Consider the following 133,337-nt stretch of genomic DNA (forward strand, 5'->3'; position numbering starts at 1 on the left):
CAGCACCGCACCGACGACCACGGCCCGTTCCACGGCTCCCACCACAGCGTCCTCTCCCACCACGGAGGTCTCCGCGCCCGCCACCACCGTGTCCACCCTGGGGACCACTCTCGCAACCACTCTGCCACCGAGCACCAGCTCTGCGGCCCCGTCCACGGCTGGACCCACAGCGTCCACTCCCACCGCGGGAGCCACCACAAGCCCAGCCCCAGGAACCACTGCGACTCCCGGAGACACCACCACGGCCACCCCTACGCCCACGGCACGCACCACTCCCTCGACCACTCTGGCCCCCAGCAGCACCACCTCGGTGACCCCCTCGACCGCTCCAACCACAGCGTCGACTCCCACCGGGGCGCCCACCACCACCCCTCTCCCCGCCACGCCCACCCCGCAGACCACTCCCTCGACCACCCTGCCACCCAGCACCACCTCCGTCACCATTTCCACCGCTGACACGGCCGCGTCGACCTCCACCGGGCAGCCCAGCACCCCTGGCACCACCACGCCCACGCCAGGCACCACTGCCCCGACCACTCTGGCCCCCAGCACCGCACCGACGACCACGGCCCGTTCCACGGCTCCCACCACAGCGTCCTCTCCCACCACGGAGGTCTCCGCGCCCGCCACCACCGTGTCCACCCTGGGGACCACTCTCGCAACCACTCTGCCACCGAGCACCAGCTCTGCGGCCCCGTCCACGGCTGGACCCACAGCGTCCACTCCCACCACCGCGGGAGCCACCACAAGCCCAGCCCCAGGAACCACTGCGACTCCCGGAGACACCACCACGGCCACCCCTACGCCCACGGCACGCACCACTCCCTCGACCACTCTGGCCCCCAGCAGCACCACCTCGGTGACCCCCTCGACCGCTCCAACCACAGCGTCGACTCCCACCGGGGCGCCCACCACCACCCCTCTCCCCGCCACGCCCACCCCGCAGACCACTCCCTCGACCACCCTGCCACCCAGCACCACCTCCGTCACCATTTCCACCGCTGACACGGCCGCGTCGACCTCCACCGGGCAGCCCAGCACCCCTGGCACCACCACGCCCACGCCAGGCACCACTGCCCCGACCACTCTGGCCCCCAGCACCGCACCGACGACCACGGCCCGTTCCACGGCTCCCACCACAGCGTCCTCTCCCACCACGGAGGTCTCCGCGCCCGCCACCACCGTGTCCACCCTGGGGACCACTCTCGCAACCACTCTGCCACCGAGCACCAGCTCTGCGGCCCCGTCCACGGCTGGACCCACAGCGTCCACTCCCACCACCGCGGGAGCCACCACAAGCCCAGCCCCAGGAACCACTGCGACTCCCGGAGACACCACCACGGCCACCCCTACGCCCACGGCACGCACCACTCCCTCGACCACTCTGGCCCCCAGCAGCACCACCTCGGTGACCCCCTCGACCGCTCCAACCACAGCGTCGACTCCCACCGGGGCGCCCACCACCACCCCTCTCCCCGCCACGCCCACCCCGCAGACCACTCCCTCGACCACCCTGCCACCCAGCACCACCTCCGTCACCATTTCCACCGCTGACACGGCCGCGTCGACCTCCACCGGGCAGCCCAGCACCCCTGGCACCACCACGCCCACGCCAGGCACCACTGCCCCGACCACTCTGGCCCCCAGCACCGCACCGACGACCACGGCCCGTTCCACGGCTCCCACCACAGCGTCCTCTCCCACCACGGAGGTCTCCGCGCCCGCCACCACCGTGTCCACCCTGGGGACCACTCTCGCAACCACTCTGCCACCGAGCACCAGCTCTGCGGCCCCGTCCACGGCTGGACCCACAGCGTCCACTCCCACCGCGGGAGCCACCACAAGCCCAGCCCCAGGAACCACTGCGACTCCCGGAGACACCACCACGGCCACCCCTACGCCCACGGCACGCACCACTCCCTCGACCACTCTGGCCCCCAGCAGCACCACCTCGGTGACCCCCTCGACCGCTCCAACCACAGCGTCGACTCCCACCGGGGCGCCCACCACCACCCCTCTCCCCGCCACGCCCACCCCGCAGACCACTCCCTCGACCACCCTGCCACCCAGCACCACCTCCGTCACCATTTCCACCGCTGACACGGCCGCGTCGACCTCCACCGGGCAGCCCAGCACCCCTGGCACCACCACGCCCACGCCAGGCACCACTGCCCCGACCACTCTGGCCCCCAGCACCGCACCGACGACCACGGCCCGTTCCACGGCTCCCACCACAGCGTCCTCTCCCACCACGGAGGTCTCCGCGCCCGCCACCACCGTGTCCACCCTGGGGACCACTCTCGCAACCACTCTGCCACCGAGCACCAGCTCTGCGGCCCCGTCCACGGCTGGACCCACAGCGTCCACTCCCACCACCGCGGGAGCCACCACAAGCCCAGCCCCAGGAACCACTGCGACTCCCGGAGACACCACCACGGCCACCCCTACGCCCACGGCACGCACCACTCCCTCGACCACTCTGGCCCCCAGCAGCACCACCTCGGTGACCCCCTCGACCGCTCCAACCACAGCGTCGACTCCCACCGGGGCGCCCACCACCACCCCTCTCCCCGCCACGCCCACCCCGCAGACCACTCCCTCGACCACCCTGCCACCCAGCACCACCTCCGTCACCATTTCCACCGCTGACACGGCCGCGTCGACCTCCACCGGGCAGCCCAGCACCCCTGGCACCACCACGCCCACGCCAGGCACCACTGCCCTGACCACTCTGGCCCCCAGCACCGCACCGACGACCACGGCCCGTTCCACGGCTCCCACCACAGCGTCCTCTCCCACCACGGAGGTCTCCGCGCCCGCCACCACCGTGTCCACCCTGGGGACCACTCTCGCAACCACTCTGCCACCGAGCACCAGCTCTGCGGCCCCGTCCACGGCTGGACCCACAGCGTCCACTCCCACCACCGCGGGAGCCACCACAAGCCCAGCCCCAGGAACCACTGCGACTCCCGGAGACACCACCACGGCCACCCCTACGCCCACGGCACGCACCACTCCCTCGACCACTCTGGCCCCCAGCAGCACCACCTCGGTGACCCCCTCGACCGCTCCAACCACAGCGTCGACTCCCACCGGGGCGCCCACCACCACCCCTCTCCCCGCCACGCCCACCCCGCAGACCACTCCCTCGACCACCCTGCCACCCAGCACCACCTCCGTCACCATTTCCACCGCTGACACGGCCGCGTCGACCTCCACCGGGCAGCCCAGCACCCCTGGCACCACCACGCCCACGCCAGGCACCACTGCCCCGACCACTCTGGCCCCCAGCACCGCACCGACGACCACGGCCCGTTCCACGGCTCCCACCACAGCGTCCTCTCCCACCACGGAGGTCTCCGCGCCCGCCACCACCGTGTCCACCCTGGGGACCACTCTCGCAACCACTCTGCCACCGAGCACCAGCTCTGCGGCCCCGTCCACGGCTGGACCCACAGCGTCCACTCCCACCGCGGGAGCCACCACAAGCCCAGCCCCAGGAACCACTGCGACTCCCGGAGACACCACCACGGCCACCCCTACGCCCACGGCACGCACCACTCCCTCGACCACTCTGGCCCCCAGCAGCACCACCTCGGTGACCCCCTCGACCGCTCCAACCACAGCGTCGACTCCCACCGGGGCGCCCACCACCACCCCTCTCCCCGCCACGCCCACCCCGCAGACCACTCCCTCGACCACCCTGCCACCCAGCACCACCTCCGTCACCATTTCCACCGCTGACACGGCCGCGTCGACCTCCACCGGGCAGCCCAGCACCCCTGGCACCACCACGCCCACGCCAGGCACCACTGCCCCGACCACTCTGGCCCCCAGCACCGCACCGACGACCACGGCCCGTTCCACGGCTCCCACCACAGCGTCCTCTCCCACCACGGAGGTCTCCGCGCCCGCCACCACCGTGTCCACCCTGGGGACCACTCTCGCAACCACTCTGCCACCGAGCACCAGCTCTGCGGCCCCGTCCACGGCTGGACCCACAGCGTCCACTCCCACCGCGGGAGCCACCACAAGCCCAGCCCCAGGAACCACTGCGACTCCCGGAGACACCACCACGGCCACCCCTACGCCCACGGCACGCACCACTCCCTCGACCACTCTGGCCCCCAGCAGCACCACCTCGGTGACCCCCTCGACCGCTCCAACCACAGCGTCGACTCCCACCGGGGCGCCCACCACCACCCCTCTCCCCGCCACGCCCACCCCGCAGACCACTCCCTCGACCACCCTGCCACCCAGCACCACCTCCGTCACCATTTCCGCCAACCCTGGTCTCAGCTCCACTCCCACTTTTCCCACTACAGGTAAGTTCTCTCTGAGTTCTCCTTTCGGTGTCATGTCTTTCTTCTTCTCACCGCCTTGCTCTGTGGTCTTTTGAAACTCTTTCTGCTGTGTTCAGTTTCTCTCATTTTTCTTCACCTACAGCTCCCTTTGTCCTGTCACACGCTCACCTGCTATGTCTCCTGTCTTGCTGTCCTTGCCCAAGTTCCACTCCTGGCACAAGTGTCGCCTGCCTGTGCCTGTGTGTCTGCCGTCCTCAGTGAGCACCGTGGCTGCCCCCTTTCCTCTGTCCTTCTCTGCGGTTCCCATTCTGGCGTGATGTGCACATTTTGCGTTTCCACAGTGCTGCAGTCAGGTTTTCACTGATTCTGTTCCTACCTGAGTGCTGGGGGTTTTGGGGGCAGGAGAATGGTGCCATAGTCTTCATGTCATCCTTTGCGAGCTCTCTCTGTGCCACTTTTACTATGATGGTTCCAGGCTAGCCCTTAAGCATCCAGTGCAGATCCAAATGCAGCTGCCCTGGCTGCTGTCTGCCTTCAGTGTCCTCTGGCTACCTGGGGCGTTTGTGCTCTGTATCTTTCTCCCTGCTGTGACCTAGCTCTCTTCCTCCGGGTGGAGGTGAGACCTGCCTCCCTCTGCAACTCTGGAACGTGGTGCTACCGGAGCTCAGCTCATACACGCACACAGCATAAATACACTGTGACTCTTCCGAGCAGCAGCCCCAGATTGACAAGGGGAGCCGGCATTTGCAAACGTATTCCAGTTAAAAGACCTGAGCGCACACATGAACAGACATGACCTGTAGCTATGCTTGCAGCTGCCGGCCCTGTGTCTGCCCAGGGCGCTGCCCAAGCAGTGAGTCAGTGGAAGCGAAGGGCAGTTGTTGAGATTCAGCTCCTACCGTCTCTCAGGCTTGGTGCCAGCTCCTGCTCTGGGTCCCACGTCCCCCGGCAGGGGGCTCTGTCCCTGGCTTTCCCACCAGTGGGTCTGTCTCGCTGGGCTCTCTGGCTCTCAGACAAGGGCCTGAGCACCTGCAGGTAGGAGTTCTGGGCCCCGTGTTCCAAGCTGTGGAAGGTGGCCCAAGTGCTGAGGCCCCTGTCATCCACATGAGGGACCCAGATGTGAGTTCTTGCTCCTGGCTCCTGGCTCCGGCCGAGGCCCTGCTGTGACCCAGAGGGAAGATTTCTGTGTCTCTCCCTCTCTCTTCTGTCACTCTGCCTTTAATAAATAATATATCTTTTTTTAAAGTTTATTGAAATGTAACTTAAAGATAAGTTTATTTTAGCGTAAAATAAAATCAAAACCCACGTATACGGGACTGGCTTGTGGCGTGGCAGGTGAAGCCACAGCCTGCAGTGCCAACATCCCATATGGGTGCTGGCTCAAGTCCCAGCTGCTCCTCTTCCAATCCAGCTCTCTGCTGTGCCCTGGGAAAGCAGCAGAGGATGGCCCAAGTCCTTGGACCCCTGCACTCATGTCGGAGTCCTGGAGGAGGCTTCTGGCTCCTGGCTTTGGATTGGCGCAGCTCTGGCCATTGCAGCCAACTGGGGAGTAAACCAGTGGATGGAAGACCTCTCTCTCTCTCTCTCTCTCTGCCTCTCTTTCACTCTCTGTGTAACTCTGACTTTCAAATAAAGAAATAACTCTTAAAAAAACACACATATGAGGGATCTTCAAAAAGTTCATGAAAAATGTGTATTATGAAAAACCTATGCTAGGATTTCAATTTTTTGTGGCAAAATTAACTTATATTTTGACTGCATTTTTCCATGAAATTTAAAAATATATTTAAAATATTTATTTACTTGAAAGGCAGTTACAAGAAGGGGAGAAAGAAAGAGAGAGAGCAAGAGAGATTTTTTTTTTTTTTTGACAGGCAGAGTGGATAGTGAGAGAGACAGAGAGAAAGGTCTTCCTTTGCCGTTGGTTCACTCTCCAATGGCCGCCGTGGCCGGCGCGCTGCAGCCGGCGCACCGCGCTGATCCGATGGCAGGAGCCAGGTGCTTCTCCTGGTCTCCCATGGGGTGCAGGGCCCAAGGACTTGGGCCATCCTCCACTGCACTCCCTGGCCACAGCAGAGAGCTGGCCTGGAAGAGGAGCAACTGGGACAGAATCTGGTGCCCCGACCGGGATTAGAACCCGGTGTGCTGGCGCTGCAAGGCAGAGGATTAGCTTATTGAGCCACGGTGCCGACTGAAAGAGAGATCTTCCATTGGCTGGTTTACTCCCCAAATGGCCATAGTGGCTGGGGCTGGGCCTGTCCAAAGCCAGGAGCCAGAAGCTTCTTCCAGGTCTCCCACGTGGGTGCAGGGGTCCAAGGGTTTGGACCATCTTCCACTGCCTTCCCAGGCACATTAGCAGGAAGTTGGATCAGAAGTGGAGCAGCCGGGCCTCAAACTGGCACCCACATGGGATGCCAGGATTGCAAATGGCAGCTTTTACCTGCTGAGCCACAACGCTGGTCCCTCCGTGAGTGTTTCTGAAATAGCTTTGTACCTACTTGCTGTGCCTGTGCAGACAAATCACAGCCTGAATACCCGTCTGCCACTTTCACGAAAAGCCGAGAGCGCAGAGCTTTTCCATATCCTGGGTTGCTTGGCAGTATTGGAGAGCTGTCGATAATCACTTCCCCTCCTCTGTTTAAGCCAAGTCTGTTCTCTGGCCTTAAACTCCAAGTTCCAGGGAGTAGAAAGGAAGCAATTTCTGAAGCAGGGCCGAGGGGTAGTGACCCTGTCTGTGCCCAGGCCTAGCCGGGCCTCCCTAGCCTCATTTTCTCCCGCATGGCCTCTCAGTCTCTGTCTCCTCTCATCCCATGTGTTTGGGGGCTGACCGTGCTGGGCTCCAAGACCTGGCCCAGGCTGCATCTGTGTGGACACACCCCCCTCTTTGTCTTCTGTCTGTAAAAGTGGGATGACAGTCCCTGTCACACACACACACACACACACACACACACCGTCTGACCTCAGGGTCCAGTCAGACGGCGTCCACGCCAGCACTTTGCGAGCTGTGGAATGCTGGGCGTGTGCGCATGCCTGAGCAAGCCCTCATCCCTTCCAGTGATCTGCGAGAACGGAGGGTCATGGAACAACGGCACCTGCATTTGCCCAAATGGCTTTGAAGGAGACAGATGCCAGTTCCTGGTGGATGAACAGTTGTGTTACAACGGGGGCTTCTGGGACGGGATCAAATGCCAGTGCCATCTACCCTTCTACGGGCCGCGCTGTCAGGAGGTGGTTGACAGCCTTGATCTAGGTGAGTGGGCCCAAAGTCCTCCCCAACCCTGGCCCAGTGCCTGTAGGAATACGGCCTCCTCGGGGTCACACTGAACGCAAGTCCAAACACTCCAAGATGAACAGGGCGAGATACACCCTGGGAGGACATACCAACGCAACATGGAGTGATTTTTCACCATCAAATACACTTACCATAAATGAGCACAGATGGCCCCCGACGTAAGATGGTTCCGCTTTAGGTTTTTCCACTTTGCAGTGGTGGGAAAGGGGGGGTGTGCAGTGTAGTCTTGGCCCTCTGTGGCCACGCTGGCCGGCCATGGCGAGCACAGCTCCCGGTCGGCTCCACGGTCACCGCTGTGTGGCTGAGCTGGGGAGTTGGAGTTGGGTAGGTTAGGTGGACTCGTCGCATTTCCGACTTAACGATGGTGTCAGCCTATGATGGGCATTTCTGGGCCTGACCTTGCTGGCGGTGGAGGATGGACGAGGAGGCAAGGCCTGTGTGTGTGGTGGGGGAGGTGTCCGAGGGAAAACAGGGGCCCTGCCTGAAAGTCCACCAGGATGGGTCTCCGGGTGCGGGCGTCCTTGGTGGCGGGGAGCTCCATCAGCAGCGCCGCCGTCTCTGCCGCCCTCAGAGCCACCACAGATGGTGTCTGCGGTAGTGGAGCTGTCTGTGACGGTGACCAGTGAGGAGTACAGCGAGCAACTCCAAAACCAATCTTCGGAGGAATTCAAGAACTTCAACGAGACCTTCACCAAGCAGGTAAGCCCGGGCAATCGGGCCCCGCAGTCGCTCAGCTCAGCAGCGGCTAGGGAAGCTGCCTGGGGCGCTCTCCCGCCAGGCGGGTGCCCTGCCTCTCAGCTCCAGGGGAAGGTTAAGGTTAAGGTTAAGGTTAAGGTTAAGGTTAAGGTTAGGGTTAGGGTTAGGGTTAGGGTTAGGGTCAGGGTCAGGGTTAGGGTTAGGGTCAGGGAGGCTTCCAGGGGGCACCCGGGCGGGATGCTGTCCGGGAAGGGACCCCTGCATGGGCTCAGCACCCCCGGGGGTGCATGTGGGCAGCTGCTGCAGACAGGACGCCCCATTCTTTCCCCCACCCTACTCGACCCCCGACCCCCACAGCCCCGACGTGGGGCCTCTGGGACGACTTGGTGGCCCTTGCCTTTCAGATGGCGCTGATTTATTCTGGAATCCCCGAGTACTACGGGGTCAACATCACCAGGCTGTCGTGAGTACCGGGGGCTGGAAGGGAGGGGGAGGGGCGTGAGCGCCACACCGCTGCGGTGGCCCACGGCTGCGGGCCCTCTCCAGGGCACTGCCCACTGCCAACGAGCCTTTGCTATCGGTGGTCTTTCTGAGAGACACGGGTGTAGGCGTGGGCGTTCCGTGGCCTCTTCGTGGCCGGAGCCCGCAGCACTGCATGCACTACAGTGGCCACCGGGACCGTGGCCACCGTCTGTGTTGGGGGCCCCAGCCCCCCCCCAACTTCCCAGGCTGAGGCAGTCACTGTTCTAAGTTCCCCTCAGCTCCCTTTAAACCTCCGCACCCGCGAGAGGGTGCCCGCTCGTCTTTGTGGCCGAGTAACATTCCCACGCATATCTCACTCGTCCGCCCGTCCGGCCGCGGATGGCCACTCCCGCCCACGTGTCGAGACAGTTCTTCCCTCACAGCTCCCGAGCCCGGAATAAAGCCAACATGGCAGCCCAGCGCGTTTCTCCCGAGGCCTCCCCACCGCGCTCAGGGCCCTTCCGGTGTCTTCGCGTGGTCTCCGTCCCGCGTGGTCTCTGTGTGTGTGTGTGTGTGTGCGTGTGTGGATTCCCACCAGAGGGGGCGCTCGCCTCACCCTTTGAATTCCGCGGCGGGAGGCACTGGGATCCCAACAGCGACCCCTAGAGCCCGGGAGGACAGTGCTCATTGCTGGGAACTTGCTGGTGGCGCGGACAGCCCTGCCTGGGTCCCCGAGCCGTGCAGAGCCCACAGCGGGCAGGGCAGGCGGGGAGGGGCCCGTGGCACGCCGCCCACGGCCGTCTCCCCTCCGTCCTCAGGCCTGGCAGCGTGGTGGTGGAGCATGACGTCATCCTGAGGACCACCTACACGCCGCAGTATCAGGAGGTGTTCGGGCAGGCCACGGAGACCGTGGAGGAGATCATCATGAACGTGACGGCCAAGCAGATCAGCACGAACAACTCCTGCCCCGGTAACTCCCGCTGCACCAGGTCCCGGGGTCGGCGAGGGAGGGAGGGAAGAGGAGGGAGGAGCCCGGCCCGGGGGCCAGCTGCAGGCCTGGGCGGGGAAGTGGGGACCACTGCGCTTGTTGCTTTCAAAAGGCGATGGGGGCGTGGCGGGGCAGGGCAGGGGCGGGGCGTGGCGGGGCGGGGGCGTGGCTGGCAGGGAGTGGCGAGGCAGGGCGGGGCGTGGGCAGGGTGGGCGTGGCACTGCGAGGTCGTGGAGGCGAAGGGCACTTCAGGGCTGTGAAGAGGGGGCTGGGGGCACGCTGCTCCCCCCGTCACTCCCATCCTGGTCCCGCGAGGGTACGCTTGGGCTTGCTCTAAGGAGGCTTCCTGTGTCTTCTTCCCCAGCCTTGCTGTGTTTCAACACGACGGCCACCATGGTGCAAAATGTCACCATCGACTACGACCCCGAAGGTGGGTGGCGCTGCGGGGCGGGGACGTGGAGTGGGGAGCAGGTCTGGGGCGAGGCTGGGGAGGGGCCGGGTAGGACCCTAGACCCTGGCTCACGGCCGCCACCCCCGTGCCCCGCAGAGGAGTGCCGACAGAAGGCAGGGCCGGTGTACAGTCCCTACTTCACGGTGGAGTACAAGGACCAGACGCCCTACTGCGTGTCGCCCTGCATGTCAGACTTCAACGTCTCCATGAACTGCAACATGGGCAAGTGCCGGCTGGAGACCACCGGCCCCCGGTGCTTGTGAGTGTCCCATACCCCGGCCCCCGGGACCCCCGCCCAAGACACCGAGGGCACAGGGCTGGGTCTCCGTGTCTCCTGACTGTGGCCAGCCACAGAGGAACAGGATGGGGGCTGGGAGGACCTGCGTAGGCCCGGGGTGGCTCCGTGCCTTGTCTGTGCTGAGCAGAGAGAGGCTGAGCAGAGAGGCCTGAGGAGTCAACCCAGAAGGGCTTCCCGGAGGAGGAGTATCAGGATGGGGAGGGGGCAGCTTTGAGAGGAAGAAGAGCTTCGAGGAGGGGACATGAGCTCTGGGCTGGGTTCCGGGCTGGATTTCCTGCAGGAGAGGAAGACTGGGCATGAGAGTAGCCCAGGGGGAGGAGGAAGGGTGGCCCTGGGGTCCTTGTCCCCTGGGGAGGCATAGGCTCTGGGCTGCTCCTAGAGGCAGCAGGGGCCTCCAGCTGGGGGTGGGGCCCACGGTCAGGGGACATGGGCACTGTCCTCGCTGGCTCTGCACCCTGGCCATCTCCCCTTCTTCCCTGGGGTCGGGGCCGGCTCTGCAGCCACGGCTGTCCCTGACTGTCCCCTGTCCCCCGTCAGCTGCCTGATTACAGACACTCACTGGTACAGCGGAGAGACCTGCCAGTGGGCCACCTCCAAGAGCCTGGTGTACGGGCTGCTGGGGGCGGCGGGTGGCTTGCTGCTGATCATCATCATGGCTCTGTTGGTGTTCTCGCTGCGCTCCAGGAGGAAGGCGAGGAGGTGAGTGGCTGCGGCCCTGGCCCCTTCCTCCTCCTCGCCCCACCTGCCCGCCCATGGTTGCTCCACCCTGGGGGTGGGCAGTGGACATGGCTCCTCCCTGGCTCCTGGTCACCAGGGGTCTCCCTGGGGCTTCTTCAACAGGAAACAGTCCATAGAGCCTCAGCTGTACCAATGGCATGAAGAGGTTGGACAGGAGCCAGGGACCTTCCGAAACGTCACCTTCGACCTCCACGAAGGTATCGGACTCCTCCCGGGATTTGGAATGACCTAAAGGGTGGACACAGGCGGAGCAGGCGCAAGGGGAGGAGACTAGGGCTTAAAGTGGTGCCTCTCTCAGCTGCGGAATATTTGGCTCCACGTTTGAGCCCCCATGCCCACCGCCCGGCTCCTGCAGGACCCTGGGTGGGTGGGGGGGTGTATCAACATGGGTGCAGGGAGTATGTGAGACCACCTGGGGAGGCCCAGCCTCGCTGATGACACGGCTTTCTCGTGAACCAAAGACAAGAAGGACAAACTCTAAGGACAACACCTGCTGTTCTCTGGGTAGTGAGGATCATGGCAGGCAGGTAAACAGTAAGGCAGAAAGAATTACCAGAACCCTGGGGAAAACGGCTTATCCTGTCAGACCCGAGTCCACGTCAGGAAAGCCAAAGCTGACAAAACTGCGAGGAAAACGGACAACCCCTCCGACGTGGGGGGAGCGTCCCGAATCACTCAGTAATTGACTGGCCAAGCGGGCTGCCAATCATCAAGGATGCACAACTTTTGTACAAGACAGTGTAGCACGAATGCCTGCTTCAGTGACTCGGGAACACGCATGCATTAAAAAGCACATGGAAAAAGCGAAAGAATGGGCCACACTCAAGGCCATTACCAAGTTTCCATGAATTTCCAAACAGTTCTTTGAATCAGGCTCCATCATCTAACTGCATTGCAAAGGAGGCTAGAAACCCGTGACAAAAATATTTCTGGGAGACAAAGGCAAAAATCCCATGTCTTTGGGAAAAAATTTTTTCTTGAAGCTTCTAAATAACCCATAGACCAAATAAGAACTCATAAGGGAAGACAGAAAGTGCTTGGATCCGGGTGATAAGGAAAGCGTGTACTTGGTTTCAAAGCTTCCGGGGTGCAGCTACACACCCATTCAGAAGGAAATTCATAGCCTTAAAATGCTCATGTTAGAGAGCTGCAGGGGGCAGGGGAGTCGGGCATACTGTCACATTTTTGGAGCTTTTCTATTTCCTGGGGGTGGGGACGGATGCCCTCAGCCCCCTCCCCTACCCCAGGTGAGCTGAGCGGGAGAGATGATGGCCCATCTTCCTAACCGCCTGCTCCCCCGGGGCTTCCTCCTCCAGGGCAAGACAGCTCCGTCTACGTGAACTCCATCTACAGTAACTTTGAGCCCGCCCTGAGCAACATTGATCCCGAAACAAGGGTAAGAGGGGCCTGGAGAAGGTGCTCCCCCCCAACTCCCCCTCCTATACTCTAGGAGCTTTAGGAAAGCAAGACCCTGTTTTTGGGTGGTGGGTCCAGGCTGTTGTCCCAGCCTACACTGACCGGCTGAGGAGGGAGAACAAGTAGAGCCCCTGAGGCTCCAGGCTCTGGGCTCCTCCTCCACGCTGTGCCCTGGATGGCCAGCTAATTCGGCTGTTTTCATTTGGAAAACACACGAAAGTCAGAAATAATGAGATGTGGACACAACGAATTTTATTCTCTGCCTTTTATTATTTTTTTTTTCCTGTCCTTGGGTCTTTAAATCTAGAGCTGGCTCTTAGCTTTTTAAAATTTTTTTTTAACATGTCTGGGATGATTGTTTGCAGGAATGTCCCGTGCTCCGGCTGTCTGGTTTTCTCTGGTGATTTCCTCCTGGGGTCATTCACCCCTCAGCCTTCTGTAATTCCTATAAAGGAGGTTGGGGCTGTAGCTTTCCTTAGGGTCAGCTGAAACATTTTTATTATGTTACAGATGTAGGTAATGTGTTCAGTGCAAGGGTGGGAAGCATTTTTTCCGCCAAGGGTATTTATAACATCATTCCTGAGCCACACAATATTATCCACTTAAACATTAGCCCGCTGTAGGTTTATTGGATTTTAAGTCCCACCTGCAGCTGCCTTGGCAGGGCCAGGCCACATGATCTCACAGTCCTGGTGCAGCCCTGGGGCTGGACATTCCCGGCCTCGAGACACCTGCTCAGGTTTTCCGTCTATGAGGGAGGCCAAGGTTCTTGGGCAGGGGCCCCAGTACCTGGGCCGGCCTCCACTGCCTTCCCACATCAGCAGGGAGCTGGATGGGAAGTGGAGCAGCTGGGACTCGAACCGCTGCCCACACGGGTCACAGGCGGCTGCTTAACCCGCCGGCCCCCCACCGAGCTTCTTAATGCCCTGCCCTCACCTGCGTCCCTCTCTCTCTCTCTCTCTCTCCAGATCCGAATTCAGAGGCCCCAGGTGATCAAGACGTCTCTCTGAGTGGAAGGTGGCTCTGCAGGGAGTCTGGGAGTGAGAAGTCCCCAGAGGGGCGAAGCCTGGCGGAACAGCTCCCCGCCCGAGAGCGCCCCACGACGGACGGACGGACGCAGCCCAAGGAAGAGGAAGCAGAGGCAGCAGCCCGCACGCGGAAACCGCGGGACGCCTGCTGCGGCCGGTGAAGCCGGGCCGGGCCTCCCCGCCGGCGCCGGCAGAGGCTCCCCGCGCGCCTGCGCCGTCAGCACCAGGGACAGCGCGCCCTGCCCCGAGCACCCCCGCTTGGAGGACGTGTGTTTAAACACATAGCCTTTATCTCTAGGTTTTTAAGGTCACGACTGTTTTATTTAAAGTTCCTGTTTGTACGGGTTCTGATGTTTGTGTATAAATATGATAGCATTGTAAATAGGATGATACATACGAGATCTGCCTCCCGCGTCTTCCTGTGCCTCCTGGGTGACATGGGGTGGGGGAGACATCGTGCCGCCCACCACTGGGGTTCAGCCTTGCCCTCTGCCCTGTAAGGCCTAGCTTGTTTCTGAAGTCCCTCCCGTCGCTGTCATTTTTAACATTCTCACGATGTTGTACGATGAATCCGGGCCAAACAGCTGGGGGGGGGGGGGTGTCTCTGCCTCCAGCCACCCCGCTCACCGCTTGGCCCGAGCAGAGCCTGGATTCTGCTGCCCCCTCGTGGACGCTCTGAGCATCTGCAGGCGCCCTTCTCTGCCATTGCCTCCCCGGACCTCCCCAGGAGGTAGCCTTAGCCTGTAATTGGTTCATTCTCACTGTTGGCCATCAGAATCCTCAGCCCCCTAAAACTGGGCTGAATTCACATGTCTTCACTTTCGGGGCTGCCTCCTGCCTCACACAGGCCCAGGGGACCCTTGGTAGGTGTCCATTTCCCATCTGGGGCCCTGTCATCCAGCCCTTGGCCATTTTCTCCCTCGTGGAGCCTGGGAAAACAGCTTCTCTCTGCGTCTCCATCCTAGGAGCCCAGTGAGCGCTAAGCGTGTGGCCAGCATCGCTCCCCGCCCGTCTGCACACGAGGGCGGCTGAGGCAAAGAGGAAAGGCTGGGGTGGCTTCTGGGGCCGGGGAGAGGATGTTCTTTCTTCCTTTCGAAAGATTTATTTATTTGAAAGGCAGAGCTACAGAGAGAGGTACAGATGCACGGTCGGATGCAGACACCAAGGCACGTGGAGGGGAGCCGTGGGGGCTCTAACAGCCCGCAGCAGCTCGGGCACGGCGCCTCGGCGCTCCTTGGCCAGCTACAGCATCCTCCTTGGCATGCAGACCCGCTCCTGCCCCTGGCTTCTGCCCACAGCCGGACCTGCAGGTCTGCGCACGGGCACCACCTCGGCCCAGCCCCTGATGCCCGCGGGCCTCACAGCGCTCTCCCTAGGGCCCGCCCTCCTGCCAATCACACCAGCAGTTCCTGTGCCCTTGCTCAAAGCATTGCCACCGCCTACCCCCCCCCCCATCTTATCCAAGCAAAACCCACACTGCTGGGCTTGTGTGAAGATCCCTAGAGTCAGGACTCGCACCCAGCCCTGGCTCCATCTCCCCCTCCATCCCATGCCCCTGCCACAGGTGCAGCCTGACTGGCAGCTTCCTCTTCCTCCCTAGACCCTGGGTCTCCTATAACTCCAATTCCACTTCCTCCAGGAAGCCCTCCCTGATGTGACCCTTCTGTGTCTCCGTGACACTGTGCGTCCTTCCCCCGGCCGGCTCACCGTGCCATGCACAGCACAGCAGCTGTCATCGGTGCCTGCAAGGCTTAATCGAATCAGAACTCCTCTCCCCATCTCCTCTCTTCCCATCTGAGCCCTTCCCTTGCTGCAAACGGTCAAGATGAAAGGCACGGTCAGATGAGCTCCTTTGAGAATAAAACCAGCAGCCTGGCCTTTCTCCTTCTTCTCTGGGGTCACTCAGGTCACCTGCCGAGAACAGCAGAGACCCCAAGGGTGGGGCAAGCATGGGGGGGAGACAGACCCCCTCCAAAATAAAACCCCCAGGCTAATGTGCCTGCCCACCCCCTAAATGTGCAGAGCAAGAGAAATCGCTGGGGGGGGGGGTGAGACCTCTGCCAGCTGCGCCAGGCCCCCGGGGTGGGCACTGATTCCGCTATGATGATACAGCAGGTGGGGGCTGGGGCGGGGTTGGCGGCACCTCCCTCAGCCGGGCTCCCTGATGGAGGCAGGACTCACAGGGGAGCCAGGCAGCTGAGGAAATTTACTGCATGTTGGAGCCAAGGAAAGTGGAATTGAACTTGGGCGATAATCAGCCTGATTAGCTCTGTGCCTCCTGGAGGGAGACAAGGGCAGGAGGCAGAGCCGGGGAGGAGGGGGTGAGGGCAGCCGGCGTCAAGGTGGAAGCCCGGGAGCTGGGGTTTGCCAAGGTCAAGAGCGGCTGGTTGTCAGAGGGAGGGTAGGGGAGTGGCAGGGGGAGCCAGGGTTGCCACGCCGGTGCTGGCCAGCAGAAAGGCCCAAGGTCAGCTGCCAGCAGCCCCCTTGAAGACACTCGGCTTTAGCCGGTGAGGCTTGGTGCGCGGCTGAGACCAGCAGTCTGCGCTCGGTGTGGGGGCCGCCAGCTCCCTGAAGGAGCACCTGCAGCGCCAGCATGCAAGGTGCACCTGCTGCCTGCCGTCTCTGTCTGGGACCCCACGTCTGGCTCTCTGTTAATGTCCAGTGAGGACTGAGCGACGGTCCACCGATGGCCAAGCCCCGGATTTCCAGTACTGTCCGCACTGCAGTGACAGCTCGCGTCAGTCCGATGTCCCCTGTCGGAACAAAGTCCCCGCCGCGGCGACCTTGATGAGGACAGGAGGTGCGTTCAGCTCACAGCTCTGGAGCGTTCTGCCTCTGATGAGAGCCCTCGTGGCTGGGTCACGTGGGCGGCCGACATCCTGGTCGGGCAGGTGCTGGGGAAGTGGGGGTGGGGAGAGACAGAGAACTGGGGGGAAGGGTGGCACAGGGCAGGCTTGTTCTTTTAGGACCGCGCTCTCCGGAGTCTCCCAGGAGGGCAGGGCCTCTGATAGCCCCGATGACCTAGCACTGAGCCTTGGCTCACAGAGGCCCCGAGCGTGCCAGCCTCACCACCCTGAGCACCAAGCCTCCTGCATCTCCTGGGCGCCACCATTTGTGAGGCCTGGGAGCAGCCAGCCTCCCAGCCAGCAGTGCACACGTGGGGATCCACAGTGCCCCAGCCCTACAGGCGCTCAGATGTGCAGAGGGAGGGAGCCACCAGCCCCCTCCAGCCAAGCCCCCCCCCCCACTGGTCCCTTGGGGGCTCGGGGGTCGGCTTCCTCCTGCTACCTCCATGAGGTTGGAGTTTCAGAGAGATCTTCCCTCTGCACACACGGGTTGACCAGATGGACCAGGAGCGATGCTGCCCCTCCCTCCCCCTGGCTATTCTTGTGTTTGGGATTTGAACTAAAGCCCCCTGGGGCATGGCTCCCACACTCTGCTGTTTCTGCTTCATCACCCCCCACCCACCTCCCTTTACTGGATCCAGCCGGCCACGGCCATGCAGAGATTCAATCTGAGAACAGCCAGGCCTGAGATCTGGTCCAGTAAGTCAGAGACGCCCCGAGCATCACCACCCCCATCTGTGACGCCCAGGGAGCCAGGGGTGTGCAGTGGCTTCGCGGCTGAGTCTGGAGGCTGGGGGATGGGATGGGGTCGGGGGAGCCCCAAAGATTTGAGTGCCAGGCCCCAGATCAAGGCTTTAGATGCGCTGGAGAGGGGCTGAACTCTTCCGTGGGTCTCCATGGCTGCCCTTCCCAAGGAGCACAAACTGGTCTTCTCCGAAGTGGGGGTGTCGGCAGGGCTGGTCCCGCCCCGGGCGTCTCTGCAGCTGCGGGGTGCCTGGCTGGCCAGTGCTCTTCGTCTGGGAGAAGCGTCTCTGCCTTCCTCTTCTCCTTGGGGCTCTACCTCCCAGCGTCCGTCTTGTAGGGGCCCCAGGCGACGCGGGGTAAGGCCCGCCCTCTCCTCCACATGCTCATCTTTATCCTGCTTCCACGGAAGGTCACGTGCTGGGCTGCTGGGGTTCCGACTCGGACTTGGGACGCACAGCGCCTCCCCTCTCCCAGGGCGGTGGAGCTCACATCTCAGAGGCCCTTAGAGCCAGAAAGGAACCCGGAGCCTCACGTACACAGTGGGGCAGGAGGGGGCCACGGGACTCAGAATCCGCCAAAACCTGAGGAGGTGGGGCGGGGAGAGCTACAGAGAGGTCTTCCCTCCGCTGGGTCACTCCCCAGAGCTGCCCGGGCTGGCCCAGGTGGACGCCTGGAGCCAGGAACTGCATCCAGGCCTCCCACGTGGGTGGCAGGGGCCTGAACACTCCAACAGTCACCTGCTGCCCCCCAGGGTGCGCACCAGCAGGAAGCTGGGATGAGGAGCGGAGCCGGGACTTGAACCCAGGATCTCCCATGTGGGAGGCAGGTGCCACCCATGGCACCTTAACTGTTGCACCAAGTGCCTCCCAGCCAGGGTCTCCACATTGGAGGACTCATGAGTGGGTTGTACTCCCCTGGGCAGCCCCCTCCCGTGTGTGTGCATCTCCTGAGGGGTGAGGGTGTTAGGAGGCGTCAGGCACTGGGGTTCACCTCTCATCCCCCCCCACACACACACACACAACCCGCCCCAGGCAGTGAGAGGGAGCATCTCATTTGGGGTCTGGGCTTATCTCCCAGCTGGGCTGCCCCAGGGTGGGGACAGACCCCCCCGCAGGGCTGTGGTTTGGGTGTGGTTTTCCCCACCAGGGTTGTGTGCTGAGCTCGGTCAGGTCAGGTCAAGGCACCTTTAAGGGGTTGGAGCCTCGGGTCTGGGTCGTTAGGTCAATTAGGGGTGTGCCCCAGGACCAATTGTGTGCACATCACAGAGAAACTGTATGGGAACATAACAGGTTAAATGAGCGTCTGCAGCATCAGTGTCCCATATGGGCACTGGTTCAAGTCCCGGCTGCTCCACTTCCAATCCAGCTCCCTGCTAATGTGCTTGGAGAGGACCCGAGGGGTTGGGCCCTTGCCGCCCACGTGGGAGACCCAGATGGAGTTCAAGGCGCCTGGCTTCAGCTTGGCCCAGCCCCAGCTGTTGCAGCCATCTGGGGAGCGAACCAGCGGATCAGACCGGCCCAGCATCCTGTGAAGGGTATGACATCATCAGAGCCGTGGAATCACCCCTGCTCGGGGTCACCAGGGAAGGGAGTGTGGGTGGAGAGCAGGTCTGGGCTCTGACGTGCAGGGGCAGCCAGGGGTGAGCAAGCGAGACCAAGATGCCCAGAGGACTGAGTCTCGGGGAAAGGAGCCAGCTCCTCTCTGCCCGAGGTTCCAGTGAGGCCAGACCAGCTGGCCTGAGGTGGAGACAGTGGACGACCTTGGCCGGAGCAGCCGCCTCGGAGTGCCGGGAGCAAGAATCGGATTGGAGCTGGTTTCAGAGCAGGACAGCAGAGGCAGGGAGCCAGGGCTGGAGGGGGCGGGTGAGGTCGGGCATCCAGGGGAGGGCGGGGGAAAGATGCAGAAGAGGTTCTTGCCCGGACCCAGCAGGGCTGAGCCAAGCCACGGGGGAGTCCCAGGCAAAAGGGAAATCCAGTGGTGCTCAGCCCTGGCGGATGTTTGTCTCGATGTTTTCACGTGTTGCACTGGAATATGCCAGCTTTTAACACAGCCATTCAAATGCATGGCGATGCTGGCTGTGTTTCAGCTGCTTTTGCATTTGTATCTGAAGTGCCCGGGGTGCAGGGTGGGGTCCTGGGTCTCGCAGCCCAGCGGGGGGCTCTGATGATCGGCAGGTGCCACCCACAGGCTGACAGCCTCACCCAGCCCTGCCTCCTCCCCAGCTGTCCTGTACAGCTGACCCTACAGGGATCCGGGCTTGTCCTGGGGCCGGGGGCAGAGATTCCGGGGGTGGGGGTGGGGGCACAAATGGGGAGAGGGGCCGCCCAGGACGCAGGATTCCCGAATACACCAACGGGATCGGCTACAGGAGAAAGAAGAGGAAGGCAGCAGTTGCCGTGGCAACACTACGATGAGCGGAGAGGCTGCAGATGCTGGAGGAGGGGCAGGAGCACCCACGCCAGATTCAGAAATGGGTATAGGTGGCTGTTATGGTACCTGCCGCTTCCCAGAGCGGGCAGAGAGCTTTAGCAGGGGACAGCGCGCCCTCTGGTGGGCCAAGGCGGCAACGACAGCGCCGAGAGGATGGTGCTACCGGGCTCTGGCATGGCAGGCAGAGCAGAGGCGCCCGCTGGCCGTCTTGCCCGGACAGCTGCAGGGAGGAACAATGTTTTAGGAGCAAGAGCATCAGTCCTAGCCGCACACCTGCTTCTCAGCGCAAGTGAACACTTCTAGCTGGATGGGTTCAGGACACAGGCACAGGCCACCGCCCAACACCAGGGCTGCAGGCTGGGCCTCGAACTATGATTCTGCTTTTAAATAAATATTATGAAATCATTGCACTCTGAACTACGTTGCAGCACAGCTACCTTCAGGACGGGATGTTCCTTTTTCTATCTATTTATTTATATATGCTTATTTTGTGAGAGACAGACAGACGGATAGACGGAGCTCCCATTTGCAGGTTCACTCCCCAGATGCCTGCATTGGGCAGAACTCAGCCCAGGCAGATGCTGGGAACTGGGGAACTCACATCCAGGCTTCCCATGTGGTGGCAGGAACCCAGCCACTTAATCTGTCACTGCTGCCTCCCAGCACAACAGGAAGCTGGAGCCAGGAGCTGAACCCAGGCTCCTCCATGTGGGTTGCAGTTGTCCCAACAGGACAAACACCTGCCCCTGAAGCAGTTCAACCATGCTGGCCTGGGATGCATTTGTCACCGAGTGTCCCGTTAGACCTGCCTGTGCAGGGGACACCTGAGAGAGCCAGCAGCTGGTAGCAGGGAGCTGGGGGAGACTTGAGTACAGCCGGACCCCAAATGTGCTCTTCATTCCCACACAGGGCACGTGGCAGAGAGCAGAAGCCATACAGGCTCCAGTGGTTGAGCACAACCTCTGCACAAACACTGACGTCCACTTCCGATCCAGCTCTCTGCTGCGGCCTGGGAAAGCAGTGGAAGATGAGCCCCTGCACCCACGTGGGAGACCCGGAAGAAGCTCCTGGCTCCTGGCTTCAGATCAGCACAGCTCTGGCTGTTGCAGCCATCTGGGGAGTGAACCAGCAGATGCAAGACCTCTCTCTCTGTCTCTCTCTCTCTCACTGTCTGTAACTCTACCTCTCAAATAAATAAATAAATAAAATCTTTTTTTAAAAAAAAACCAAACTCAGTTACAGTCAGCTCTTGGAATTTTGGGGGGCTCTGTGTTCACGGGTTCACCCATGGCAAATGCAGTGAGGCCGTGGATGGCTGCGTGGACGCTGGTTCTTGTCATTATTCCCTGACCGGTGCAGCCTGCCAACGAGTCCCCGTGTGAAGCACAAGTGTGGGAACCCTGCTCATTTTTTTTTTTTTTTTTAATTTGTCAGGTAGTTATAGACAGTGAGAGAGACAGAAAGAAAGGTCTTCCTTCCGTTGGTTCATTCCCCAAATGGCCGCTACAGCCGGCACTGAGCCGATCTGAAGCCAGGAGCCAGGTGCTTCCTCCTGGACCCCGCTGGGGCCCCTCCCTAAGAAGCCTTTCCTGGAGTCGCCCCCTGCTCCCCCCCCCTTCCTGGAGGCCACGGTGCTTGCTAGCTGCTTCTGTCTCCATGGTAACCGTCGGTGGGGCCTGGAGCACATTGTGGGTCTTTGAAGCAATTGTTTCATGTTGGGGGAGGGGCACGAAGGGCCTCCTCTTCCAAGAAGCCTTCCAGATTCTTGGGGGAGATGGAAGACTTCCCTCACATGTGAAGTGAAGGCGATGTTGCCACTGTCTCACCAGGCCACTGTGAGGATGACGGGGGGTTGTGCTTATGACTTGCACACTGAGCTTACTGTGAACCCCAATAAAACTGACCCTGAGGGGTGGGGCGGGCGCTGTGGCACAATGGGTTAAGCCACTGCCTGCAGTGCCGGCATCCCATATGGGTGCTGGGTTCGAGTCCTGGCTGCTCCATTTCCAATCCAGCTCCCTGCTCATGGCCTGGGAGAGCAGTGGAAGATGGCCCAAGTCCTTGGGCCCCTGCACCTGCATGGGAGACCTGGAAGAAGCTCCTGGCTCCTGGCTTCAGGTTGGCCCAGCTATGCCTTTAAGTAATTAAGTATATCTATATATCTATATATCTATATCTATATCTATATATATATATAAAACACAGCTAACACTGGGGTTGTGGGGAGCAACTCGGACTAGACTGTTACTGGAATTAAGACTTATTCTATGCATCTGCTCTCCCACAATATGGCGCTGGGAGAGGAGGAAACAGCTTCTACACAGCTGCCTCCAGTTCAACCAATAAACAGCAGGACCTGCTCCTGATTGGAGGGGAGCAGCGCGCTCGGCGTGTGGGTAGCAGAGTTGGGATTGGTGGAAGAGGACTATAAAGGAGGAGAGAGACAACATGCACCAGGAACATCTATCTGAAGGAACACCTGAGGAACATCTGAGCAGCCCCCGAGAGAGCCGTCCGGCGGTGTGCTGCTCCCCCGTGGAAGTGGGGAAAGTGGCAGGGGGAACCGCCCTTCCACGGAGGTGGAAGGGTCGGTAGCCAACCCGGGAAGAACCAGCAGCAAACCCGGGAAGGGCCGAGCACACAAAAGAACAGCGCAGGGTCCTGTGTCGTTCCTCCGTGAAGAGGGGGAGCGACAGGGGTGATTTCTTTGAGGCCTTAGCATGCCATGTGTCTCAGTATCTCACACGACAACAACATATCCATGCCCCCCTCCCTCTCACTGCCAGCTCATCAACTCTGGCAGAATTTCATCTCTGCCTATTTCTATGTATCGACAGCAGGCACTCAGCAACCCCGTCGCAGAGGAAGCCGCAACCCTCCCCTTGGGATGGGGCCGCGTCCCCAAAAGCCTACGGTTACTTGGGAGATGCTGTGGGTTGATCACCCCCCACGCTTTGAGTGTACCGAACCCACTGGCCATGGTCACCCAGCCTGGCCTGCTTCAGACGTGTTGGGAACCCGTGGGGTAGCCCACCGTGGGGCCAGGGGAGCATGTGGCTCGGGGCCATGGCCCAATATGGCAAGAGAAGGATCGGGCCGCACTGCAAACCCAAGGTCGCATCTCTACTGAACGCTTATGACCATCAAACACCACTGGGGTGCAGACCAGGTGCAAGTGCGGGGGCAGGTGCTGGGCGCAGCAGCTGAGCCAATGCTTGGGGCAACTGAGGGCCTGGGTTGGGGTCCCAGTTCCACGCCACACTCCAGCTTCCTGCTGATGCACAGCCTGGGAGGCAGCAGGTGGTGGCTCCGAGAGGTGGGCCCTGCCACCCACGTGGGAGACCCAGAAGGAGTTTGAGCCTCCTGGCTTCAGGGCAGCCCAGCCTCAGCTGTTGTGGGCATTGGGGGGTGAACCCCAGAAGAGGGAAGTGCTGTCTGTCTATCTCGTTTGTCTGCCTCTATGCCTTTCAACTAAATCAACAATTTTAAAAAATGCATAGTCACTGGCGCCGCGGCTCACTAGGCTAATCCTCCACCTTGCGGCGCTGGCACACCGGGTTCTAATCCCGGTCGGGGCGCTGGATTCTGTCCCGGTTGCCCCTCTTCCAGGCCAGCTCTCTGCTGTGGCCAGGGAGTGCAGTGGAGGATGGCCCAAGTGCTTGGGCCCTGCACCCCATGGGAGACCAGGAGAAGCACCTGGCTCCTGCCTTCAGATCAGCGCGGTGCGCCAGCCACAGTGCGCCAGCCGTGGCGGCCATTGGAGGGTGAACCAACGGCAAAGGAAGACCTTTCTCTCTGTCTCTCTCTCTCACTGTCCACTCTGCCTGTCAAAAAAAAAAAAAAAAAAGCATAGTCAAGCCATCGTAAGTTGGGGGCCATCGGTACGTTTTTCCAACCTCAGCTTGGGTGAGCGCCTGGCCTGGGGCATCCAGCAGCTGACCACGCCCTCCCCCACCCTGCACCGGGAAGGGCGGCTTTCCTAGCCGTGGGTCCTGGGACTCCCTCTCTCTTGCGGATTTCCACCCCTTTCTCTGGCGCTGTCTCAGCCGCTCCATTTTTGCCTGGGCCCAGGAGTCTGTGTTCCAGCTGCTGTTGGAGAGTGAGCCCTTACCCCGTCAGGTGGCTGAAGGACGCACTCGCGGAAGCGCCGCGGCTGCCTAGATGGTGGGGTACAAGAATGCAGGGCAGTGCTGTCAACTTCTTTAAAATGCTGGAGAAAACGCCTTTCAGGGTTATGTTGGCCTTTTCAATAAAACACAGCTGAGGCTAGCCTTGTGGTGCAGAGGCAGCGTAAGCCAACGCTTGTGATACCGGCATCCCACACAAGCAGTGGTTCAAGTCCCGGCTGCTCCACTTCCCACCCAGCTCCCTGCTAATGTGCCTGGGAAGGCAGCTGAAGATGGTCCAAGGGCTTGGGTCCCTGCACCCACATGGGAGACCCGGATGGAGTTCCTGGCTTTTGACTTTAGCCTGGCCCAGCGCTGGCCACTGTGGCTATTTGGGGAGTGGACCAGCAGGGGGAAGACCTCTCTCTCTCTGCCACTCTGTCTTTCAAATATATATCTTTAAAAAAAAATGAGAGACCAGTGCTGTGGCGTAGCAGGCTAAACCTGTGCCTGCAGTGCCGGCATCCTATATGGGCGCCAGTTCAAGCCTTCGCTGCTCCACTTCCCATCCAGCTCTCTGCTATGGTCTGGGAAAGCAGTGGAAGATGACCCAAGTCCTTGGGCCCCTGCACTCCTGGCCTCAGATCGGTGCAGCTCCCGCCATTGCGGCCATCTGGGGAGTCAACCAGTGGATGGAAGACCTCTCTCTGTCTCTGTCTCATTGTAATTCTACCTCTCAAATAAATAAATGAAAATCTTAAGAAAAAAAAAGTTAAGAGGCAGCCTCCCTTACACACTGGCTCCCTCTCTAACCTTATCTGCTACTGCTCAGATGCCCCCTTCACACCGGCTGACGTAAGCCCCTGGGGAGGCCCGCGTGCATTCCTCTGGACCCACACACCTGCTGCTCCTGGTTCCCAGGACGCCCTCTCCACATTCCCCCAGAAGTCCAAACTCAGCTGCTGCCTCCTGCAGGAAGTCTCTCTGGTCCCCGTAGCCTTTCCTGTACTCAGCAAAGCTCTCCCAGGGCTGGAACTGTGGCACAGCTACAGATCTGGCCTGCAGACTCGGCGCTGGTTCCCTGTCTCGCTCCAATTTCTTCCCCCCAGTAAACTCTCGGAGAGCCCTCAGGCAGCTCCGCGTGTGGGACGCGCGCACTTTACCAGCGGGTTAATCGTGAGGCAGGCAGACCTGGCGGCTGCGGCTGCAGGGGACTCTGCCCTGATGGGGTGGGGGCCCCCGCGAGGGAGAGCCTCCCGGCTGGGGTGGGGGAGAGGGCGGGGCCTGGGCCGGGGCCAGTCCGGGTCCGGCGCTAGGGACGGAAGTTGCACCACAAGTACAATTAGTTTCAGTTTTGTTTCTCTTGCAGGCAACCAGCTACAGACAACCGGGTTCAGGCCTGGGAGTCTCTCTCGCTCCTGGAGCCCAAGTTCATCTCTGGCTAGGTACCGGGTGGGAGGCTGGACTGGAGGGAGGGGGGAGGAGAGGGGAGAAAAGGAAGGAGATGGAGAGAGCAAGAGAGCGAGCGAGCCAGAGGAAGAGGAAGGGGAGGGAGGGGACCAGGGGCCCGGAAGGCGTTGGAAGGGAGTCGGGAAGCAGCGCCGCCTCCCCCCACCCGCCCAGGCTGTGATCAGGGGCTTCCCCAGGAGACCCCTCCAGCTCCCCGAGCCCTCCCCCGCCCCCCCCGCAGGGGGAAATGCCCCCTGGCCGGCCGGCTGGGCAGGCAGCTCCTGCTTGCAGTGGTTTCTGGAATGTGCTCACCAGCCGAGGCGCGGGACAGAGACATGGAGCCCTTCCCCTCCGCCTTCTTTCTGCCTGCATCCATTTCAGGAAAAGTCGGGGCAGAAAGCAGGGCCCCCACCACCCGGGATGCCCCCCAGGGCAGGTGTATAGGTCCCCGGGGGCCCTGGGTCCCAGCCACTCTGTCCACCAGACTTGCATCTGTGTCCTTCCTGCCCGCCCCTGGTACCCCAGCCCCCAAACCACCAGGACCCTAGGACCTCGTCCCGCAGGGAGGGCGTGGAGCACACTAGCCTGCAGCCCGGCTCCCTGTGCGATCCTCGGCGCTCCAAGGTGCGGTGGGGGTGGGGGTCCTAAGTCAGGGGCTTCTCGCTCTTGCCCCCTGCACACAGGCGCCACTCCGCAAGCAGCATTTACTAAATGTGTCTCAGGAGCGGGAGGGGACTCCCCTAGCCGGAGAACAAGTGGCCCAAGACCCCCTGGGGACCAAAAGGACCTTCCTGGCCAGTCAGGTAAGACCACAGGCCTGGGGATCCTGCGGGGCTCGGGGAGGGGCCCCCTCCGGCCCTGACCGTACCCTTCTCCCAGCAGAATGGTTTCCCAGGGCTCTGCGCCCTCCCTGTTGGAGGCCCTGAGCAGCGACTTCCTGGCCTGCAAAATTTGCCTGGAGCAGCTCCGGGCACCCAAGACACTGCCCTGCCTGCACACCTACTGCCAGGACTGCCTGGCACAGCTGGCCGATGGCGGCCACATCCGCTGCCCCGAGTGCCGCGAGACCGTGCCCGTGCCGCCCGCCGGCGTGGCCGCCTTTAAGACCAACTTCTTCGTCAACGGGCTCCTGGACCTGGTGAAAGCCAGGGGAGACCTGCGGGCAGGCAAGCCAGCCTGTGCCCTGTGCCCTCTGGTCGGGGGCACCAGCGCCGGGGGGCCGGCCACGGCCCGCTGCCTGGACTGCGCCGACGACCTGTGCCAAGCCTGTGCTGACGGGCACCGCTGCACCCGCCAGACCCACAGCCACCGCGTGGTGGACCTGGTGGGCTACAGGGCAGGCTGGTATGACGAGGAGGCCCGGGAGCGCCAGGCTGCCCAGTGTCCCCAGCACCCGGGGGAGGCCCTGCGCTTCCTGTGCCAGCCCTGCTCGCAGCTGCTGTGCCGCGAGTGCCGCCTGGACCCACACCTGGACCACCCCTGCCTGCCCCTGGCCGAGGCAGTGCGCGCCCGCAGGCCAGGCCTCGAGGAGCTCCTGGCGGGCGTGGACAAAAACCTGGCGGAGCTGGAAGCCGCCCGGGCATCGGAGAAGGAAGCGTTGGCCCGGCTGCGGGAGCAGGCGGCCAGGGTGGGGCTGCAGGTGGAGGAGGCGGCCGAGGGCGTCCTCCGGGCCCTGCTGGCCCAGAAGCAGGAGGTGCTGGGGCGGCTCCGGGCCCACGTGGAGGCTGCCGAGGAGGCTGCCTGGGAGAGGCTGGCAGAGCTGGAGAGCCGGGAGCAGGTGGCCCAGGCGGCCGCCGCCTTTGCCCGCAGGGTGCTCAGCCTGGGTCGCGAGGCCGAGATCCTGTCGCTGGAAGGAGCCATCGCCCAGAGGCTCCGGCAGCTACAGGACAGTCCCTGGGCCCCTGGGCCAGCCCCATGCCTGCTGCCGCGGCTGGAGCTCCACCCTGGGCTCCTGGACAAGGACTGCCACCTGCTCCAACTCTCCTTTGAGGAGCTGCCGCCCCGGGAGGATGACGAGAGAGCAGGTGCTGACACCCAGGGAGGGGACGGAACCCAGAGCCCTAGAGAGGACCGGGCCGAGGCCCAGCCCCTGAAAGAGGAAAAAGCCCAGGCAGCCCCGGAAGATGGAGGCTCCCAGGCTCCCAAAGAGGACACCACGGCCAAGGTGTCCCAAGCAGAGAAAGCCCAGGTGACCCCGAAGGAGGACAGAGCCCAGTCGCCCCAAGGAGACCGAGAATCCCACATGGAGAGGGGTGCCAGGGCCAACAAGAAGAGGAAGTTTAAGGGCAGGCTCAAGTCCATTTCCCGGGAGCCCAGCCCCGCCCCGGGGCCCAACCTGGAAGGCACCGGCCTCCTGCCTAGACCCATCTTCTTCTGCAGCTTCCCCACGCGCATGCCGGGAGACCGGAGGTCCCCACGAATCACCGGGCTCTGCCCCTTCGGCCAGCGGGAGATCCTGGTGGCAGACGAGCAGAACAGGGCACTGAAACGCTTCTCCCTCAACGGCGACTACAAGGGCACCGTGCCTGTCCCCGAGGGCTGCTCCCCGTGCAGTGTGGCCGCCCTGCAGGGGGTGGTGGCCTTCTCTGCTGGTGCCCGGCTCTACCTTATCAGCCCCGAAGGCGAGGTGCAGTGGCGCCGGGCGCTGAGCCTGTCCCAGGCCAGCCACGCGGTGGCTGCGCTGCCCAGCGGGGACCGGGTGGCAGTCAGTGTAGCAGGCCACGTGGAGGTGTACAACATGGAGGGCAGCCTGGCCACCCGCTTCATCCCCGGGGGCAGGGCCAGCCGTGGGCAGCGGGCACTGGTGTTCCTCACCGCCAGCCCCCAGGGCAACTTCGTGGGCTCAGACTGGCAGCAGAACAGCGTGGTGGTGTGCGACGGGCTGGGCCAGGTAATCGGGGAGTACCGGGGGCCGGGCCTGCACGGCTGCCAGCCGGGCTCCCTGACCGTGGACAAGAAGGGCTACATCTTTCTGACCCTCCGAGAAATCAACAAGGTGGTGATCCTTGACCCCAAGGGGTCCCTTCTTGGCGACTTCCTCACGGCCTACCACGGCCTGGAAAAGCCCCGCGTGACCACCATGGTGGACGGCAGGTACCTGGTCGTGTCCCTCAGCAACGGGACCATCCATGTCTTCCGGGTTCGTTCTCCCGACAGTTAAAGAGGTCGGGGTCGGGGTCGGGGTCGGGGTCGGGGTTGGGGCCGGGGCCGGGGCTAGGGTGGGAGGGCAGGGGAGGTCAGGAGGGGAGCAGGGTGGCCCTTGGGGTGCGGTGGCCAAGGAGGGGGCCCGTTTTTGCATAGGGCAGGGGCTGGCAGCTTTTCAAGGTGAGATGCTTGGGGACAGGGACCAAAGCGGCGACTCAGCAGCAGGGGGAGGGGAGCGGAGCGGGGTGAGTGCTGTGTCTAGTTCAGGTTTCTGGAATCGATCGATGTGTTATTCAAAACCATTCCTGGTGGAGTAGCCGAGGCAGAGTCCCGGGAGCTGGGCCAGGGCGTCCTGGAGCCCAGGAGGGGAGGCCAGACCAGCACATTCGGGAAGGGAGCTGGGAACCCAGCCCCTCTCAGCCTTGCCCGGGCGCACACTGGGTAGAAGAGGCCTGAGATGTGGAGCTGGCGGGGAATGACCCCATCTCCCCGGTGAAGCGCAGGTGCAGGCACCGGGGTAGGAGGCCCAGGGAAGCCGAACCCTGCAGAGTTGGGGTTCTGAGTATGAGCAGTGGGGAGCCCGCCACGCCGTGCTGAGGGCTGTGGCGTCTCCACAGGGCAACACTTGCGTTTGGATGGCTTTGCGTTTCCTGGAGTCTAGTTTTTATTTCCTCTTTGTTTTCCAGCAAAATTCCTTTTGGGAAAGGTTGGCTTTGGTTTGACCAAACTAAAGGGGAAAGGAAGGACCCCCCAGGATCTTAGGAGCCAGGGGTGGCGTTGGGGGGAGGGGGAACCTCGCCCGCTGGGAAAGCAGTGCGGCGGGAATGGAGCCAGTGGGAGGTGAGCCGAGACCCCCGGTCCTTTCTCTGGGCAGCGGTGGCGATGGCCGTCGAGAGGGTGGAATCGAATGTTAGCATTGGGATGGGGAAGGAGGGGTGAGGGGCGTTTGGAGTTCAGACGCAGGCAGGGCATCAGGGCAGGAGAGGGGGCATCCTTGGTAGGAGGCCTGTCCTTGTTTGTGGAGACCCTGAGGGACAGCAGCACCGTCCGAGTGGACAGGCTCAGTTAGGGAAAGACGGGAGACACACGTACAGCGCATCATAATGGAGATTTCAAAAAAAAAAAAAAAAAAAAAAAAGCCGGTGAGGAAAACTGCGCAGAATTGATTGGATGATGGAGAGCGGCGAGACTCCGAAACGTGCAGGGCCGCCCGTGGGCCGGCTGGAAAGAAACACACATGGGCAGGCTGCAGCCAGATGCGAGCAAAGTGAAGCCACTTGCATTCCTCAAAAGTAAGCTTTCAAAAATGCTGTGGAGAAATCCGTAGGCTCTTGGCACTGTGTAACATGATATGTGAGGGAGAGGAATTTGCCAATACTTGACAAGTGTCAAAAAAATGTAGGAATGCCTTATCTCACTTTGGGGAAATATATTCTGGGAAAATAAACTCAAAAAAAGAAAGTTGCATAGTGACAGCCAGTGACCACCTGGTATATTACAAGTCAGTAACTGGAATTGCCCCAATGTGGGGTGATAGCTAAGTACATTGCGGTTTTTGGGAGAAGGAGCTACTGTCTTTGTACATGACAGTCTGAGGACTATTTGCAAGACATAGTTGTGTGATGCAGTCATAAGAAAGAGAGAGAGAGAGTGAGAATCTGGAATAACCATCACACTGTGATAACAGGGTAAAAGTATGTCTGACTCGTGGCGGAGTGGAAGCAGGTTCCGGCTCTGTACATAGTGATTAGGGGGGGATTGGGGCCCTTTGGAGTTCTTTAGTGCTTTGATTCAGACCTGCATATTTCTACCGCAGTGATGATTAGCCACGGGGTAATGTACATGCTCCAATATTTATGAAAATGCACCTCTTTAACACCATTCGGGAGTAGCTATTGGAGTTGGGAGTCAATGTGTCCGTTAGCACAAATGGCATTGCCCTTTCTGAGAGGAGACGGGGGGCCTGGGGAAGGCAGTCCCAGCTGGGCGGGGCTCTGCAGGTAGGCAAGGGCTTGTGTGGGTAGGGCCGTGTGGTCCCCTGGTGCGGGACCCCCAGAAGGCAGGGGGAATCACGTTGATGTTGGACCACTGGGAACCAAGGGCTGGTTCTGCAAAGCCGACGTGCCTAGGACTAGGTTGCATGAGGCTGGGGACCATGTCTGTTTTTGTTGCAACTCTCTCCCTGCAGAGCTGGCTTAGTGGTAGCTCATGGCAGGAATTTAGCAAATGCCTGTGAACTGAGTTAGTATCAGGAACAGGACGAGACGGTGGTAGGAGCTAGCCTGTCTCAGCCGCCATTGTCCCAGCCAGCCAAGTGGTCCAAAACCTCAGCTTGTGGCGATGTGGACATGGTCTACCAGTTGCCCCCCGACCCGGGGCTCCACACCAGAGAGGTGAGATTGGGGTGTATTGGGGGGAGACATGGCCTGTGGGGGCCATGCACCGTTGGGTTGGGGCAGCAGGTCGCCAGAGCTGTGTAGGAACCATGGGCAGAGGGCCTGGCTGGGGAAATGGCTCCAGCCGCGTGGCCCAGCCAAGAAACAAAGCAGTAGCAAAGATCTTCAGGAATGAGGTGTCGCCTGGGTGCAGGAGAAGTGCGCAGGTGGGGCAGCCAGGGGGCCTCCCGGGGCGTGCTGGGAGATGAGGGAAATCCCAAATGTTCTTCCTAATGAGGTAGGAAGGCCCAGAACCCTGGTAATATGGGAAAGGTAGCTGGTAGTGTCGAGCCAGCACCTTAACCGTGACCTGCGACTCCTGGTGAATCCCACAGGAAGTGCCGCCCGGCACCGAGGGAGACGTCCCGGGTTAAGCCACAGGTGTTAAGAAATCTGGAAAGACACAAGCCCTCCCCTACCCCACGGGGGACAATGACAAGTCCAGGTTGGGCAGGGCCTGGTGGAAGGAGCATGTCCCTGGGGTAGGGAGGAAGGGAATGGAAAAACCTCTTTCCTAGTCTTTGTGTGGAAAAGCAGGAAACGAGGAAGGTAGCAGAGACCTGGGTTGTATGCTGGCTCTTTCCTTTATCCCTTAACCCCCTCTGAGCCTCCCCGTGTGCGTCTGTGACATGGGAATAATTAGTATCCACCAGGCCTGCCCTCCATCCCTGTGAGCTCGAGTGGGGCTGTCAAGTGTGCGCTACTTGGAAACCTCCCTGCAGCCACCTGCAGGAGCCACAGGCAAGGACACGATGGGCATTGCAGAAACAGAAGGGACCAAGGGCCAGCTTGCCGGGACTCAATGCCATTCCTAGAAGCCAGCTGAGAGTCAGACGACTAATTCAGGACCAAGAACTCTAGCTTTTAGAAAAAAAAAAAAATTAAAATGGCAAGCGAGGCCCAAGCTTTTGATAGTTCTGAGAAGCAGTTTTCAGGAGGGAATAGCTCTCCTTTCACTCGTCTTATTATTACTGTGTCTGTGACGTCATAGCCTAAATCTACAGAGATAAAATTCCACAGAGGCGGAAGTCCGAGAGAGAAGCCAGAAGCCTTCAGGGGAAATGGGTGCGCTTGATGACCTTTGTGGATTTGATTTGTCTCTTCCCTAGCGGGCCGGCTGGGAACATGAGATGGAGGTACAGGCTTCTGTGTTGGGGAGGAAGCCGTGTTGGACCAGCTGGGGCAGGCAGCACACAGGGAGATGCTCTCTCCAGGGGAGAGCCACGTCCGGGTGCAGGCTTGGGACGACAGGTAACTTGGGAGCAGGTGTCGGATCCAGCCCGCCCAGCGGGCTCATGACTACAGTTTAATTAAACGGATCAGGATGGGACCGAAGAAATAGGTTTGCTAGGGAAGATGCCAGAGGGCGTGCAAGACCTCACCCGAGGGCTGGGTGAGGAATCTTGGGGACTAGAGAGGGGGCCTGGGCAGAAAGAGAGGAGAGGGAGGCTTGCGGACAACCTGGCTGACCGAGGCTTGGTCACTGGTGTGTTTGTGGCGTCCGCCCAGCCCGCCTCTCTGGTTGCCATGGGGAAGCTGTGAGCTGTGAATGTATCTCTTTGTATTTTACATCTTTCCTCTGTTTCTGAATAAAGCTCTTTTTGGAAACGTCACACCTTGTCTCAGATGGCTTTGTGGGTAGGTGGCCCCTCAGTCACTCAGGCCTATTTGACAGTGAGAATCGGCGCTCCATGGCCACCCAGTGGCGACTCCAGGATGGCCACACACATTTCTTGGGGACAGGAACAAGAGCAGCCGGTCCCCCATCTGTGCTACCACCCTGTCCTGTTGGCCACTCCCTCCTGCAGGGCCTCTGGGAAGAGATGTGCACCTTTGGGGCCAGCAGGTGCCTGCCTGTGCCCATGGGTGGGGGCGTCCCCCACAGGCTGTGGGTGAGGGGGCACGGAAGAGGGTGGCTGTGCCCACAGGTAGGGAGGCAGGGGTGTGACGCAGAGGGTGTGGGTGAGGGTGGACAGAGGGTTGGCTGTGCCCACCACATTGGTCTTTACCAGTTTTCTGGTTTGCAGGAGCCAGGACAGCCAGGACAGCATCTGTGGCCTCCACCCAGCACGGGTCCTCCCTGCAGGGCTGGGGGCACCGGAGCCCAAGCCACTCCCCTGCCCAAGTCTCAAGCAGCCTCCTCCATCTCCCCTCTGAGCTTCCCTGAACTGGAAGAGGAAAGCCCTTGGGCTGTGGCCTCCTGGTCAAATACAAAGGGTCAAATCCCAGCAACTGAGTGTCGGCCCCAGCCGCTCCCAGAACCCCAACCGCTACAAAGTAGGGACCACCCCTTGATTTCACAGACAGCGAAGCTGAGGCCGGGCACCGCTTGCCGGGGAGAAGATCCAGGTTAGGGTTTAACGCCAAAGCTCCCCTTCCCAGCGTTAATCAGCTGCCCCTCCGTCCTCCCAGACCGCTCTGAGCTCAAACCACACCTGGCTCGACTCTGTCCTCCTGTTTGTAAAAACAGGGTGAACGACGTGAAATTCGGGCTTCCTCCTCTACTGTCACCACTCCCCCCCCCCGCCTATCCCAGGCCCCATGCACCCCACTGCTGTTCGCTGAGCCCCCGAGATGGAGGGGGGTGACAGCCGAGGAGGGAGTGCTTTGAATGGCTGGGCCAGCACGCAGCGCCCTCCGCGGCTGTGGTGACAGCCTGAGCAAGAATTCCGCATTCATCATGGGATGACTCAGCCGGCTCGGGCCGGGCGCCTCTGAGCGTGACTCAGCAGCCGAGGGGGCTGGGTGGCAGGGGAGCAGGCCTCCGTCCATGTGAGCGGTGACTGGCGGAGAACAGCCTGTTCCCAGCTCTAAACCCCAAGGCGGAGCGTCCGCCTCTGCGGTCAGACACACGAGGGCCTCATGTTCCCAGCCATGTGGTCACGCTTCCTCCCTGAGACCTGGGGGCTGCCTCCTTCTCCATAGCCCTAGGGAACCGCCTTGGGTGCTGCAAGAGGCCTCTCCCCTCGGCACCGTCTTTCCCGGGTCAGGCCGGCCTCCCAGCGAGAGCAGCAGGGGCCCCCGCGTAGGGGTGGCGAAGGCGGGATGTGTCACAGGCTGGGCACAGGCTGCACAGATGGTCACAGCGTCCTGCTCTGCTCCTGGGGGCTGGGAATGGGGCTCACTGGGCTTGTTGGTGCTCAAGGACTCAACTCAGAAAGCATCTCTTCTCATTGGGAAATTTCCCAAAACCCGAGTAGCAGGTTAGGGACAGTCTGTCAGCTCATCGGGAGAAAGCAGCCTGGGCTGGGGGTTGTGACGCAGCGCGTGAAGACGCTGCTTGCGACCCGCACGTCCCATAGGGGACTGCCTGGGTTCCAGTCCCGGATCTGCTTCTGATCCCAGCATCCTGACAATGCATCCTGGGAAGGCAGTGGTTCCCCTGGGGCAAGGGGGCATTACTATAAGCCCTGTTTGAAAGCCGAGGACGGCCGGCGCCGCGGCTCACTAGGCTAATCCTCCACCTTGCGGCACCGGCACACTGGGTTCTAGTACCAGTCGGGGCGCCGGATTCTGTCCCTGTTACCCCTCTTCCAGGCCAGCTCTCTGCTGTGGCCAGGGAGTGCAGTGGAGGATGGCCCAAGTGCTTGGACCCTGCACCCCATGGGAGACCAGGAGAAGCACTGGCTCCTGCCATCGGATCAGCGTGGTGCGCCAGCCGCAGCAGCCATTGGAGGGTGAACCAACGGCAAAGGAAGACCTTTCTCTCTCTCTCTCACTCTCTCTCTGTCCACTCTGCCTGTCAAAAAAAAAAAAAAAAAAAAAAAAAAAAAGCCGAGGACGATGAGGTGAGACTTAGGGTACTTGTGCAAGATCACCAGGAGCTGGGCACGTGTCACTGGACAGAGGCCAAAGCCAGCCACGGCCAACCTGGGCCAACTTCACCACACCCTGACGAGGGCTGTGCACCAGGCCATTCGGGGAAGCCATGCTCCACTGAGCCTGTTCTGGTCAATATTTTTCTGTGTTGTGGCTTCTTCCGTGTGGGGAAGATCGTCTTCCTTGTAGGAGAACAAGGGTTGGCAGGGCCCTGGGACAGAGAGAGGACAGGGTTGGGGGTGAGGTGGAGGGAGCCAGGCCGATTCCAGCTGATGCAGACCCGGGGATGTAGCAGGTGAGGCTCAGGTTCCTGTCACCCACGTGGGCGACCTGGATTGAGGTCCTGGCTCCCGGCTTTGGACCAGGGCCATGGCGGGGCCCTCCCTGCCCTCCACCTGCAGTCCTGGACTTGTAGGGTGAGCAGGGCCTCCCCCGCACTTGGGCTCCCCCTCGGGCACCAGGAAACTTGCAGCAGAGTGATGCGTGCGACCCTCTTGGTGTCCTGGGAGGCACCACGTGGTCTCGAGGGGAAGGAGTGAGTGCTGGGGAGTGAGCTCCAGCAAAGGGCATCTCCTGCCAGTGTGGCAGTGGCAGGCAGAGAGCCCAGCCTGGGGGCCTGCATGCAGACACGGGCCCACGCTTCTGCCTCGCCCTCTGCCCCTCGTCCCGTCTCTGCCCCAGGCCTCCATCAACTCTTGTTTCCACCTCTGGGCCCCTTAAGTAAAGCACCAGGACCCCAGAACATGGAAGAAGGAAGAGCAGCCGCAGGGAGATGGGAGCAGCCCCGGGGGCGCGCAGGCACCAGCTGGGAGAGACGCAGTGCCCAGTGCTGGAGAAAGCTCCGAGCCCCCTCGTGCTAGTGTCGGGGGCCAGGCAGCCTCGCCGCTGCTTCTAGGGGAGCAGGGGTGATTCCCTGTGGTCCACCAGGGTGTTCCTGGGCAGGGCGCTGGGCCAGCTCCCGCCTCATCAAGGCATCACGACTGGAATTCCCCCAAAGCTCATTTCCTACCATTTAATCCTCCGCCGAGGACCACAGCTGCCAAGTCTGCCTCCCAAAGCCGCTGCTGGAACAGAGCCCACCTCCAGCCCCTCCCTGCCCCTGCCCACAGCGCCCCCTTCTGGGCCTTTGCTCCCTCCTCTCCAAGGGCGGGGTTCCTGGCACAGTGGGTTAAGCCACTGCCAGCGACGCCTGGCACCCCACAGGGGTGCCTGTTCAAGTCCCAGCTGCCTCACTTCTGACCCAGCCCCATGCTGATGTACCTGGGGCAGCAGCAGCAAACGGCCCCAGTGCTTGGGTCCCTGCCTCCTATGAGGGGGATCCATTGCTCACTGGCTTTGGCCTGACAGCCATTTGGGGGGGGGTGAACCAGAGGATGAAAGATTTCTCTCTCTTTCTCTACCTCTCCCTGTGTAACTTTCAAACAAATAAAATCTTACATTTTTTTTTTTTTTAATAGAGCAGGGCTTAGGGCAAGGAACATATCGTTTAATCTGAGCTCCGCCATCATTCACTGGGCAACCTCTCTGAACTTCTGTCCTGGGGGCCCCAGACAAATACACGAGACTAAGAATGGAGAGGCACGGATGCTGCCTCAATGTGCACCTGCTCGTTCCTGCCCTGGCGCCTTGGGGCCCTGCGCCTTCCCCCCACCCCTTTCCGAGACCAAGCTCTGGGGCTGGGTCTCGTGCACTCAGGCATCAGGCCACGGGCCTGCCTCCAGGGACCCAGTGGAAACAGCAAGTGTCAGAAGGTCACCCAGGCCAGGGAGCACGGCCCAGCACCTGGACATCAGCTGATGTCTGCATAGCACGGACTGACCGGTCCATCAATACGAACCGGATAACACAAGAAGCAAGGCAGGAAGCCGAATGCCAGCTTCCTGATGGACAGAGACGCAGTCCCCAGAGACCCAGGTGGACACCTCTCTCCAGGGGGCCTCCGGATCAGAACCAGATCCGGTGCTGGGTGATCTCAATGGCTGTTGTCATCTGACCACACCACCACCACCACCATGACCACCACCACCACTACCACCATGGGACAGGCCGACCCTTGCCCCGGGGGGTGTGGCCACTGGTGTGCACCGACTCCCCCGGCTAGTCTGGATGCCAGCACCAGATGGCACCTCTCTCTGGATGCCCTTCCCCAGGCCCAGCTGAAGCCCCCCACCCCCATCACCCATGCTGGCTTTTTCCTCTACACAGAGGCCCTGGCAGTTCCCCCATCAAGTCCCAATCAGAACAGCATCCGCTCCTCTGAGGTTTCGCCCAGGTCTCCCTAATTGGATCTGGGCTATTCTCAGACAGACAGTCTCCTAGGTAATTTCCACAGAGAGCTAATATCCTCCGCTAAGCTGGGCTTCTTCCTAATTGAATTCCCAAATGCGGTGTTGGGCCCAGGCCCCGTGCACACCGCGCAGTGGCGAGGGACGCAGGTAGAAAGCAGACCCGCGCCCACCAAGCGGTTCTGACCCCCGCAGGGCTTCCAGTCCACTAGATGTGCATACACCAGGTGCCATCCACACCTAGACATGCAGCTCAACGGAGAAGCAGCTTCGGAAAAGGGTGGACCCTAAGTGGCCGGGAGGAGGACAATGCCAGGGGCCAGTAGGCTTGGAGGGGCAGCCGAGAGGACCCCAGAGAGAGGCAGGCGTTGGGAGGAGGAAGCTCTGAGTGCTCCTACGTAGAGCAGGATGGAATGAAGACGCTGCAGAGGGGGGTGAGGGGCAGCTGTGCCCCCACGCCCCTCGGCAAGTGCTGGCCGCGCTCCCCTCTCACCCACAGGGCTCCTGTAGGCGCCTGTTGAGAAACAGGAAGTCCAGGGAGGCCTGCGGTGAACACAGCCCTGGTGGGTGCCCTGTCCTCACAGTCCCGTCCACCCAGACGGTGGGACCACGGAAAACCTTGTCTGAGAGGAAGGGCTGGGACACTCTGCCCAGGCCAGGAGAGGCGGCCCCCCTGCCTTCCACCTGCTGCGGGGCTGCTTCGGCCAGGAAAACCAGGGCTGTGATACAGATGGGACACGACCTCTCACCTGCCAGCTCCCTGCAGTTCTCAGAAGTGGAGGCAGGGGGTTCCCAGGCTGGGACTTTCCTTCTGGGCTAAGCCCCCGCCTCCCAGCTCCACGCCACTCTTCCTAGGTAAGCCCTGACCCTTGATGACAAAGGGCCCCTGCACTCAGACGCATGATACAACCAAAGTAAGGGCTCAGGAGGAAAAAAAAAAAGGGGGTACCCCCACATAGCCCAGATCCCAGAGACCCTCCGTGGTCTCTCTGTAAAACTCAGAAGGAGCTGGCCCACAGGGACCCTGACAGCTGCCCCTCTGCTCCCTGCAATGGTCTGATCCTTAGCAAAGCTGCCCAGCCAGGGACTGGAGGGTTCAAGAGGAAGAAGTCTCTGCCCACAGGGCCTCTGGCTGACCCCGGTCCAGTGGGAGCTGTCTGGGGCCGGGGCCAGCCCCATGGCAACAGAGTGAGCTGGCAGGCCCAGCTGTGCTGGAGGGACCAGCTGTCGGCTCAGGCTGTGAATAACGGGAGCCTCATCGCCAGCCCGGAGCTGCAGGGGAGGGAGCACCTGGTACACAGGTGCTGACTCAGACCGCAGGTCCAGGCAGGTGGCTGCTGGGCAGGGAACGGGGAAGCTCCTCCAGGCTCCCACTCTCTGAGCGCAGCCTCAGGATCCTGGGCCTCCGGGCCCTTCCACCCAGTTCTGGCTGAAATGTCCACCCCACCCCACCCCTCCTCCACTCTGCGCCAAAGTCCAGGTCCAGGTCCACCCCTCTCTGGATTCCCATCTCATGTGTCACTCAAGAGGCACGTGACCTTGATGACCTTGGAAGCTTCGGATCCCTGGGACAGGACCCTGAGGCCCCCCGGGCTAAGCCGGGTCTCCAGCCCCGGCATCTGTCTGGGCCCCGGGTCAGAGGAACGCATTCTCCCCACTGCTTGCGGACAATCCCGAAGATGACTGTCATTCTGCAGGGTCTATCTCACAGGCCGCAGGGCCTTCCTGCACTGTTTGCTTCCAGCTCTGTCCAGCCATCTAAGGCCTGCCCGGCCTTCCACCCTGAAGGCGGGAGTCCCTCCAATCTCCTGGAAGAAGCCCTGTGTCCTCTGTCCCTTCAGCACCCACCCCAGAGCACCGCCTCAGGTCCAAGGCCGGCCTATGACCAGTCTGAAGACACAGCACCAGGGGCAGAGACAGAAAACTGCTCACTGAGCAAGCAGGTCAAAGGGCGAGGTGGCTCCTCCCCCGCCCTCAGGGTGTTGTTTCTCATTCCCTGGAAACCGAGCCCTGGGGAAGAATGACTTCTTCCCCAGCTGGCTTCTTTTAGTGCGATAAGAGGATCTGTGGCCCCCATGGCCGCCCCAGGCAGCAGGTGCCTGCAGTTCCACACCACTCCCTCTCCTGGGCTCAGACTGCAGGCTCAATCCTAGAGGAATGAGCACAAGCAAACCGAAATCAAAACCCCAGGGTCAGGGTTAGGGGTCAGGGTTAGAGTGAGGGGCTAGGGGTTAGGGTTAAGGATTAGAGGTTAGGGTTGGGGTCAGGGTTAGGGGTTAGGGTTAGAGGTTAAGTTTAGAGTTAGGAATTAGGGGTTATAGGTTAGGGCTAAGGGTTAGAGGTTAGGGTTAGGGGTTAGGGTTAGTGTTTAGCCTTGGGTTTAGGGTTAGAGGTTAGGGTTAGTGTTTAGCTTTGGGGTTAGGGCTTAGGGTTAGGGGTTAGGGTTAGTGGTTAGCATTGGGGTTAGGGTTAGAGGTTAGAGTTAGGGGTTAGGGTTAGTGGTTAGCATTGAGGTTAGAGGTTAGAGTTAGGGGTTAGGATTAGTATTTAGCATTGGGGTTAGGGCTTAGGGTTAGTGGTTAGGGTTAGGGTTCTGATCTAATTCATCAGGGGCAGGGGTGGTGATCGGGATTTTAGGGAAGCTCCTGGGTGCATCTCATGGGCAGACTGGGTGAGAATGGCTGGGCCAAAGCACAGAACTTCACAAGGCAAAAGCCAGAGGGCTTCTGGTGGCCTGAGTTGGAAACAGGCCTTCAACTTGGCAGATACGGGGTGGGGGGGACAGAGGCATGGGAAATAGGGGGACACAGCATGAGGAGCCCGGACCTGTCCTGGTTTGGGGGCACAGGGGTCAGGCACGCAAGAAGGGACACCTAAGAGGGCAGCTGTGGTCCTGAGAAAGGGACCTGAGCGGCTGCTGCCCTCTGGGGAGGCAAACATTTAAAAGCAAAGCAAAACCAAGCAGATTCCCAAAGTCTTTGCAAAACGACTGGGCAGGCAGGGCAGGAACCACTGAGAGGGGCCAACAAGGCCGGCCCCAGTCCAGACTTGGCCGGAGTGTGCCCAGGCTCGGCATGAACCCTTCCTGCAGCCTGGCCCCACCTGCGGTCCCGGGGGCCGTGGGGCCTGGGGGTGGGGGTGGGGGTGGGGGGGCAGTTCATCTGCCCTTTCTGCACCGAGGCGTCTTCTCCAGTCCTGGGGGCTGCCTCACTTCCTGCTCTGCTGCCTCTCTGGCTTCTGAAAGGGTCTGGGGTCTGAAAGAGGAAGCGAGGGTCTCCCCTCTGGTGCTCCCTGAGCTGGCCTGGCCCACCCCTCCTGGAGCTCTCCTCAAGTGCTGATGCCTGAGAACCCTGCCCTTATACCCGGAGCTGGCTTACTGCAGGGGGCCACGGCTAGCCTGGCCTCAGCCACAGCTGGGCTCCTTTAGCCAAACGACCTCCATTCCCTCCCGCCCCTGGCCCACTTTGACCTCCCTGCAGCCTGCCTGACCTGGGCAGTGGGTCCTGCTCTCCCCATAGGAGCTCATCTGCCTTCTGAGCCCAGAAGGGGGTGCAGGGGCCATTCCTCCAGGGGCCCCAGCCGGCCCCCTGGCTCTGCACAGCTGCATCCACACCTGGAAGACCAGAGGGGGCGGGGGCTGCCCCGGCCGGGCTGTTTACCCGGCGCCGGGCTTTGCCCCGTGGCTCCCTGGAGGTGACTCTGTCCCCTGCGCATTGTTTCCTTTCCGGTGGAATTTCTGCTCCTGAGGACTCACTGTCCAGTTCCCCGCATCCCGGTTTCCTCCCGTCCAGACAGGCTGGCCACTGGCCATGAACTTGACCGTCCATGGGGGGGCCGAAGACTTGAAGAGCAGGCAGGAGGCTGATGTCCCTCCCTGGACTCGAATGGTGGGGTGTGTCCATGGCAGGTGGGCGCTGTGTCCACCGTGGGCAGCAAGCCCTCCCACTCTGACGCAGGCAGCCAGATCAGGTGGACAGGTGAGGAGGGCCCACGCGGCGGGGACACGGCCTGCCACGTGGTTCCTTCCCCTGTTTGTTGCAAGGCCCTCCTGGTTCAAGAGAAGGCAAGGAACGCAGACAGACAGGCGTCAAGGCCACCCCCAACGTCATCACAAGGAGGTGGTGGCTGTGCCCCACACCTCTGCCAACTCCCCTGCCCCTGGCCCTTCCTGTGGGGATCTGCAAGGTAGGGGAGGTGAGGAGGAAGCTCTGCTCCCCTGTCCTAGGCCCTGGCCCATGCTCCTGAGTCAGATCCCTGGGGTGCCAACTACACCCCCCAGGCCAGCGGCTTTCGGGCCCCAGGGGGAGCAGGGGCGCAGGGCCCACCGTGGAGTCTGAGCTGCCTCCCATCTGCCACCTCAGCTCCCCTGGCCCCCCAGGCAGTGCTTACTCGCCTGCGTGCATCAGCCCTTACTCATTCAGTCCTGTTAGTTCTTGACCCTGAGGGGGCCCCAGCAGGGGTGCAGCAGAGCCCTCCCCGGCCCCCAGGAAGCGTCTGCCCTGGGAGGAGAGGCAGACAGCAGGCGTGGGGAGGCCAGCTTTAGATCCAGGCTCATTTATTGTATTGTATTTTGTTGTGTTACTTTTAAAGATGTATTCATTTATTTGAAAGGCAGAGTTAGAGAGACAGAGAGAGAGAGAGAGAGAGAGAGAGAAAGAAATAGGCAGAGATCTTCCATCTGCTGGTCCACTCCCCAAATGGCCACAGGATCAGGGCTGGGGCAGGCAGAAGCCAGGAGCCAGGAGCTTCCTCCGAGTCTCCCACATGGGTACAGGGGCCCAAGCACTTGGGCCATCTTCTACTGCTCTCCCAGGCACATTAGCAGGAAGCTGGATCGGAAGTGGAGCAGCTGGGACTCGAACCTTCGCCCATATGGGATGCGGGCACTGCAGGCCGTGGTTTTAACCTGCCGCACCACAGCACTGGTCCCATTTTACTTTGTTTTGTTTAAAAGGCAGAGAGACAAAAAGAGAACTGCCAGCCAGCCAGAGGTCTCCCGCCCACTGGTTCACTCCCCAAATCCAGCAACGGCTGGGGTGGGGCCAGCCAGGAACTCAAGACAGGAGCCCCACGTGGGGGGCAGGGACCCCAGTACTTCAGCCGTCACCTGCTGCAGCTGGAGTCAGAACTGGAGCTGGAACTCGAGGGGGGCCTGACTACAGGAGAAGGCAGCTATGGGCACGGAGCTGTTGGGAAGGGAGTGGGTGCAGGAAGCAGCAGAATGAGGAAGGGCTGGGCCGGCTCAGGGGAGCCCTGCCCCGTGGCCTCCAGCTGCCCGTAGCCAAGCACAGCACCACCCCGACCCGACGCTCTCAGGAGTCTCAGGAGGACCCAACAGCCCCATCCCAGAAAGACCCGTGCAAGCCCCTGTGCGCCCAAGCTGGCCATGCGGGAGGAAGGGCGAGGCGGCCACCCCGGGGCCCCCTGGCTGGTAACACAGGCCCCGCTGCCTCCCTCTGTCCTGCGACACCTGCCCATACAGTCCCTAAGCCCCACAGCGGGTAAGGAGGACTCTGGGCCCAGCCCACCCAAGCCTGCTGCCTCACGCTGGTGACTCAGACCAATAGACATGCGAGAGGTCTGCTCCCATTTAGACAGAAAGGACTGGTCAGTGACTCGGGATGGGGGTGGGGTGGTGGTGTCCCTGGGGTCCCTGCGGGGCAAATTCCATCCGTGCTGTATCACCCAAACTGTCCATCCCCCGCACGTCACCCAGCCCGCTCAGCCTCCCCTGACCGGGGGTCACCATCCTCTCCCTGGGCGCCTGCCCAGCCTGGTGGGAGCGGAACGGAAGAACCATGTCCAGAGAGCCAGGCTGCAGCCCCGTAGGAGAACACCCATTTCCGGCGGACGTGTAGGGGGTCAGGAGAAATGAGCTCTGTAACGCGGGCTCATGAAGGGTCTAGGACCGGGTGGGGGGAGGGTGCTCCCCAGAGACAGAGACGTGGTGGGTGAGAAAGAGACCTGAGCCTCCCCAGCACACCCACTCATACTGCACGCCGCCCCACCGACTCCTCCTTGAGACCTCCTGCCCTCAGCGCTGCTTCCTCCAGGAAGCCTGCCATCCTGCACCAGCCCCCATGTCTCTGTTTTTATCACCTGGGTCTTACAGCTTCCTGTCTTTTCTAATCACTGCACGCATTCGCTCTTCTGCCCCAGCGAGTGTGCCCATTCCTGCAAGGCAGGAAGGAACTGATATTCTTCCGCACCGCGCCACTCGGTCGCGCGTGCTGGCCATTCTGGGGTAGCCAAGGACCACACCGGAACCAGGGTAAAGAACAACAGGACCGTATACGGACAAGTCAGAAGAAGGGGTGGTCAGGAATGTCGAGAATGAGGAACGAGGCCTGGTAAAGATGTAGGCGCGTGAATCAGAGTCAGATAACCCAGATACAGGGCAAGAGAGGAGGACACTGGGCCGGGACTCAGCCAGCGCGGCCTAGAGGTGCCCCCCAGGGCCCGCGTTGGCTCATCCGAGCCGCGCGCACTCCACCCTGCCGTGGACGTCCGACTTCCTGCTGCAGGCCACCCTGCGCCCAAGGGCGGCGAGGGTCTTTTCTGCTCACGGAATGCCAGCATCAGGAGAGGCTCGGCTGTAAAACACTACCCGGAAATGAGGAAGTGAGGATGCCCAAGGCCCTGGCTCGGCCAAGTGCAGACGGGAAAGCAGCAGAGGCCCAGGCAGGGGGAAGTTGGTGCAGGAAGTGACAGGGACCGACAAGAGCAGGGAGAGGGCCTGGCCTGGGAGGGTGGGCCAAGCCCTGCTCTGTTCGCACCTGGGGGCCCCACAGCTGCCTCCTTCCTGCTGCTTGAGGGACTGGACTGCATGGCAATGTCAGTTTTGACCGTGGGACCCAGAGAGGAGACTTCCTGGGAGCTAATGCCTGCGATGTGGGGCTGGCGATGTGGGTGCCGTGGGGTAAGCTGATGCCCGGCATCCCACACAGGAACGCGGGCTTGAGTCCTGGCTGCGCCACTTCCAATCCAGCTTCCCGCTCACACACCTGGGAAGGCAGCAGAGGCTGCTCCCACATTGTCAGCCCCAATACTTGGGCCCTTGATACTCACATGGGAGACCCAGATGGAGCTCCTGGTTCCTGGCTTTGACCTGGCCCAGCCCTGGCTGTTGCAGACATGTAAGGAGTGAACCAGCCAATGGAAGATCTCTCTCTCTCTCTCTCTCTCTCTGTCACTCATTTGCCTTTCAAATAAAGAAATCTTCTAGTGGCCGGCGCCGTGGCTCAATAGGCTAATCCTCCACCTTGCGGCGCCGGCACACCGGGTTCTAGTCCCGGTCGGGGCGCCGGATTCTGTCCCGGTTGCCCCTCTTCCAGGCCAGCCCTCTGCTGTGGCCAGGGAGTGCAGTGGAGGATGGCCCAGGTGCTTGGGCCCTGCACCCCATGGGAGACCAGGAGAAGCACCTGGCTCCTGGCTCCTGCCATCGGATCAGCGCGGTGCGCCGGCTGCAGCGGCGGCCATTGGAGGGTGAACCAACGGCAAAAGGAAGACCTTTCTCTCTCTGTCTCTCTCTCTCACTGTCCACTCTGCCTGTCAAAAAATAAAATAAAATAAAATAAAAATTTTTTCAAAGAAATCTTCTAGAAAAACGATGAAGCTTGCAGAATCAGCCTGTGAGGGTGTGTTGGGGCTGGGGCGGAACAGGACACTTCCCGAGACAGATGTGTGGGAAGGGACCAGCAGGCATGCTCTCTGGGACCACCCACCCACCCCGGGGCACGGAGGGCCCACACTGCCAGACACCGGGGAAGTCAGCGAGAACCCTGGGAAAGCCCCCCACCCCGCCCCACCCCAGGGAGCTCTCACTCTACCAGAGTTGGAGCTCGGGCTGCCTGTGGCCCCGGGCTGTGCTCTCCAAGAGAGGCTGCCCCTCAGTGAGAGCCTAGACCGTGCCTGGTAACTCACACCCCACGCATTCTCACAAGGATCACGATCTGCCTTGCAAAGAGGGAAACTGAGGCCCAGCGGCAGCACCTGACCCAGCTCCCTGCTCACACGCACCCTGGGAGGCAGCACGGATGCTCCAGTCCTTGGTTCCTGCCACCCACGTGGGAGACCCGGATGGAGTTCCACTGGGTTGGCCCAGCCCTGGCTGTTGCAGGTATTTGGGGAGTGAAGCAGGAGATACAACATCTCTGTCTGTCTCTCCGCCATTCAGATAAAAGGAAAATAAATAAATTTAAGAAAGCAGAAAGGAGACTACAATTTAAAAAGAAAAAAGGGAAAGAGAGAAAACTGAGTCCACAAGGGTGAGGTTTGCCTAAGGACACACAGAGACAAGGGTCACCTCCCCGACTGGAGGCCAGTTGGTCTGATCCCACGACCACTCTTCTCTCCGTCACCGTGCGGCCTTAAGCTCATCACTTGGGGTCTCTGCATATCAGGCCTGACAACTTAAAGCACTGGGTTAGACAATTCTAAGAACCCTCCATACTGGTGTCGGCGCTGTGGCGTAGCAGGCTAAGCCTCCACCTGTGGCACCAGCATCCCAAATGGGCACTGGTTCATGTCCCCGCTGCTGCTCTTCCGGTCCAGCTCTCTGCTATGGCCTGGGAAGGCAGCAGAGGAGGGTCCAAGTGCTTGGGCCCCTGCACCTGTGCTCTGAAAGTCATACCAAGCAACCACAGACAGCAAGGGCTGTACTGGGCACGGGCACAGGTTTGGGAATCAGGGGGCTGGAAGGGAGACAGGCTGGAGAAGGCAGAGAGCAGGGGAGGTCGGGCACAGAGCAGGTCTGAGGAGGGGTCTGCACAGGCCCCGGCTGTCCTGTGTCCAGCTGTCCCAGGACCAGGATCTCCATAAGAGAGGCCGAGACACCCAGCACTCGGCCAGCTCACTCCTAGAGAGGACGGAGCCAGCCGCGTCCACACACGGGCTATTTTTGGAGCCGTGGTGTTTGGAGAGCCACCAGGCCAGAAATAGGACCTTGTGTCTCTGCCACCCCCAGCTCTCCCAGTGAAATCACCAAGAGGCAGGAGGCCCGGCCCACATTCCACGGAGCCTGTGTAACCACCAGCAGCCGACACCACCTTCCCCTCGGGTAGGGCCCAGGGGCCTGGCGCTTGCCTGTAAAAGGGGATTCTGGAAGGTGCAAGGCCAGGGAAAGAGAGCTTGAGTCAGAGAGAGCGGAAGAAAGAGAGCAGGGAACAGGGAGAACGCGTGCAAAAGGGCGGGAACAGCAGGCTGATGTCCAAGGCCGGGAGAGGAACCAAGGGGCAGGGCGGAGCGCCAGTGGGAGGGGCCACAGGACGAGGGCCAGGCTGAGACCACCGTGAGTCTGGGACAGTCACAAGCACTTGCTGGGGGCAGAGAGGGACCTCTTTCCCGTCTTTCCCCAGAATGGGAACTGGAAGTTTCCCCAGAAATCCAGGGCCCTGTAACTCATCGCTTATCTCTGAGCCTCCGGAAATTAGAGATCCTGCTGTTTCAACAGCTGGGACTTTTCTCTCCCCCTGACCCCTCACAGAAGAGGTCACGGTCTGGACAAGAGGACTGCGCTCAGGCGGCTTGGGGTTCGAGGTGAAAGAGAAAGTGACGGCTCCCTGGCGGGAGGCATCCTGGGCAGCTGCTAGGTGTGGGAAGGCCCTGAGCTGGGGCAGACGAGGCCATGTGCACCCAGAGGAGAAGCGGTGACCTCGGTCAAGTCTGGGTTCTAGGTCGGCTTGGCAGCTCCAGCTCATCAGGGTTAAAGGCAGAGTTGGCAAAGTCAAAATGCTGGCCTCGGCTTGCGCCGCAATTTCTCCTGCCTATATTTTTAAAAGATCTATTTATTTATTTATTTATTTTTGACAGGCAGAGTGGACAGTGAGAGAGACAGAGAGAAAGGTCTTCCTTTGCCGTTGGTTCACCCTCCAATGGCCGCCGCGGCCGGCGTGCTGCGCTGATCCGAAGGCAGGAGCCAGGTGCTTCTCCTGGTCTCCCATGGGGTGCAGGGCCCAAGCACTTGGGCCATCCTCCGCTACACTCCCGGGCCACAGCAGAGAGCTGGCCTGGAAGAGGGGCAACCGGGACAGAATCCGGCGCCCCGACCGGGACTAGAACCCGGTGTGCCGGCGCCGCAAGGCGGAGGATTAGCCTAGTGAGCCACGGCGCCGGCCTAGGATTTATTTACTTGAAAGGCAAAGTTACAGAGAGAGAAGGAGAGACACACAGAGAGAAAGAGATCTTCCATCCACTGGTTTGCTCTCCAAATGCCCACAACAGCCAGGACTGGGCCTGGCTGAAGCTGGAAGCTTGAACTCCATGTGGGTCCTGCATGTGAGTGGCAGGAGCCCAAGTACCCGAGCCGTCACCTGCCGCCTCCCTGGGCACAGACAGGACTCAGAAGCCAGAGCCGGGACTTGAACTTGAGTACTGGGCTATGGAAGGCGGGCATCACAGCTCCTTGGTCAAATGCCCGGTCCAGGCCTCTGCTGCTCTTAAGCGCTCACTGTGCGCCTCCAAGTCCCCTCTACAGGACACAGGGCTCCTCAGCTCTCTCACACTGAGAATGGAGAACCTGTACAGGAACGGCATCACAGTCGAGTACCAGGTCTGTGCGTGGGCCCTGAACCGGCCCCAGCAAGGCCCAGGCTGTCCACAGAAGACAGCTTTCTACACGGGGCCTGCCGAGGCGTGGAAACAACAGGGTTACAGGGCGGCTGCCTGTGGGGGCCACGACCAGAGCCATCAGGAGCCACTGCTCTTCCAGGCACTCCCAGGTCCCTGTGCCCCACTGGCCCCCGCGCAGGGAAGGAGAGGCCTTGCGGGTGTTTCTGGGGGCAGGAGCTGAGCTGGGGGCTGGACTCTGTCCTTGATCCTCTTCCTCATGGCTAATCCCACTCTTGGGGAAGGGGAAGACACAACGCAGGGCAGAAAAAAGACAGGCCCCAGGCAGCCGTGGTGTCCATGATCCCAACTTTCCGAGGAGGTTTCCCTGTCTTTCCCTGCCATGCCCCTTCCCGCCCACACCTGGGAAAACAAAGCCTGAGGCAGCGGTCAAAAAAAAAAGAGAGAAAGCTGTGGGGCCGCGGTTGCCCTTAGTATCTGTTTACTGAACAAATCCAAAACAAACATCCCGACACCACCACCCACTTATGCTTCCTGTGACTGCTCCATGTCTCCATGGATACTCCCTGTAGAGCCCCATCACCTACACAAAGCACAGATGTGAGAACCCCCACCCAGGTCAAGTGCGTCCTGTCCCATCCCCCACGGGATGCCTTCTGGCACTCGGCTCCCTCCGCAACCCCAGGCCAGCGCCTGATCCCGCCAACCCCCCAAACTCCCCAGTCTGCTCCTGCGTGCTCCTGCTAGCCAGCGTCCGCCCCCTCTCTTCCCTTATCCCAGTGCCCTGAAATCACACCCACAAACCCACCAGCGATGGACCCTGTCCTCCCAGCCTCCTCCTGCGAGTGTCTGGTGCCACTGCAGGATGTCACTGCGGGCAGCTCGGAGAAACCAAACTCACTCACCTCGCCTGCCAAGGCTTGATCACGCCAAACCCAACCCCTGCCGCCCTCTCAGCTGCTGCTGCCCCGCCCAGCACACCTCAAACCCCAGCCCGACTTGGCTGTGGACAATGAGAGCCCTTGGGGTGCCCGGAGAGCCTGGACACCATGTGCCGGGCTCCAGCCACACACCTCCAGAGGCAGGCCGCCAGTCGGGCACATGGTGGGGCCCAGCCAAAGACCGGGAGCTCTCTGTTGGGCCCACAGCCAAGACAATCAAAACTCAGACGAGCACACAGTGCACTCCGTGCCCTCTGGCCACTGGCGGAGGCCCAGGGCGGGAAGCTGTGTTTTCCTGGAGGTTGGCTGGGACACAGCACCGGCTGGGCTGGTGCAGGAAAGCCTGCAGGCTGGCTAGTGTCATGGACAGCACCACAGTGACCTGTTTCTCCAGGTGGGAAAGGAGGGGGAAAGTGAGCGCTTTACCCCCAGCTGAGCACTAGGGAATGTCACCCTGAGCTCTGTGTTCTTGGCTGCCTGCCACTGTCGGGGGGGGGGGGGGTTGCCCCAGCAGGACGCCCAAAGACAGGCAGAGGCCAGATCCAGGGATGACCTTGAACCCGGCCAATCCGGGCTTTGCTCGGTGGCTCCCGGGGCCTCTTGCACACGTACACACACAGAGCAGCACGCACACACAGCGGCCTCCACACGTCAGGGGTGGGTGGTGCCTGGGGTGGGGGGTGGGGGCCGGCCGCCTGCTTGGACACTTGCAGAGGCAGTGTGTGGGCGGGGCTGGAGCATGAGTTCATCTACTTCCTGCCTACATCTGGTATAAAAGGAGGCAGCAGCCCGAGGAGCAGCACAGCTGGGGCTGGCCTAGAGTGCGATCCGGGCTGAGCCACACACCCCTTCTCTGGCCGCAGCACTGCCAGGACTCCCGGAGGCAGTCAGCCACAAAAGCTGCAGAACCCGCCCATCACAGGCGCCCCGGAGAACTTCAGGTAGGTGAACAGCAAACTCTCTCCATCTCGCCCGCCAGCTGGAGACAGAACGCTCCCTTCCCCAGCATCGCCGTCCACAAGCCCCACTTTCCCTCCTTCCTCTCCCCACAGCCCTGCAGCCTTGGGGGGGTCCTGCACAGCAAGGCCCGTAAGAGGGCAGGCAGGCAGGCGGCCAGGCCCCACGGGCAGCCCCACCACCCAGGACCCAGGACTGACTTTCTCTGATTCCCACCTTTCCCACCTCGGGCAAAGGCTTTTTCAAGCCTGCTGGTCGGAATGGGCTCTAAGACTATCGGAAATCTTCATGCAAATCAAGAGGTTGTTAGAATTCAGTCTCCCTGCTCCTCCCAGGGAAAGGGGGATATCCCGGAGTGGGTCCCAAGGTTGCCACCAGTGGAGACGGGCTTGGGACTCCTTGGGGCTGACCAGTGATAAGAGTCAGTATGAGACGGAGTGGGCAGTGGCTTCTGGACCTGCTGAGCCTGATGTCAGGGCTGCTCTCCTGGTGCACAGCCAGGGCGCCCTGTCCCTCCCCACTCGCCATTCCTCTGGAACTGTTCCTACATCAGACCCTTTTCTGCTTGCCCTAGGATGCAGATGTCCCCAGCGCTTGCCTGCCTGGCCCTGGGCCTGGCCCTCGTCTCTGCTGGAGGCTCCGCCTCATACCCTCACCAGCCCCAGGTGGCAGAACTGGCGGCAGACTTTGGGGTGAAAGTGTTCCAGCAGGTGGTGCAGGCCTCTAAGGACCGCAATGTGGTTTTCTCCCCCTATGGGGTGGCCTCGGTGCTGGCCATGCTGCAGCTGACCACGGCGGGAGAAACCCAGCAGCAGATCCAAGCGGCAATGAGATTCAAGATAGATGGTGAGAGACGGGGCAGAGCGGGAGGTGGGGAGTAATGGGGTCTTCACAGAACCAGCTGGAAGCTGGGGGAAGGCTGACTCCAGTTCAGCCAAGTGATCCCATGCACCTGCAGCAGGGGCCACCCCATCTTGTTCCCACCACACCCTGAGTTACCCTTGCCACTGATCTCCCCAGTGGACCGGCCGATGGCTCTGCCACCAACTACCTGTGCGACCTTAACTCCACTAAGGCTTAATTTCTCATCTTCAGAATGGGGATAGTACACACACCTACTGGACAGAGCTGCTGTACAAATGAGATAGAGTGATGCATATGAGAGGCTCAGCACAGCTGTTATCGTAGGGGAAAATTTAGGGCCCATAACTTAAGAACTGAGAAAAATATTCAACCCCAAGAAAGGGTCAGGAGTTGAGCTCCAGAAGAGATTAAGTGATGAGATGAGTCCGGGGTCAGAAGCGCTCTGTCCAGGACTGCGTCTCTCAGGGGGAGACGGCTCTGCCGGGAGCCCCTGGATTAGTATGAGCCTAATGTGTCCTGTCCTCCTTGCCTCGGCACAGAGCAGAGCACGGCCCCCGCCCTCCGCCACCTGCACAAGGAGCTCATGGGGCCCTGGAACAAGGATGAGATCAGTACCACGGATGCCATCTTCGTGCAGCGCGACCTGAAGCTGGTCCAGGGCTTCATGCCCCACTTCTTCAGATTGTTCCGAACCACGGTCAAGCAGGTGGACTTTTCCGATGTGCAGAGGGCCAGGTTCATCATCAATGACTGGGTGGAGAGACACACGAAAGGTGAGCACGCTGTGGGAGGCGGTTGGCTCCCCAGGGTCTGCAGGCGAAGGGACTTTGCAAACACACACGTCCCAGACTCTCGTCTTCTGCCTCTCTTCTCTGTGGAAGGCCAAGTGCTTTAAGAACCCAAGGGTCCTTGGCCATGTCGGTCATCGCTAGGCTTTCTCATGAACCAACTCGGAGGCCATCGCCAAAAAGCATTCTCAGGTTGTTTTAAAGATTCATGTACTTATTTGAAAGGCAGAGTTACAGACAGAGGGAAGTACAGAGATATTCTATCCATTGGTTCATACCCTTAATGGCCACAATGGCCAAGACAGCCAGGCTGAAGTCAGGATCCTGGAACTCCATCCCAGTCTCCCACGTGGGTGGCAGTGGTATCAGGACTTGGGCCATCTTCTGCTGCTTTCCCAGGTGCATTAGCAGAAAGTTGGATAGGGTGTGGAGCAGCCGGGACTTGAACTTGGCACCCATATGGGATGCCAGTTTTACAGGCAGCGGCTTAGCCAGCTATGCCATAGCACCAGCCCCAGATTTAATCAGAATAGCAATAAGCAGGACGGGGAACACACAAGAGCCTTCAAGAATGCAGCTTAAGGGTCCAGCGCTATAGCATGATGGGTAAAGCCTCCGCCTGTGGCGCCAGCATCCCATATGGGCACCAGTTCAAGTCCCGGCTGCTCCACTTCTGATCCAGCTCTCTGCTATGGCCTGGGAAAGCAGTGAAACTTGGCCCGAGTACTTGGGCCCCTACACCCACATGAGAAACCTGCAAGAAGCTTCTGGCTTCAGATCAGCCCAGTGGCCAACTGGGGAGTGAACCAGCAGATGGAAGACCTTTCCCTCTCTCTGTCTGTAACTCTACCTCTCAAATAAAATCTTAAAAAAAAAAAAAAAAAAGAATGCAGTTTAAGGGGGCAAAGGAAGGGAAGACTTGAGTTTCCATCTCTGACCCTGGACAGGCTCCCGGGACCCAGGGGGTGCAGTCAGCTGGAAGATGTCCAGAGGCCTGTGGGGAGACAGATCAGGTGGAGTCAGCTAGCCTGATTCATTTCGCCCCTGCTGGGTCCCTCCAGTCCACATCCCTTTGAGAACTCGCAGCTGGAGGGAACCACCCAAGAGGCTGAAACACACCCAGCTTCCCCTCACCCGGCTCTCCCGCAGGCATGATCAGCGACTTGCTTGGCGAAGGGGCCATGGACCAACTGACACGCCTGCTGCTGGTGAATGCCCTCTACTTCAACGGCCAGTGGAAGACGCCCTTCTCCAAGTCTGGCACCCACCACCGCCTCTTCCACAAGTCGGACGGCAGCACCATCTCTGTGCCCATGATGGCGCAGACCAACAAGTTCAACTACAGTAAGCACCAGACCTCCCCTCCCCACATCCCGAGGCTGCACCTCAGACCTGGGGTCTCCCAAGGAACAATTGTAAAGGTTGCCTTTGAGGAGGGAAGACCCCAGCGAGTATTCCTCTCTAAGGAAGGAGCAACCCTAGAAGCACCCCAATTTAGCAAAGATTTCCCAAGAGGGAGACCCCAACAATGGGAACAGAAGCACGGAGCTTTATCTTCCCCCATGCCCACCTCTGACCACTGGACCCTGCCCAGCATCTTCCAGCCATGACCTGGGACCAACCAATCCCCAGGACTGTGTGGAAGTTGAGATCAAGGGGAAAAGAGAAGGCTCTGAATTGGCAGAGGGGACGGAAAATGAACGTAGGAACCCTGGAGAGGGAGGGCAGGCCCCCCAAAAGGGGCTTCCAGAAAGAGAAGCAGCTGAAGACCCCGTGCAGGGGATAGAATCCGGCCGTTCCCCATGCACCATCTCGGTCTTCACAGCTGAGTTCCTCACCCCCGACGGCCACTACTATGACATCTTGGAGCTGCCCTACCATGGGGAAACCCTCAGCATGTTCATCGCCGCCCCCTATGAGAAACAGGTGCCTCTCTCTGCTCTCACCAACATCCTGAGTGCCCAGCTCATCAGCCAATGGAAAGGCAACATGACCAGAGTGACCCGCCTGCTGGTTCTGCCCAAGTAAGCCACACGCGCCAGCGCCCTCTGCCGCTTCCCTCTCTCCCGGCTCCCTGACATCAATAATTGCCCTGGGGTTGTTTCTCAGACTTCCCGATGCCTGCCAGGCAGGGATGTGTGTGGGAGGCTGATGGGAAGCACTCAGGCCTGGGTTTGATTAAGAGAACTCTCGTCATCCCTCTGGGGGTGAGAGGCGGGGGGTGGGGTGGGGGGGGTGGGGTGGTGTTTCTAGACCGACCACCCCAAAACCCCCCCATAAAAGCCAGCAGGAAGAAGAGCCATAGCAGTCTTGCAGGGGAAGAAGGCAAACTGGTCCACACCCGTTCATGTGCGCCTCCCCCTCCCCCTCCCCTCGTCATCATCCAGACGCCGGCCAGGGGAGGAATCCCTTCCCAGATGCAGTTCTAGCTGGGGCTGCAACAAGGCAGATCTGAAAAATCTGCAAAAGCAAAGGGAGTGGAGAGGGCTGAGGTTGGGTAATTCCAAGATTGCAGGCGAGCTCCCATCTACGCTTACCCCAAATCTGCAGAAGCTGCAAAGCCAGGCTTGGGGGAAGATGAGAAGCGAGGTGGTTGAATGCCGTGCCCCCCCCCCACACACCCCGTAAAGATGGAGGCAATTAGCTGTGCCCTGGTAGGAGGCAGCGAGTGCTCCGAGCCTCACTGCTTGAGCCCTCTTCAGAGTTAGCTCTCAGAGCCACAGTCTACGGCCCAATACTCGCTCAGACTTCCTGGCAGGAGAATTTGCCCTTGGCACCCCAGCCAGACTGCATAAAATTATGCTGACATGACTGCCTTCTTTGAGGAATGCAATTAGCCAGAGGCTTGAGGGGGTGGGGAGATTGCAGACAAATGTTTATGAATTTCAGAAACTTCCAGCAAGGGGCACTTTGCAAACAGATTTCTCCTCCAACGCTCACATCCGTTTCCTGTCCTGTCGGCCTGCCCCGGGGTGGGCACCCAGGAGGGGCCTGGGAGAGGCAGGTGCTGAGCCTGAGACGTGTCTCCTGCTGCCCTCTGCAGGTTCTCCCTGGAGAGTGAAGTGGACCTCAGGGCACCCCTGGAGAACCTGGGGATGACCGACATGTTCAGGCCGGGGCAGGCGGACTTCTCGAATCTGTCAGGTGAGAGATTTCTCCTCTCCGTTTCCACATCCCAGTGGCCTTGCGGGGCCCCAAAGGGGACAGAGGAGGGTATCTCAGGAGCAGGGCTTGACCAACCCTCGTATCCACCTCTGTTGCAGACCAAGAGCTTCTCCACGTGTCCCGGGCACTGCAGAAAGTAAAGATCGAGGTGAATGAGAGTGGCACCATGGCGTCCTCCTCCACAGGTGAGTTTGCTCGGGGGAGGCTCCCTGGGGCGCAGCTTGGGGCCACCAGGAGGGGCCGGTGTGCCTCCAGCTTCTATAGGACAGTTCAGCCCAAAGCTGGCACGGACCTCGCCGCCCTGCACCACGCGGGCCTCTGTCCCAGAACCGTTATCCTTCCTGGGCCACGAACGAGGGCTCTGCCAGCCTCTTCCCCACCTGTTCCTTGGCCTGAGTGTGAAAAGGCTTCCCCAGAGAGAGCCCTGTGTTGCTCCCACGGTGGGCAGTGGACTTGAACTTGCTTATCAACAGACCCCCAACAGGGCTTAGGCAAAAGCAGAGTTTGTGAGTGACCAGGTGAGAGGTCTCCAGCAAACCCTGAAGGTGTTGGACGTTGGTCAGGGAGATGTCCCTGAGAAGAGTCAAACAGGCCTCCCGAAGGTGCCCTCCCACAAGGATGGCCGTGGTCGCCGCACCCTCTCCCCGATCCATCCAGGCCCCACTGCCCACGTCCCCCGGCCTCACACACTGTCGCTTCTCTTCCAGTCATCCTCGTCTCAGCCCGCATGGCCCCCGAGGAGATCATCATGGACAGACCTTTCCTCTTTGTGGTCCGGCACAACCCCACAGGTGAGCCTGGACCCCACGATGTCCCCAACCCCTGCCCATCCTCCATGTCTCAGGCACCAGGCAGAGACACCCCTCCTACTCCCAGAGGACTCTGGGTAGGGAACCCCAGCACAGTCCCACCTCCCAGTCCTGGCTCAGCCACACAGGCAGCTGTGACTCCAGACGCCACCCCCCACCCGCCACCCCCAGAACTGGGTTCACGCACAAACACGGAGCTTCCACCGCCTAACGCCCACACCTTCCATCCACAGGTACCATCCTTTTCCTGGGCCAGGTGATGGAACTCTGATGGGGCCAGAAGCCCTCGGCTGGGACAGCACTGGGAAAGACTCACCGGCGCTAAGACTGTTTGCTCGAAGGACCCTTTCTGGGAAAAGAGGAGACGCGTGCCCTGCCTTCAAAAACACTAAACCTTTCCCATTTGCCTCCAGGACCTGAGCTCCCTATCAGCAGCCTGGGAGCTGGCCCAAGGCCTGGGTCCCCGACCGTCTCCATGGAGACCTGCAGGAGCAGGTACAATGGCCCAGCTCTGCCTGGTGCAGGTGTCAGGCCCGGCGCTGGCTCCTCCTGCAGCCCGGGGAAGGCTGGGACCCTGAGGCTTAAGGCGGCAGAGTGATTTGTGTTCCGGTCACACTGCTGTCACTCTCCTGTTGTCTGCCACTGCCGCGGAGGCTGGCGACAGCCCAGAGAAGGCCGAGAGGAGAGCCACCCTTTCATCTCAAGCTCCACTCTGCTGCTGGCCACCTGCCCAGCTCGGAGGGGCTGCGGACTGGCAGGGACAACGCCCACACCTTCTGCCACCCCCACGCCACCCCCGGCCCCCCGAGCAGGGCCGTGTCCCTCCCCCAGAAACGGTGTGCATACAACTATTTTGGAGTGTAGGTGACTTGTTTACTTGTAGAAGCAGGTTTCTGCTTCCCACAACCCGACTGTGCAGGAGGAGAGGAAGTGAGGCCAGATGTGTGCCTGGCTCTTGGTCCCCGGCCTCCTGCTGGGGTTGGGGGGTGCCTGGGATGCCAGGGGCGTGCTTGACTATTTATCGTATGCCTACCCTTGTGTGCTTGCGGAAGAGAGAGAGGACTATTCTTGAAAAATGTATCATTGAAATGTCTGCTTCGGGCTCCCTTAGGGTCTGCGGTCTGTGGCCTTCCTCTCAGGGGTCCGACTGCTGTGGGCTGTCACAGCCCGCTGGGCGAGGAGCGTGATGGGGGCCACACTGCCACCTTGTGGCTGCCGGAATCCCAGCACGCCATCTCCCTTTTTCCTTGCCTGCTCACTTGATGGCTTGGCCAGGCGGCCCCCTCCCCGGGGGGCCACGATGACCTAACTTCAGGCCACCCTGGGGACCAAGACGGTGGGGGTGAGTGAGAGCCTGGAGCGAGGACAGAGCGGTGTCAAAGTTTTCCAATATCTGTAGGAGCAGGAATTGTAAGGGACTGTGCCACCTACCAGGACAGAACCTTCCCCAATTACAGGGTGACTCACTGCCGCATTTGGTGACTCACTTCAATGTGTCACTTCCGGCTGCTGTGTGAGAGCAGGGGGACACGTGAGGGCGGCAGGGTGGGGGATGAAAGCAGCAGCGAGCTCGGACCCAACCACCTGGGTGAGACCCTCCTGCAAACCCGAGTGAGGGGCACGACGGCACGTGACTGTGAACCGCACGCCCGCCGACGGGAGCCTCGCCGTCCCCTCCAGGCTCCTCCTGAGAAACCCTCACCCCGTGCTTTCTCTCCCCGGTTTGTTGTTTTCTTTTTCATGATGCACTGGACAGTGACAGCCACACGCAGCACCCACGGGAGTCCCTGAATGTTCAGTTTCCAGTGTTCTTGATACTGTGTTGAATAACGTGCTTTTTCACTTTTGATATATAAACGAGTAAAAATGTTCCCAAAAAATAATAACAATAAATTATAAATAATATGCCAAACAAAACAGTCCTGGTCTTTACTGTCTACGTCCCACACGGTAGAAGATATCAAAATCCTGTTGGGAGGGCGAGCGTTTGGTGCCGTGGTTAAGACGCTGCTTGGGATGCCCACATCCAATTCCAGGGCGCCTGGGTCTGGGTCCTGGCCCCGCTTCCAATTCCAACTTCCTGCTGATGCACACCCTGGGAGGCAGCAGGTGATGGACCCCTGCCACCCATGTGGGAGACCCGGATGGAGTTCCTGTCTCCTGGCATCAGCCTAGGCACTCAGGGAGCAGACAGAAGATCTCTGTCTTTCTCTGTCCCCCTCCCTTTCTGCCTTTCAAATACAGTGAAAATAAATAAAAGGGAATCCTGCTGGTCCACGGCCCCCTGGGGTGAGGGGCTACACTGTGAAACACATGCCTACCAGGGCAGGCTTGCTGGCATGCCCGCCAGGAGTCCATGAATCTGACCACCACACAGGCTCTGCAGCAAGGCCCAAGGACATGCTGTGGGGACCCTGATTCTCCCTGGGGTGTCATCTCCCTCCCCCAAGTTGGGTCTGCCCAGTCACTCCTGCTGTGGGCGCCCAACTTGGTTTGTGCCATTTCTTTCCACCAGCCAGTGACCCCCAGGTGCCCACCGGCCACTTTCCATTTCTCCAACCCCAGACCAAGTTCCATGTCCTCCACCGGGGATTTCCCCCGACACAGTCAACAGCATCGCTTACAGCTCCAACCCGACTGCCTTTTCTTTGCCCTGGCTTGTAGCAGTGCCTGCGTTCACCTGTGCTTTGCACTGTCCCCTGTGTTGCACCTTCCCCCGCCCCACGGAAACAAGGCTCTTCTGTTACACACTCTCTTCACAGCCTCCTCCAAAGTCTCCCTCCGCAGTCTTTCATCGCCTTCCCCCAGTATCTTGAAGGCTCTTGGCAGAGAGCACACCTCCTCGAATCAGTCCCTATTCATATATTCAAAAATAATGTTCAAAAGATTTATTTGAAAGGCAGCATTACGAAGGAGGAGAGGCAGAGAAGAGAGAGAGAGAGAGAGAGAGAGAGAGAGAGAGAGAGAGAGAGAGAGAAAGAGAAAGAGAGAAAGAGATCGAGATCTTTCAGACACTCATTCACTCTCCAAATGGCCACATCAGCCAGGGCTGGGCCAGTCTGATGTCAGGAGCCAGTAACTCCATCCAGGTCTCCCACGTGGGTGCAGGGGTCCAAGCACTGGGGCCGTCCTCCACTGCTTTCCCAGGAGCATTAGCAGGGAGCTGGATGGGAAGCGGAGCAGCCGGGACATGAACCAGCACCCACACGGGATATTGGCAATGCAGGCGGTGGCTTCACCTGCTACACTGAAGCGCTGGCCCCTCAAAAACAATTTTTAAACTGAAAATCAATAGAGTATCAATCACTATTTGTCAAAAGTCTGCACCCTCCAGCTGCAGCTCCCTGAAAACAAGGCTGAGAGATCCAGCCCTCTGGGCATCCACCTCTTTTTTTTTTTTTTTTTTTAAACATTCACTTATTTATTTGATAGGCAGAGTGATAAAGAGGGTGAGATAAACACAGAGGAGGGGGGAGGGAGGGAAGGGAGAGAGAGAGAGAGGAAAGAAATATCTTCTATCTGCTGGTTCACTCCCCAAATGGCCTCAACTGCTGGGGCTGGGCCGGGTCAAGGCCAGGAGCCTGGAACTCCATCTGGGTCTCCCATGTGTGTGGCAGGGGCCCAAGCACTTGGACCATCTTCTGCTGCTTTCAGGAACACAGTAGCAGGGAGTGGATCAGAAGTGGAGCAGCCTGGACTTGAAAGGCCCTCATATGGGATGCTGGCGTCCCAGGGAGTAGCTTAACCCACTGCACCACAATGCCAGGCCCCAGGTCATTTCTTAACAGAAACAAATTAGGATCTGGGAGGTCTTGGTAAAACACTGGTAGTTAAGAGGGAGTGAGTTCTCTGTCACTGGAGATGTTCAAGGACAACCAGGGGGCTGGCGCTGTGGCGTAACAGGTAGAGCCGCTGCCTGTAGTGCCAGCATCCAATATGGGTACCAGTTAGAGTCTCAGCTGCTCCACTTCCAATCCAGCTCTCTGCTATGGCCTGGGAAAGCAGTGGAGGATGGCCCAAGTGCTTGGGCCCCTGCACTTGCATGCAAGACCTGGAAGAAGCTCCTGGCTCCTGGCTTTGGATCAGCGCAGCTCTGGCCGTTGCAACCAATTGGGGAGTGAACCAGCAGATGAAAGACCTCTCTCTCTCTCTCTCTCTCTCTCTCTCTCTCTCCCTCTCTCCCCCTCTCCCCCTCTCCCCCTCTCCCTCTCCTCTCTCTGTGTAACTCTGACTTTCAAATAAATAAATAAATCTTTAAAAAAAATAAAAAAAGGACAACCAGAATGACTGCCCTGCAGGGAGGGTCCATATAAGGCAAAGTGACTTTTTAAAATACCTTTCATTTGAGAGAAAGACATGGGGAGAGGCTGGCGCCGCGGCTCACTAGGCTAATCCTCCGCCTAGCGGCGCCGGCACACCGGGTTCTAGTCCCGGTCGGGGCGCTGGATTCTGTCCCGGTTGCCCCTCTTCCAGGCCAGCCCTCTGCTGTGGCCAGGGAGTGCAGTGGAGGATGGCCCAGGTGCTTGGGCCCTGCACCCCATGGGAGACCAGGAAAAGCACCTGGCTCCTGGCTCCTGCCATCGGATCAGCGCGGTGCGCCGGCCGCAGCGCGCCAGCCGCGGCGGCCATTGGAGGGTGAACCAACGACAAAGGAAGACCTTTCTCTCTGTCTCTCTCTCTCACTGTCCACTCTGCCTGTCAAAAAAAAAAAAAAAAAAAGACATGGGGAGAGAGAGAGTGGGCTTCCTCCCATCCGCTGGTTCACACCCCACATGCCCAGCTGGGAAAGGTGGCTGGGCTCAAGCCAAGAGCCAGGACTCTATCCGAGTCTCCCTCATGGATGGCAGGAACCCAAGTACCTGGGCCATCCCTGCCACCTCCCAGGGTCTACACCAGCAGGAAGCTGCAGTCAGGAGACTTGAACCCAGGCAATCTGATGTGGAAGGCTGGTGCCTGTGCCTTACTGCGAGGTTAAATGCCCACTCCCAAAGTGACTTTTTTAAATTGCTAAAGCAAGCTCTCATAGTAAGATGAAGAGTTTGAAAAGGTAAAACTGGAAAGTAAGAGGCTCCAGTGTCTTGGATATTCTTTTAGAACTTTGCTAAGCAATTACAAGCGTTTTTAAAATAATCTTTTTCTTCCCACACAAATAAAAGCATCACAAAGATGTACAGTGTTCTACAGGTCGCTTTACTTGCCTGGTGACACAGCCTGGACACCTCGCCTGAATGAATCATCTTTGCCGGCTGCACACACAGACGCACTACAATCCCACAATCCCACAGTCCCTTACCCACCCAGAGCGGGCACTGCCCACAAGGCTGAGGCAAGCGACCTTCCTCTGTCCTGCCCTCGGGTGCTCGTGTACCCGGAGGACAACTTCCCATCAACACGACTCAGCGTCTCACTTATGAACCTCCCAGTCCTGAAACCGCCTGACGCTGGCAACATGAACATTTTCAAACAGTGCAGGACAATCAAAAGGAATCCTTCTGCCTGGTGAGATCTGACATTTTCTCACACTTAAGAAGGACCTCAGGGCCAGCTCTGTGGCGTAGCGGGTAAAGCCACCATCTGCAGTGCCAGCATCCCCTATGGGTACCGGTTCGAGTCCCGGCTGCTCCACTTCTGATCCAGCTCTCTGCTATGGCCTGGGAAAGCAGTGGAGGATGGCCCAAGTGTTGGACCCCTGCACCCACGTGGGAGACCTGAATGAAGCTCCCGGCTCCTGGCTTCAGCCTGGCTCAGCCCTGGCTGTTGTGGCCACTTGGGGAGTGAACCACCAGATGGAAGACACCTCTTTTTCTCTAAAATGTTAGACTTCCTGGGAGCAAGTTCTGATCATGTTTTCTTTTTAATTTTTATTTGAAAGTCAGAGAGAAAAAGAGAGACAGAGCTCCAATCCACTGGTTCACTCCCCAAATGCCCACCACAGCCTGGGCTGGGCCAGGCCAAAGCCAGGAGCCAAGAGCTCAACCAGAGCCTCCCACTTGAGTGGCAGGGACCCAAGTGCTTGAGGCCTCACTTGCTGCCCCCCACGGTGCGTGTTAGCAGGAAACTGGATTGCACCCAGAGGAGCTGGGACGCAAGCCCAGGCACTCGGATAGGGGAGTCCCAGGCTGTATCTTAATCAGAAGCAGATGCCTTCCCCTGCCTATAATGTAAAGAGAGTAAATCCATTCCCCCACTGTTTACTCCCACCTTAACCACACAGCCGAAGGCCTCCTGAGCGTGCTCCCCTTTCTGTTTCCCTCTCAAAGGTCACTCTGGGGGCATTCCTGGCTGCTCTGACACCGAGTGCCCGGATTCTCTGGGGCATGCTTGTGGGCGCCCTTCCACATAGAGCCCATCTTCAGATTCACCCAAGGGGCCTCAAAGTCCAGGCAAACACAGAAGCAAGGGCCTCTCCTCAAAAAGCCAGCGGGAGCGAGGGCGAGAGGCGTGGGTTGGGCGGCTCTCACCCAACCCATCTTTTCTCTCATGGTCTCCGTGTGCAAGCTTGCAGGGTCGAGACGGAGTCACGGACCTAGTGGGAGGAAAGCCGTGAGCCCACTCTCCCTGCACAGACACTGGCTCTGAACCGACGGGGCTGGGGGAGCCGTGCTGGCGGCTGTGGCCAAAACTCCGGCTTCCCTCCTCACGCCCGACTTGTCCGACTCGTGCAGACCCACCTCTGGGCTCCCGCGGGGTAGCTGGGGTCACGGAGGCTACAGGGACACGGGGACCTAGATATAGCTTTTGATTTCCTTCTATCCTAAAAATAAGAACAATTCCAGGCCCCAGGCTAGTGGCTGGAGAGTCGCCCATCTGTAACGGATTCGTTCAAAAACCTAAAGATCCTCTTCCCCGCACAAAACGCTTCACAAAGCAAGACAAGTTAGCCCCGATTCTGCGGCGGCGTATACTTCAAAGACCGTGCACACCTGCTGGGAAGGCTCCAGAGAAAGCAGCGGCTCAAAGGTCCCCTCGCCCGGGGAAGGCTGCTCCAGGCAGTGCCCCACTTCACAGCGCTCCCCCTGCGCTCAAAGATAACAGGGCCTCACAGCACGCGGCCTGCCCGCCGCTGCGGCCGTGACCTCACCCGGGCCCCCTTCCTGGGCTGTTGTAACTGTCTCCTCCTTTTGCCATTTCTGTGAGGTTGAAAAATGAACCAGATCTGCCCCACAGCCAGCACAGCTGCAGATTTCTTGTAAAAAGCTCACTTGGTGGAATTAGTGATCTGCCTGTGTGGGCAAGCAGTATGGGTGTTGTAGAGGCCTTGAAGGGAAAGACACGGCGCTGGGCCCCCGCCCCCATCTCTGTCTGTCTCTGTCTCTCCCTCCTGCTGCAACTCTGCCTTTCAAATGAATGAATGATTGAATGAATGAATGAATGAATGGGGACAGTGTTGTGGAGTGATGCCGGCATCTCATAGGAGCACCCGTGGGAGTCCCAGCTGCTCCACTTATGATCCAGCTTCCTTGGGAAAGCAGCAGAAGATGGCCCAAGTGCTTGGGCCCCTGCCACCCACGTGGGAGACACCCAGATGGAGCTCCTGGCTCCTGGCTTCAGCCAGACCCAGCCCCGGCCATTGCAGCCATGTGGGTGGGTGAACCAGTGGATGGAAGCGCTCCCTCTCTCTGTGTGTGTGTCTCTGTCTCTTCTCTCTTTGTAACTCCACCTTTCAAATAAACATTTTTTAAAAAGCTATTGGAATGACACTTGTCAGGGGGATATCTGTTTTCCAAGCCTCCTTTTAAACACGACTCCCCAAGGAAGTCTGGTTGCCATCAGGGCAGCACTCGCAGGAGCAGAGATGCCGAGACGGAGGCTGAGAAAGGACGCAGCTCCGATGGCACCCGTTCTCTCGGCGCCCCCTGTGAGCAGGAACGAGTCTGCTCTGGGCACCAGGAGGAGCTCCACACACTCAGGAGCCCAGGGACCGCTCTCCTGTACCGGCACCAGCACCCTCTGCCTTCGCGCGGGCCTCCTCACTGGAGGAGGGAACCTTTTACTCCCCGGCCACCAGATGTCGCTTTGATGCCAACGGAACGTTCTCTGAGGCAAAGCAGCTGGGACTGCGACCAGAATCGTGCCCAGTTTGAACTCCATTCAATCGAACAAGTATTGATTATAAGCTGAACTTTATACTGGGCACTGAAAACACTTTTAAGATTTATTTTACTTATTTGAAAGGCAAAGTGAGAGAGAGAGAGAGACAGACGGGGGGTGGGGTGGGGGGGAGTGTCTATCTGCTGGACACACAGAGAGAGGGAGAGCTTCCGTCCACTGGTTCACCCACCCACATGGCTGCAAAGGCCGGGGCTGGGTCTGGCTGAAGCCAGGAGCCTGGAACTCCATCTGGGTGTCTCCTACGTGGGTGGCAGGGGCCCAAAAGGCCACAATGGCCAGGGCTGGGCCAGGCCAAAGTCAGGAGCCTGGAACCCCATCGGGGTCTCCCACGTGGGTGGCAGGGGCCCAAGCACTGCTGTGTTCCCATGTGCATTATTAGCAGGCGGCTAGATCTGAAGTGGAACTGCCAGGACTCAAACCGGTGCTCCAATACGGCGTGCCGGCATCACCAGCATCACCGGCAGTGGCTTAACCCACTGCGCCACGACGCCGGCCTCGTGAAGGGAAGCGGTGCTTCTCAGTTTCAGGTTCTTAAGGGGTCACTGAAAACTACACAAGTCGCTGCAAAAACAATTGACGGAACATTCTAGAAGTGAGCGCGAGCTATCATCTACACGAGCACCTAAAGGCTCATGGGAGGAACGGCTGTTTAACGGAGACCTTAGAAAATAAGTGACATGGGTTTGGGTCTGAAAGGAGGGAGTGGTAGAACATTCCAGAAAACATCATGAACAAAGCCACAAAAGAAGTCACAGCAAGAGGCAGAGGACACCTATGAGGATCGAGTCCCAGGTGGCCAGGTCGGTTTCCGACTGCTCTCCTGCCTCTGCTAACCCTGCCAGCTTCTCTCTCTCTCTCTCTCTCTCTCAGCTCTCCCAGTCTACTTGGGCAAGTCTTACCCATGCCCCTTGCAGAAACCAAGCTCCCATGTTACCCTTCATGTGCCAGGCTTACCACCTGCAAGTCTAGGAAAAGGTGATGGCAGCAACCCCGGCAGGAAACCAGGAGACGGGATGGGCTCAGGGAAGTAGGAAGGGAGCGGTAAGCCACTTGTGCGAGGTCTGAGACAACGGAATCCTCAAATGGGGAATTCAACAAACGTCAGGTCAGCGTCAGGCACCATGCTAGGGGCTGCGAAAACAGCAGAAGGCGGCAGTATGTCACCTACTGGAAATAACAGATAGGAGATGTGTGTTACTAAGCGCGGAACTGAAAGCACACACCAAGATGGCCTCCACATGCCAGCGTCCGCCTCCGGGTACCGAGCTCAATATTCGGCTCCAACTCCTGCCTCCAGCTTCCGGCTGATGCAGACCCCGGGAGACAGCAGAGATGGTGCAGGTAGCTGGGTTCCTGTCACCCACGGGGAGATCTGAACCGAATTCCTGGCTCCCCACGTCAGTAGGCCCAGTCCCAACCACCATGGGCGTTTGGGAAGCGAACTAGCAGATGGGCGCTCTCTCCCCCACCCCCGGCTCACTTGCTCGCTCTCTCTCTGTCTCTGCCTCTCAAGAAATTTTTTAAAGTAAAAAGTTATGAAACTAGAATTTAGTACCTTTGGAAGAGAAATCAGATTCAATCATCTGCCTTAGTCTGTTTGCTGCTGCTGTAACGAAACAGCTGAGATTGGATGACTTATTTATTTAAAAAAAAAAAAAAAGATTTATTTTCTGGCTGTGGAGCAGGTGCGCTCAGCGCCTGGTGATGGCCCTGGGCTGCTTGAACTTATGGCAGAAAGTAGACAGATGAGTGGGTGTGTGCAGGTAGAGAGAATGCCACGGGTGGACTCACTTACTAACCACCCACTCCCTGGATCACTAACCCAGTCCCACGAGAGTGAGAATCCACACATAAAGCACTGATTCTTCCTGAAGACCTCCCAAGTCTGCCACACGGAAGAACTGAGTTTCTAACACACGAACTTTTGGGCGACACAGACACACCCCATTGCTATCACCACCTGGATCCTAATTGAGGCTAACCAACCAGCTGCGTGCTGGCAAGAAACGGAGGCAGTCTATGACACCAGCCCAGCGGGCACTTACAGTCCAGGGGAGAGAGGAGGCCGAGTCACACGGGCAGTCAGTGGTCACCACAGCAGGGTAATAGAGTCAGCCGGGTAGAACTCTTGGTAACAGGCAGCAGAAACAAGTCTGGCTGATGGAGCGCTGTGGGGAGAGGGGCGGGCAGAGAGGGAGGCTCAGGGAACCAGGACAGCCAGAGACCCAGGTTGGAGGGGGGTCCCACACTAGCAACAACCCCCGCCTTGTGCCCGTGCCCCCACCCACCCCTTCACTGGACACCATCCCTGCCGCCCTGGACCCACTGACCCTCTGCGGGAGCCGTACCTACCCCCCATCACGTCACACCCACCTCCTTCCCCTCCTGGCCCAAAATCTAGAAAGGTGCCCCTCAAAGACGGGCAGGGCTCTGCGGTGGCGGGGGCGGGGGGTGGAGCTGGACATTTCAAAGGCTCCCTTGCGGGGGCAGTGGTTGGCCCATCTCCCCCTAGACTCACAAAGCGGGGGGACTCCCAAACTCCAAGGCGGGGGTTGAGAGCCTGAGAGGTGACACAGAATGACAAACACCCACCACCGAAAGCATCCAATTGTTCAGGGCTGTTAGAACAGCACACGGATTGCTCGGGAAGAAATAAAAGGAGTTTAAAAAAAAATAGAGATGATTGCAAATGACACTACGCACTCCCTCGTTAGTCACTTAATAGCTGTCTCGGTTATCAACTTGACGGGTGCCGCATCACGGTGCGTGCGTTCAAGTAACTCTTAATAATGGCCCCAAAAGGCAAGAGTAGTGATAAGGGCAATTTTCTCCCAGCATATTGTTATAATTTTTCCATTTCAACCTCTTACGGTGCCTTATTTATAGATTAAACTCTATCAGAGCCTTGGGTTATGGGGTGGGGGGAGACACGGTCTATCTATGCACACGGCTTCAGGTCTATCTGCAGGGGTCTCGGAGCACAGCCTAGGAGAGGAGGAGGGGTCCCGGCCACGTTGCCCATCGGGACACCACGTCACGGCCTCTCTCGGCCCTCGGACACACACACACACACACACACACACACGCGTGATGCAACTGGGTCTAAGGTATCGGAGCCTTGGGATTCTGGCCCCACTGACCCTCCGAGCCTCTATTTCTCTTTTACATTCCCTGGGGGCGCCCCTTCCTGTGTTGCATTCCTCTCGCTTCAAGAGAGGCCAGCGTCTCGAAGCTTCTCCACAGACGGCGCGCGCCCCGTCCGTCTCGCCACCCCGCCGCCCAGTTAGCCACAGCCTTTTGCCCCTTCCCACACCTAACGCCCACCCTGGGCCTCCTCACCAACTCCCAGGACCACCCCACCCACCTCGCACCCCTTTTCCCGCCTTTTGCCCCCACAAGGCCCCGAAGCGCGAGGACCACGCCGGCCTCCTCCCCCATCCTCCGAGCCAACCCACGGGGGCAGCTTGTTTCCATGACGACCGAGCTACTCGAAGCCGAAGTCGAGGACCTGGTTGCCATGGCTTCCGCTTCTCCGCCTCCAGCCCCGCCCGCGCGGCCCCCGGCGCCGGCGCATGCGCAGAGCGCCGCGCGGTGGCACTCCGGGCCTGGGCGGGACGGGGCGGGGCTTCAGCCGAGAGGGAGGGAAGAAGGCGAGAGGATAAGAAAGGGAGTGGAGCTGGCGCCTACGGTGGCCGAAGAGGGACGCGCCGAGCCGGAGGCTGCAGGATGGTAGGCTGTGCGAAGAGCGAGGGGAGGGGGAGCCGAGGAGCGTGGGCTGCACCTGCGGGGGTCCTCGGGGGCCGCCCTCGGAGTGAGCCGCTTTTTCTTCCCTCTGGTCCTCAGAGGGCCTCCCTTAGCTGGGCGAGTGGGCGAGCCGGCCTCGGAAGCCAGAGCTGGAAATGGCACTCGGGAGGGAGCGACGCGGGGAGGGGGCGCCTGTGTGGGACGGGAGGAGGCTGACTAGAGGGCGGCGGGACGGTCGGGAGCCGGGAGGCGCTCTCGGGTCTCCGGGCAAGGGGTCCCGACCTCGGCCGCAGGGAAGCCGGGCGAGGGAGAGAGGGGCGCGGGCGGCCGTGTCCGCGAGGGAGGGAGCGGGGTCACCGAGACCCTTACTCCGGGGCGGCCCGCACCTGCGCGGGGGCCGCGGGGCGCGCGCGGTGTGCGAGGGAGTAGTTTCCGGGTCCGGGAGTGCCCGTCCTGCCCCGGTTCTTGGCCATGCTTGCGGGGAGGCCGGGCCGAGGTGGGGAGGTGGAGTGGGCTCCAGGTTTTGCTCCCGGGGACCCGGGTTCTGGGCTCCCCAGATCTGGTGCTCCTCGCTGTCCAGCCCGCCCCCGTCCCACTCTCTTTCCGGCACCCAGGCCTTCCGTCTTCCTGCTCCTTCGCCGCCACCTGCTTATCTTAGCCCCACACGGATCCCCTGTCCCTGCTCCCCCTCCCCCCAAATAATCCAGTTCTCTCGAACCCTGATTCTTGCCCCTTAAGCTACTACTACTGCACACACCCAGGGGTTCCAGCTCTGGTAGCGTCCATGGGAAGACTCCAGGATGTGGCTCTGGACTCCCAGCTGGGCAGCTGGGGATGCACTTCTCACTACCCAGCTTTCTCTGGGTCCACACACGTTTCCTAGGGGAGCCACCCTGGGTGTGCAGCTCCTAACTGGAATGGGCTCCGGGTGTCTGGGGAGGCGTGGGCTGTCAGAAGCACCCACTGGGAAAGGAAAGAAAAGTTAAGAGGAGCATAGCAGGAATGCTGGATGGCTGCAGAGAGTTGGCTGAGCGTGCCAACATCAGGTGGGCTGTTGGGGGTACTGCGCTGGGCACGGGGCTGGCCCTGGGGGGCAGGGCAAGCTTGGGACATCAGTAGGCAAAGGATGGAAGATTGAGGTAGCCTCTGGAGGCACAAAACACCCAGCTTCTGCCCAGGGCAGTGTGGAAGAGGGTATCCCTGTGCTGTCAGCTGTGTGCTGCCCTAGTCACTGTAGTGTGCATTTCACTCTGGGTAACAGGGTTAGGAAGAGGAGGCCGGGGAATAACAGTGCGAATACGTAATGTGCTACAGCGCCTGCCTTGTGCCAACCACCGTCATCAGCTCCTTTGATCCCTCCTAACAACTCCGTAAGGATGTCCTTACAGTTAGGGAAACTGAGACCTGGCGGCAGAAAGTAATTTGCCAAGGCCATGCCCGACCGGTAGAGCCGGGATTTGACCCGAGCGACAGACACAGGCCGTCTGCTGATGGGAGCACCCCAGTCGACAGCAAGGGGCTGAGTAGAAAAAGGGCAGGGCTCCCTGACGGTCGGCTCCGCTTCTCCCTCCCCACCCCCAGATGCGGTTCATGCTGCTGTTCAGCCGGCAGGGAAAGCTGCGCCTGCAGAAGTGGTACCTGGCCACGTCCGACAAGGAGAGGAAGAAGATGGTGCGGGAGCTCATGCAGGTGGTTCTGGCCCGCAAGCCCAAGATGTGCAGCTTCCTGGAGTGGCGAGACCTCAAAGTCGTCTACAAGAGGTGACCCCTCCCACACACACGCACACGCACCTGCACCTGCACCTGCAGCCGGCCATACCTGGGTTCTGCTGGGCTCAGATGCTGAGACATAAGTGGTGAGGGAAGGCTGGGAGCTAAGGACCTGTGGGTGACAATGACGCATGGGCCCAAGCACTTGGGCCATCCTCCACTGCACTCCCTGGCCACAGCAGAGAGCTGGCCTGGAAGAGGGGCAACCAGGACAGAATCCGGCTCCCCGACCTAGACTAGAACCCGGTGTGCCGGCGCCGCAAGGCGGAGGATTAGCCTAGTGAGCCGCGGCGCCGGCCCCTCTACATGGTTTTGCTCAAGCCAGACACCTGCCCCATGCCCATCCCTCTGTCGCTTGCTGTAGACCCCACCTTTCTGGAACGCACCTGGCTTCTAGTCCCAGAGGCCCTGCCTCACGCTGTGCAGTGTGCACGCGCTCACACACGATTTCTGCCTCCTCCTCCTCTTCCCCTTCCTCCTCCTCCTCCTCCTCAGAGCAGGTAATTAGTTGGCTCAGGTTTTTGCTGAGTCAGTCTGAGCGGGTCAGAGGGCAAGAAGGAAACGAGCACGTGTCTTTGCTGGTTACTGAGAAGCCCTTAGTTACCCTTTGCCCTGGGGTCTCCAGCCCCGTGGTCAGCCAGAGCAGAGACCCTGGGCTGGTCGCCCCGGATGCGTGGGTGCTGAAGCCAGCTGCCAGCCAAGCCTGCTGTGCCCTCCCTCAGATACGCCAGCCTCTACTTCTGCTGCGCCATCGAGGGCCAAGACAATGAGCTCATCACGCTGGAGCTGATCCACCGGTACGTGGAGCTCCTGGACAAATACTTCGGCAGCGTAAGTCTCCCCCTGGCCCACCAATGCCAGCTTCCATGCCCAGTGGTCCCCTCTTTCTGCTCTCCCTTGAGGCCCTCCTAGTCTCTGCCCCAGAAGTCTCAGGGCAGAGGTCAAGCTGGAAGCAGTAAGAGCGGTAATTAATCCCCCTTTTTAAGCTGTAAGCCTATTAGCCGTCCCTTAATCAGCCCTCAAGCCAGGAGTGGGGGGAGAGAGGGGGTTGCGGATCTGGCGCTCGGTCACGGATGGCGCTGCTCGCTCGGACTTCTCACCCAAGGACGGCGACCAGGTTCCGATTTTATCAGCGGATCTCGTCCTTGGCTTTGCACGGAAGAGGTTTTAAAAATAGCAGTGCCCCCATCCCAGCCCCCAGAGGTTCGGGGGGGAGGGTTAGCCTGGGCATTGGCAGGCAGCTCAGATCTTTGATGGGGAGTAGCAATGACCCCGCCATCTGTGTCCCATCTCACCATTTACAAAGTGCTTTTCAAGCTCTCCCGCCTGCTCCCCAGCCTGTCCCCTACGTAGGTGTTGGGCTCCCTGTTTTCAGCTGAGACGTCCAGCTGCTGCAGCTCTGCCCGGCTGCAATGTGCGTCTTCTACCCCATGGTCCACAGTCTGCTCCTGGCCCGCCACGCCGTGCCTGGGGAGGGAGGCTGGCCCAGCCTCTGGTGGGAACAGTGTGACGGATTTTGCCAGAAGGGCAGCAGGAACTGCAGCCAGGCGTAGATGAGGACAAATGTTTCATGACCGGGCAGGAAGAGGCAAGGGGAGGGGAAGAAAAAGCCAAAGCGAGTATAAGGCCTGGGAGTTAGGAGCCCGTGAGACCTGGAAAAACCCAGGCTGGGGAGAGTGGCCGTGAGAAACCTGGGGGTGGGGGTGGGGTGTATCTACTGCGAGAATGGGGACCAGGCTTGGGGACCAGACGGTCAACATTCCAGAAAATACCAGCTTCACTCCGGAGGGACACATAGTCACGTCAGTGTAGAACAAGTCTCCTTGCTAAGAAAAGAGACTTGGGGTTCACAAGTGGTGGGGAAGTGGAAAGGACCTGGCTCCCGTGTGAACCATCACGGGGGTTACCAGATGTGGGGTGCATGCCCCCTTCCTCATCAGTGTGAGGAGGGCAGATCCCTTACTGAGATCCAAAATCTCTGGGGGGAGAATTACACCTGCAGGGTTGGACCGAGGCCTGGTGTCACCTGCCGAGTGTCTTGCGCCCCCAAAGATGAGTTAATCCTTGAAGGAAGCAACCCTGAACTTGCCTCCCTCGCACCTGTTTTCCTGGAGGAGGGTCTGGGGGTGGTGTCTGCGTCTGGGGTGCCGGGCAGGTGGTGCCAGCCCGTCCCGCTCAGCCCGACCTCGGCCCCATTCCCAGGTGTGCGAACTGGACATCATCTTCAACTTCGAGAAAGCCTACTTCATCTTGGACGAGTTTCTGATGGGAGGAGATGTCCAGGACACTTCAAAGAAGAGCGTGCTGAAGGCTATTGAGCAGGCTGACCTGCTGCAGGAGGTACGGGTGAGGCGGAGGGACAGTCCCACGGCGGAGGGGCCCGCCCTCCCTTGGCTCCTGCCCACCACCACCCTGTAGTGTCTGGCTTCCGCCATGCCCAGTGAACCAGCTTGGCCTGCAGCCCTGACCCCTGGGAGGAGGCCTGGCCAACTGCCTACCTGTGCCCACCCCCTGCCCCGTGGTGGGCTCTGTCCCCCCAAGCCCCAGGGTGTCTGGTCCCAGCCCAAAGGCCTTTGCCCCACACTTGTCCTCAGAGTTGAAAGGGCACATGGTGGATCAGTCTTTCCTCTTCCTGATTTCAAACACACACACGCCCCAGAGACACTGCTTCCGGGGAGCCAAGGGCCGTGGGCCCTTGGGGGCTACTGAGAAGGGTGCCTGGATGTTGGTTCTCCCCGCTGGCCGGCGCCCCCGCCCTCAGCCCATTACTGCCTGCCCCCTCTCTGCTGGGCCACTGCTGAGCCTTGGTGCAGGGGATGAGTCACCGGAATCCGCAGTGACAAGCAAGGCCTGAGCTGGCTCTGAGGAGGGGGAGCGGTGGGGGCGGGGGGGAAGAGCAGAACTTGAACCTGGCAGCACACACTCGCTCACCCTCACACCCACCATGGGGCCCTGCTCCGACCCTGGTGACTCATCTGCTTCACCTTCCCCCAGGGACCTGGGCCCGGCCTCTGCCGCCTCTTCCCAACCCTCTGCAGCCCCCCCGCCCCAAGCAGGGGTCCTTTCCTCCAGCCCCTCTGATGTTGAGGCCACGCCCCCTGCCCACCCGGCTCCCAGCTCTGGATTCTCCAGGTGGAGGTGGACTCAAGTCTCCCTCGCGCCCTGGCAGGGCCGCAGGTGGTCCTGGGAGGCCCCCGGGCTGTTCTGGGCCAAGCTCATCTTGGTTCTTCTCCCCGTCCCCACCCCTGCATCGCTGTGCCTCCCCCACTCGGATCCGGGCTCCTGACTGCGGCTGCCTTACCCACCTTGTCTGTCTCAGGAGGACGAGTCGCCGCGCAGCGTGCTGGAGGAGATGGGCCTGGCATAGCCCCAGCCTGGCCCTGGAGACGGGGCCACGGGGGTGGGGGAGGAGCTCACACTGGCTGCCTCTCCCCCGCCTCACCCAGAGGGGCTACGGGGGTAGGGGAGGAGCACGCACCGGCTGCCTCTCCCCCGCCTCCCTGCTGTCCACGCCGTGGGTGGGCCCTTCAACATTCCCTCTCACCACCCCTGGCCTCCCGCTTCCTCTCCCTCCACCCAAGGCTTCAGGAGCGAGGGGACAGGGCTGCCTGACCAAGACAGGGGTGCTGTGTAGCTCCTCACGCCTGCCCCGGACTTCCTCCCCCCATCCTCCCCTACTGTAAATATATAAACACGCCAGGTTCCAGGGAAAAGGTTTTCAGGGCTCTCGGCTCCCCCTGTGCCCCACAACCTACCTCCACCCCTCCCCCTAGCCAGCTAGGGCAGTTTCTCTGCCTGGGAGGGGGGGGCCTTTTCCCTCACTTGCCCCCTGCTTCCTCCCCGGCGGTACTGGGGCCTCCGTCCAGTGCCAGTGGAGGAAGAACAAAGTTAATTTTTTTCTAGCCTTGCCACTTTGAGGGAAGCAAGGGTGGGGAGAGGACGGGCCGTCTGGGCCACGGGCCCTGTCCCTCCTGCACTGCCCTGTTCTGGGGGAGGCAGGAGCCGGGGAGGAGCAGGGAGCACCTGCCTTTCTTCCATTTCTTCTGAAATAAAAGGAAAAACATTTGTGGACTTTGTCTGCCTTGGGCCTGCTCTGTGAGGGAGGCAGGGGGTGGGGGTGAGGGTGCGTGAGTGCAGGGAACTCTGGCCTTAACCCGTCCCTGGAGTTGGGGTTGCCACACAGAGAAGAAAAAAGGATGGAGGCCGTCAGGTTACAGCTGAGTTTCAAACCAAGGAGAATTTTTTACAAGTGTGTCCCACGCAGTGTTCAGGACACGCGCAGGCTAACCAAGTATCCGTTGTTCATCTGAAATGCAGATTTAACTCTATGTCTTGAGTCTTACCTGACACCTACCTGCACACTCAAGGCCGCCGACCCCCACGCTGCTCAGGCACCCAGGGGACGTGGGTCCCTGCCTCTTAAGATTTTATTCCTGGGGTTTAATTTTATTTCCGGAGAGAATTGGGAACTCCCTTCTGCTTAGAAAAGGGCCTGGTGGCTAAAGCCAGGTGTCACTGTGACTGCTGTCGCCTGCTCCCTCCAGTCCTGTGAGATCCCTAGGGACCAAGGAATCCCGGCAGTGACTCAGGGAGCTGGAACAGGGGCTGGGGGAGCCACCCAGCAGCATCTCCTAAGCACCCACTGCTTTTAACTAGAAGGTGCTAGGTTATTCCAGAAGCTTGGGTCCACTCCGCATCTCCCTACCCGAGCCTGGGACTTCACCACCACCCCCAACCTGCAAGTGGAGTGTAGGGTTTCCTGCGCCATGTTCTACCTTCACACAGCCCTCCTTAGAATCCGGGCCTTGTGGCTGGCGCGTCCCTCACCGCCCCTTGGAAAGGACCACGCAGGCCCAAGGGGACGGGTGAATAACGGAAAACAAAGTCCTAATAAAATAGTCACTTTTATTTCTTAGCAAAACTATTTCCTCCGTGAGGGGTATTTACAACAGAGAGGGGAGAGGAGAGGGTTGAGGAGGTGGGCTCCGGGAGGCCCGATGGGCAGGAGACAAGACACTTTTTTTCTCACACAATTAACTGGAACCGCTTTTTCCGATTTCGGATGGGGGCATCCCGAAACGGGGTCCCGCGCGGGGGCAGGGACCCGCACACATCACCTGCCCAACGGGGCTGGCCCCGGATCACCCGCGAGCGAGTTCGGGGAGGTGGGGCCTGGGACCCAGGCGGAGGCCAGGCCCGCCAGGTCCCGGCGCGGGACGGGGCGGGGCGGGGCGCATGCAAACCCCGGGGGCGGGCGACACGGAGGGGGGCGGGGCGGGGCGGGTCACGGGCGCCGGAGCAGCACGTGCTCGATGTAATTCTCCAGCTCTTCCTGCTCCTGCAGCCGGCGCTCCTCGGCCTCCGCCGCCCCTTGCGCGCGCCGCGCCTGGGCCTCCAGGCCCGCGGAGTGCCGCGAGGGCGGCAGGGCATGGTGGTAGTGGCGGCGGCGGGGCGGCTGCAGCGTCCGCGGCCGGATGTAGTTGGGGAAGGGGTGGTAGGGCCCGGGGGGGAACACCTCGTCCTCCTCCCGATCCCAGGGCGGGAGCACCTCGTTCCAGTCCGGCAGCTCGTCTCGAGCGGGGGCGGGGGCGGGGGGCGGGGGCTGCGGGGAGCGCGCGGGCGCGGCGGCGGCGGCGGCGGCGGCGGCGACCCGGGGACCCGGCACGGGCTCGGGAGGGGCGTTCTTCTTCCGCTTCCGCTTCTCCTCCACCTCCTCGATGATGCTGACCACGTCGTCGGCCGGCAGGTGCAGTTTGGTGGACAGCTCGATGAGGCTGTCGATCGTCTGCGGGTCCATCTCCTCGTCGTCGTCCTCCTCCTCCCCGCCCTCCTCGGCCCCCTCGGCCTCCTTGCGCCGGTGGCCCGGCGTCTCCTCCTGGGAGCGCTTGTCCTCCGCTCCGGCTTCCCCGTCCTCCTCCTCCTCGGCGAACAGGAGCGCGTTCTGCCGCGCCCTCTCCGCCTCCTCCGCCTCCGCCTCCGCCTCCGCCGCCTCCTCGTCTTCTTCCCCCACCCTCTCCTCCCCGCCGCGTCGCTCCTGCTCCGCCTCCGCCTCCTCCCTCTCGCTCTCTCGCTCCTCCTGCGTCTCCTGCAGCCCCCGACTCCCCAGGCCGCGCTGCCGGGCCCCGCCCTGCAGCAAATACTGGAGCAGCAGGTCAGAGGCCAGGTCGGCCAGCCGCTCCTCCTGCGCCGCCGCCTGCCGCGTGGCCTCCGCCTGCCGCCGCCCGGCCTCCACCTGCGCCAGCCCTTGCTGTAGGAGGCGCTCCCCCGCCTCGGAGCGGCTCAGAAGGGAGCCCTCCGGCCTGTGCGCCTTGGGAAAAGGGGAGCCCAGTCCTTGGTACGCCTTGGCTAGGGGTGCCAGGGCCTCGCCTAGGTGTGTTTGGGGGGGAGGCACTCCTTCCCCGAACTGGTGGGTTTCGGGAAGAGGCCCGCTCTCGGGCACGCGCGCCTGGAACTGCGAGGGGACGGGGGGTGGCAGGGGCGCGCGCTCCGGGACGCGCGCCTGGAACTCTCCCCAGGAGGCGCGCCACACGCGCTCAGGCCCGGGGCTCTCCAGATTGACGCGGGTCAGCGTGTGCGTGCGGGTTTCCGTCTCTGCTGCCGCGGTCTCTTGCTGGCGCTTGGCGCTACTCGGGCTGAAATCTCGCAGTTCCTGGAGCAGGGCCGCTAGCGCCTCCAACTCCTCGGAGGGGTCTCCCGCCTCCGGACCGCTCTCCTGAGTCTGAGGATGAGGCGGCGTCGCGGGCGCCTGGGGCTCTGGCGCCGGGAGGCTGTGGGTCTGGCTGCGCACGGTCTCTGTCAGCAGAGCTTCTGCCGCTTCGTCCGCCGGCCCCTGCTGGGAACCGCCTGGCGCCGGGGGCGAGGCGGGGCGGTCGAGCGCCTGCAGCAGCACCGCGGCCAGCGCCCGGGGATCCACGCCCTGGAAAAGCTCTCCCTCGTCCTGCGGCTCGGAATTGCGAGCGGCTCGGACCTCCGGGACGCTGCCATCCTTTGGCTCCGGCACTGCGTCCCCAGCTACCGGCTCTTTATGCTCAGAGCTGAAGGGAGGCGGCTGCGCTTCAGGGCGCCCGGGAGGCGCTGCTCCTAACCCCTTGATGAGTAGAAAGAAGCAGAGGAGGGCGGACGCCGGCAGCCTGATGGGTGTCATGACCGTGGGGCTGCCGGAAACTGAAAAACAGAAGGGACCAGAGAACGAGATTTATGTAAGGGTTCCCGGCTAATTTGCGCTTCCCTCCCCCCACCTTTAAGCAGGAAATCCCGGGTTTCCCTGATCTCCCCCTAACCTTACCCAGAAGAGGAACGTATAGGAGCAAAGGAGGAAGCTGCTGAGCCGGTTTCTGGAGTCGTGCGAATGGGAAGAGGACGCCCGCAACCCTAGCTCACCCCCTTTCCTGAGCGATCTCACTGCCAGCGCCCACGTACTAAGCAGCGAGGATTGGGGGGGGGATTCTCTGCTCCCTCCCCACAGGACTCCCCGGATGGCGCGTGGGCGACTTCGGCAGCAAGAGAAAGCCTGCGACTCCCCCTCGCACTGGGGACCCTTTCCAAGGGGCTCCCCGCTAGGCTCGCGACACCCCCGTACGGAGGAGACTCCTCTCAACGCCCACGGCTGCTGAGGCTTGCGGAAAGGACGGCGCAGTATTTACCAGCTGGTGTCACGACGCGGGAGGTGAAGAGGGTTGGGGCGGGGTGGGGACAGGGGAGGATCAGGCCGCGTCCGCCTGGGCTCCGAGCGCTGGCTGGGGTGCGAGCGACGGTCGAGGGCTGGCGTCCCGAGGGCAGGGCTCCGAAGAGTTGGCGCGGCTCCGGGCAGCTTGCTCGCTCGGGCTTCAGCACGCTGGACAGCGCCCGCGCCTCCGCCGCCTTATAAAGGGGAGCGCGCGGGGTCACGTGGGCGCGCCCCGCCCCATTGACGTCAATGTTCATTCATGGGGAAGCGGGCGGGCGTCTGGAGCCTGGAGGACGCCCGGCGATTGGAGGGTGCGCGCCGCTCCCGGCCTGCGCCTGCGCTCTGGGGGCCCTCGGCTTGGAGGGGCGTGCGCCAGCCGGAGCTCCGGGAAACGAATGAATGAATGAATGAATGAATGAAATGCCGAGGCGGGCGGGGCGGGGGGCTATGAATGAATGAAGGAGGGACGAGGAGAAAAGGATGAATGAATGAATGAGATATGAATGGAGGGTGGCTGGAGAGGCGCGGGGAGGCGGGAGGGTGGTCGCACAGCCACTTGCAGACGCGCGACTCCGCGTCGTTGAGCCGAACGGAAAAGGGGCACCCTCAGCGTCTGACTGGGCACCAGTAGGAGATCGAGACTGGGGCGGGGGGATAAGGATGCGAATGCCGGGGAGGAGGCCGGGCGCGCAGTCCGCGCTCGCGCCGTCCACGGGGAACACGCCCAAGGACAGCGTGAACCTGGGAGAGGAGGCGCGACTGTGCGCGCCTGCGGGCGCTGTCCGCGGAGCTGCGGTGCGGGGTGCGGGCCCTGGGCCGGGGCGGATGGGTGGACCTTGCAGTTTGGTCAATCCCATCGCAGAGGGTCGGAGTCGGAAGAGAAGGGGGACAGATGGAGAACGTGTTGTACCCCTGGGTCGTGTCGTGTCTGTTCACGACCGGTGCGTGTCTGGAGAATAAGGTGTGTCTCTCCTTCTGTCCGCTGGCTCTGGCGCGTGTGTCGGGGTCCCGGCTGTGCCCCTTTTCTTCCCACATCTTCCCCTGCCCCTCCAGCTTCTTTCCTCCCCTCCGCTCCCCCCCTCAAAGGACGTTTGGAGGGCGAGACCAGACCAGGTGGGGAGGGGGTTGTGCAGGTGGTGGTGGGGGGGGGAGGTGACTCAACCCCAGCTCCCTCCATCGCTCAAAGGGAAGATTGGAACGAGATGGTGTGGGGAGTGTGCAACGTCAGAAATAGCCCCTCTTTGCCACCAGACCCCTTCGACCGTGTCTCCTGCCAGAGAGGTTGGGGCTGGGGGCTTGGACAGCTAGAGGTTCCGGGGGTGGGGGCGATGACGCACAGATTGCGCAAAGAAAATCCATCAGCCAGCCGAGTCCGGTGAAGGGAGGCCAGCCGTGGGCGGGGGTGGGGGGGACGGAAATGGGGAGGGGGTGGGAGAGAGGGGAGTGTGGCAAGGAGCAGCCACTGCAGGAATGAAGGGGAGGGAGGCTGGAGGGGGCTGCGGTGCAGGCAGAGAGCAGTGCGGGGGCGTGGGCAGGGAAAGGGGGGAGTGACAATGACACACACCAGACACACAAGAACTGCGGACACAGGGTGCTCATGGGCACATGCAGGACACCCGCCCCTGAGACGCTGGACGCCAGGATCAGGGCTGTTTGTCGGGGGCTCTGAGATTCCTTCCCTGCCGGTCCTCGCCCCCTCCTCAGCTCATCCAAGAACTGACCCCCATTGTCAGCCCCCTTCTCTCTCTCTCTCTCTCTCTCTCTCTCTGAGACACACACACTCACGTGCTTTCCCTCCAGAGCCAGCAGTGGCTTCTCGCTTCCATCAATGGCTTGACTTTCCCAGAAGAAAGCCCATCAGCTCTGCAGGGAAAGAGGTGGGGAGGAGTGGAGAGGAAAGAGAAAGGGGATTGGGGGCAGGGGAAGGAAGGAAGAAGGAACCTGGAACAGGTAGAAGGAGTAGGCTAAAGGAGAGAGAGAGAAAAAAACCATTGAGAACCAAGGTGACTGTGGCGATTCCAAAGAAACGAGGCAGGAGAAGGGGCAGGAGACCCCAAGGCAGTGCCTTACCCCTCCCGACAGTTATCCAAGATCTCCCGTGCCCCTTTGGACCCCTATCCCTCTTCCCACCTCCCCTCCATCTTCCCTGCCTGGTTACAGAGAGCAGTGGGTTGGGGAGGGGGTCACGTTACCTTTCGGAGGAGGATGAATCAGAGGGAGATGGCTCAGACATCTGGAGTGGGGGAGGGGAAGTCATCCGAGGGAGAAGGAAGGGGGAGAGGGAGGGAGCGGGGCGGGGGGGGGGGCTGACTGAGCGGCTGATGGGGACAAGAGACCAAGAGAGAGATGAGGGGAGGCGGGTACTCTAGAGAAATCGTGGCTTGTGTGTGCACAGGTACCTGTGTGTGTGTGTGTACATGCGTGTGCATGTGTGCTTGTATACAAAGATGAATGAGACACATGGCAGAGGGAGGGAGGAAATGGGAGGGCTAGCTGTGTATTTAATCAGATCAGGAGTGGGTGGGCATGGTAGGATTTCCAAATTAAATAAGTGGTCTTCTCGCCCAGTTTGTGTGGCTAAATGTTTGCCTGTTTCCAGGTGCCCGTGTGGGGGCTCTGATCTCTTCCGAATGCCTGTGCAGCTTCCGGTCTCTGAGTGGGCACCTACTGGTTTCTGCCTGGGTTGGTGACACATAATGTGTGTGTGTACACGTGTATGCCTGTGTGTGTCTCTGAGTCCTTCCATGCCTACTGGTACATATATGTGCCCCTCCCCCCTTCCCACCTCCATGTCTGGGTCTCTTTGCAATAGAGCCTCGGAATCTCAGCTACTCATCCTGCAGCCCCCACCAGCTGGTCCTTGCCCCTAGCTTTCAGGGCATTGCCCCCTAACACCCCAACCGCTGTCCTCCCGGGATGGAGGGGGGAGCAAGGTGGAAACCTGGGGCACCACAGACAATAGGCTTGGTGATTCCACCACCTGGGTCTCCATCTCTCTTGTCTGTGTGGGCTCTGGGCTGTTTCTGCCTCTCTCCATCCAGTTCCCTACCTGGGTCAGTGCACACACCTTTCTCAGTATGAGCCCTGCCCTTTATACCCTGCTGCCTCTTGGGGCTTCTGGACAAAGCTAGACATGCGACAGGTGCCTGGAATCAGACAGGAGGGAGGTGGCAGGGAAGAGAGAGGAATGGAGAGAATGCTGCAAAAGGGAGAACTGAAATGGAGACCGGGGGGATGCCTGGTATTAGCTCTGAATTGCTTGTGTGACTCCATCTCTCTTTGTCTTTGTTTCTGATTATCTCATACCCTCCAGGAGGGTAGCACGAGAAGACGGGGTCCCCAAGAGTAGTGATCCAAGCTGAAGATTTGGAAAATGAGGGGAGGGGGCGGAGCACTGGGTCTTTTCCCTGAGAAGGTCTGGGAGAGGAAGAGGCAGGGGCTCAGGGCTTCCGCAGCTCACGGTCCCCCTCTTCCCCTCCCCTCCCCAACCGGTGACTCACCTCTGCAGCCTTTCATTGCGTCAGCCTTGGGGGGGGACAGGCAGGGAGGGGGAACTTTCTGAGGGGGTTGGGGGTCTCCACTTTGAACTGAAAGCAGGTGCTGAGGCCCCCTGAAAATTGCCCCACTGAACACACATGATTATGCTACCCCCTGCCCACTCCCAGGGAGGGGGGAATTCTGGGAAGGGGACTGAGGAGAGGCTGGGGGCCACTGGAGGGTCTGCAATGACAAGTTGGGGTGCCCACCCTGATTTTCTGTCCCAGGGTCCCATTCCCTCAGGCCCCCACCCACTCCTGAGTGGGGGAAGGGACACCTAGCCAGCCGGGGGAGGGCATCACCGCAGAGATGAGTCACCAAGAGAGGGAGAGAGAGACAAAGATGGAGAGAGACACAAAGAGAGAGACAGCTCCTGGAGAGATGGAGCAAGAACACACACGTCCCATGAAGGTGCTACCCACAAACTAACAGGAAGAAGGAAACTGTACTTCCACAAGAGTGACCCCTCCATCAACCTGCCACATGCACCTGCCACTCAGAGTTACCCCGGGACTGAGACACACCCACCAACACAAGCATAGTGGCGGCACACGCAGCTCGGCAGAGGCACCCACCCCCAGATGTGTCCAGGGCAGTGGAGCTCGGCACTGAGGGCTCTCGTTCCCTTTACAAGGAGTGGAAGAAAGGGGCCAACCCCCCCCTCCGAGTTGCCACCATGGGGTTTCGGCGACTCAGAGCCTGCACCGTGCACCCACCAGGGTACATATCACTTGCCCACCTCCCATCCAGGCACACAATCAACCATCATCCGAAGGCCACTTGGGGTAGATGTTTCCGGGGTACCCCAAACACGCTGTTCCGACCCCCCTGACTCGCACATACATGTACAAAAACGCAAACACACAAAGACGCCCGTGGACACACTCACGCGGACCAAAACCACCTTGCGCTGCCTCGCCTGCGTCCGCACACGTCCTGGCGCCCCCGCGTGTTACTTTTCGGGATCGCAGCCTTCGCCGCTCCCAGCTCGGCTCCCGGGGGGCGGCGCCCAGGCTCCTTCTACCTCCTCCCCGCTACCCCCCTCCAAACCGCGCGTCGCCCACCAGCAAGCACCGTGGTCCCCGAGCTGAGAGCTGCACGCCTGGATCCTGGGGCTCAGGGAGGCTGGTCCGGGGTGCGGGGGTGAACTTGGGAGACACTCAGAATTTGGGTGGCAGGTCGGGGGGCGGGGAGCGGGGAGCGAGGCCCCGGGTTCAGTTGCTGCGCTGCTGCCCTCCTGGGCTCCGAGCTGCCGCTGTTTGTCAGGGCTGTGGGTGGGGGTGGGGGCGCACAACGGCCAGCCGCTCGCCCTACCCCCCACCCCCAGCAAGTCATTAGCCCCATTGCCACCGGGCTTAGAGATCCTCTCTGATACAGGCTGCTGGGGAAGGGGGGGCATGTCTCATCCCTCCCCACCGAGAAGAGGTGAGACAGACACAGAGCGTGGGCAGAAGGTCCGTTTTATTGTCATAGAGCCATGGTCCAAATAACAGGATGGTGGGCCAGCTGGGGGGCAGGAGACAGAGCAGCCAGCTGAGAAAGCTGCCCCCTTTGCCCACCTCCTACCACCATCACACACAGAGTGAGGTTCTGGGATGCGCTCTGGCCTTGGGCTACCTGGGTTCTAGTCCTCATGAGGCTCCCGGCTCGGGTGGATTACTTAGAAGTGGAAATCACCAGGTTCTTTGTGCTTCCTCCCTCTGGTGGATCGGATCCAGTATAGGACCCAGAGCATCACAAATGCAGCTGTTACTACTTGCATTTAAATAGATGACTTTCAAAGTCCAAAAAGCATAAATGATCCAGAGGAAGGGAGCTGTGTCCAAAAATACTGGCAGTGGGAGTTCCAGTGGCATAGAAGGCAGCCTGGTTGGAACCAGGAGACAGCCCTTGTGCCAGGCAAGGGAAGCTACCCTGAACTGTACCAGATTCTCCAGCCAGAGCACCCGGGTGAGTTAGGGGATGGTGGGGGGAGGGGCAGGGGGCAGCAACCTGAGTTACAGCAGCACTGAGCCAAGCTGGAGGAAACCCTAGTGAGAGAGGCAGGCTCCAAAGAGTGCATCACCAGAGGCACACACGGGGGGAGCATCACAAATATATTCCCTTTCATGGTCTTTCTCCATATTGTACCCTGGGCCAATGATGAGGACCTCACAGGCAAGGGGAGTAGAGAGGAAAAAAAAAAAAGGCTCTGAAGACTGTTGAGGGGTCCCGAGAGCAGGAGGATGGGAGGGACAGAAAGCCAGGGGAGCACTTGGATCGGGAGGCTGGGAGACTGAGGGGGTGGCGAGGAGGCCAGTGTTGAGCTGGGAGGCACAGAAGTCGCCAGGCCTGGGCCTGACATCACACTCCTCTGCCAGCTTCTGCTCACCAAGGCTTAGAAGGGAGAAGCCCCCGCTGGCTAAGGGGCAGGGAAGGGGAGGGTGGATAACAGCACAAGGGGCTCCCCCGAGTCCAGCGGCTCCAGCCAGGGTATGGACACCGGCGTTTGGAAGTGCTTGAGGCCAGAAGGCAGAGCGGGGTAAGGAGAGAGGGGAAGGCTGGGGATAGGCACCGGGTAAAGGCAGGCATCCGGGCCACCTGCGAGGGGGCAGGGCTGGCTGGGGCTCCGCGGGAGGGGGCGGGTCTAGAGAGCAGCTTCTCCCCCCTCCCAGAGGAGGTCCTCAGAGGCCGGCCTGCAGCAGATCTGATTCGGCTGGCACTCCTGGCCTGCTTGGCAGAAGTCAGCCATGGTTGATTATGGGACCAGCACCAGGAAAGCGCGGGGACGTGGTGTTGAAGCTGGCGAGGCGGGGCCTAGCGCCCGCAGGTGCCACAGCAGCTGGCTATGCACCTGCGAGCCGTCGCCCCCGGAGCCAAGGAGGCAAGGCTGAGATATCGGCACGGGCAATCGCCCTCCTGCAGGAAGGAGGAGGGGTGTGTGCCCAGAGTGAGCATTGTCCACGCGCCCCTCCCGGTTTTGCCGCCAGCAGGTGCAGGCTCCTGTCCTCCTGCCAGTAGGGCCGGCAGTCCTGACTGATGGTCCCGCTCGGAGCATGTCTCTTTGCAAGAGGCCTGCCTCGGACACGGCCTCCGTGGTCGGTGGTGAGAACGCACCAGAGGTCTGCAGCGCTGTCAGCCGCGCACCCAGCCCCGCCAGGAACGCCGCAGGGGCGGAATGGGAGCCGAGAGATGCCCCCAGGGGGCGCGAGCGAGCACGCAGCGGGCGGGTCCGGGCATCCTGGCGCTGCTCCCGCACCTTCACTCCCACCGGCTCCCTGCTGGGCCCCGGGGGTGGCAGTCAGTGCCCAGGGGTAAGGGCGCTGAGTACGGGAACCCCTGTTGTACGCGTGCAGTGGCCAGGGGGCCCCAGAGGGTCTTCGAGGGCCATGAGAGAGGGGGAGGAGGAGGTCAGCAGCTCAGATTAGGGTGTCTGGGCCCCCAAAGAGGGCAGGATCCGTGACAGGGGGAAGGGTCCCAGGAGTCGGGAGGCTGGGACTGAAAGTTTGAGGCAGGGAATCAGGAGTTTGGGTCTGGGTAAGGAGCGGGAGCCCCTAAGCAAGGCTCAGGGGTCGCTCCCCTGGGCAGGGCCCCAAGCAAGAGCAAGCGGGTTCTGAAGCGTTAGAGCCCTCAGGGACGCCCGGGTGTCCCGGCACAGAGGGGCCTGGCCTTGGCGCTCCCTCATCCGACTCACTTGCCTGGTGATGAGGGGATCAATATCCAGCTCGCGGGGGCTCCGCTGGTCCTCTCGGGGAAGCCGCATCCCTTTGATCCCGGGGTCCCTCGCTGGATCCACTGCGAGCCCAAGTGCTGCAGCAGCAGGGTCACGCCATGCGTTATCTCTTTACCAGCGCTCTTTCCCCAGGTCGCTCCGGGTCACCAGCTTCAGGACAGTCTGCAGACCAAGGCAGACGGGGCTCGCCTCTGCCCAGACGCAAAGCACGCCATCATCACCGCCCAGGCTCCAGGCCAGACACAGGCCAGGCACGCGCGGGGGGTCCTTCCACCTCCGCCTACTCCAGGTCCTGGAGGGTTCACCACGCCCCTTTCATTGGCCCCGCCCCCAGGGTTCACCACACCCCCTGGCTCCTTACCTTGCCCCGCCTCCACTGAGCTTGTCTCCCTGCCCTGGTCTGCGCTTGGCCTGCTCCAGCTGTCCAGGGCTCTGTTGGCATGCGAGCTCCACCCTTTCATGGGTCCTGGCTGCTCCTACCCCTGGTCTATCCCCTGCTCCCCTATTTTGGTGCTTCTGCCCCCCAGACACTCCCCAGGTGGATCCTCAAATGCTCTCCGTGCCTACCCCTCAACTGTATCCGCATGCGCCCCACAACTGGGTCCCAAAGCAAACTCCAGAAGAGTCCAGGTCCCTCTCTGCCCTGAGACCCGCGCCCTGGGACGCTGCTTCTTGGCTGTGCACTGGGTCCTGGCTATCACCACTCCTCCATGAGCCTGGGGTCCCACATGCAGCTGGGGTGAGGCGGGGTGTGTGTGTGTGTGTGTGTGTGTGTGTAGGGAAGGCAGTCGATGCTACTGCTGTGAATGTGCCCTGAGACAGCTGGCACCTCCTCAAATTCCAGTTCCGTGGCTCCCACGAAGTCCAACAGCTCAGCTCTGCCTTCTAAGGCCTTCCACCAGCCCCCAAGAGCTTGGCCTAGCTCCAGCCTCTAGCCATGATTCGGTTCTGGGTCGCGGAGCTCGGCTCTGCATCTGGCACAGTCCCCACTTGGGGTTGCGGGACCTCTTCAGGAGTTCCACTGCATCCGGCTTCCAGTTTCATGGTTCTGCTGTCTGGAACATCCCACACCAGTGTGCCTGGTTCAGTCCTGGCCGCTCCTCCCCCAATCCTGCTAACGTGCACCCTGGGAGGCAGCAGGTGATGGTTCAGGTACCTGGAGTCCCTGCCACTCAAATGGGAGACTCGAATGGTGTTCCTGGCTCCCAGCTTCGACCTGGCTCAGCCCCAGCTGTTGCCGGCATTTGGGGAAGATCTCCCTCTCTCTTCCTGTCACTCTGCCTTATAAATAAGTAAATATCTAGATAGCTACATCTTTAAAGAGAGAACACAGCACAGGATCAGAGGCCTGGTTCAATACTCCCACAGCCACACACCCCCCCCCAAGCACCGTCCCCACAACACCTTCCTACACAGAGCTCAGGACTGGGGGGCTCCCAGCTCCTTCCCTTGTCACAGCAGGAACTCAGACAAAGCAGGGGAGGTCTTGGGGGACATGGAGAGGAGGGGTGCAAAAAATGGAGCAAACCTCCCAGGGCCCCCCCACCAGGCACCACCCTGCCTACAAGAGGGCTCCCCAGGGACCCTGCCATAGCCCCAGCCCTGGCCCTTCCCAGGGCAAAGGTAGGGGGATGCTTTGCCCTGCAAGCATGGGCAGAAGGGGTGGGCCTTGGACAGCCCCACTGTAAGTCATTCCTCCTGAGCCAGCCAAAGCCCCTGCGCTCCCTCCTGCATGAGTTTATTTCCCCTTCCCCAGGGGCAGCCTTGGGCTCTGCTCCAGGGCCTGGAAAGGGTTCTGCTTGCTGGCTGCTGCCAACAACAGTTCAGCAAGAACACCCATGCCCCTCTCATCAATAGCATCCCTTCCAAAGAGGGAGTCCCAGAGACAGAGAGAGACAGAGAGAGAGAGAGAGAGAGAGAGAGAGAGAGAGGACCTTCTATAATCCTTGTTCATCTCCTGCTCAGGACTTACCCTGCCCCTCCCATTCCCTAAAACCCCCTCTTTGGAGCTGACACCCCCCTGCCCAATTCCTGGCTTCAGACTTGACTCCTCCACACGAACCAAATCAACCAATCAAATCCCCCCTCCCCAGAAAGCTATAGTGCAATTCTCCCACAGTCTACATTAAGCCTCATCAACCAGCATGCCCTGCGAGGCAGGGGATGACATGAGCTGGAGTTTATGTATTTATTTATTTTACAAAAGCAAGCTCTATGCTTGGGAGAGGAATCCAGCAGTGGCACCACAGCTGTTTGGGGGGTTGGTTTTAGCTTCCATGACCTAAACACTGCTTACAGAAACAGCTTTGTGCCAAGAGGCCACCTCCCTCTTTCTGATTCCAACACCTAAGGTGCTCCCAGGTAAGCCCAGGTGAGGCGAAGCTGCATCAGGCCAGCAACATGCAGGGAGGGAGGGAGGGAGACAGGGGAGGAGAGATTAAGCTCTTGCTTGGGGGGGGGGGTAGACTCCCTCTAGCTCATCCCAGCCCTTGACTTTAGACTGATGTTCCAGGCGGGTGAGTACCATGCCCAGGGGACTCAGCTTAGGCAGAGCCAGGCTGAATGCAGCCTCCCCAGCTCCTGGGCCAGTGGGGACCACTTTTTGGTGGATGTGGATCTGCACACCCAGCCTGAGGGGTGGCACAGCCACCTCTGGGTGCTCGCCAGGAGAAAGGTCCCAGGCGTGGGAAGTGGAGACAGACCAGAGGGGAGATTGCCCAGAGCCCTGCCCCTCCTTGCTCACCCCACCAGCAAGCCCTGTGCCACCCACATGAAGCCCCCTGGGACAGCCCAAGCACTGGACCCTTGGGCCAGGCCTGGGATGCCCTGTTCCCCCTGCATGCCCAGGAGACCTGAGCCACTGTTCCTGGGTGCTGGGAAACACAAACTGGGTTCCCTGGTGACCCCAGGAATACTTACTCCACTGCCCCTAGTGAGGAAACAGAGAGCCACCTGCAGACCGGAAGTCACCTGACCACCTCAGGACCTCAGCCCAAGCCCCCCCCCCCCCCTTGCTCTCCGGAAGGGGCAAGGGGTGGGGGCTCTTTCCAAAGGGAGCCTGCATCTGGGGTCAGGTGGTTGGTGGTGAGGGTTGGGGGTGAGGTGGGGGTGGGGAGCTCCCAGGGCCACAGGGAGGAGGGGAGGACTCCCACCCACCCCATCTTTGCTCCCCTGGCACTTCTTCCCACCCATCCCCTATGGGGCACACAGACAAAGGCTCCAGGTTCCTTAAGCCCTGGGCAGGTGAGATGGGGCCCTAGGCAGGTCTGGGGCTCCAGGCCAAGGCAAGGTGGAGGCTGGCCCCTCCCTCTCACTACAGATGCGCTCAGGTGAGCAGGCAGAGGCAGAGGCTCCTCTGACCCCAGCTCCAGCCAGAGGGGCAGCCTCCCTACCCCTACACATTCCTTTCTTTCATCTCAGAAAAGGGAGGATGGCTCTGGGGAGGGGGAGCTGGGGGTCAGCGCTGGGTATCCTGGGAGCCTGCTGTGCCCCCCCCAACTCCTACTGCACCCCCACACCTGAAATACTCGTGGCCTGGAGCCTAGGGCTTGTAATCTGAGGGCTGGGAAAGGAGACAGAAGAGCAGAGAGTGGAGATGCGGAGACAAAGAGGCGGCTACACAAAGCCCCACAGAGGAGAGCAGGAGCTGACCTGGGTGAAAAGAACTGGGCCGGCCCCGTCTGGAGGGGATGAGGGGGCAAGCGCGAGGAGGCGCCGATGCAGACTCCCGATTCCCGGCCCAGGAGATGCCCCCAAAATTGTAGCACGCAGCCCCTCCCCAGTGCGCCCTAAATAGCGAGCGGTGCCACACCCCCTTCTCTTGCGGGGAGGGGAGAGGGAAGGCGGAGAAGACGCTGGAGGAGAACCCCTGAAAAACAGACAGGGGAGACCACCGAGGTGGGGCTGGGGGCAGGCCTGGGGGGAGGGGTGGAGGCGGGGGAGCAGCAAGACGCCCACGATCAGGGAAGCCATTCCCAGAGGGCCGCAATGATGCGTGCGCGCGATGGGGAGGGTTCCCTCCGTTCCCTTCCCAGAGAGCGGGCTGAACGGGAGCAGTGGGAGGGAAATTCCGTAGGCAGCGGTCTGCTGGCCGCGTGTTCCCCGGGCCTCGGACCCTGAGGCCGGGCGTGGCGAAATGGCGAAGCGTGGAGGGGATGACGCGAAGGGCCGCTGGACCCCCGAGGCGGAGTCAGGGTCTGGGCGCCGGGTCAGGCGTGGCCGAGGGGAAAGCAGCTGTTTTCTCCTTTTAGGGGGCGGGGACCGAGCGCTCCAGCCCCGCGACCCCTGGGCAGCGGGGTCCCCTACCTCGCCAGGGCCAGGAAGCTGAGAAGCGCGGACAGCGAACGGTGCCCCAGGGGGTGGTCACTCGGGAGCCCCGAGAACCCGGTGGCGACGACGCGTGGGAACCGGTCTGCGCCGTCGGCTCCGGCCACGGACTTCTGATGCCGGCGTGGAGCGCTTGCCGCGCCCAGCGGTTCCGACTTCGGCTAAGCCCCAGCGCGGGCCCAGAGAGGGCTCCGGGGGCGGAGGAAACCCGGGGCGGATCCGCAGAGGCCTGGAGTGGGCGGTGTTGGCGGCTGCCTGCAGGGCAAGGGCTGCCCTGGGGGCTGGAGAGCCCGGGAGCTGCTGGCTTACTCATCGCCCACCCCCAAGCGCTCTGTCCTCAGTCAGGGAGTCCCCACCTCGCTCAGGTGGATAAGGGTGGGCCTGGGGCCCCAGTGGGTGCGGCGCTACTGCTGCTCTAATGATGGGGTGGCCCAGGCTCTCAACACCTGAGGGGCTGCCTGCCCCACCCACAGCTGAGAACCCGCACCTGCAGTCCCCCTGGTCAGAGCAGCTCAGGGACAGACACAGCCCCTTGCTGGCTGTCAAGTGCTGTGGACCTGACCGAGTGGTGAAGCCTGCTGAGGTCAGCCCAGGAGCCTCCTGTGGGCCCCCAGCTCTCACGCCCCTCCCCCCAGGTGTGTGGCCCTCCCACCGGATTCCCTGTTGTCAGCTCCCAGGCGCCAGCCCCATAACCTGGTGAGCTGATCCTACTGGGCGTGGTCGTGTGATGGGGGCGGGGGATTCATGTCCTGGAACCCTCACCCATGGCACAGCGTGGGTCACAGGATGGAAGCCAGGAGGAGGAACGCTAGGTCCAGGCTGGCCAGGAAGAAACAGACAGGTCACTTCGCCTTGTCACGGAGGATTTCTCCTGTCTCTGATTTCCGGCAGTGTCAGTGCACCGCACAATTCACGCCACTGCGGCTGGACAGGGTGTGTTGCTGGGCTGTGGGACAGCCCCTCACAGAGCTCAAGACTCCCAGGACAGAGTCACTAGTGGCCAAAGGGAGAGGCAATCAGATTGTAACCCCGCCCCTTCCACCAGAGCCTGCCCCTTCTGCAACCTGACTCTTGGATTGGTTCACAGTTCACCCACTTCCTGTTCCCCCAGCCAATCAGAAATAAAAATTTCCCAAACTTGTCATCCTGCTCATTTCCAAGCCACTCAGCAGGAAGATGTCACCACGAGTCCCGCCTCCAGAGCCCGCTGGGCCAATGGAAAGCTTTCCAGTCTCTTCTCAGACTACTAGGGTACCAGCATCTCTCCCACCCCGACTTCCCCTGGGGCTGGGGGCGTGGCGATGAGGAGGTCAAAGGTGACTTTGATTCTCCTGCTGGGCCCGGAAAGTGCTCCAGGGTGCGGTGAGGCTGCTCTCGGGCTTTGAAGTGGGATGGGAGAGGGATCCAGCTGTGAGAGGGGTGAGGCCCGGCTCGGCAGGTCCAGGCCCTGGGCCCCGTACCGGCAGAACTATCCGGGATGTTTGCTCAGCCCCGTGGCCTGGTCCTCCCCGTGCGGCAGGAGGCACAGTTGGGTCATCACAGGCAGGAAGTCAATTCTGGGAGGCTCTGTGACTTGGGGGAGACCCCGCGGGTGGTGAGGGCCACAGTCGGGGTCTCTGCCCGCAAACCAGGACCCCTGCCCTCTCAGCCCTCAGCGGTCAGTGGGGGACAGGCCCTGGGGACTGACTGCAACTCGAACCACAGAGCGAGGGTCAGCGCTCCGCGGCTGGGATGTCCTTGGTGGCTCTGCCTGCAGCGCGAGTGGCCTGGTGCCCGCTGGGGCTTTATTCTGGGAGAGCCCAGTGTGTGCTCAGCGCTCCCTGGGCCAGGGGTGCCGTGGGTCCCTGGCGATCCTCCACACTGCCCTCCCCTCCCCACCCTCCCTGTGACCCCTGAACCTTCACCCCTGCCCTCCCGATTGTCTCTGCATCCGGTGCTCCTGGACTTGCTTCTCTCCCCTCCCCTGCCTCCCTGGCTCTGGCTCTGTAGCTGAGAGCCCAAGGCAAGTCTGTGCAATTTCTGGTGACGATAGGTTTATTCCCTGGCCAACTGGAGCAGCAGTTGTCACTGGAGGCGCTTGGCTGTTTGCTTCCTGCAACTCAGGCACAGCTAAAGTGGCTCTGGTATACTCTGCAGCCAGCAAGGGACCATAGAGGGCAGGTTGCCCCTTCCCTAACCCTCTCCTCCTCCTCCTCCCTCCTCTGCCCCGTTTTCTCCCTTTCGCTGAGACCCTTGGTACCCAGACCCTTCTAGACTCCTTGCAAAGCAACTGGGCAGCTTGCGAAACAGATGAGGAAAGTTCCCAGAGGCTTCAGAGAGCCCCCTACTCCCCCCACCAGCTGCCCTCGTCCCCACCCCCGGAGTGGCAAAGTCCCTCAACCAGATAAAAACTCTCAATGCTTCCTGGGTCTCCACCTCTGCTTCCATAAAGCAACCTGTCTCTGCTGAGCTCGGCGCCGTCTCCTTTCTCGGGGTACGAAAGGCCAGAACCCCGGAGCTGTTCCAAACCTAACACAGAGCCTCTCCGGCAGCTTCATGACGCTCCTGGGGTGTCTCCTGCTGTTTTCCCAGGCGTAGGGACATGGAGTGGGGTTGGAAGTGGAGCAGCCGGGCCAGGGACTGGCGCCGCTAAGGGATGCTGCTGTCACAGGCAGAGGCTTCACCCACGGAGCCGCGATGAACCCTGTTCACAAGGATGTCTCAGCCGTCCTTGTATTTCTTGTACTTGGCTCAGTTCTTCCACGTGGTAGGAGTGAGGAGTGAGCGAAAGGCTGACTCGATTTCTGCATTGGGTTGCGCTTTAGTCTGCGTTTGACACTTTAAATATCTGAGAGAAGACAGTTGGGAAGGAAAAGCTTAATGTCAGCCTACAGTGTGGTTCCGGGTTGGGTGGCCAACGTGGCTGATGATGTATGTCAACTGCAACCTGCAAATGAAATCAGGTGTGGTAGCCTTTGCTTGTGAAACCAGGTGGGAGTTTAAAAAACAAGTGTCAGATCTGGACACCTTCAGGGTCTCCGATCGGGGCAGCCCAGCCTGAACAGTCAACAGGGCAAACATCCAAAGGGGCCAGAACAGAGCACGGGCCACATCAAAGTCAACGGTTGGGAAGCGACTCTTGAGTCTCTGACCTACACAGGGACCGGAGCTTGGGGACAAAGGGGAGAGACATTGGGACAATTCTCAGAGCCTGCCAGCAATTGTTCCCTCTCCCCTCCTTTTTTTTAAATACTCATTTATTTATAGAAGATTTTATTTATTTATTTGAGAAGTAGAGTTACAGTGAGAGGGAGAGACAGAGAGAAAGGTCTTTCTTCCATTGGTTCACTTCCCAGATGGCCGAAATGGCTGGAGTTGCGCCGATCCAAAGCCAGGAGCTAGATGCTTCGTTCCGGTCTCCCATGTAGGTACAGGGGCCCAAGGAATTGGGACATCTTCTATTGCTTTCCCAGGCCATAGCAGAGAGCTGCATTGGAAGAGGAGCAGCCGGGACTAGAACCGGTGCCCATATGGGATGCTGGTACCACAGGTGGAGGATTAACCTAAAGTGCCACAGCGCCAGCCCCTCATTTATTTATTTTAAAGGTCAGGGTTACAGAGAGAAAGAGAGAGAGAGATCTTCCATCTCCTGGTTCACTCCACAAATGACCACATCAGCCAGGGCTGGGCCAGCCAAAGCCACCAGCCAGGAATTTTACCAGGGTCTCCCACGTGGGTGCAGAGGCCCAAACCCTTGGACCGTCTCCTGCTGCTTTCCCAGGCCATTAGCAGGAGCTGGTGTGACCAGGATCTGATGTAACTTTAATCCACCACTCTCCATGCAGTGGTGACCACACCTGAGGTCATACAGGAACCATGAACTTGAACTCCAACACGATCTCTTCACAAACGGCCAGAGCCAGGTGTTTGCTTACAGAGACCAAAGCTGATGCAGACTGGGACCTTGGTCTCAGCCCTCGTCTCCCCGAGCACCAGCAGGGATGACGGGGACACCGATGATGAGAAGATGGGTAGGAGCCTCCCCGGGCCCTCACCCTGAGCCCTTCTCTGTCCTAAGCCTTCACGTCTTCATCCGTTGCATCTTCACCTCGGCCTGTGGGGCTGAGCCTCCTGCTGGTGGCACTGGCTCTGGATGCTGCTGAAACACAGCCTGGCCTCGGCTGCTCTCCCAGCTCCAAGGACACTAAAGGCTGGGGAGCCCAGGGGCAGCTCTGTGCTCAGCTCTCTCTGCTCTTGCCCTGGGTCCTCCCATCCCTGCACCTGCTGGGCCCTGACCAGCTCAGCTCTGCCCCAGCTGCCCACTCCCTGCCCCTCCGGGGTCTCCTCCCAACCCTGTCCTGATTCTGCCAGCTCTGAACTAAGCGGCAGCCTTGCTTCACAGGGGGAGCAGGGGCCCGGGAGGGGGAGACGTCTCCCAGGTCCTGGGGCACAGTCAGCTCTCCTGGCAGGAGAATGCAGGGTGCTGAGACCAAACCCAGGCGGCCCCTCTGCAGCAGACAGGACAGGGTGGCTGTGCCTGGCCGCGCTCCCCTCCAGAACCAGCCTTTATTGGAAGGGAGGTCAAGGCAGGAGCTGGGGGTCTCAGTGCATGGGGCTCAGGGGTTCAGCAGGGAGGCTGAACCAAGCCTACAAGAAAGTGAGGTGGGTGGAGGCAGGGACCCCGCAGCTCTCCTTGTGCTCCTCAAACAGCCGCTCCAGGGCGTCCATGTAGAGCCTGTGGTAGTGGTCAACTTGCTCCTGGCTGGGGCTGCTGCACTGGGGCACGGGGATGGGGCCGCCCACTGCAGGGGAGGGAGACACGGGTGAGCCAGAGCTGCCGCTGGCCGTGCCACCCACGGCAGCCTCCTCCCTGTGGATGGGCACTCACCCACGGTGGTGATGGGCACGGGCAGGGGAAGCAGACCACAGGAGTTGGGCGAGAAGAGACCACGGCCCCAGAAGATGCAGGGAGCTATGCTGGTGACCCTCTTGCAGGTGACCTGGCACAGGTACTGCCAGGAGCCTTTGGAGAAATTCATACCTTTGAAGGTGTCGTTCACCCCAAAGGAGTACACAGGCACCAGGGAGGCCCTGGGAGGGGCGAGGAAGAGAGAGGACTCTGCTCAGGGTCCTAGATGGCCACACCGGCACCCTTGGGGCAAAATGTCCCTCCCCTATTTCCTGTGGCCACTTCTAAGTCTTTGAAAGCTCTTATGTCTGCCCGGAAAGTTCTGGAAGGAACCTCAGCTGTCCTGACCAATGGCTGTGTGGTGGGCTTGGCGTACTCATGTTCTCACTCAGTGTTTACAGCTGCAGCCTGGTGCCAAGGGAGGTGACAGCCCTGGGTACAGGTCAAGGTCAAGTCCAAGACTTGGTCTCTGAGACAGGGTCACAAGGAGAACCCAGGGCTCTGGGCCCAACGTCCTTGCTGGTTTCAGTCTGAGGCTGCTCACTGAGGAGGAGAAGTGGGCACAGCCAGGTCTGACAAGGTGGCATCAGGGCCGACAGGTGCATCCTGGTGTGGGGTGTGCTGTCGGCTCCGGAGAGCGCTGTGTCAGCTGTGGGTATTCTGAGGTCTGACCCGGGACCCAGCCCAGCCTTGGCTCCTGCATGCCCACTCACCCGTGCCTCAGTGCCAGGCGCACGAAGCCTTTGTGTCTTTTGAGTTCGAGGCAGTTCCGCCCTGGGGCCGAGTACAGTGACTCCTGGGCACCCCCGATGACAATGACCACCGCCTGGCCCCGCTGGGGCTGAGACAGCACAAAGTCCAGGCTGTGCCGGCTCACGGGACGCAGTCCTGTGTCATGTGCAGTGGGGAGCCATCAACAGTCCCTCAGTGACTCTCCCGAGTCCCTCACCCCACCCGTTAGCAGGGGAAGGGGGAGCCCCACTCCTGGTTTTCCAAGCCCCCATCCCACCCTGTGCTAAAGGAGAGCATTGCCAGTGCTCAGGACAGGTGTGGAGTCCTGGTGCAGAATGCCCTGGCCAGGGGCTGTCTCCTGCCCTTTAGCCTGTGGCTCACCACCAGCCATGACGTAGTCTCGGAAGACTGGAAGGTAGAAGAGGCCGGCCAGTGTGGCTAGCCAGGGCTGCAGCCCTGGGAAGCGCTGGGAGAAGTCATTGCAGTCGGTGGTGAAGTTACAGAAGGCTCCGGTGCACATGACCCTGTGGGGGTAGGCCCCCAGCACGTAGTTCTGGCTGGGGGGCAGCTCTGCTGTCTTCACCAGCTGCAGGAGAGGAGGGAGGCAGAGAGGGGAGACAGCAGCTGCAGGTGCTGCCTCTGCCCCTGCTGACCTCAGAGATCAAGGCTCTGGGATGGGATTAGGTGCACCTGTTCACCTCTGCTCCTCTGTGAGCCTAGGCAGCAGGTCTCAGGCTGCAGGACAGGGAAGGGGAGCAGGTGCAGGGGAGTGGGGTAGGGAAGGGGGAGGAGGCGTCCCTGTGGAGGGTGACCCTTCACCTTGATAGGAAAGTAATCCATTTGGTGTTTCCAGATGGCCCAGGTCACTGGCCACACAAATCACCTTCCCCCTGTGGGCAGAGATGGGGGTGGTAGAGTCCCCGAGGTACCTTCCCCATCTCTCCCCACCTGGAGCCCAGCCCAGAGCTCACCTTGGCTGGGTGTGTGCCTATCCAGGTAGATCCACATCATGTAGAGAACAGACAGAGGCCAGAGCCGTGTGAAGAGGAGGAGGAAGAGAACCACGAAGAAGAAAGGACCTGGGGAATGGTGAGGAAACACATGAATTCCTTTGGAGCCCAGTTCTTCAGCCCAGCTCCCCCCTCTTCCACCTGCAGGAACACCTGTCGGGGGCATCTGCTGTGGTTCTGTCCCCATTATTTTGCCCAGGTGTCCAGGCCAGGGCACAGCCATCCTCCAGCCATATCCTTTACCCCTGGCCTACCCTAGGCATCCTCCCATCCCCTCCCCTCCCCTCCCTCTCACCCATAAAGATGAAAGTCAGCACCATATGGTAGGTGGCTCCCAGCGCTTCCAGCCACTGCTTCTGCAGGGTCTTCTCAGGGTGGAGGGGCACAGGAGCTGTGGAGCTGATCATCCCGGTGCCACCCTCTGCCTGCAGGGCTCCAGGTAGGGTCACAGGTGTCCCCTCTCCCAGGGTCCAGTATGTGGCTGGAGAAGTGATTCGACCTGGACTCCCGGAAGTGTGGATTGCTCTGAGAGATTTGAATGTTTTGGTCAGTGTTCTGGGCTGCCCCCTGGGAGGAGCAGCGTAGGGTGGGGTTACAAGGGGAGGGGCCACACCTGGATGCCTGAGGAAGTCATGCAGGAAGTGGACAAGCAGCTGGGCATCATTCCCATTGGGTCCCAGCTCCAGGAGTCCAACTGAGACTGGCCAAGACAGGACCTTGTGCTGATCCCTCTGTGGGTGTCTGGAAAAGCCAAACTCCACGGGAACCACGCCAGGCCTTACAGCATGAAGACAATACCCCAACCTCACAGTCTCTGCCCACCTGCAGTCGCCCAGGGCATCTGTTGGGGCAGGGGGTGGGGGCACCCGAGGTGAGGAGGGGGTGCCCATCTATGGAGCACTCCAGGCTGGGGCAGTTGCCCATGGTCCAGCCCAGGGGGTTGAGGCCATGCTCCCATCTCAAATGAAGGACGTCAGGGCCCCTAGGGACCTTCCAGGCTGCCCTGGGACAGGTTTAGAGTCCCAGATCTCCCAGGGAGCAGAGGGGCAAGGCCAAGGCTCCCTGAAGGTGCGATTGGGCACATGGAGGGGCAGCAGGAGCCCCAGGAGGCTGTGGAACAGCGGCTACAGTGCCTCCTGCGCCTGCGCACCCCCAAGGCTGGCGGGTCCCGGCACTGCTGGAAGGGCCTTGGGCCAGGCTCTGGGATGCCCTGTTCCCCCTGCATCCCCAGGAGACCTGAGCCACTGTTCCTGGGTGCTGGGAAACACAAACTGGGTTCCCTGGTGACCCCAGGAATACTTACTCCACTGCCCCTAGTGAGGAAACAGAGAGCCACCTGCAGACCGGAAGTCACCTGACCACCTCAGGACCTCAGCCCACAGCTCCCCCTCCTTGCTCTCAGGGCAGGGGTGGGGGCTCTTTCTAAAGGGAGCCTGCATCTGGGGTCAGGTGGTTGGTGGTGGGGGTTGGAGGTGACGTGGGGGCGGGGAGCTCCCAGGGCCACAGGGAGGAGGGGAGGACTCCCACCCACCCCATCTTTGCTCCCCTGGCACTTGTTCCAGCCCATCCCCTATGGGGCGCACAGACAAAGGCTCCAGGTTTCTTAAGCCCTGGGCAGGTGAGATGGGGCTCCAGGCCAAGGCAAGATGGGGGCTGGCCCCTCCCCACCCAGCACGACACCCTCTACCTGGCTCCTTGGGACACAGGTGCGCTCAGGTGAGCAGGCAGAGGCTCCTCCTGACCCCAGCTCCAGCCAGAGGGGCAGCCTCCCCAGCCCACCCTGGGGTTTTTCCTTTCATCTCAGAAACGGGGTGATGGCTCTGGGGAGGGGGAGCTGGGGGCCACTGCACGGCATCCTGGGAGCCTGCAACTCCCCACATCTGAAATACTGGTGGCCTGGAGCCCAGGGCTTGGAGTCTGGGGGCTGGGGAGGGAGGGAGGGGAGCAGAGAACAAGGAGGCAGAGACACAGAGGCTGCTGCACAAAGCCCCACAGAGGAGAGAAGGAGCTGACCTGGGCGAAAGGGGACAAAGGTGCCCAGGAGTTGAGGGAGGGAGGGGGAGGGGGCGCCCCGGGGACTCAGATAGGAAGCAGTAGACACCAAACAAGATTCTTGCAGGCAGCTGCCCTCCTGGGACTGTACACAGAAAGTGGGTGCCACATCCCCTTCTCCTGGGGGAGGCGAGAGGGAGTGCAGAGAAGAGGCTGGAGGAGAACTGGAAGCAGACAGGGGAGCTGCATGCGGCGGCTCCATCATAAGGCATCCGTGTGCTGGGCAGGTGGCTGAGCAGGATGGGGTGTGGTCACGGAGGGGGCCAGCGAGGGTGTCCCCTCTGCCCTGTCTCAGCTCCTCTGGGGGCGGAGCGATTTCAAAGGAGACTGGCAGATGTCTGCTGGACATGGCCCCTGGGGACAGGTGGAAGTGAAACGGGGAAGGAGGGGTGGGATTCGAGGAAGCCTCTACACCCGCAGGTGGTCTCTGGATGCAGAGGGCTGGTGTGGGGAGCACAGAGCTTTTACCCCCAGGGAGAGCGGATCAAGACCCCCGCCCTGCTCCCCTAAGCCTGGTGTTCACCCTACGGGGCGGGACGCTGATGGGCAGAGACAAGGACTGGAGCCTGAGGGGACAAGGATGTGCCTTGTCCTGGTGTCGCAGTCCTGATGCGCTTGCTTCAGCTTCGGCGGGAAAAGGGGGAGAGTTCGGGTGCCTAGAGCCTCAGGGTTTGGGGGACTCTTGGGCGCAAATCGGGCTGCGGCTCCAAGGGGCCAGGAAACCTGGGACAGACCCACAACAGCCTGAAGTTGGGTGAGGGGAGGCGTGGGCAGGGGGTTGCCTGGGCCGCATGGCTGGGGAATCCCGCTGGGGGCGAGAGGGTCCAGGAGCTTCGGGCTTAATCATCGCCCACAACTGGCGATTCTGTTCTCTCTCCGGGAGTCCCCAGCCTTGGAAACTGTGAAGGACTGGCCTGAGACCTGACTGGGTACAGGACCATACCTGGCCTAACCAGCTGATGGCCAAGGCTCTCAACACCTGAGGGGCTGCTGCCCCACCCACAACTGAGAATCCGCACCTGCAGTCCCACCTGGTCAGAGCAGCTCAGGGACAGACACAGCCCCTTGCTGGCTGTCAAGTCCTGTGGACGTGACCGAGTTGTAAAGACTGCTGAGGTCAGCCCAGGACCCTCCCGTGGGCCCCCCAGCACTGACACCCCTCCCCCAAGGTATGTGGCTCTCCCACCGGATTCCCTGTTGCAAGCTCCCAGGGGCCAGCCCCATAACCTGGTGAGCTGACCCTACTGGGCGTGGTCATGTGCTGGGGGTGGGAGATGGTGTCCTGTGTGTCCTACACGCAGCATGGGTCGCAGGGAAGAAAAGCAGGGGAAGGAATCTGAGACCTGCCTACAAGGACCAGGTAAGTCACTCAGCCCAAGGCTTGTTCCCTGCTTGGGCCAAGTGTGCTCTACTGCCGGCAGGTGGTGCCATTGATCTGAGTTGTTCTCTGCACTGCCCTTCCCCGCCCCTTCCTCCTTCCTCCGCACCCCGCCTCCCTGTGGGCCCCAGGGGCCCTGAACCTTCACCCCGCCCTCTGAGGGTCTCTGCATCCCGGGGCGCTCAGGGCACCTGGCCTTGCTCCTGCACGCTTTGATCTGAGCTTCTCCCTTTCCCTCCCTCCCCTCCTTCTGGCTTGCCGCCAAGACCCAGGCCAGTCCTCTTGGAGCCCCTTTCTCTCTCCTCATCAGCGACCTGTCCACCTGGGCAGTTCCCCACCTAGGGGGCCGGTCTCGACTTTGCAGGTGGCCTCCAGCTCTCAAGGGGACACCTGCCCTGGGGTGAGAGCTGCAAGGGGAGGAAGATGCGAGTGCTGGGCAGGGAGGGGATCCTGCACCTGCACCACCTTCCCAGCCCGCGCCCTAGCAGCTAAGGAGGAGACCAAAGACCACAGGGTTAGGTGACTGGCCCGCAGCCAGTGAGAGCTGAGAGCCTCCCCCGAGCCCCGCGGGAAAGGGAGCTGCAGAGCCTGGCAGAAGAGCGATGTCCCGGCTGCCACCCCCTGCCTGCTGAGTCACGGAGCCACAGGTTCCTTATCTGTAGATGGCCTGCACCTGTCGTCCAGTACCGATGAATAAGGCGCTGTGTGCAGAGCTTGGCCCTGACCAGGTTGTTGTAACCATCTGGGGAGTGAATCAGTGGATGAAAGATTTCTCACTGTGTGCGTCACTCTTCTGCTTAGCTAAGTAAGTAAGTAAGTAAGTAAGTAAATCTTCATAAAAAATACATACAGCCACAATATCATTATCCCATCTAAAAAAATAGGTCAGTCCTTGATAGTATCAAAGTGCAAGTGTTACATTATGAAAAGCATCCAATTGTTCCAACGCCATAGGAAGGGCATTTGATTTTATTTTTTTAAGATGTATTTATTTATTTGAAAGGCACAGTTACAGAGAGGCAGAGGCAGAGAGAGTGAAGTCTTCCATCCGCTGGTTCACTCCCAAATGCCAGCAGCAGCCCCAGCTGGGGCTATTCAAAGCCAGGAGCCAGGAGCTTCTTCTGGGTCTCCCATGCAGGTGCAGGGGCCCAAGCACTTGGGCCATCTTCTGCAGCTTTCCCAGGCCACAGCAGCATCAGAAGTGGAGCAGCCAGGATTCGAAGTGACGCCCATATGGGATGCTGGCACTAGCATGCAGTGGCCTCACCTGCCAGGCCACAGCGCCGGCCCCAGGAAGAGCATCTTAAAAAGTTGTTTATTTCAGGGGCAGAGACTTGATGAGCGAGAGAAAGGGAGAAAGGTTGAGGGAGTGCTCCCATCCATTTCCCAAATGTCTGAAAGAGCCAGTGCTGAACCAGGGCTTAAGTGGCAAGATCAAACTCTGTCCAGGTCTCCCAGCTGAGTGGCAGGATGGCCCCATCACTGCTGCCTGCCAGCGTCAGCATTAGTATAGCCCAAGTACTCTGACGTGGAATGGGGGGGTGCTATAGGTGCTGTTTTCAATAAATGATCTCTCTGCACAGGGACCCAGATGAGTTTAAACTCTATGCTGGAGGTGGGGGCAGCAGCCAGGCCCCAGGTCAGTGCCCACTGGTCCTGCCTCCTGGGTTCACATCCTGGCCCCACCCACTCTGTGTTAGCGCTGGTCTGTGTGCCCAGCAGCACGTGCTGGGTGTGAGGGCGGGCCGCTCCTAAATGATCAATGGTGGCTGTGTGCGAGCTCCCCTCTCCATGTCCACCTCTGTCTGTCTGTGTGTCTGTCCCCCCCTGGTTCCATGGAAGACTTGTGCTTGCATCCAGCCCATAGAGACCCTTCCTGACAAGGACCTCAGAGTCTCTGGAATTGGAGGAAGAGGAGTGAGGCAAAGGTGGGTGTGGCATGTCCAGTGCGCTATGGGGTGGCAGCAGGCAGTGCCCAGGGCAGGGCATGTGGGGTACATGAATGCCAGGCTCAGGCTGCACACAGGGTGCCTCTGTGAGGCCAGGGACAGAAGCCGGGCAGGCAACACCCAGAGGGGCTGGAGTGGTGGAGGGGAGACCAACATGAGGACCAGAGAGGAGCCATTATCTGTGGGGGACCTGGGACCCCAAGGCTTGTAGGGGTCGGCACAGGTGGTAGGTGGAAGGGGACAGCACCAGCCCTGGGCTCAGACCCACGCCCCGGGAGATTCTCACTGTCCAAGCCCGGAGCACCCTAGACAGCTGCACAGACGCCCACACCCGTGCCCCCTCTTGCCCCTGTGGCTGCGGCCTGCTGGCCCCATCCCCCTACTGGCTCTGCAGGCTCCCTCTCCTCCCTGCCCTCTCTCCTCTTTGTCCAGCAAGTCTTCTAGAAGCCTGCTCAGGGCTGGGGGGAGGGGGAAGGGGAGAAAGGCCTGGTGGAGAGTGGGGAGGCAGTGGTGGCAGCTCTGTGCCTGAGCTCAAAGACACCTGTCCCCGGCCCTGCGCCGTGAGCCCTCTGCATTTCTGGCGTTCTTCCGAGCGACCCTCAGGTGTCCGTCCATGGAAACGTGGGCTATGTGCTTAGACTCTGTGCACTCATCTGGGTTGTGGTTTCAAAAGAGCTGAAGAGGAAACTGGACTCTGAAGTGGGTGGGCCCCTGTCACCAGGGGGAAACTGAGGCTTGGGGTGATCAAGGTCACAGTCAGTAGGTGGAGGGGCTGGGGCTCACGGACAGGTGTCCTCCCCCTGTGACAGCTCCTGGGCTGCTGTCCTGGCCCTCAGTGTGTAACCCAGCTCCTGCGCCACGCCTCCCCTTGGGACCTGTGTCCTTGAGTCGCTGTTTGCTTCTTGTGAGCTGTCCCAGTGCCAGGTCCGTGTGAGGCACACAGCTGGGTGAAAAGTCAGGCCCGGGGGGCAGGCACCAGGGGAGGGGTTGCCTTGCTCTGACGCTCGGGCACAAGCCTTTGTGGCAGGGTCCTTTGTTTTCTCTTTATTTTTCTCCTCCTGCAGCCGCCCCCCGGCCCCCTCGCAGGTCAGGGGCCCATGGCTCCCAGGGTGCCGCCGGCTCACACTGCGCCCCACCTGCCCGCTGTGTTGGTTTCTGATGGACAGACCGACAGATAGAGGCTGGAGAGTCTGCTGCTCTGTCCTCAGATGCTGCACCGTGAGGAGCTGGCCAGCCTCCGTCCAGGAGCCAGCACCCAACCTGGGTCTCCCCTGCGCGGGCACCAAGGACCTGAGCCACCATCGGCCGCCTCCCCGCATGGGAGTGAGCAGGAAGTAGAGCTGGGCCTGGAACCCCTGAACTCTGCCCTGGGGGGAGGCGTCCCCCACCGAATCCTGGCACTGTGCATCACGCCCACCCCAGGGTGCCGTCTCTGTTCCTCCTGGGGCCCCTCCGGCGGTGCTGGGCTCCGAGGCCCCGCCCCCATGGCTAAGCCCAGCCTGAGGGCCACGCGGATGCTGACTGGGGTGGGGGGTTCCTCTCCGAGTGGGGCCTGGACAGCAGCAGCTGCAGGAAAGCGGGGAGGGGGGACACGCGTCCCTGCTCCCCTCTGCTAGCGGCCTTTGTGAGACTCTGTGGGGCTGGAGTCTGTGACAGTGCGGGGAGGGGTCGGGGAGAGGCCACAGTGGCCAGGGGGAGCAGGAACAGGGGGCTCCTCTCTGCGGGAAGCCACACTGTGGTGGTCTGGGTGCTGTTCCAGCGCCCTCTGCCTGCACAGGGCTGCCAGCACCCTCAGCAGGAACCCAGCTCCTCCTGCTTGTGCAGGCAGACCCTGGCCCTGCCCCCCGCCAGCCCCACACAGGGCCTGATTTCAACCCCCCTGACTCCCCCTTAAAGGGCCTGACCCCGACCCCTCACCTCCAGCACAGGGCCCGACCCCGATGCACCTGACCCCCCCCCCCAACCCCCACACAGAGCCTGACCCCGACCCCTCGACTCCTATCCCTGCACAGGGCCTGACCCCAACCCCCCTGAACCTCTCCAACAGGGCCTGACCCCGACCCCCACCACCCCTGCACCCCAGCACAGGGCCTGACCCTGCCCCCCAGGGCCTTTCGCTTCCTGCTGCCCCCTCTCCCCGTCCCCTGTTCCTACGAGGAGGCTGACGAAACTCCAGGATGAACACCTCTGTCCATTCTCCTCCCTGGCTCCTTTCCTGCTGGCCTCCCAAGGCCCAGGAGCTCCCACATGGGCCTGGCTTGGGCTCAAGGTCAGCTCCTGTCCTCAGCGGGGTCGTCCTGGCTTCTCTCCCAGCTGGGCTTCTTGGCTTCTGTGGTCCTCTCTTGCCTCCCGCTGAGCCCTCCCCCCCCCCCAGGGCTCCTTGGGACGACTCTGAGTGGCTGAGAGCCCCCTCCAAAGGGTGAAGGGCGAGGCCACCTGGGCTGGGTCAGACCCACGCTGCACACTCAGAGAGCTGGGGCAGCCCCGGTGTCTGGGGAAAGTGTCTGGCGGGCAGTGCAGTGGCCGGTGTGAGGCTGGCCTCACTCCCGCCCCAGCAAAGGAGGAAGCACCGAGGCTTTGTCAAGGCCTGGACAGCAAGCACACCCAGGCCAAGGGTGCTCAGATCCCAGCTGTTGAGTTTCTGACCCCTCAGCTGAGCAGGATAAGGAGGCTGCCCCAGAGTGAGCCTGCCGGGTGCAGGGCAGAACCCCGGGGCAGCGGCCGGCGTGTGGCCCAGAGCTGAAGATGGCCTCTCCCAGCCCGAGTGCCTGGGTGGACATGGTCCCATGGCCCCAGAAGATGCAAGGAGGAAAACCAACGATCTTCTTGAAGGTGACCTTGACCTGGCACAGGTACTGCCAGGAGCCTTTGGAGAAAGCCTTGCATCTGAAGGTGTCGTTCTCCCCAAAGGAGTACACAGGCACCAGGGAGGCCCTGGAGGGGCGAGGAAGAGAGAGGACGCTGCTCAGGGTCCTACACGCCCACCACCCGCACCCTGGGGGCAAAAAGTCCTTCCTCCTGGTTCCTGCGGCACTCGAAGGGGCTTTGGAAGCTCTTATGTCTGCCCGGAAAGTTCTGGAAGGAAGCCTCAGCTGTCTTGACAAATGGCTGTGTAGTGAGTGGGCTTGGCGTACTCCTGTTCTCACTCAGTGTTTACAGTTACAGCCTGGTGGCAAGGCAGGCATGAGCCCTGGCCAGGGACTGTCTCCTGCCCTTCAGCCTTGGGCTTATCCCAGACCAGAGTTCCTGTGCTCCAGCTCCACCCCAGCTTTCAGCTGGTGCCTCCCTGGGTGGCTACATGGCCGATCCAGATGGAGTCTGGGCTCCTGGATTCAGCCTGGCCCAGCCCTAGCAGTTGGAAGCATTAGGGGGGTGGAGCAGCCAAAGGAAGGACACTAAAACTTGTGTGTGTGTGTCTGTGTGTGTCGTGTGTGTGTCTGTGTGTGTCTGTGTCTGTATGTGTGTCTCTGTGTGTGTATCTGTGCGTGTCTGTGTGTTGTGTGTGTCTGTGTGTGTCGTGTGTGTCTGTGTGTGTTGTGTGTCTGTGTATGTGTGTGTGTGTATCTGTGCATGTCTGTGTGTCATGTGTATCTGTGTGTGTCTGTGTGTCTGTGTGTGTGTCGTGTGTGTGTGTGTTTCCCTCTGCCTTAGAAAAAAAATGGGGACTGTGTGAGATCAGTGCAGGACGCCCCACTGCCCGTGATCCTGCCTGGGGCCTGGCTTCTGACCTAGATGTGTGTGTGTGCCTGATGATGTTCCTGGGCTGTGACAATGGACAGGAGATAACAGTGGGACACAGGTCCCAAGGGGAGGCGTGGTGCAGGAGCTGGGTTACACACTGAGGGCCAGGACAGCAGCCCAGGAGCTGTCACAGGGGGAGGACACCTGTCCATGAGCCCCAGCCCCTCCACCTACTGACCATGACCTTGACCACTCCCAGCCTCAGTTTCCCCCTGATGACAGGGGCCTGCCACTTCAGAGTCTGGTTTCCTTCGCAGGTCCTCACAGCCCAGATGAGTGCACAGAGTCCAAGCACACAGCCCACGCTCCCGCCAATAGAAGTCTCTGCCCCTGAAATAAATAACTTTTTAAGATGCCCTTCCTGGGGCCGGCACCTGCTAGTGCCAGCATCCCATATAGGCGTCACTTCGAATCCTGGCTGCTCCACTTCTGATGCTGCTGTGGCCTGGGAAAGCAGTAGAAGATGGCCCAAGTGCTTGGGCCCCTGCACCTGCATGGGAGACCCAGAAGAAGCTCCTGGCTCCTGGCTTTGAATAGCCCCAGCTGGGGCTGTTGCTGGCATTTGGGAGTGAACCAGCGGATGGAAGACTTCACTCTCTCTGCCTCTGCCTCTCTGTAACTGTGCCTTTCAAATAAATAAATACATCTTAAAAAAATAAAATCAAATGCCCTTCCTGTGGCATTGGAACAATTGGATGCTTTTCATAATGTAACACTTGCACTTTGATACTATCAAGGACTGACCTATTTTTTTAGATGGGATAATGATATTGTGGCTGTATGTATTTTTTATGAAGATTTACTTACTTACTTACTTAGCTAAGCAGAAGAGTGACGCACACAGTGAGAAATCTTTCATCCACTGATTCACTCCCCAGATGGTTACAACAACCTGGTCAGGGCCAAGCTCTGCACACAGCGCCTTATTCATCGGTACTGGACGACAGGTGCAGGCCATCTACAGATAAGGAACCTGTGGCTCCGTGACTCAGCAGGCAGGGGGTGGCAGCCGGGACATCATTCTTCTGCCAGGCTCTGCAGCTCCCTTTCCTGCGGGGCTCGGGGGAGGCTCTCGGCTCTCACTGGCTGCGGGCCAGTCACCTAACCCTGTGGTCTTTGGTCTCCTCCTTAGCTGCTAGGGCGCGGGCTGGGAAGGTGGTGCAGGTGCAGGATCCCCTCCCTGCCCAGCACTCGCATCTTCCTCCCCTTGCAGCTCTCACCCCAGGGCAGGTGTCCCCTTGAGAGCTGGAGGCCACCTGCAAAGTCGAGACCGGCCCCCTAGGTGGGGAACTGCCCAGGTGGACAGGTCGCTGATGAGGAGAGAGAAAGGGGCTCCAAAAGGACTGGCCTGGGTCTTGGTGGCAGAGCCAGAAGGAGGGGAGGGAGGGAGAGGGAGAAGCTCAGATCAAAGCGTGCAGGAGCAAGGCCAGGTGCCCTGAGCGCCCCGGGATGCAGAGACCCTCAGAGGGCGGGGTGAAGGTTCAGGGCCCCTGGGGCACACAGCGGGGCGGGGTGCGGAGGAAGGAGGAAGGGGCGGGGAAGGGCAGTGCAGAGAACAACTCAGATCAATGGCACCACCTGCCGGCAGTAGAGCACACTTGGCCCAAGCAGGGAATAAGCCTTGGGCTGAGTGACTTACCTGGTCCTTGTAGGCAGGTCTCAGATTCCTTCTCCTGCTTTTCTTCCCTGCGACCCATGCTGCGTGTAGGACACAAGGACACCATCTCCCACCCCCAGCACATGACCACGCCCAGTGGAGTCAGCTCACCAGGTTATGGGGCTGGCCCCTGGGAGCTTGCAACAGGGAATCCGGTGGGAGAGCCACATATCTTGGGGGAGGGGCGTGAGACCTGGGAGCCCCGCAGGAGGGTCCTGGGCTGACCTCGGTGGTCTTCACCACTCGGTCACGTCCACAGCGCTTGATAGCTAGCAAGGGGCTGTGTCGGTCCCTGAGCTGCTCTGACCAGGTGGGACTGCAGGTGCGGGTTCTCAGCTGTGGGTGGGGCAGCAGCCCCTCAGGTGTTGAGAGCCTGGGCCAGCCCATCATTAGAGCAGCAGTAGGGCCGCACCCACTGGGGCCCCAAGCCCCCCTTTTCCCACTTCAGCCAGCGGAACTCAGATGGAGACAGATGTCCCCGGCAGGAGGCGGGGAGCAAGGATGGAGCCCTGACTCCTCCTCTGCCAAGCCCGGGACACTGCCCACCCCCAGTACCAGGGAGGCCCCTACCCTCGAAAGTCCTGCCCCCTCCAGGTGCCCCAGATGAGCACCCCTCCGCGGGGTTCCCTCCACCGCTCCAGGGTCTCCGGCCCTGCGTGCAGCCACGGGCCCCACGCCCAGGTGTTGTGTGCACTGCATGATGAGCCGCCAAAGCCCAAGCTTAGTCCCCACACAGCTGGGTCTTATGCTCGGCGTTGGCATCCCAAGTCCCAGTCGGGACCCAGGACAAGACGCGTGTCATCCTCCCGGCATTCGCGGGGCTCCCAGATGACCACAGCCGTGGGCACTGTTCGTGGTCGCGCTTCTTTGGTGCAGGGCTGGAGATCTGGGTACCGCCCCCTAAGGAGAAGATCCCGGTGTGCTCCCTCAGTCTGGCTGCCCGTGCCTGGGGACCCAGCGCCCAAGTAGATGCTTTGTCTTCAGGCGCCGCGTGGCTACCCTGGCTTCTGGCCCCTCCTTCGCCCTCTCGCTCCCACCTGTCCCCAGGGCCCGGTGCCAAGCAGCTCGCTCCCTGTGGAGTCTCCCTCCCATATCCCCGGCTAAAGTCTCTGCGGAGGGGAGGCCTGCAGCACAGCCCCTCTGCTCCCGCGGCCCTCTGGGACTGCCCCCCCCCCCCAGGCCAGGCCACCTTCCCGGTCTCCGCCCCCACCCCAACCTCAGGGGATCCTTCCGCGGGGGCCGCCTCGCGGGCTCCCTCTGTGTTCCAGGTGTTCCCTCCAGCCCCTTGGCTGCCTCCCCTGTCTCCTCCTCACAGGAGAGGGGGTGTGGGGCCTGGGGAGGGGCCGCAGCCAGGGCTCAGCTGCCTCTCCCAGTTCTCTCTGAGGAGGTGAATGTAGTCAGAGAATCGCCCTGGGGCTAGGAGGGTGTGTGACAGAGGCACCTGCTGGGGGTGTGACCACTGCCTCCACTTCGGATCCAGCTCCCTGCTAATGAGCCTAGGAAAGCAGTGGAGGATGGCCGAGTGCTTGGGCCCTGCATCCATGTGGGAGACCCGCCCGGATGGAGTTCCAGGCTCCTGGCTACAGATGGGCTCAGTTCAGGCCATTGCGGACATCTGGGGAATGTACTAGTGGATGAATGATCTCTCACTAATCCTGCTGTTCAAAAGGTAATCTTTAAAGAAGAAGAAGTGACACTCTGTGACATGCTGAGGACTCCCACAGTGGGGGAGGCCCTGAGACTGCTCCCAGTGAATCCTCCTCCTCCAGGTCCAGAGCCTTGGGGCCACCACTTCCTGGCAGCTCAGGGTTTCAGGCTACTCCTGTGCATAGCCCTGCCCTAGCCCGGCTCCCCACTGAGCCCGAGCACCCGCCCCCCACAAGTTCAAACCCCCCTCCCCATCCCCCAGGTCCAGGCCCCTCCCTGGTCATTCTGCCAGGTCCTAGGTCACAGCTCCATGAGCTCAGGTGGCAATGACACTTCCTTGCTGGGGCTCACATGGCTCCAGCGTGCAGGGCATCAGAGGGATGGAAATAGAGGGGGCGGGTCAGGGAGTCAGGGCAGTGGGGGGAGGGCACAGAGGAAGGTGCTCAAGACAGCAGCTTGTCTGTTGTCCTGGCCTGAGGTGGTCCGGTGTCCATGCTGGTCCGGAGCAGTCCCTGGAGGTGCTGCAGGCAAATCAGAGTCGTGGACCTGGGAGTCTGTAATTAGCAGGGATTGTAAATTTGGCAATGGAACAGGTGAGGAGTGGCAGGACCAGGGAGTGGCTATGCTTGGGGGTGAGGGGGAAGGGGCTCAGCCATGCCCGTGCTACCTTAGGCCCTCCCTGGAACCTGTCTGCTCTTGAACTCTCCCAGAGTTCCCGAACACCCCCTGGGATCCCAGGTGTGCCTGCTAAGGATGAGCCACAGCGGCTGCCCAGCCTGTCCCTGCCTCAGCTCTGCCACCACCTGACCGCCCTTCTGCACACCCACCCAGCCCATCCGTGAGCCTCCCCCTCACTCACACCCTGAGTCTGACTGCAGGTCCCAGTGGGCCTGACCTCCTGCTGATGGGTGGCCCACCTGGAGCTGCACCTTGCCCTCCCAGGCCAGTGGTGGACAACTGGCCCAGCCCTAAACTCTGTCACCACCCTACTGCCACCAACCGCTCACCTACCCGCAGCGGGAACAAGATCCCGGTGCAGCGATGCCAGCAGAAGTGGGCGCAGGTGGACGACTGCAGGGAATCGACAGAGAGGCCCACACAGCTGTTCCAGGAGCACAGGCGAGCCCTCGCTTCCCAGCAGGCACCTGGTCCACAGCCATGCTGGCCCTCACCTCTGATCCCAACCAGTGCCCTGGGTGACTGCGGCAGGGGAGTGAGATGAAGGGTGGGCGTAGACCTGTGGGTGTGTTTCTGACCAAGATCGAAGCAGTCCAGGGCACTGAGGAAGCCTTGACTTTCCCTGGGACCCCCAAGAGGTCAGCATGGGGTCCAGCAAAGGCCACTCTAAGCCTGAGCCCAGATCCAGTGGGACAACAGGGCTTTAGCTTGTCCGCTCCCTGCACAATGGCTCCCAGCTGTAAGCTGCCAGCTGCCAGCTGCCAATCCCTCCCCCGTACACCCACTTCTCCTCGAAGCTCCTCCCAGGGACCAGCCAAGACGGATGGACCAGGACAGCCAAGGTCAGTCCCAGAGGGAGCCTGGGCACCTCAGGGCCTCCAGACACAGACATCTCTTTGGCCACAGTCTGGACCCTGGGAGAGGGGACACCTGTGACTGCACCTGGAGCCTGCAGGAGGAGGGTGGCTATGGGGATGGCCGACTCCACAGAACCCATGCCCCACCGCCCTGCAGAAGACCCGGTGAAGACCCTGCAGAAGCAATGGCTGGAAAAACTGGGCGCCCTACACTATGCAATGATTTTGTGCTCAGGTGAGAGGTGGGGAGGCAGCACTGCCTGGGTGCCCCAGGGGAGAAGGGGCTGCAGGGAGGAGGGCGGTGCCCCTGCTCAGGACAACGGTGGCAAGGGGCAGGAACAGGACCCCAGGAGGTGCCCCCTCCAGTGTTGCAGCAGGTGCAGGGAGGGGAAGCTGGGCTGAAGCCTGCAGTTTTGATGAGAAATCTTTTTTCTTTCTCACTTTAACCCAGTCCCACTCTCCTTCCTTCTTCTCTTCCTCCTCCTCTTCACACGGCTCTGGCCTCTGTCTGTTCTCTACCTGATGTGGATCTACCTGGACCGGGACACTCCCAGCCAAGGTGAGCTCTGGGCAGGCTCCAGGTGGGGAGAGTTGGGAAGGGTACCTCGGGGACTCTGCCACCTGTATCTCTGCCCGCAGGGGGAAGGCGATTTGTGTGGCCAAGGACCTGGGCCATCTGGAAACACCAAAGGGATTACTTTCCTATCAAGGTGAGGGGTCACCCTCCCCAGAGATGCCTCAATCACCTCACTTCCCCACTGCACTCCCCTGCACCTGCTCCCGCTTCCCTGTCCGGCAGCCTGAGACCCGCTGCCTAGGCTCACAGAGGGGCAGGGTGGAGAGGTGCACCTGTCCCATCCCAGGGCCTTGACCTCTGAAGTCAGCAGGGGCAGAGGTAGCACCTGCAGCTGCTGCCTCCCCCTCTCTGCCTCCCTCCTCTCCTGCAGCTGGTGAAGACAGTAGAGCTGCCCCCCAGCCAGAACTACGTGCTGGGGGCCCACCCCCACGGCATCTTGAGCACTGGAGCCTTCAGTAATTTCCTTACTGAGAGCAATGACTTCTCCCGGCACTTCCCGGGGCTGCAGCCCTGGATAGCCATGCTGTCTGGTTTATTCTACGTCCCCTTTTTCCGAGAATACATCATGATGCATGGTGAGCCTCACTCTGAATGGGAGGAAGCAGCTGTGGCCAGAGTGTGCCCCACCCCCACAGAGACACCCATGTGGACCCCTGGACCTGCCCTGACTGTTGGACATACTGGACATGAAATGAGATGTGGGATGGAGAGTTAGGGCTCCCCTTTCCCTGCTAACTGGTGGGGTGTGGGAATCGGGAGCTACCAAGGTAGTGATGACTGCTCCCTCCTGCTCATGACCCAGGACTGCGTCCCGTGAGCCGCCAGAGCCTGGACTTCAAGCTGTCTCAGCCCCAGCGGGGCCAGGCTGTGGTCATCGTGACCGGGGGTGCCCAGGAGTCCCTGTACACAGCCCCAGGGAGGCACAGGCTGGAACTCCTGAATCGCAAAGGCTTTGTGCGCCTGGCATTGAGGCACGGGTGAGTGGGCAGCAGGCCTCTTCCCAAGTCCATCTAGAGGCGAGTCCTTGGACTTGACCTTGATCTGTACACGGGGCTGATACCTGCCTTGCCACCAGGCTGCAGCTGTAAACACTGAGTGAGAACATGAATACACAAAGCCCACCACACAGCCTTTGATCAGGACAGCTGAGGCTTCCTTCCAGAATGTTCTGTACAGCCATGCTCTTGTGTCTCCAACCACCTTGGGAAGTGGCCTCAGGAGACAGGGGAGGGACTCACAGGCCCAAGAGCTTTGCCAGGGCAGACCTGGACCCTGAGCAGCGTTCTCTCTCTTCCTCGCCCCTCCAGGGCCTCCCTGGTGCCTGTGTACTCCTTTGGGGAGAACGATATCTTCAAAGGTATGAATTTCTCCAAAGGCTCCTGGCAGTACCTGTGCCAGGTCACCTTCAAGAAGTTTGCTGGCTTTTCTCCCTGCATCTTCTGGGGCTGTGGTCTCTTCTCGTCCAACTCCTGGGGTCTGCTGCCCTTGCCCATGCCCATCACCACCGTGGGTGAGTGCCCATCCACAGGGAGGAGGCTGCCGTGGGTGGCACGGCCAGCGGCAGCTCTGGCTCACCCGTGTCTGCCTCCCCTGCAGTGGGCGGCCCCATCCCCGTGCCCCAGTGCAGCAGCCCCAGCCAGGAGCAAGTTGACCACTACCACAGGCTCTACATGGACGCCCTGGAGCGGCTGTTTGAGGAGCACAAGGAGAGCTGTGGGGTCCCTGCCTCCACCCGCCTCACTTTCGTCTGAGACCCCAAGCCCTGTGCACTGATACACTCCTCCCTGCCTTTCTTGGTTCCTCCAATAAATGCTGAAATGGACAGAGATAAGATCCAGGGATGCTCCTACAATCACTCTTGTTGTCATCATTGCGGGTGTGGCAGTACTGAGTGAGGGCTGAGATCAGTGGTCCCAGAGTCAGTCTTCATCAGTTTCGGTCTCAAAACCAATTTCTAAGAGATTCTGTTACATGTTCTAATCATGGCCTCTGTGGTAGCTGAGCTTTGCTGTTGTAAAAATGTATGCTGTGTTTATTGAGAGGCTCAGGCACCCACGGCTGTGGGAGCCCCCGTCCTCTGGGTCATCCACAAATGCCCACAGTGGCTTCAGAGCCGGGGCTGAGGCGAGGACCCGGTGTCTCCATCCAGGACTCCCTGTGATTGACAAGAACCAGTCAGGGCAGCCGGTCCCGCTGTCATCAGCAAGGAGCTGGGTCAGGAGCCAGAGCTGGTGTCCACACGGGCTCTCAGGCTGGGCCAGGGCACTTAGTGCTAAGCAAACGCAGCCCTAAGCCCTGGCTCTCTGCCCATGCACCTGCCAGGCTGTCCCTGTGGGAGCCTCCTTATCCTCTAAGCTAAGGAAATGGGGAAAAACAGTAAAGAAACAGCTGGTGGGTGAGCACCTTGTCATGGGAGCTCTTGCAGTCTGGGCCTTGACAAAGCCTCTGTGCTTTCTCCTTTGCTGGGGTGGGAGTGCGGCCAGCCTTGCGACGGCCACTGCACTGCGTGCCAGGCACTTTCCCCTGACACCGGGGCTGCCCCAGCTCTCTGAGGGTGCAGCGTTGGCACTGACCCCGCCCAGGTGGCCTTGCCCTTCACAGGGGCTCTCAGCCTCTAGAATCTTACTCAGTCCCTCTGGCCCTTACTTTTCCTGGGCTCCTCCCATCTTAGCTCCCTGCATTTCTTCTCTGGTCTCTCCTGCTGTGCGGAGTTCTCTGCGCCTTCCTGCAGACTCCTGGCCCTTGCCCATGTGGCCCCTGTACACTGAGTTGCTCAAGCCCAAGCCTAGTTTCCTTGGGGCTGGGCCGGCAGGGGCACGGGTGTCTGAGGTCTATGTAGTGATCCACAGTGAGACCACCCAACCGCGCCCCTAGCTCCGCCTCCCTGTGCCCTCAGTACTCGCAAAGACCACTCTGCTGGTACCCTTTCTGTCCAGGATGTCCGCATTCCGGAACTAGCGCAACCCAGCTCATCAAGGTTGAGGGCAGTGTTCCGGAGTGTGGCTAGGCAGGGTCCCACCCACTAGTTAGAATGGGGCTGCACATCCTGTCGCGACCCCTCTGTGGCCAGAGACCCAGAGCCAAGTGAGGACGGCACTGGGGGTCCCGGGTGGCTGGCTGTCCTCCTCCCCCTCTGGTGGTGTTTGCCTCCACCTGCACCTACACCCCCATGTCCAGAGGCACCTGCCAACAGATGGCTTCCTCAAGAATCTCCCATGCACCCCCACTTTACCCGCATCCCACACTGCACAGCCAAGTGCTGCCGCAGGGAAATTGGCAGAGGGGAGACCCCGCAGCACAGCCCCTCCTGCACCACAGGGCCCTGGGGACCAGCCCCTCCCCCACAGGCTTCCTGGTCCCCCCTCTGCCCATGGGCAGCCTTCCATAGCCCACCCCCAGGGCCTCCCCTGTCTTCCAGGGGACCCAGTGCACACTTCCTGATTCTGAGATGATAGGAAGGGGCAGGGGCGGGATAGGGGGTGCCCTCTGGCTGGAGCTGGGTCCAGGAGGAGCCTCTGCCCCGCCTGCTCACCTGAGTGCACCTGAGTTCCAAGGAGCCAGGTGTAGCGCTGTGCTGGGTGGGAAGGGGCCAGTTCCCGCCATGCCTTGGCTGGAGGCCCTGACCAGCCTTGGGCCCTATCTGTCCTGCCCAGGGCTGTGACCAGCTTGCTTTGACCCTGGGAGCTCCCTGCCCCACCTCACCCCAACCCCAACCCCAACCAGCTGACCCCAGATGCAGGTCCCTTAGGAAAGAGCCCCCACCCCATCCCTTCCTGAGAGCAAGGTGGGGGGGGAGCTGAGGGCTGAGGTCCTAGGTGGTCAGGTGACTTCCGGTGAGCAGGTGGCTCTCCCTTTCCTCACTAAGGGGCAGAGGGCATTGCTGGGGTCACCAGGGAGCTCAGCTTTGTGTCCCAGAACCCAGGAGCAGTGGCTCAGGTCTCCTGGGGATGCAGAGGGAATTCGGTGTCCCAGGCCTGACCCAGGGAGCTCAGAGTTTTAGGCCTTTCTTGTGCAGAGCCCCACCCTGCCTGGTGGGACCCCATCCCTGCTAGCCCAGCTCCCTGCTGAGCCGAAGCCCAGGCCCCCACAAAGTTCAAATCCCCCTCTCCCAGCTCCTGGCCCCACCCCTGGTATATCCGAGGGGTCCTATTGGTCACAGCTCCGTGAGCTCAGGTGGCCATCACCCTTCCTTGCTGGGGCTCACAGAGGGGGTGGAGATGACCTGGGGCTAGGTCCAGGGGTCAGGGCCAGTGGGTGGGGCCACAAGGGAAGGTGCTCAAGAGCAGTGGGTGCCCCTGTCGAGCCCCCCCCAAGATGGCGGCCTCCTGCAGTCCCCTCCGCGGGGCTCTCCAAGTGCTCGCTGTCTCCCAGTGGGTCTTCTCCTTCTTAGCGCTCGGTGAGTCCCCAAAGCCTGGGGATGCAGGTGCCCCTTCCCCGGGCCCTGCGCCTCTGCCTCCCCTTTCCCTTAGGGAGGCAGCCCAGGGACCCGGGCCCGTGAAGCAGCCTGGGGAGCCTGTGGGGGTGGGGGGTAGGGGGGGAGGGGACTTTGGCCCTGGAACCAGGGCAGGGGCAGAGGGACACTGGAATGCAGCTCCTGGGTTCTGAGTGCGCCCCCTGCTCCAGCCCAGGTGTGCCTGGTGGCCTTGATCTTTGTGTTCCTGAGCCGGGCCTGGACCCTTGGGGTCCTCTACCTGGTCTGGCTGTACTGGGACAGGGACACACCCAGGGCTGGAGGCCGCCGCTCTGCCTGGGTCCGGGACTGGGCCGTCTGGAGACACTTCCGGGACTACTTCCCCATCTCGGTGAGGGCTACGAGGACGCTGTGCTGGGGGTGGGGGGCTCAGAGGAGACTGGGGAGCCCCCTCCTCCACGCACCGTCTCAGGGACGGGTGGGGCTGCCCCCTCTGCTCCCCAGCTGGTGAGGACGGCCCCGTTGGACCCCTCCCAAAACTACCTCTTTGGCTTCCACCCCCACGGAGTCCTGGCGGTGGGGGCCTTCAGCAACTTCTGCACGGAGGCCACGGGCTTCTCCCGCCTCTTCCCTGGGCTCCGGCCGCACCTGCTCATGCTGCCCTGCTGGTTCCACCTGCCGCTGTTCCAGGACTACATCATGTCCAGTGGTGAGGGCCTGCCCCCCTCCCACGTCTATGGGGGCGGGGTTGGAACTCCAGGCCTCCCCCCTCCCCAGTATCCCAGCATGAGGTGCCCCAGCGTCTGCCATCCGCCCAGGTCTGGTCTCCTCTACCAAGGCCAGTGCTGCTTATCTGCTGTCCAGGCCAGAGGGCGGCCAGGTGGCTGTCCTGGTCGTGGGCGGAGCTCTGGAGGCGCTGGAAGCAAAACCCGGAGGCCTGAGCCTGCGGATCCGCAACCAGAAGGGATTCATTAAGCTGGCGCTGGAGCAGGGGTGAGGAGCGGCGCGGGGCGGTGCGCCCAGCAAGGCGCCCACGTCTCGGCCCAGGCTCACCTGCGCCCCTGTTCCCCAGGGCCTCCCTAGTCCCTGTCTTTTCGTTCGGGGAGAACGAGCTCTTCCGGCAGTGCCCGAACCCGCCGGGCTCCTGGTTGCGCCGCGCACAGGAAGCGCTGCAGCCGCTGCTGAGCGTGGCCCTGCCGCTGTTCCACGGCCGCCTGGGGCTCCTGCTGCCCTTCCGCGCGCCCGTCCACACTGTCGGTGAGCCCCGGCCTCGCCCCTGCGGTCGCGCGCCACGCCCGATCCCCTGGCTCAGAGCCCGCTGGCTGGAGCGCCGCCTGGTTCCCAGCGCGTGCGTGGGCAAGTGCCCCAGCCCCGCTCCCAGTGGCCGCCGCTCTTGCGACCCGCGGGATGCCAGCAAGCGCGTTCCATCCGCAGTGGGGGCGGCGATCCCAGTGCAGCGATGCCCGCGGCCAAGCCGAGCGCAGGTGGACGCGCTGCACGCGCTCTACGTGGAGCGGCTCACGCAGCTGTTTGAGGAGCACAAGGCGCGCTACGGTGTCCCCGCGGACAGGCACCTCGTCCTCACCTAGCGGGACCTCCCGCCATCAGGCCCCTCCCCTCCCCTGGGCGACTGCGGGTGGGGGAGTGGAATTAAAGGTGGGAGAGACCCGTGTCTTTTCCGTGTGTGTGTGTTCAGTCGGGTGGTGCTGGGGCCACAGGGTCTGGGGGGCGGGGTCTCCAGGGAGGCTTCCTTTCCCGACACCCACAAAGAGGTCAGCACTCAAGGTCCTGCTCACCCAGCCTCAGCTGGGCTGTGGCCCCTGGGACCCAGTGTGCTGGTGGGCAGCTGCTTGGCCACGCCCACTGTGAGTTGCTCAGCCTCCCAGGCACCGCCCTGCCCCCACCCCTCACCCCCTCCCAGCGCTCTCAGGGGCCAGCCTAGACCTATGACCCAGGGCGTTTAGAGGTCAGTCTCAGAGGGAGCCTGGACACTCTGGGCTCCAGATCCAGGCATCTCTCCAGCCACACCCCGGACCCTGGGCCAGGGGGACACCTGTGACCCCACGTGGAGCCCTGCAGGCAGAGTGGAGCTGCAGGGCCCTGTGCCCCCACCCCTGCCCTGTGAAGACCCTGCGGAAGCAGCGGCTGGAAGCACAGGGCGCCTCCTACGGGGTGCGGACATTCGTCCTCTAAGGTGAGAAGAGTGGGGGGGCGGGTGCCTGGGAAGAAGGGACTGGGAGGAGGAGGCTGTGCTGCTGGTCCGGAGCCTGGGCCAAGGCCGAGGAACACGCCAGAAGCATGCACCTGCCAGGAGATCCGTGCAGGTGGAGGGGGCAGGAGCTGGGCTGAAGAACTGGGCTTCCCAGGGGAATCCATGCTTCTTTCTCACCTTTCCCAGTTTGTTGTTCCTTCCTTCTTCTCTTCTCCTCTTCACACTGCTCTGGTCTCGTCTGTTCCCTACTTGATATCCATCTACCCGGACCGGGACACACCCAGCCAAGGTGAGCTCTGGGCAGGGCTCCAGGTGGGGAGAGATGGGGAGGGTGCCTCTGGGACTCTGCCATCCAGAACTCTCTGCAAACAGGGCCAAGGCGGAAGGAGTGGAAAGGAACTGGGTGATCTGGAATCACCAAAGGGATTATCTTCTTATCAAGGTGATGGGTCAGCCTCCCCAGAGATGCCTCCTCCCCCTTCCCCACCCCACTCCCCCGCACTCCTCACCCTTCCCTGTCCTGCAGCCTGAGCACAAGGAGAGCTGCGGGGTCCCTGCCTCCACCCACCTCACCTTCCTCTAGGCCTGAGCCCCTGAGCCCCATGCACTGGGACCCCAGCTCCCGCCTTGACTTCCCCTCCAATAAAGGCTGGTTCTGGAGGGGAGCGTGACCAGGCACTGCCACCCCGTCCTGTCTGCTGCAGAGGGGCCACCTGGGGTGGGTCTCAGCACCCTGCATTCTCCTGCCAGGAGAGCTGACTGTGCCCCAGGACCTGGGAGACGTCTCCCCCTCCCGGGCCCCTGCTTCCCCTGTGAAGCAAGGCTGCTGCTTAGCTCAGAGCTGACAGGATCAGGACAGGGTTGGGAGGAGACCCCGGAGGGGTGGGGAGGGGGCAGCTGGGGCAGAGCTGAGCTGGGTCAGGGCCCAGCAGGTGCAGGGATGGGAGGACCCAGGGCAAGAGCAGAGAGAGCTGAGCACAGAGCTGCTCCTGGGGTCCCCAGCCTTTAGTGTCCTTTAGTGCCGTTTGTCAAGAGGAGGTTTATTCAGCTCGGTGTTGAGGTTCAAGGTCATGGTGCCCGTATCAGCTCCAGATCTGGAGCGTGGTGGATGGCGGTTATGTCAGGAACCAGAATTAGAGAGACACAGAGACTGAGTGGGTCCCACAATCCCATTCCGAAGCTCCCCCAAGGGCCCCAGCACCTCCCACCAAGCCCCATCTCTTTAAGGTCCACACAGCTCCCAATACTGCCTCTCTGGAGACCGAGTTCCTGACACGTGCACGTTGGGGGACGTTTCCCTAACGTCCCCATCTCATTGAGGGTACTGGGCATGCTGTGTTGGGGTGGGGTGAGGCCCCCCCCAACAAGAGCAGCCCCAGGGACAGGTGGGGCTGCGCCCTCTGCTCCCCAGCTGGTGGAACTGGCTGAGCTGGATCCTCCTGGGCCACCTCCTGCCCTTGCTTCCTCCCCCGTGGAGTGGGGGACCCTCTGCTGTGAGGCCTCGGGCTTCTCGTGTCTCCCCCACCACCCCCAGGCCTGTGCTGCACCTGCTCAGGCTGCCCTGCTGGCTCCACCTCCCTGTGTTCTGGGACCACATCTGGGGGAGGGCCTCGTCCACCTCCCATGTGACGGGGGGGGGTGGGGGTGGAGCTACTGCTGCCCCAGCCACTACCTTCCGAGTGTGGTCTGCTCTCCTCTCTCCATCACAGGTGTAAGGTCCCCCAACCCGTGCTGTCCCTCCAGGTTTGGGCTCTTCTGATAAGGCCCACAGGTGACCGGGCGGGGGCACCAGGGCTGCACCTCGGGTACAAGCGAGCCCAAAGGGGCCAGAGCTCCATGTGCCCCTGCTCCCCCAGGGCCTCCCTGGTGCCCATCTCCTACTTCTATGGGGAAAAGGAGCTCCTCCAGCTGCTTGTGCCCTGCACCCTAAGTGTGCCTCGGGAAACTCTGCAGCCCTGAACTCCATCTCATGGCATCTGGCTGTGGTTATGGATGGGGGATCCTGGTGACCACTGTCCACCCGCAGAGGAGCCCCCCAGTCCCAGTGCAGAAATGCCCGGGGCCCAGCCAGCCTCAGGTGGATGTGCTGCACACACTCTACCTGGAGCGGCTCACAGAGCTGCACAAGGGGCGCAGGTGTGCCACGGCGTCCACACAGATGGGCATCTGGTCCTCCCCTAGCCAAGGCGTTGACATGGGCCCCAAACCAGCGCCTTCAGTGGGGGAGTGGAACTCAGGTGGGAAGGCACCTGCGGCGTCTGTGTGTCTGCCTGCACAGTGGGTGGTCCAAGATGCCTGGAAAGATCTGGAGAGGCTCCTCAGGGAGCCCCAAAATTCCCAGATGTGGGGAGCAGCCCGGACTAGACTGTTACTGGAATTAAGACTTATTCTATGCATCTGCTCTCCCACAATATGGCGCTGGGAGAGAAGTAAACAGCTTCCGCACAGCTGCCTCCAGTTCAATCAATTAACTGTAGGACTTGCTCCTGATTGGAGAGCAGCGTACTTGGCGTGTGGGCAGCCGAGTTAGGATTGGCGGAAGAGGACTATAAAGGAGGAGAGAGACGGCACGCACCAGGAACATCTATGGGGAACATCTAAGGGAACCCGTGCAGCCCCCGAGAAAGCCGGCCGGCGGTGTGCCGCTCCCCTGCGGAAGTGGGGAATGCGGCCAGGGGGAACTGCCCTTCCACGGAGGTGGAAGGGATAGTAGCCAACCCGGGAAGAACCAGCAGCAAACCTGGGGAGGGCCGAGCAGACAAAAGAACAGCGCAGGGCTTAGTGTCGTTCCTCCACGAAGAGGGGGAGTGACACCCAGAGACCCCCAAAGAGTCCAGAGTGGGGTCCCGCTCTGTGCAGTCTCAGTCGGGCTCCTGGTACCTGGGACCGTCGGGGAGTAAATGACGCTCCGGAGACACTGTGTGGGCATACAGCCTTGACCTAAGGAATCAAGGAGGTCCCCCACTAAGCACAGGACATACTTACGATCTGATACACCAGTATCTGTTTGTCTAACGTAGGGATCCCCCGCAGAATGCCATCAACATCTGAGGTGCTAGGAATCTGCATTGTTATGGCAGCAGTGCTGTGGGTGTCTTTCCTTTGGCTAGAGTTGGCGTGGCACGCTGCTCTTAAACACTCAAACATGGGAAAGAGACCCCCCTCTCAGAATCCCACACAGATTACCAAACAGTGAATCTGAGTGATAGGAGCCTGTCACTCCAGCCTCTGCCTCACATGCAACATTTGATGACTTAGGGAGAGAGAGCTTGTTCAGTGATAATGACAATGTAGCAAACAATGAAGCCAACAATGTAGCAAACAGGTAGCAAACAAGGTAGCAATGCCTAGTCAGCCACCCTCCAAATACTCCTGGGATCAACACAGACAACCTGGAGGCAATAACCACACGAGACATCCCATCTGCACCCAGTGAGGATCCCCACATTTCTGGCAGTCCCCGGGCAACCCAGGTTGTCAGAGCAGCCGCTAGAACCCATCCCACCCGCATGTTTGCCATTAATGTAGGAGCAGCTGCAGAATTCAGGCCTTGGATTCCAACGCCTGTAAAAAGGCTTCTATTAACCTGACTGGGGTGGGGGGTTCCTCTCCGAGTGAGGCCTGGACAGCAGCAGCTGCAGGAAAGCTGGGGGGGGGGAGCACGCGTCCCTGCTCCCCTCTGCTAGCGGCCTTTGTGAGACTCCCTGGGGCTTCTCGGTCTCCTGGGGCTAGTGTTCCTGACAGTGCGGGGAGGGGTCAGGGAGAGGCCACAGTGGCCAGGGGGAGCAGGAACAGGGGGCTCCTCTCCGCAGGAAGCTGCACTGTAATGGTCTGGGTGCTGTTCCAGAGCCCTCTGCCTGCACAGGGCTGCCAGCACCCTCAGCAGGAACCCAGCTCCTTCTGCTTGTGCAGGCAGACCCTGACCCCCCCTTCCACAGGGCCTGACCCCTACCCCCTGACAACCCCGTACAGGGCCTGACTCCGGACACCCTGAGTCCCCCACCCCATACAGGGCCTGAGTCCATCTCCCCTGGCCACTCACACAGGGCCTGACTCTGACCCCCCCACACTCCTGTCCTTGACCCCGCACAGGGCCTGACCCCGCCCCCATCCCCCCTCACAGGGCCTGACCCTGCCTCCCCCCCCCAGGGCCTTTCGCTTCCTGCTGCCCCCTCTCCCCGTCCCCTGTTCCTACGAGGAGGCTGATGCAACTCAGAGAGCTGGGGCAGCCCCGGTGTCTGGGGAAAGTGCCTGGCAGGCAGTGCAGTGGCCGGCGTGATGCTGGCCTCGCTCCCGCCCCAGCAAAGGAGGAAGCACCGAGGCTTTGTCAAGGCCTGGACAGCAAGCGCACCCAGGCCAAGGGCGCTCAGATCCCAGCTGTTGAGTTTCTGACCCCCCAGCTGAGCAGGATAAGGAGGCTCCCCCAGAGCGAGCCTGCCGGGTGCAGGGCAGAACCCCGGGGCAGTGGCCGGCGTGTGGCCCAGTGCTGAAGATGGCCTCTCCCAGCCCGAGTGCCTGGGTGGACACCAGCTGTGATTCCTGCCCAGCTCCTTGCCAATGACAGTGGGACCGGCTGCCCTGACTGGTTCCTGTCGCTCACAGGGAGTCCTGGATGGAGACTCCGGGTCCTGGTCTCAGCCCTGCCCCTGAGGACACTGTGGGCGCTGCCCCTGCTGGTGTCTGTGTCCCTGTGGATCACAAAGAGACTCTGCATACAATTCTACAGCAACAAAGCCAGGAAGATCAGGCAGCAGTAGACTGAGCTGTCGCAGGGCCCTGAGCAATCCCTGGAAGGACCACGTGGGACAGAAATCCTCAGAGAGGGTGGGACAGGGAGGGCAGAGAGCACAGAGCTCCATCAGGACCAGGGCTGCTTTTCCCATTCCCGCCCATCACGGGCCCCATCCGGGTCCCAAGCAGCCCCCAGAGAGGCCCCGGGGGCAGTGGAAGGGATGGATGAAGCTGCTTCCTGGAAGATGTCCCACACGCTTCCTGTTGAACCTTGGACGCAGACACAGAGCCGGGGGAGCACAGAGCACACTGACCACAGCCTGTGCCGGGTGTCCCCTTAGACGTCCATGCTGTGGGCCCTCGGTCCCCAGGGCGGCAGGTTGGGGAGCTGTGATCTGTAGGTGGGAGGTACTGGGCTCATTTGGGAGGGGCTCTCTGTCTCCCTTTGGTTCTGGTTCTTTCATTGTTTTTAATTCTTTCAGATTTATTTATTTATGTTGAAAGTCAGGGTTACAGAGAGAGGAGAGATAACCACCATCTGCTGATTCACCCCTGAAATGACCACATCAGCCCAGGCTGGGCCAGCCAAAGCCACCAGCCAGGAATTTTACCAGGGTCTCCCACGTGGGTACAGAGGCCCAAACCCTTGGACCATCTCCCGCTGCTTTCCCAGGCCATTAGCAGGAGCTGGTGTGACCAGGATCTGATGTAACTTCAATCCACCACTCTCTATGCAGTGGTGACCACACCTGAGGTCATACAGGAGCCATGAACTTGAACTCCAACACAATCTCTTCACAAACGGCCAGTGCCAGGTGTTTGCTTACAGAGACCAAAGCTGATGCAGACTGGGACCTTGGTCTCAGCCCTCGTCTCCCCGAGCACCAGCAGGGATGACGGGGACACCGATGACGAGAAGATGGGTAGGAGCCTCCCCGGGCCCTCACCCTGAGCCCTCCTCTGTCCTAAGCCTTCACGTCTTCATCCATTGCATCTTCACCTCGGCCTGTGGGGCTGAGCCTCCTGCTGGTGGCACTGGCTCTGGATGCTGCTGAAACACAGCCTGGGCTCGGCTGCTCTCCCAGCTCCAAGGACACTAAAGGCTGGGGAGCCCAGGAGCAGCTCTGTGCTCAGCTCTCTCTGCTCTTGCCCTGGGTCCTCCCATCCCTGCACCTACTGGGCCCTGACCCAGCTCAGCTCTGCCCCAGCTGCCCCCTCCCCGCCCCTCCGGGGTCTCCTCCCAACCCTGTCCTGATCCTGCCAGCTCTGAGCTAAGCAGCAGCCTTGCTTCACAGGGGGAGCAGGGGCCCGGGAGGGGGAGACGTCTCCCAGGTCCCGGGGCACAGTCAGCTCTACTGGCAGGAGAATGCAGGGTGCTGAGACCCACCCCAGGCGGCCCCTCTGCAGCAGGAGGACGGGGTGGCTGTGCCTGGCCGTGCTGCCCTCCAGAACCAGCCTTTATTGGAGGGGAGGTCAAGGCAGAACTGGGGGTCGCAGGGCACGGGTTTCAGGGGCTCAGCAGGGAGGCCAAGCCAGACCTAGAGGAAGGTGAGGCGGGTGGAGGCAGGGACCCCACAGGCCTCCTTGTGCTCCTCAAACAGCCGCTCCAGGGCGTCCATGTAGAGCCTGTGGTAGTGGTCAACTTGCTCCTGGCTGGGGCTGCTGCACTGGGGCACGGGGATGGGGCCGCCCACTGCAGGGGAGGGAGACACGGGTGAGCCAGAGCTGCCGCTGGCTGTGCCACCCATGGCAGCCTCCTCCCTGCAGATGGGCACTCACCCACAGTGGTGATGGGCACGGGCAGGGGCAACAGACCCCAGGAGTTGGGTGAGAAGAGTCCACGCCCCCAGAAGATGCAGGGAGAAAAGCCAGCAAACTTCTTGCAGGTGACCTGGCACAGGTACTGCCAGGAGCCTTTGGAGAAATTCATAGTTTTGAAGATATCGTTCTCCCCAAAGGAGTACACAGGCACCAGAGAGGCCCTGGAGGGGCAAGGAAGAGAGAGGACGCTGCTCAGGGTCCTAGACGGCCACACCGGCACCCTGGGGGGCAAAAAGTCCCTCCCCTGTCTCCTGAGGCCACTTCCCAAGGTCTGGAAGCTCTTATGTCTGCCCAGAAAGTTCTGGAAGGAAGCCTCAGCTGTCCTGACCAATGGCTGTGTGGTGGGCTTGGTGTATTCCTGTTCTCACTCAGTGTTTACAGTTGCAGCCTGGTGGCAAGGCAGGCGACAGCCCTGGCTACAGGTCAAGGTCAAGTCCAAGGCTTTGTCTCTGAGACAGGGTCACAAGGAGAACCCAGGGCTCTGTTCCCAAAGTCCTTGCTGGTGTCAATCTGAGGCTGCTCACTGAGGAGGAGAAGTGGGCACAGCCAGGTCTGAGAATGTGGCATCAGGGCCGACAGGTGCGTCCTGGTGCAAAGTGTGCCATCGGCTCCGGAGACTGCTATGTCAGCTGTGGGTATTCTGAGGTCTGACCTGGGACCCAGCCCAGCCTCCGCTCCTGCATGCCCACTCACCCGTGCCTCAGCGCCAGGCGCACGAAGCCTTTGTGTCTTTTGAGTGCGAGGCAGTTCCGCCCTGGGGATGAGTACAGGGACTCCTGGGCACCCCCGATGACAATGACCACCGCCTTGCCCCGCTGGGGCTGAGACAGCACAAAGTCCAGGCTGTGCCGGCTCACGGGACGCAGTCCTGTGTCATGCACAGTGGAGAGCAATCACCACTCCCTAAGTGGCTCTCCCGAGTCCCTCACCTCACCCGTTAGCAGGGGAAAGGGAGCCCCACTCCTCATTTTCCAACCGCTCATCCCCACCCCATGCTAAAGGAGAGCATGGTCAGTGCTCAGGACAGGTGTGGAGTCCTGGTGGGGAACGCCCTGGCAGGGGCTGTCTCCTGCCCTTTAGCCTGGGTCTTACCACCAGCCATGACGTAGTCTCGGAAGACTGGAAGGTAGAAGAGGCCGGCCAGTGTGGCTAGCCAGGGCTGCAGCCCCGGGAAGAGCTGCGAGAAGTCATTGCAGTCGGTGGTGAAGTTACAGAAGGCTCCAGTGCTCATGACCCCGTGGGGGTGGGATCCCAGCACGTAGTTCTGGCAGGGGGGCAGCTCTGCCGTCTTCACCAGCTGCAGGAGAGGAGGGAGGCAGAGAGGGGAGGCAGCAGCTGCAGGTACTGCCTCTGCCCCCTGCTGACCTCAGAGGTCATGGCCCTGGGATGGGATCAGGTGCACCTGTTCACCTCTGCTCCTCTGTGAGCCTAGGCAGTGGGACTCAGGCTGCAGGACAGGGAAGAGGGAGGAGTATGGGGCAGTGGGGTGGGGAAGTGGGAGGAGGCGTCTCTGGGGAGGTGACCCTTCACCTTGATAGGAAAGTAATTCCTTTGGTGTTTCCAAATCGTCCAGCTCCTTGTCCACACAAACAGTCTTCCCCCTGCGGGCAGAGATACGGGTGGCAGAGTCCCCGAGGCACCCTCCCCATCTCTCCCCACCTGGAGCCCTGACCAGAGCTCACCTTGGCTGGGTGTGTGCCTGTCCAGGTAGATCCACAACAAGTAGAGAACAGACAGAGGCCAGAGCCGTGTGAAGAGGAGGAAGAGCAGAAGAACCATGGCGAAAGGGCCTGGAGAACAGTGAAGAAGAAAAAATGAATTCCTCAGGAACCCCAGTTCTGCAGCCACACCTCCCATCCTCCACCTGCAGGAATCCGCTGGCCTGGGCGATTTTCCTGTCCAGTCCCCGGGTGTCCAGGCCTCCACAATGGGATCCTCCCTCCAATGCCCTCTCCCCGGGCAGAGCCCCCATTCCCTTCCCCCTTATTCTCACCTAGGAACAGAAATGCAAACACATAGTGGAAGACGCCCACTACTTCCAGCCACTGCTTCCTGGGGCCAGGGGGCACTGCGGCTGCAGAGACGTCCATCTTGGTAGCCATCTCTGCCTGCAGGGCTCCAGGTGGGGTCACCGGTGTCCCCTCTCCCAGGGTCCAGGCAGTGGCTGGGGAGATGCGTGGATCGGGAGCCCCAGAAGCGTCCAGGCTCCCTCTGAGACTGATCTTTGAAAGTCTTGGCTCTGTCAGTCTGGGCTGACCCTGGCAGGAGGGGGTGCGGGTGGGGGTGTGTAGGGGAGGGGCAGCACCTGAGAAGGGAGTGGCCTTGCAGAAGATCAGCCCGCCCACAGGGCCCAGGTGCAGGCAGTGGCAGCAGCCACCTGAAACAGGTTGAGCACTAGGTTGAGTGGTTCCCTCTCTTCAGATCTCTGGGAATGTCCGGTCTTCCCCAGGTGCCACCACAGGCCCCGAGATGCCCGGGACCCCTCCCACCATGCACACCAACACACCATCCCTGGGAATTCTTCTCTACTTTACTTTTCCTGGTCTCCATTAACCTGCAGCCTAAGAGAGGACTCCCCGGGGCCACACAGTGGCCACCGACCGCCTAGGAGAGAACAGGAAGGGACACCATCGTGGGCGTCTACTCCTGGAGCTGCTTCCTGAGCCGCTCTGTGTGGAGCGCAGACAGCACGTCCACTGTGTCCTTCTGCATCCGGACTGCAGGTGTACCAGCGGTCACCGGGATTCCCGGCCCCATCCCACACCAGTAGCAAGATGGGGACAGATACAGGGCTGGGGCATTGGCCAAGCCCACCATGAGCCTAGGTCCAGCTCTGCCTGTGCAGCCCAGAGCAGGAGGTCAGTCCCCAGCAGGGATGGGGACAGGCAGCAGGGAGCCCATGGAAAGACCTCTCTCAGCAGGGGCTCAGAATCCTGCACCTGGCCCGCCCCAGCCTGTGGGTTCCATGGCGGACAGCTGGAGGCTCTATGGTGTAGCCAGGCAGCTCAGCCCTGTCCCTGCTGCCCGATCCTTCCCCACGGCCAGTCCAGAGCCAGGGACGCGGCTTAGCCGGGTGCTCCAGCATCCACTGCCCCAGTCCACTCTGAGTGCTCGTGTGCCAGGTCGGGGCTTGGGTTTAACGTCCATCACCTCCAGCACCTCCCGAAACCAGGACAGCCCCTGACTGCCCCATGCCCGGACAGCGGTCACACAGCCATCTTGGGGGTGGCCTCACACAGGGTGAGCTCTTGCTATTCTTTTTTTTTTTTTTTTAAAGATTTATTGGAGCAAGCACCGTGGCATAGCAGGTATGGCCACAGCCTGCGGTTTCGGCTTCCCATATGGGCACCTGTTTGAGTCCTGGCTGATCCGCTTCTGATCCGGATCTCTGCTTTGTCCTGGGAAAGCAGTGGAAGATGGCTCAACTCTGTGAACCCTGCACTCATGTGGGAGACCCAGAGGAGGCTGCTGGCTCTAGGCTTCGGATCAGTTCAGCTCTGGTCATTGTGGCCAAATAGGGAGTGACCAGCAAATGGAAGACCTTTCTCTCTCACTCTCTGCCTCGCCTTCTCTCTCTGTGTAACTCTGCCTTTCAAATAAATAAATATTCCTTTTAAAAAATAAAATAAAGACTTTTTAAAAAGCAAACACAGAGGGAGAGTTACAGAGAAGCAGAGGCCCAAGCACCTGACCCTTGGGCCAGGCCTGGGACGCCGAGTCCCCTCTGCATCCCCACCCGACCTGAGCCACGGCTCCTGGGTTCTGGGAAACACAAGCTGTGTTCCCTGGTGACCCCAGCAATGCCCCTCTGCCCCTCAGTGAGGAAGGGGAGAGCCACCTGCTCACCGGAAGTCGCCTGACCGCCTCAGGACCTCAGCCCTCAGCCTCCCCTCCTTGCTCTCAGGAAGGGATGGGGTGGGGGCTCTTTCCTAAGGGACCTGCATCTGGAGTCAGCTGGTTGGGGTTGGGGTTGGGGTGAGGGGGGCAGGGAGCTCCCAGAGTCAAAGCAAGCTGGTCACAGCCCTGGGCAGGACAGATAGGGCCCAAGGGTGGTCAGGGACTCCAGCCAAGGCATGGCGGGAACTGGCCCCTTCCCACCCAGCACAGCGCTACACCTGGCTCCTTGGAACTCAGGTGCACTCAGGTGAGCAGGCGGGGCAGAGGCTCCTCCTGGACCCAGCTCCAGCCAGAGGGCACCCCCTATCCCGCCCCTGCCCCTTCCTATCATCTCAGAATCAGGAAGTGTGCACTGGGTCCCCTGGAAGACAGGGGAGGCCCTGGGGGTGGGCTGTGGAAGGCTTCCTGGGGGTAGATGGGGGACCAGGAAGTCTGTGGGGGAGGGGCTGGTCCCCAGGGCCCTGTGGTGCAGGAGGGGCTGTGCTGCGGGGTCTCTCTCTGCCCTGCAGGGGCACTTGAGGGGGTTAGAGTGAGTGGAGGGTAATGTGAGGGTGGGTGGGTGGTGGGGTGGCAGGGGTCCCTGCCCCTTCTGCCCGACAATCTTCCACAATCTCCCAGATGCAGCCCAGTATCTGCATTTCAAATACCCTGCTCCAGACCTGGTCCGGATCCTGGGTTAGGACGGCGCCAGCTAGGCTTCCTCCTGTCTGATACCTTCAGGGGAAAATTCAGATAGGAGCTTCTTAATATCTACATCCATAAAGTCCTTTGTTTCTGGAGGAGATGTGTGAAGACAGAGACCCATCTCCTTAAACCCCTCCCCACCAGCCTCAACCGGACTGGTGCTCAGCCCTCTGCCTCTCTGCTGAGTCGCCCGCCTCCCTTCCCAGGTGTAATCTCTCCACTCAACCATGTAACCTCGCTCCTTCCCCCAGTCTGAGTGACTGGGTGCTCTCTCTCAGGTCCTGTCTGGAGAGGTGCCCATCCGTTCTTATGGATGTCCCTGCCCTAATAAACTTTGCTACTTTACTTTTCCACTACTCTGTCTCACGCCTGAATTCTTTTGTGCGCAAAGACAAGAACCCTGCCATTCACTGCTAACATTTTGGTACCAAGAAGGGACTTTAAGAAGACATCGGGGGCCAGCGCCATGGCTCACTAGGCTAATCCTCCACCTAGCGGCGCCGGCACACCGGGTTCTAGTCCCTGTCGGGGCGCCGGATTCTGTCCCGCTTGCCCCTCTTCCAGGCCAGCTCTCTGCTGTGGCCAGGGAGTGCAGTGGAGGATGGCCCAAGTACTTGGGCCCTGCACCCCATGGGAGACCAGGAGAAGCACCCACCTGGCTCCTGGCTTCGGATCAGCGCGGTGCGCCAGCCGCAGCCTGCTGGCCGTGGCGGCCATTGGAGGGTGAACCAACGGCAAAGGAAGACCTTTCTCTCTGTCTCTCTCTCTCACTGTCTACTCTGCCTGTCAAAAAAAAAAAAAAAAAAAAAAAGACATCAGAGGTCAGTTTTCCATCCCTCAAGTGGGACCGAATCTGTGGGAATGACCATCGAGTGTCCAGCACCCCAAAGCTCTTCGAGAATGCGGGGTCCCCCCTGGCCATGGCTTAGCTACAGCTGAAACTCGAGCGGGATTGTAAGGAATGGGAGGGAAATTGGGAAGGGTAGTTGGCTGAGAGCCTGGAGACCCCATGAGTTCACTTTGGCTTCCTGGCGGCCGGACTGTGACCTGAGGACCAGGTCTCTCTCGGAGGGACACCTGTCACACTGCCTACTGCCACGTGAGCAGGGTCTAGCTTCAGTCAAGGCTAATATTGGCCCTCCAGGTAAACTTGGACAACTAGGTAGTGGGCGATCTTGAGCGATAGGAGTGGGTTTTTTTTTTTTTTTTTTTTGACAGGCAGAGTGGGCAATGAGAGAGAAAGACAGAGAGAAAGGTCTCCCTTTTCCATTGGTTCACCCTCCAATGGCCGCCGCGGCTGGCGCATCACGCTGACCCGAAGCCAGGAGCCAGGTGCTTCTCCTGGTCTCCCATGGAGTGCAGGGCCCAAGTACTTGGGCCATCCTCCACTGCACTCCCTGGCCACAGCAGAGAGCTGGCCTGGAAGAGGGGCAACCGGGACAGAATCCGGCACCCTGACTGGGACTAGAACCCGCTGTGCCAGCGCCACAAGGAGGAGGATTAGCCTAGTGAGCCGCGGCGCCGGCCAACGATAGAAGTTTTCAAACATCCACTCAGCCCCCAGACATCAGGGCCTTTCCCTATGCTCTCCTCCAGCTGAGATTCGTAGGGGAAGGTGAGGGAAGTCGCCCACATCTTGTCCTCTGTCACTTTCTGCCTTCCTCCTCCTCCCGGGGCTCCCTCCCCCACTCTTTTTTCTCCTCATCTCCATCCCTATACTGCTGGCCAGGAGAAAGAGAGAGGAAAAATTCCACAGGTCTCTCTACCTAGGGAAAATCTTGATCCGATAACCCTTTCCAACCCGATAAATGGTTTTCCGTCTTTGCAGCTTAAGGTAGCTCTGGTGTGTCTTGAAAAGATTTTGTGTGCTGTTACTGTTGCTAAGCTTTGATTGGCTGAGGACTGGATCTAAAATGGAGCTAAAGTTAACTATCTGTTTTAATTGAGTGTTTGCAGTAGTCCTGATTGATCTGGCTTTGGTTGAATTATAGGAGGTTCCCAGCACTCTTGGTGAAACGGTGCACCTACCCAACCCCACAGCCAGTCCTATTAGGCCCCGGCATGTGCAGTCTTCCCTGTAAATGGGGGACCAAGCCTTTCTCTGCACTCTATTCCAGTCAGCGTGGCCTGCCGCACCCATGCAGGCATAGCCAGATATCTCTTGGGTGAGTGCTCCCCAGGGCTGGTTTTTTTCCCTCTCCATTTCCAATTCAAAACCCCTCCTCACTAGGAAGCAGGGTGGAGGGGTAATGCCTCTGGCTACTGCTGGCCTTACCTAAGAGAGCCAGAACCTTAATCCACTAACCCTTTCCAACCTGATGGATGGGCTTTTCTCTTTGTAGTTAATGGAAACCTAAGCAATGGGCTCATAGGCTGGTGATCAGCTCTGTTCTGTGCCGCTGTAGCTAACTTATCTGATGAGAGCTTTCACGTGTCTTGAAGGTTTCGCGTTCTTCTATTGCCAGTACTGAGTCTTGATTGGGAAAACTGCAACGCAAAGTTGTTTACATTATTTGCCTATTTCAATGTTTGAGTGATTACCTAACTGATCAGATCTAGCCCACAGCCTTGGTTAAAATGCTCAGGTTAAACATACTGATTTTTGGCTAAGCGGTTTGACTCTGACAGTTTAAATTCTAAACTGAGTCTTCCAACTTTGAGGCTTCCAGTCGGATCCCTGGAACTCTCAAAGGATAAGACTCTAAGTTTGTTAAAGTAACAGCTGTTTGAGTCAGTTGAGATTATGTGAAATGTATTAAAATGTTGTAAATGATGTCAGACCTATGTTGTATTGATGTTATTGCTTTCCAGCTAGAGTGGTCTTATGAAAATGAGAGTAGATTCTGTGTATACAAGCCTTTATGTTGTTAACTAAAGTAAACTAATACAGATTGGTTCAGAAAAGTGGGTTAATGCAAACGCCCTTCAGTTTGCCTGGTTCACTTGCTCAGTTTTACATGTCTTTGATATGCTTTAAATTTGTTTCTCTTAACGATGGAGATCTTTTCAAAGTTGTAAGCATGTGCTAGTGTCCATGTTTGCTGCTCAGGAGGTGTTAATTCAGATAATGGTGTGCTATTCATTAATAACTCGGTGTCGTAAGCCATCTAGGCATCGGTGCTAAGTAAAACATGGGAAAATGTATTATGTGTACTTTTAACATCTTAAATTCAATAAGAGAGACTGTTTGAGTCTGTTAGCATGTATTCTCATAAACCTATGAGAACATAGGTTGTCCATACATGACAATTCAAGACTATGTAAAAGTAACTATGGGTGTAAGCTTCAGAAGGTGTGAGCAAGTCACAAAAAATTTTAAAAAGTTTATGATTTTAAAATATTGTTTACAGGGTTTTCTATAAGTTGAGTGTTAATGCCAAAATTATACTGACCTAAAGTTGAAGTCTGATCTTCTGTTACAACAATGGTTTTTTTTTTTTTTTTTTTTTTTTTTTTGACAGGCAGAGTGGACAGTGAGAGAGAGAGACAGAGAGAAAGGTCTTCCTTTGCCGTTGGTTCACCCTCCAATGGCCGCCGCGGCTGGCGCGCTGCGGCCGGCGCACCGCGCTGATCCGATGGCAGGAGCCAGGAGCCAGGTGCTTCTCCTGGTCTCCCATGGGGTGCAGGGCCCAAGCACCTGGGCCATCCTCCACTGCACTCCTGGGCCACAGCAGAGGGCTGGCCTGGAAGAGGGGCAAGCGGGACAGAATCCGGCGCCCCGACCGGGACTAGAACCTGGTGTGCCGGCGCCGCTAGGCAGAGGATTAGCCTAGTGAGCCGCAGCGCCGGCCAACAATGGGGTTTTTAAAAGATGTATACTAATGTTAGTACATATCTGGAAATGGACTAAATCGTAAATTTTAGAATCTGCTTTTGCAAAAACTGTAACGTCTCTTTTTAACAGTGTCTGCTTAATTGGTTACTCTGCCATTTCTAGAGTTAGGTCCTGTAAGCTCTCTCTGACTGTGTTAAATAGTTCTGAGGTATGTGATGATTTTGTGTGCTAACTCCTATGCTCAAGGTTTTTATTTTTGGTTTATTTGACAACAAGAGACATAGAATTCATGTTCTGCCAAAGCAATCTATTGTGTACTCTACAGTCTGTTAAGTTCAGATTGATAAAAAGCATTAAGTCTTCAAAAGTTGTGTTGAATATCATTATGATTAGCTCTGGTCTAAAAGTCTTAAAATCGCCCTGACTAAATGAATGGCTATCATTTCAGGATGTTAAGGAATTCTATTTTTGACCAGATATTCTAAGTTTTCTTGGCACCTTTAACAGACTTTCTGAAAATCAAAGTTCTAAATTCTCTGGACTTTTGGTATCTCCAGAGGGCCCCTGGAGATGTCAAAAGATATATCTCTCATCTTGCAGAGATAATAACCAATTGGGCTGTTTAGATTAAAAGTGGTGCCAAGATGTGAAATGATGCTAAACTTCAGTTACAAACATGTTTCTTTCTAGCTGCTCCAGTCTCTGGCTCAGAAGCCAGATCCTTTAAAGAGGGACTGACAAAGTCTCCATCCAGCTAATGCTGAATAACCAGGCATTGCTAGTTTAAATGTGGATCAAACGGAGGTCTAGCCAAAAGGGAGAAAGTGTTCCAAAAGAGACTTAGAGATGACGGGAGATGGTTATGTGCCAGATGCTAGAGAATTGGGTTCCAGGAGCCTAAGAAAGCTCTAGTGTCCACAGGCTACATGGTGAAAGCCCGGAAGCCCAAAACCTAAACTTACAGGTTACACGGTAAGATTAGTTAAACCCGGAAACCCAGGCCCATAACCCACTGGCTACACAGTAAATATCCGGAAGCCAATGGATGCAGAGACGTCTGCCACAACTTCTCCTCTAAGTCAGGCTACGCAGTAACACTGGTTAAACACCAGTTAAATCTGAAAGCCCAGGACTCGCTGCCTCACTTCTCCTCTTTTCTCTTCCAGAAGGGAAGTTACTACTGTTCTGCAGGACTCTCCACTGTGATGTACGGTGTGATCCCCAGACCTTATGTACGGGATGACTGTCCTTTTCTGTAATGATGCCTGGCCACAGTATAGGGCACCAAAGAGTATAGCCAGAATAAGAGGTTAAACTATGAAATAATGTGACAGCTAGATCGATTTTTTGGTGTGCATGATAAATGGGCAGAACTCCCCTTCTAAACCAAATTGAGGGAATTATAGGAAGTTGTATTGGTGACCTCCAAAGTATACAAGCAGGTCACCACAATTGATCTTACCTAAAAGGTCATAGCTCTCCTCATGGGCACGGTTTTAACTTGCAGGAAAATACTAAGTGTCAGAATTTGCCCATGACCAGTTTTCTAGCTCAACCTGCTATTAAAGAAATCTTCAAAAATCAGGGTTGTGTTGAGCACCCCTTGACTGACATCATAGAGGCTGCTTCCATGGTCCACTTTATTAGAGACCAGGAGAATGAGGAGCAAGCTAGCAGCAGGAGCAATGTAAGGATAGGCAACAGGCCAATCAATGGCTGCTTCACACGGTGATCTGCGGTCAAGGAGACCCAGCAAGGCCAGTGCGCCCCAAACAGCACCTGTTTCCAATATAAGAAGCCAGGTCATTGGGCAAGCAGCTGTCTGACAGAAACTGCCTCCTGTCAGCTCTGCCAAGAGCAAGGCCACTGGACAGGGAACTGCCCTGGGTGTCGAAGGACTCCTGGTTCAAAACCGCAGACCCTGTGGCCCCGAGTTAAAAAGCCTTTGGCTCTGCCCAGCCTCTGCCCAGCTTCCAGCTCCAGCCACTGCTATTGAGGGGATGGCCTAGGGTCAGTGAAACATAAGTTGCCTATTTGTACCAGCCTCCTATTCAGCTCTCCTCCTAGTCCAGCCATGTAATGCAAGTCAACAGGGTACCTCCCTTAAAGGAGATTTGCATCTCTTACAATTCTCTTCCAGCACCCCATGGATAGGTCTGGGCCTCACACACCCAGCCAGGCCTTAAAAGTCTATCCAAATAGTATTCAGCTTAGAAAGTCCTCCCTATAAGTTCCTAAAAACAGGGCTTTCAGTAACAGCTAACTCAGATAGTCCTGCACCTATTTGGACAGGTCCTCACTGAGGACTTAAAGGGCCTACCTCTTGAGGGGGGTGCACAATAATCCATAATGTGGATGGTTAAATGTAAATGATTTGTTAGTCTGTCTCCTTTCCTAGTCTGAGACTCTAGTCTTGTACATTGGCTTAACTTCCTAGCAAAACTAGCTACTAGGTATCCAGAGGAAAACAAAGCATAGCTAGTCCATTAGAGTGTTGATTATTTTATTTTTTTATTATTTTTTTATTATTTTTTATTTATTTATTTTTTTTTGACAGGCAGAGTGGACAGTGAGAGAGAGAGACAGAGAGAAAGGTCTTCCTTTGCCGTTGGTTCACCCTCCAATGGCCGCCGCGGCTGGCGCGCTGCGGCCGGCGCACCGCGCTGATCCGATGACAGGAGCCAGGAGCCAGGTGCTTTTCCTGGTCTCCCATGGGGTGCAGGGCCCAAGCACCTGGGCCATCCTCCACTGCA

The 133,337-nt window shown here is 60.2% G+C and overlaps 10 protein-coding genes and 1 long non-coding RNA gene across 15 annotated transcripts; 6 read left to right on the forward strand and 5 right to left on the reverse strand.

Annotated features, from left to right (window-relative positions):
- The first annotated feature begins 7,313 nt into the window (after window positions 1–7,313).
- MUC17 (mucin 17, cell surface associated) lies at window positions 7,314–13,812 on the forward strand. The gene is made up of 10 exons (XM_051838005.2): window positions 7,314–7,554; window positions 8,168–8,295; window positions 8,697–8,755; window positions 9,573–9,724; window positions 10,107–10,172; window positions 10,290–10,452; window positions 11,029–11,190; window positions 11,332–11,426; window positions 12,552–12,625; window positions 13,614–13,812. Exons 1-10 carry the CDS (start codon window positions 7,314–7,316, stop codon window positions 13,653–13,655), a joined length of 1,182 nt encoding a protein of 393 aa, XP_051693965.2. The 3' UTR covers window positions 13,656–13,812.
- An 11,281-nt stretch (window positions 13,813–25,093) lies between these two features.
- Window positions 25,094–32,440, forward strand: TRIM56 (tripartite motif containing 56). 2 transcript variants are annotated; one of them, XM_017338765.3, is made up of 3 exons: window positions 25,094–25,244; window positions 25,932–26,051; window positions 26,128–32,440. In XM_017338765.3, the coding sequence occupies exon 3, from the start codon at window positions 26,132–26,134 to the stop codon at window positions 28,406–28,408; it is 2,277 nt and encodes a 758-aa protein (XP_017194254.1). In that variant the 5' UTR covers window positions 25,094–25,244; window positions 25,932–26,051; window positions 26,128–26,131; the 3' UTR covers window positions 28,409–32,440. The 2 variants fall into 2 exon arrangements, with proteins under 2 accessions (XP_017194254.1, XP_002722861.1); XM_002722815.5 differs by having other exon boundaries at window positions 26,131–32,440.
- Window positions 32,441–48,790: 16,350 nt separating this feature from the next.
- SERPINE1 (serpin family E member 1) lies at window positions 48,791–56,938 on the forward strand. Its single transcript, XM_002722823.5, has 9 exons — window positions 48,791–49,379; window positions 49,970–50,241; window positions 50,799–51,032; window positions 52,197–52,391; window positions 52,873–53,071; window positions 54,091–54,191; window positions 54,311–54,397; window positions 54,920–55,003; window positions 55,255–56,938. The coding sequence occupies exons 2-9, from the start codon at window positions 49,971–49,973 to the stop codon at window positions 55,290–55,292; spliced, it is 1,209 nt and encodes a 402-aa protein (XP_002722869.1). The 5' UTR covers window positions 48,791–49,379; window position 49,970; the 3' UTR covers window positions 55,293–56,938.
- Window positions 50,555–66,687, reverse strand: LOC103345696 (uncharacterized). 2 transcript variants are annotated; one of them, XR_007916211.2, is made up of 4 exons: window positions 66,498–66,662; window positions 65,179–65,301; window positions 64,088–64,264; window positions 50,555–52,041 (listed from the first exon to the last, which is right to left on the reverse strand). It is a non-coding gene; the product is annotated as an uncharacterized lncRNA (long non-coding RNA). The 2 variants fall into 2 exon arrangements; XR_011384564.1 differs by lacking the exon at window positions 64,088–64,264 and having other exon boundaries at window positions 50,555–51,009; window positions 66,498–66,687.
- Window positions 66,688–66,734: 47 nt separating this feature from the next.
- Window positions 66,735–72,717, forward strand: AP1S1 (adaptor related protein complex 1 subunit sigma 1). Its single transcript, XM_002722817.5, has 5 exons — window positions 66,735–66,862; window positions 68,459–68,637; window positions 69,369–69,477; window positions 70,849–70,986; window positions 71,966–72,717. The coding sequence occupies exons 1-5, from the start codon at window positions 66,860–66,862 to the stop codon at window positions 72,011–72,013; spliced, it is 477 nt and encodes a 158-aa protein (XP_002722863.2). The 5' UTR covers window positions 66,735–66,859; the 3' UTR covers window positions 72,014–72,717.
- Window positions 72,718–73,537: 820 nt separating this feature from the next.
- Window positions 73,538–78,253, reverse strand: VGF (VGF nerve growth factor inducible). Of its 3 annotated transcripts, XM_070064470.1 has the most exons (3): window positions 78,098–78,253; window positions 76,290–76,506; window positions 73,538–75,810 (listed from the first exon to the last, which is right to left on the reverse strand). In XM_070064470.1, the coding sequence occupies exon 3, from the start codon at window positions 75,788–75,790 to the stop codon at window positions 73,931–73,933; it is 1,860 nt and encodes a 619-aa protein (XP_069920571.1). In that variant the 5' UTR covers window positions 75,791–75,810; window positions 76,290–76,506; window positions 78,098–78,253; the 3' UTR covers window positions 73,538–73,930. The 3 variants fall into 3 exon arrangements, with proteins under 3 accessions (XP_069920571.1, XP_051693966.2, XP_051693967.2); XM_051838006.2 differs by lacking the exon at window positions 78,098–78,253 and having other exon boundaries at window positions 76,290–76,569; XM_051838007.2 differs by lacking the exons at window positions 76,290–76,506; window positions 78,098–78,253 and adding an exon at window positions 75,932–76,234.
- Window positions 78,254–81,301: 3,048 nt separating this feature from the next.
- Window positions 81,302–84,918, reverse strand: NAT16 (N-acetyltransferase 16 (putative)). Its single transcript, XM_070063909.1, is given in 8 exon segments — window positions 81,302–82,700; window positions 82,703–82,806; window positions 82,809–82,883; window positions 82,886–83,106; window positions 83,527–83,611; window positions 83,614–83,681; window positions 84,263–84,453; window positions 84,498–84,918. Coding segments are annotated over 8 exon segments (966 nt in total). The 5' UTR covers window positions 84,606–84,918; the 3' UTR covers window positions 81,302–82,586.
- A 6,281-nt stretch (window positions 84,919–91,199) lies between these two features.
- On the reverse strand, window positions 91,200–95,014 carry LOC100358919 (2-acylglycerol O-acyltransferase 3). Its single transcript, XM_051837983.2, is given in 7 exon segments — window positions 91,200–92,668; window positions 92,755–92,957; window positions 93,489–93,663; window positions 93,889–94,093; window positions 94,327–94,397; window positions 94,479–94,586; window positions 94,813–95,014. Coding segments are annotated over 7 exon segments (1,029 nt in total). The 5' UTR covers window positions 94,925–95,014; the 3' UTR covers window positions 91,200–92,513.
- Window positions 95,015–108,593: 13,579 nt separating this feature from the next.
- On the forward strand, window positions 108,594–110,870 carry LOC103345701 (2-acylglycerol O-acyltransferase 3). The gene is made up of 7 exons (XM_051838003.1): window positions 108,594–108,711; window positions 108,928–109,035; window positions 109,116–109,186; window positions 109,424–109,628; window positions 109,856–110,030; window positions 110,361–110,563; window positions 110,650–110,870. The coding sequence occupies exons 1-7, from the start codon at window positions 108,594–108,596 to the stop codon at window positions 110,802–110,804; spliced, it is 1,035 nt and encodes a 344-aa protein (XP_051693963.1). The 3' UTR covers window positions 110,805–110,870.
- A 2,390-nt stretch (window positions 110,871–113,260) lies between these two features.
- On the forward strand, window positions 113,261–115,138 carry LOC100359181 (2-acylglycerol O-acyltransferase 2-B). Its single transcript, XM_008250708.4, has 6 exons — window positions 113,261–113,449; window positions 113,677–113,855; window positions 113,969–114,173; window positions 114,283–114,457; window positions 114,537–114,721; window positions 114,899–115,138. Exons 1-6 carry the CDS (start codon window positions 113,368–113,370, stop codon window positions 115,051–115,053), a joined length of 981 nt encoding a protein of 326 aa, XP_008248930.1. The 5' UTR covers window positions 113,261–113,367; the 3' UTR covers window positions 115,054–115,138.
- Window positions 115,139–120,940: 5,802 nt separating this feature from the next.
- On the reverse strand, window positions 120,941–124,318 carry LOC138847063 (2-acylglycerol O-acyltransferase 3-like). Its single transcript, XM_070064703.1, has 7 exons — window positions 124,222–124,318; window positions 123,911–124,018; window positions 123,759–123,829; window positions 123,321–123,525; window positions 122,922–123,096; window positions 122,187–122,389; window positions 120,941–122,100 (listed from the first exon to the last, which is right to left on the reverse strand). The coding sequence occupies exons 1-7, from the start codon at window positions 124,316–124,318 to the stop codon at window positions 121,946–121,948; spliced, it is 1,014 nt and encodes a 337-aa protein (XP_069920804.1). The 3' UTR covers window positions 120,941–121,945.
- Between the last annotated feature and the right edge of the window lie 9,019 nt (window positions 124,319–133,337).

The sequence above is a fragment of the Oryctolagus cuniculus genome, chromosome 19 (genome assembly GCF_964237555.1).
Source record: "Oryctolagus cuniculus chromosome 19, mOryCun1.1, whole genome shotgun sequence".
NCBI classification, from domain to species: domain Eukaryota; kingdom Metazoa; phylum Chordata; class Mammalia; order Lagomorpha; family Leporidae; genus Oryctolagus; species Oryctolagus cuniculus.

Bases quoted from the DNA above. Each gene is read 5' to 3' on its own strand.
- TRIM56 (XM_017338765.3), top strand. From the start codon at position 26,132: ATGGTTTCCCAGGGCTCTGCGCCCTCCCTGTTGGAGGCCCTGAGCAGC.
- LOC138847063 (XM_070064703.1), bottom strand. From the start codon at position 124,318: ATGGACGTCTCTGCAGCCGCAGTGCCCCCTGGCCCCAGGAAGCAGTGG. The intron at 124,019-124,221 runs GTGAGAATAAGG...ACTGTTCTCCAG, and splicing joins GTTTGCATTTCTGTTCCTAG to GCCCTTTCGCCATGGTTCTT. The intron at 123,526-123,758 runs GTGAAGGGTCAC...CCTCTCCTGCAG, and splicing joins GGAATTACTTTCCTATCAAG to CTGGTGAAGACGGCAGAGCT.
- LOC103345701 (XM_051838003.1), top strand. From the start codon at position 108,594: ATGGCCGACTCCACAGAACCCATGCCCCACCGCCCTGCAGAAGACCCG. The intron at 108,712-108,927 runs GTGAGAGGTGGG...ACTTTAACCCAG, and splicing joins TGCAATGATTTTGTGCTCAG to TCCCACTCTCCTTCCTTCTT. The intron at 110,031-110,360 runs GTGAGTGGGCAG...TCGCCCCTCCAG, and splicing joins CGCCTGGCATTGAGGCACGG to GGCCTCCCTGGTGCCTGTGT.
- MUC17 (XM_051838005.2), top strand. From the start codon at position 7,314: ATGCTGGGCGTGTGCGCATGCCTGAGCAAGCCCTCATCCCTTCCAGTG. The intron at 8,296-8,696 runs GTAAGCCCGGGC...CTTGCCTTTCAG, and splicing joins ACGAGACCTTCACCAAGCAG to ATGGCGCTGATTTATTCTGG. The intron at 11,191-11,331 runs GTGAGTGGCTGC...CTTCTTCAACAG, and splicing joins TCCAGGAGGAAGGCGAGGAG to GAAACAGTCCATAGAGCCTC.
- VGF (XM_051838006.2), bottom strand. From the start codon at position 76,569: ATGAACATTGACGTCAATGGGGCGGGGCGCGCCCACGTGACCCCGCGC. The intron at 75,811-76,289 runs GTAAATACTGCG...TCTGTTTTTCAG, and splicing joins CCGCGTCGTGACACCAGCTG to TTTCCGGCAGCCCCACGGTC.
- AP1S1 (XM_002722817.5), top strand. The intron at 68,638-69,368 runs GTGACCCCTCCC...GCCCTCCCTCAG, and splicing joins CTCAAAGTCGTCTACAAGAG to ATACGCCAGCCTCTACTTCT. The intron at 69,478-70,848 runs GTAAGTCTCCCC...CCCCATTCCCAG, and splicing joins TGGACAAATACTTCGGCAGC to GTGTGCGAACTGGACATCAT.
- SERPINE1 (XM_002722823.5), top strand. From the start codon at position 49,971: ATGCAGATGTCCCCAGCGCTTGCCTGCCTGGCCCTGGGCCTGGCCCTC. The intron at 54,398-54,919 runs GTGAGTTTGCTC...CTTCTCTTCCAG, and splicing joins CATGGCGTCCTCCTCCACAG to TCATCCTCGTCTCAGCCCGC. The intron at 55,004-55,254 runs GTGAGCCTGGAC...TTCCATCCACAG, and splicing joins GGTCCGGCACAACCCCACAG to GTACCATCCTTTTCCTGGGC.
- LOC100359181 (XM_008250708.4), top strand. From the start codon at position 113,368: ATGGCGGCCTCCTGCAGTCCCCTCCGCGGGGCTCTCCAAGTGCTCGCT. The intron at 113,450-113,676 runs GTGAGTCCCCAA...CCCCTGCTCCAG, and splicing joins CTTCTCCTTCTTAGCGCTCG to CCCAGGTGTGCCTGGTGGCC. The intron at 114,722-114,898 runs GTGAGCCCCGGC...TTCCATCCGCAG, and splicing joins CGCGCCCGTCCACACTGTCG to TGGGGGCGGCGATCCCAGTG.